The sequence below is a fragment of the Miscanthus floridulus genome, chromosome 10 (assembly GCF_019320115.1).
Source record: "Miscanthus floridulus cultivar M001 chromosome 10, ASM1932011v1, whole genome shotgun sequence".
Taxonomy (NCBI): Eukaryota; Viridiplantae; Streptophyta; class Magnoliopsida; order Poales; family Poaceae; genus Miscanthus; species Miscanthus floridulus.
The window spans coordinates 26,371,892-26,515,003 of NC_089589.1; the positions used below are offsets into that span (position 1 = coordinate 26,371,892).

General features: G+C 44.7%; 10 protein-coding genes and 3 pseudogenes across 13 annotated transcripts; 4 read left to right on the forward strand and 9 right to left on the reverse strand.

The window, feature by feature from the left end:
* Nucleotides 1-16,754: 16,754 nt before the first annotated feature.
* LOC136486395 (digalactosyldiacylglycerol synthase 1, chloroplastic-like) lies at nucleotides 16,755-20,964 on the reverse strand. The gene is made up of 7 exons (XM_066483278.1): nucleotides 20,398-20,964; nucleotides 19,458-19,490; nucleotides 19,004-19,091; nucleotides 18,442-18,923; nucleotides 18,098-18,364; nucleotides 17,627-17,976; nucleotides 16,755-17,510 (listed from the first exon to the last, which is right to left on the reverse strand). Exons 1-7 carry the CDS (start codon nucleotides 20,860-20,862, stop codon nucleotides 16,970-16,972), a joined length of 2,226 nt encoding a protein of 741 aa, XP_066339375.1. The 5' UTR covers nucleotides 20,863-20,964; the 3' UTR covers nucleotides 16,755-16,969.
* A 3,045-nt stretch (nucleotides 20,965-24,009) lies between these two features.
* On the reverse strand, nucleotides 24,010-25,814 carry LOC136488275 (pentatricopeptide repeat-containing protein At5g08510-like). The gene is made up of 2 exons (XM_066485267.1): nucleotides 25,739-25,814; nucleotides 24,010-24,926 (listed from the first exon to the last, which is right to left on the reverse strand). Exons 1-2 carry the CDS (start codon nucleotides 25,812-25,814, stop codon nucleotides 24,385-24,387), a joined length of 618 nt encoding a protein of 205 aa, XP_066341364.1. The 3' UTR covers nucleotides 24,010-24,384.
* Nucleotides 25,815-27,446: 1,632 nt separating this feature from the next.
* Nucleotides 27,447-29,015, reverse strand: LOC136487462 (uncharacterized). The gene is made up of 3 exons (XM_066484588.1): nucleotides 27,850-29,015; nucleotides 27,663-27,776; nucleotides 27,447-27,570 (listed from the first exon to the last, which is right to left on the reverse strand). The coding sequence occupies exons 1-3, from the start codon at nucleotides 29,013-29,015 to the stop codon at nucleotides 27,447-27,449; spliced, it is 1,404 nt and encodes a 467-aa protein (XP_066340685.1).
* Nucleotides 29,016-36,231: 7,216 nt separating this feature from the next.
* Nucleotides 36,232-69,680, forward strand: LOC136486397 (uncharacterized). 3 transcript variants are annotated; one of them, XM_066483281.1, is made up of 5 exons: nucleotides 36,232-36,386; nucleotides 36,509-36,726; nucleotides 37,428-37,589; nucleotides 37,745-37,980; nucleotides 38,062-38,425. In XM_066483281.1, the coding sequence occupies exons 1-5, from the start codon at nucleotides 36,308-36,310 to the stop codon at nucleotides 38,315-38,317; spliced, it is 951 nt and encodes a 316-aa protein (XP_066339378.1). In that variant the 5' UTR covers nucleotides 36,232-36,307; the 3' UTR covers nucleotides 38,318-38,425. The 3 variants fall into 3 exon arrangements, with proteins under 3 accessions (XP_066339378.1, XP_066339379.1, XP_066339377.1); XM_066483282.1 differs by lacking the exons at nucleotides 36,509-36,726; nucleotides 37,428-37,589; nucleotides 37,745-37,980; nucleotides 38,062-38,425 and adding exons at nucleotides 67,764-67,981; nucleotides 68,652-68,813; nucleotides 68,906-69,141; nucleotides 69,223-69,680 and having other exon boundaries at nucleotides 36,234-36,386; XM_066483280.1 differs by lacking the exons at nucleotides 36,232-36,386; nucleotides 36,509-36,726; nucleotides 37,428-37,589; nucleotides 37,745-37,980; nucleotides 38,062-38,425 and adding exons at nucleotides 67,485-67,641; nucleotides 67,764-67,981; nucleotides 68,652-68,813; nucleotides 68,906-69,141; nucleotides 69,223-69,680.
* On the reverse strand, nucleotides 38,856-42,924 carry LOC136486396 (uncharacterized). Its single transcript, XM_066483279.1, has 2 exons — nucleotides 41,470-42,924; nucleotides 38,856-39,306 (listed from the first exon to the last, which is right to left on the reverse strand). The coding sequence occupies exons 1-2, from the start codon at nucleotides 42,633-42,635 to the stop codon at nucleotides 39,210-39,212; spliced, it is 1,263 nt and encodes a 420-aa protein (XP_066339376.1). The 5' UTR covers nucleotides 42,636-42,924; the 3' UTR covers nucleotides 38,856-39,209.
* LOC136487149 (protein Rf1, mitochondrial-like) lies at nucleotides 44,413-51,725 on the forward strand (annotated as a pseudogene).
* Nucleotides 52,983-61,631, forward strand: LOC136487152 (protein ZINC INDUCED FACILITATOR-LIKE 1-like; annotated as a pseudogene).
* Nucleotides 69,681-70,233: 553 nt separating the features above from the next.
* On the reverse strand, nucleotides 70,234-79,606 carry LOC136489783 (uncharacterized). Of its 2 annotated transcripts, none has more exons than XM_066486330.1 (2): nucleotides 78,194-79,606; nucleotides 70,234-70,473 (listed from the first exon to the last, which is right to left on the reverse strand). In XM_066486330.1, exon 1 carries the CDS (start codon nucleotides 79,549-79,551, stop codon nucleotides 78,439-78,441), a length of 1,113 nt encoding a protein of 370 aa, XP_066342427.1. In that variant the 5' UTR covers nucleotides 79,552-79,606; the 3' UTR covers nucleotides 70,234-70,473; nucleotides 78,194-78,438. The 2 variants fall into 2 exon arrangements, with proteins under 2 accessions (XP_066342427.1, XP_066342428.1); XM_066486331.1 differs by lacking the exon at nucleotides 70,234-70,473 and adding an exon at nucleotides 75,998-76,147.
* On the reverse strand, nucleotides 76,159-78,179 carry LOC136489782 (uncharacterized; annotated as a pseudogene).
* Nucleotides 79,607-83,631: 4,025 nt separating the features above from the next.
* LOC136489988 (uncharacterized) lies at nucleotides 83,632-85,208 on the reverse strand. Its single transcript, XM_066486493.1, has 2 exons — nucleotides 85,025-85,208; nucleotides 83,632-84,896 (listed from the first exon to the last, which is right to left on the reverse strand). Exons 1-2 carry the CDS (start codon nucleotides 85,129-85,131, stop codon nucleotides 83,894-83,896), a joined length of 1,110 nt encoding a protein of 369 aa, XP_066342590.1. The 5' UTR covers nucleotides 85,132-85,208; the 3' UTR covers nucleotides 83,632-83,893.
* Nucleotides 85,209-87,268: 2,060 nt separating this feature from the next.
* LOC136486400 (classical arabinogalactan protein 9-like) lies at nucleotides 87,269-88,829 on the reverse strand. Its single transcript, XM_066483284.1, has one exon. The coding sequence runs from the start codon at nucleotides 88,146-88,148 to the stop codon at nucleotides 87,486-87,488; it is 663 nt and encodes a 220-aa protein (XP_066339381.1). The 5' UTR covers nucleotides 88,149-88,829; the 3' UTR covers nucleotides 87,269-87,485.
* Nucleotides 88,830-89,108: 279 nt separating this feature from the next.
* On the reverse strand, nucleotides 89,109-94,149 carry LOC136486399 (two-component response regulator-like APRR9). The gene is made up of 8 exons (XM_066483283.1): nucleotides 93,728-94,149; nucleotides 93,447-93,608; nucleotides 92,065-92,195; nucleotides 91,647-91,760; nucleotides 91,166-91,325; nucleotides 90,646-91,048; nucleotides 89,620-90,400; nucleotides 89,109-89,531 (listed from the first exon to the last, which is right to left on the reverse strand). Exons 1-8 carry the CDS (start codon nucleotides 93,987-93,989, stop codon nucleotides 89,418-89,420), a joined length of 2,127 nt encoding a protein of 708 aa, XP_066339380.1. The 5' UTR covers nucleotides 93,990-94,149; the 3' UTR covers nucleotides 89,109-89,417.
* A 31,341-nt stretch (nucleotides 94,150-125,490) lies between these two features.
* On the forward strand, nucleotides 125,491-125,856 carry LOC136488276 (uncharacterized). The gene is made up of 2 exons (XM_066485268.1): nucleotides 125,491-125,631; nucleotides 125,689-125,856. The coding sequence occupies exons 1-2, from the start codon at nucleotides 125,491-125,493 to the stop codon at nucleotides 125,854-125,856; spliced, it is 309 nt and encodes a 102-aa protein (XP_066341365.1).
* The last annotated feature ends 17,256 nt before the right edge of the window (nucleotides 125,857-143,112 follow it).

Below are 143,112 nucleotides of genomic sequence, written 5' to 3' on the forward strand. Positions count from 1 at the left end.
ATGTTTTCTTCCAACTCTGGAACAATGTTGCCATCTTCTTCATTGTCCAATCCCTCACTAGCTCCTTCAAAGCATCATCTGCTTGTAATGTGAAATGTTGAGTGATATCTCTCCAAGCTAGGTTCTTGTCACGATCAGATACAAAACTAACATTAGGAGCGGATATCTTCTGCTTCCATTCACGAGCATTAACTGGGATCCTATCCCTTACAACGAACCCACATTGATTGACATATGTCTGAGCATGTGGTCCCAATGGTTTGCCGGTGTCGGTGTCGAATTCTGATATTATGAAACGGCCCTCTAATAGCTTTTTTGGCCCTCGGACTTTCCTACTTTTGTCGGTGGTTGATGTAGATCCAGAGACCGGCTACATGAGTAGAAACACAACGATTAACAACAAATATACGTACGCATGCATCTATAAGAGATGATAGATAATCGAATATACCTCGCCAGTATTTTCTTGCGCGACAATTTGTTGATCTTCAACCACCGGCATATTCAGGATATCCTCATAATCAGCAAAGTACTGACTCGTGTCATCTACATCCACATTGGTGCCGGCGTTGATAATATCCGCCATTATGTCATCACTCAAGTTATCATTCGGAGCAGCCATTTGTATCTTCAAGATAACACATAGATAGAATTACTATGGTACATAATATAAGTACATGTGATAACACATATAGAATTACTAAATCCAATTAAATATAATAACACATAATATTTCATCAACATGGAAATAAGTACATGTATATATATACACATAGAATGATACAATATATTTTCTCTCTCTCTTAACACATAGAAATAAGTGCATATGTCTATATCTCTAGATATGCATGTGATACACATAGAATGTCTCTCTAGATACAATTTTCTCTCTCTCAACACATGAAAATAAGTACATATATATATACATATAGAAATAATTAAGTACATATGTATACATATAGAATCTATCTCTAGATATAATATATATAGAGAGATAGAATATATAATTACTAAATCCAATTAAATAAATCTAACATGAAATTAGATAAACTAGTAAGATAATACATTTTAATCTAACATATATCAAAAACTATAATAAAAAACTATCTAAAAAACTATCTAAATAAAATACTAATTAAATTTTAATACATTTAAATCTAATATATCAAAAACTATCTAAAAATAACTAAAAAACTAACAATAAACTACATGTACTTATTTTAATCTAACATACAGCCGAGACTTTGTAAAAAAAATCTAAAAAAAAGCCGATCGAGAGCAGCAGATCATATCGAGTTCGATCGACGACGGAGGCCGTACGGCGTGGGCGCGCGGGAAGCGTCGGCGACGGATGGTGGGGTCGGGTGCGGCAGCGGAGACGGGATGCGGCGATGCGGGCCTGGAGAATGGCGCGGCCGGGCGGGGGTAGACGACGACGGCGGCGCGGCAGAGACGAGCTCGACGACGGCGGATGGCGCGGCCAGGCGGGCGGCTGAGCGACGGAGGCGAGATTGAAGATGAACAGAACAGACATTCGATATATATAGCCTGCGACCCTTTAGTCCCGGCTGGTAACACCAGCCGGGACTAAAGGGCATTTAGTCCCGGCTGGTAATACCAACCGGGACTAAAGGTCCAACCCTTTAGTCCCGGTTGATCTTACCAGCCGGGACTAAATGTCCTTTAGTCCCGGCTCGTGTTGCCAGCCGGGACTAAAGGTATTTTTTGGCGGGCACCGAAATTGCCGCCCACCCTTTAGTCCCGGTTCTTGGTCTGGGCCGGGACTGAAGCCCTGAAAAATTTGCCAACCCGCCAGCATAATTGGAAAGGCCTGGGATTTTGTTTTTGTTTAATACTAGGTTAATCAATTAATTCCATAGCAACTTCAATACTTTGCAATATTTATTTTAAAAAATACTATTGATTAACTAATTATTCATTGTAAATAGGAAAATTTTGTAACCTAAAGTTTTTAATTTCTTTTATGAATATAGAATATAAATGTTACTAATACTAAGTATTTTGTTAATGCAAAAATATATTTCTAACTTAAAATTAATAAAACTAATATTATTTGATAGGAAATTTATTATCACATTATTGTAACGTCAATGTTTCAATTTTTTCTCGGTTTTTGACCAAAATTGACAGGATTTTTTTGTTGAACCTATAAAAATAGAGAAAATGTAGTATTTTTTGTTCTACAGCTTTCTCAAATGAAAAATGGCCTATATAAGGATTGTATATATTGATGAGCTTAACAAACTCGGTATTCAAAACTTTTCAATTTGAGACAATCTAGGGTCCCGAAAACTAGTTTGTAGGCGTCGAAATTTAAAAATCACAAATTGGAACCATCCAAACTTTCTCAAATGGAAAGTTGACCAAAACAACAATTGTAGATCTTTTTGAGTTTAACAAACTTGGTATTCAAAACTTTTCAATTTGAAGTCATTTAGAGTTCATAATACTAGAGTCAAAGTGTTGTTTTTTTATTTGACCAAATTTGACTTGGTCAAACTTGCTCAAATGAGACACTAAATGATCTCAGATGAAAAAACTCTGAATACCAAGTTTGATCATCTCAGAAAGATCTACAATTGTTACATAGCTCATTTTCCCATTTGAGAAATTTTTATCAAACACTAGTCACAACTTCTTGAATCCCATATATACTTTCTAAAACTATGTCACACACTTGTGAAATTTGAACTACATTTTGTTTAAACTTTCTCAAATGAAAAAATGGCCTATATAAGGATTGTATATATTGATGATCTTAACAAACTTGATATTCAAAACTTTTCAATTTGAGACAATCTAGGGTCCCGAAAACTAGTTTGTAGGCGTCAAAATTTAAAAATCACAAATTTGAACCGTCCAAACTTTCTCAAATGGAAAGTTGACCAAAACAACAATTGTAGATCTTTTTGAGTTTAACAAACTTGGTATTCAAAACTTTTCAATTTGAAGTCATTTAGAGTTCATAATACTAGAGTCAAAGTGTTGTTTTTTTATTTGACCAAATTTGACTTGGTCAAACTTGCTCAAATGAGACACTAAATGACCTCAGATGAAAAAACTCTGAATACCAAGTTTGATCATCTCAGAAAGATCTACAATTGTTACATAGCTCATTTTCCTATTTGAGAAATTTTTATCAAACACTAGTCACAACTTCTTGAATCTCATATATACTTTCTAAAACTATGTCACACACTTGTGAAATTTAAACTACATTTTGTTCAAGCTTTCTCAAATGAAAAAATGGCCTATATAAGGATTGTATATATTGATGAGCTTAACAAACTCAGTATTCAAAACTTTTCAATTTGAGACAATCTAGGGTCCCGAAAACTAGTTTGTAGGCGTCGAAATTTAAAAATCACAAATTTGAACCGTCCAAACTTTCTCAAATGGAAAGTTGACCAAAACAACAATTGTAGATCTTTTTGATTTTAACAAACTTGGTATTCAAAACTTTTCAATTTGAAGTCATTTAGAGTTCATAATACTAGAGTCAAAGTGTTGTTTTTTTATTTGACCAAATTTGACTTGGTCAAACTTGCTCAAATGAGACACTAAATGATCTCAGATGAAAAAACTCTGAATACCAAGTTTGATCATCTCAGAAAGATCTACAATTGTTACATAGCTTATTTTCCCATTTGAGAAATTTTTATCAAACACTAGTCATAACTTCTTGAATCTCATATATACTTTCTAAAACTATGTCACACACTTGTGAAATTTGAACTACATTTTGTTCAAGCTTTCTCAAATGAAAAAATGGCCTATATAAGGATTGTATATATTGATGAGCTTAACAAACTCAGTATTCAAAACTTTTCAATTTGAGACAATCTAGGGTCCCGAAAACTAGTTTGTAGGCGTCAAAATTTAAAAATCACAAATTTGAACCGTCCAAACTTTCTCAAATGCAAAGTTGACCCAAACAACAATTGTAGATCTTTTTGAGTTTAACAAACTTGGTATTCAAAACTTTTCAATTTGAAGTCAATCTAGGGTCCCGAAAACTCTGAATATCAAGTTTGATCATCTCAGCAAGATCTACAATTGTGAAGTCATAACATATTACATAATATTCGTCTCTAAAACATAATATATTAAACATGCATCGTTGTATCATGTGGGCACAACAGTGAATTTCTTCTTGACGTATGACCCTTGGTTATGATCTTGTCGTAACCATGGAGTGTCTTCATCATTTAACATGATGCTTGGATCTTTCTTCACTATGAAGGGTGGAATTCGGATATTTCTTTCGTAATCTTCTGACATGTCTGACTTATCTTCAATTCCCACTATATTTATTTTCCTAGAAAGAATTATGTGGCGCTTTGGCTCATTGATCATTGAGTTGATGTCTTTGTTTTTTCCTCTCTTTGATTTTGTAGACATGTCTTTCACATAGAACACCTGACTCACATCGGCAGCAAGGACGAATGGTTCCTCTTTATACCCAATATTGTTGAGGTCCACTGTTGTCATTCCATACTCTTTGTCGACTGTTACCCCTCCTCCGGTCAGCTTCACCCATTGGCACCGGAACAAAGGGACTTTAAAATTAGGTGCGTAGTCTAGTTCCCATATCTCTTCTATGCGGCCATAATATGTTTGTATATTCCCATTTAGATCTGTTCCATCTATGCGAACACCACTATTTTGATTGGTGCTCCTTTTATCTTGGACAACTGTGTAAAATATATTCCCATTTATCTCGTACCCTTGGTACGTGAGGATATGCCACGATGGCTGCCTAGCCAACAAATATAGTTGCTCATCAATATTGTCATCGCCTTGACATTCTTTTCGCAACCAACCACTGAAACTTTCCATGTGCTGACGCCTAATCCAAGCTTCAGTCTTCCCTGGAAATTTGGATCGTAAGAACTCCTTATGTATCTCGATGTACGGATGCACCAATGACGAGTTCTGAAGAACTATGTAGTGTGCTTTATTGAAATAATCGTCTTCCATGCCGATATATGTTTTCTTCCCTAAAGTTCCTTTACCACTGAGTCGCCCCTCGTGTCGTGATTCGGGAACACCAATCGGGGCAAGGTCAGGAATAAAGTCAACACAGAACTCAATGACCTCCTCTGTTCCATAGCCCTGGGCGATGCTTCCTTCAGGCTTAGAACGGACTTTCATATATTTCTTCAAGACTCCCATAAACCTCTCGAAGGGGAACATGTTATGTAAGAACACAGGTCCAAGAATACTAATCTCCTTCACCAAATGAACTAGGATGTGTGTCATGATATTAAAGAAGGATGGAGGGAACACCAACTCAAAGCTGACAAGACATTGAACCACATCATTCTATAGAGTAGCTAGTTCCACTGGATTGATTGCCTTCTGAGAAATTGCATTGAGGAATGCACATAGCTTCACGGTGGCTAGACGTACATGTGGAGGTAGAATTCCTCTTAAAGCAACTGGAAGCAATTGCGTCATAAGCACGTGGCAGTCATGGGACTTTAAGTTTAGGAATTTCTTATCTGGCATATTTATTATACCCTTTATATTGGAGGAGAATCCCGATGGGACCTTGATGCTGCTTAGACATTCGAACATGTTGTCCCTCTCTTCTTTGCTAAGCGTGTAGCTAGCAGGACTTAAGTAATGACGTCCATCATCTGTCTTCTCTGGATGAAGATTGTCTCGTTCTTTCATGCCCTGCAAGTCCTGGCATGCTTCAAGTGAATCCTTTGGCTTCCCGTACACACCCATGAATCCTAACAGGTTCACACAAAGATTCTTTATTAGGTGCATCATGTCGATTGCGTTGCGGACCTCTAGGACTTGCTAATAGGGTAGCTCCCAAAAGATGGACTTCTTCTTCCACATGGGTGCGTGTCCCTTAGCATCTTTGGGAACAGATTCACTGCCTTGTCCCTTTTCAAATACTACTTTCACATCCTTGACCATTGCGAGTACATCTTCCCCGGTTCGGTTATGAGGCTTCTTCCGATGGTCTGGCTTACCTTTAAAATGCTTCCCTTTCTTTCTTACTTGGTGATTCAACGGAAGGAATCGACGATGGCCAAGGTACACGACCTTTTGACATCTTTTCAAATATATACTGTCAAGGTCATCAAAACAATGTGTGCATGCATTATATCCTTTGTTTGTCTGACCTGAAAGATTACTTAAAGCAGGCCAATCATTGATTGTTACGAACAACATTGCTCGTAGGTCAAAGTGTTCTTGTTTGTACTCATCCCAGACACGTACACCTGGTTTGTTCCATAAAACTAGAAGTTCTTCAACTAATGGCTTCAGATAGACATCAATATCGTTGCCAGGTTGCCTCGGACCTTGGATGAGGATCGGCATCATAATGAACTTCCGCTTCATACATAACCATGGAGGAAGGTTGTAGATACATAGAGTAACTGGCCAAGTGCTATGACTAGTGCTCTGCTCTCCAAAAGGATTCATACCATCTGTACTTAAGGCGAACCTTAAGTTTCTAGCCTCATTTGCAAACTCTGGAAATTCCCTGTCTATCGCTCTCCACTGGGACCCATCAGCTGGGTGTCTCAGCATATTGTCTACCTTACGGTCTTCTTTATACCACCGCAACAACTTTGCATGGTCTTTATTTCTGAACAAACGTTTTAAGCGTGATATTATAGGAGCATACCACATAACCTTGGCAGGGATTTTCTTTCTAGGATGTTGTTCACCCTTGACGTCACCAGGATCATCGCGCTTGATCTTATACCGCGATGCTTTACATATCGGGTATTCATCCAAATTCTCGTATTCATTGCCATGGTAGAGGATGCAGTCATTAGGACATGCATGTATCTTCTGGATTTTTAATCTCAATGGGCAGACAACCTTTTTTGCTTCATACATAGTGGTGGGCAATTCATTTGGCTTCGGAAGCATCTTTTTTATGAGGTTCAATAAATTCCCAAATGCCTTGTCGGATATACCATTCTTTGCCTTCCATTGTAGCAATTCCAGTGTTGTACCCAGTTTTTTTTTGCCCCTCTTCGGCCGTCGGGTATAGCAACTTCCTATGATCCTCAAGCATGCGCTCGAACTTAACTTTCTCTTTTTCACTTTTGCATTCTTGTTGTGCATCACGAATGACATCGCCAAGAGCATCATCGAGATCATCTTCTACCGCTACCTCTTCTTCATCTCCCCCCATTGTAGTATCATCAAAGGCACCATACTGAGCAATAATGTCATCAATGTCTAAATCTTCTCCTTCACCTTCTTCCATCATGACCCCGCTTTCTCCATGCTTAGTCCAACATATATAGTTTGACATGAAACCTGGCTTAAGCAAATGTGAATGAAGACTCATTGAGCTTGAATATTCCTTTAAATTCTTACATAGGGCACATGGACAGCACATGAAACCATCCCGCTTATTTGCCTCGGCCACACCTAAGAAATAGTGCAAGCCCTCAATAAAGTCTTGGGAGCGGCGATCGGCATTGTACATCCAATGGCGTGACATAATCTGTATTACACGACAAATTATGAAAACCTTGAACATAATTTAGTATTTTATTACACAACATAAATGACACACACACGGTTGATTAATTAACTAAGTCTGGCTACAACGTAAGCAATCCCAACTATCACTAAACAAACTAAAACTACAATGCACTTCAGTAACATAATTATTTCGTGATCGTACGCAACTAAAACAGACAAATCATTCTTCTGTTGAATACCAATAAGCTTCTCCTGCTGGCTCACTGCCTCATCAGCAGCAGCCGCTACCTCAAGCGCACCCAAATTCTGCACGTATGTAGCATAATCTTCCTCCCAGTACCAACCATCGCATCCATTGCCCTCCCACTGTAATTAAAGCCAAAAAATATTTAGTCAAAAATATTCAAAAAAAGCAGGTCAATTAGCCATAAAGATAAAATGCGGAAGAAACTCACATCGCGATCCGGGCACTTGTAGAAAACACGGCCCTTGTTGGGTCCCTGTCTCTTGACTCGGTACTCCATCACAATCTTCTGCTTACACTTGCCGCAGATAATGAGAGGGAGTTCTGGCCTCAGTCGTTTCGCAACCGAACAAGAGGCTCCATCACAATCTTCTGCTTACACTTGCCGCAGATAATGAGAGGGAGTTCTGGCCTCAGTCGTTTCGCAACCGAACAAGAGGCCGATGATCCGGTACCAGTTGTTATCTACTTTCTATACTTATTTTTGCAAACTAGTGTAAATTTCATATTTTCTAAAATGATATATTTAAACAAAACTAGTACGGATTTCACATGTTTCAATAAATAACCACCACCCGTACTAGTTGACCTTGCTTACGTGATCATCTCGGCCAGCATTTCTCCATCGGACGGCACCGTACTTGGCCAAGGAAGAGCTCCGATTCTACGAGAAAGGGAACACGGTCTTCCACGACCGTTGCAGCTCTCCCTCGTAGCATCAAAGTTCCTCCTTGACGTCCGTTACCGCTCGGCAGAGAACATGTTGGCCGAGCTGAACACGGTCCGCAAGTTCAACTAGTACGGATTTTCTATAATTTTCTAACTATTTACTAAGTTTTTTATTTCATGGAAAATTTAATTCTAAAAAAAGGCATGATTTCTAAGTAGTTCATTTCATGGAAAAAATAATTCTAAGTGACCTGCTCGATATCGGCGAGCTCGCGGACGTTTAGGTTGCCGAGGATAGTAACATTTGTAGATGACATTTGTAGGTCTGAAGTTATCAAATATCCATCAAATTATAGCTCAAAAACATGTTTCAATAAATAACCATCCGTACTAGTTGACCTTGTTTACGTGATCAACTCGGCGAGCATTTCTCCACCGGACGGCACTGTACTTGGCCAAGGAAGAGCTCCGATTCTACGAGAAAGGGAACACGGTCTTCCACGACCATTGCCGCTCTCCCTCATAGAATCAAAGCTCCTCCTTGACGTCCGTTACCGCTCGGCAGAGAACATGCTCGCCGACTTGAACACGGTCCGCAAGTTCAACTAGTACGGATTTTCTACAATTTTCTAAGTTTACATATAAAATCATAATAAAGTCCAACATATAAAGTTACACATGCATCTACATCGCAAAATGAGATAAGCTACTGATAAAACATAAGAGGATTAAGTTTGTTACCTCCAAAATCAAAGAGCAACACCAATGGAGGGGGAGAGAGCAAGAACAACAGCAAGCTAAAAAACAGAGGCAGTGAGTTTGAATGGAATGACTCGGGCTCGGGGAGGAAGAAATGAGCTGAATTATAGGCCGGGATTATTAGTCCCGGTTAGGTGTCCAAACCGGGACTAAAGATTAATATTTATTCTCGGGGCATCACCCAAACCGGGACTAAAAGCTTTAGTCCCGGCTGGTATTACCAGCCGGGACTAAAGGTTTACCTTTAGTCCTGGTTGGTAATACCAGCCGGGACTAAAGGCCCCTGCCCCGCGGACGACCGTTGGACAGGGACCTTTAGTCTCAGGGGTAAAAAATGCCGAGGCTAATGCCAAATTGGAACATCGTTCTAAAGTCTGTTCTCTAGTAGTGAACTCCCTCGTGTACGCGCCTTCACAGCCTCTGTACGTGTACGCGGCTGGCTCGATCTGGACACGTACGCACTTCGCCTCCGTGTACGTGCCTAAACGTACCTGGCTCGGCCTCGGATTCACGAAATTGGTTGGGTGCGCGCGTATCGGCAGCCTTCCCTGCATGGCTCCATGCAAACTACGCGCAGCCAAAAAAACGGAGGGAGCAGTAGTGTTCCTCTGGATGCAGGTTTAACTCCACGAGGAAGGAACGAGGTGTTTGTTTAACTGGTGTTTGTTTAACTCGACTCTACCAGGCATATTTTATACTACATCCGTTCTAAAATAAGAGTTGTTGCATGGCGAAGAAACTTTCTTAAGTTTATATCTATATAAAAAAAAAGTTTACTATTAAAATAGATTCAACAATCTATATAATGATACTAATTATGTATTATAATTTTTTTATATATGTTTAGTCAAAGTTAAAAGTGTTTTACTCCTTGGAAAATAAGAACGACACTTATTTAGGGACATAGAGAATATATGTTATTTTACCAAAATCTACTCAGGACCAAATCTCGATTCCTGCACATACGTCCACGTCCGATACAAATCATCGGTTTCAATACAAAGACCGAATCCACGTGTCCGCACGAAATCCTCAGAGCACACACGTCTGTGTCCAAATACTGAGGTTTAGTAAAAAGAAGAAACGTGGATCCTGTGCAACTCACGGGCATATATCTAGTTTATATAAAAAGATATTTATCATCCCCCCTCCTTCCAAAAATAAATGTCACTATGGGATGCATGTTAATCGAAGTTTATTAAATTTTACTAGATTTATAGAAAATATTTACATTTATATCTTTAAATAAGTTTATTATGAAAATATATTCAACAATTCATCTAATGATACTAACCGTGCACCATAAATACTGATATTTTTCTATATATATTTGGTCAAAGTTAAAAATATTTGACTTATTAGGAAGTTAGAATGACACTTATTTTAAGATGGAGGGAGTACTCAGGGTCAGCTTGTTACAACTTTCTTTCCTAATTTTTAAGCTTCCCTTTTTGATTTTTTGACGAAGTGATTCTAGTGAGGAGCAAGGTGGATAGTATGTGAGAAGTGATTCCTAAATGATTCTAGCGGTGATTGAACGAGGAGCTATGGAGAGCGGGTTTTTGAGCTCTTAGCTTGCAGTGTAAATAGAAAAGTATCTTTATTGGTTCCTCACCGGTACCTAATTTGCATTTTAACTATATCTAGAACTTCACTGAATCCGCTCCGAAGAAGCTAGGAACAAAATTGTACCATTATTATTAGGGCAGAGCTCTACTTCTGATTCTTAGGTGGAGTGACTTTAGTGGAAATTGAATAAGGAACAGGTGAGAATTGATCCTAACTTAATCTTTGGATTACAGTACATGTATACCAAATTTCATTGCAATTTTACAATTTTGAGGAATTAGCAAATAGTTTTACCAAGCGTATTTGAAATTTGTTTTTTGCGGCATATATATATCCTAAAAATCTTTAGTTCCTCTCTAGTACTGTAATTGTCATCGGATTCTCCCTCGGCCTTTTTCTGATGGATGGCTCCATGTGGCCTGGAGATACGGTGCTCGTGCTGATAGCGACCATGTGTGCGCCCTAGTTTCGCGTGTCCTGTAGTATTGTGCTCGTGGCTGCTGCTGTGGGTCTTGCTGGCTTCGTTTTGGTAAGTTATTCGCCTCGATTAAAGCCCTACAGTCTGTTCGCTTGTTTGTAAACGATCATAAATTTCTAATCAGAAATAGTATTTTTTTCTCACACAAAATTAACCAGCAGTAAATAATCTACGATCGTTTACGGTCTTCCGAACAGGCCTAATCATGGGCGACAGGAAAGGCTGGCCGTGACACAACACAAAGGCATGCAGCTGCCGGCAGCAGGACATGCAGCCTGTTTGGTTGACTGATTTATATTGCTGTTGGTCTGTAAAGAAATACTGTTGACTAATTTATGTAAGAGAAAAATATTATTTCGATTAAAAATTTATGATCCTTTACGATAAACGGAGACCGAGACGGAGAGATGCAAAGGCGGACGGAGGCCGGGCACGGCATGGCCTCTGGCTGGTAGCACTAGCACCTACTGGTAGTACCAGCTACTCCTACGGAGTACGTCGTCGTGCTGCTGCACTGCGCTGCACCCTTCTCACTGTCTCTCTCTCACACACACACGTCGACCATAGCTGTCTAGCAGGACAGAAGCGGGCAGGGATCGCAGAAGAGACAGAACGAGCCCCCGTTTAGTTAAGTTATGTCACTTCAAATGTTTAGATACGTAGAGTATTAGATATAAATTAAAAAATAATTAATTATATAGACGATGACTACTTTTCATTTCAAGATTAATCTTTTAAATCTAATTAGTTCATGATTTGACAATGTGGTTCTACAGTAATACATATGTTAATGACAGATTAATTAAGTTTAATAAATTTACTCCGCGGTTTATCGACGAATTCTGTAATTTGTTTTTTTATTAGTATTCGAACACGCTGACATCAATATCTAATATAATACCCTAAAACTTTACCCGCAGGATCTGAATCTGTGTTCATGACACACACACAGACAGGCTCAAGCACGGAGAAACGGAGGCCTGGATCACTTTGCAAATTTTTTTAATTCGATGAATAGTACCACTTTCGTCTTATTTGGTAAATATTGTCCAATCGTGGATCAACTAGGCTTAAAAAATTCATCTCGTGATTTCCAACTAAACTGTGTAATTAGTTATTTTTTTTACCTACATTTAATACTCCATATAAATGACTAAAAATTGATATGATGAAGAGAGAGTAAAAAAACTTAAAATTTGGATGACATCTAAACAAAGCCTCCGGTCGCAGGTCGGGTCAAGGCAAAGCAACTCGGGTCGCAGGTCGCAGCTGCTACTATGCTACTCCAGCTACAGCAGCGAGCGACAACGGTTGATTTCCTGGGCCTTAAATCCGGTGGAGGTATTGTATGGGTATTTGAATACTAATAAAAAAATAAATTATAAAATCCATCAGTAAACCGCGAGACGAATTTACTAAGCATAATTAATTCGTCATTAGCATATGTATTACTGTAGCACCACATTGTCAAATCATGACCTAATTAGGCTTAAAAGATTCGTCTCGCAAAGTAGTCGTAATCTGTGTAATTTGTTATTTTTTAGTCTATATTTAATATTTTATATATTTATCTAAACATTCGAGGGATAGGATGTATTTTTTTTAGGAACTGAACATGGCCTTTGGAGTATTTTCCTTGCTGTGGCGCGGTGAAAAAGGCGGCACCTTTATCCCGTGGGCGTCAAAAGCCGGCGACGCAGCATCTGCCTCTGTGCTCGGCTGCTCGCTCGAGGAAGGAGAAGATAACCACGCACAGCTAGCCCACCACTCATTGCTGCTGCTGCTCCGGCTGCTGCCGTCGTAGCGTAGCCCTGCCCTAGGTCACCACTCTATCATGCATCAACCTGTCAGCTGTCCCCCGCCGGGTCTTCAGTCCAGTCGCCAGTCTTCACCCTCCGATCCGGCACGGCGTGTACCATCGACGACCCTACGCTCTTGCTCCTACTGCTGGTACTCTGTTCCTGCTTCTGTTACTGCTCTGCCGCTAGGTTTACTGCATCAGGATCTACTACTCCGAACAGTGCATTAGTGCAATGCAATGCACCTATACAGGGCTACAGGTAGCAAGGGCAGATGTGTGGTCGTTTCGTTCGAGAGCCCACAGGATGTATCCCTGCAATATTGCAAATGACACTGCTGTCTCTAGTACACGACCTGCAGTGAGTGAGTTTATTAGCACCATAACGACGACGGCTTAGCGAAACAGGGTTCATGATCATGTTGCGGATCGGATGGGCGGATGGGCACCAGCACCACTCCACTAGGGCAAGATTCTCGGGCCCACCCGACCACACTGTACCCAACCAGATCAAAGCATGACCTGGGTGGGGTTCCAATCGATCACTCACACAGTCACACTGTCTGTCACAGCTTGCTGTCCGATCCTTGTCCTGAACAAGCGAGCGTTGCTGCAAAAGGAAATGCACAGGCTGACAGGGCAAGGATGGAAACGAGTATGCCGTACTCTAAAAACCACGGTCATATAGAGGCCGTTCGGCTTAGCTGGAACTTGTTGTTTGAGAAAAATACTGTTTCGGTTGAAAAAACAAACAGAATAGTGCGGATTATAAGGTAAGTCGAACAGAGCCACAAGAGTCGTCGATTGTGAGTGGAGGTTTAACGATAGGCCCCGAGCAGTGTCGGCTGGGCCTGGGAGGGCGTCGGCGTGCGGTCGTCGAAGCACCTCGGCCAGGGGCATGGAGCTCATCGTGTGGGACCAGGCAGGGAGGAAGGTGTGACGGGGTGGCATGGTAGGGGAGGGGGTCCAACGAGGTCGGCCTCCTCTGAGGCCTCGACAGGCTCAGGGCGCGGCGAGGCGGCGGGGCTCTTAGCGTGCGCAGCAATAGTCAGGAGCATTGGCGAGGTGTTCGGAAAAGAAAGAAATGAACTGGTACGGGGTGTGTAACTAGTGATACGGGCCCTGTTCGCTTCGCTGAAAAAACAAGCCGAAATATTGTTCTAGCTGATTTGTTGTGAGAGAAAAATACTGTTCCCGCTAAAAAAAAACTGAAAAAACGGATTATAAGAGAAGCGAACAGGGCCATGGTGGGTAATTTTTGTCAACTCTATACATCTTGAAGTTTCATAGCACCTCTTTAGGACCTCTGTAAAATCTATGGATTTGAGAAGTAGATCCATCGGCGTGTTCGCTGGTTGGTTTCTGGCTGGTTTGAGCTGGCTGGTGTTGGTTTGTTGTGAGAGAAAAAACACTGTTGACTGGTTGAATAAGCCTGACTGACACCAACAAACGAACAGGATGCATGTCTATTTTATCTAGAGCAGGTGGAACTAGATGTATTTGGCTTGGAAAATTAGGTGTGGAGTTTTTTTATTATCTGGAGCTGTTGTAGCTCCTGGCCTTAGTGTTCCCATTTCTCTTTCACGTTTTGCTTAAGTTTTATTTATGGACCTGTTGTTATGGTCACCTTTTTCCACTACCTACGACGCTTTCAACAGCCGAGGCTACAAAGATCATGTTTAGATTGGATCATGAAAAACCTGCCTACCCAGACAACTAGGGGTGACAATGGTTGAGACAAATTCCATCTCATTCGACCGTTTTCACTTGTTTGTTTTTGGAAAATTTTAATTTTTTCCCACAGTTTTCGCGTTTCTCGTTTTTCACCGAGCGAGACATCCCATTTTTATCCACACTAGATATCCCTTCTTAGTAAGTCCAATAATGCAGCGCAGCGAGACACACCATACTGCAGTAGCCCAGTCCATGTCCGACTGATCATTGGGCCGCAGTGTTGTGGAGTTATGATGCTGCTTTCTTGTACTCTTTGTCATTGTAAGAACATTATGGTAAGAATTACAGTTAATCATGTCTTGACAATGTTGGCATATGTGGGGTCGGTAAGATCAACATGTGTTAGCATTCCCACAATGTTTTTCGGATCCCGGTCGTTATCATTAGTTCTTTTTTGCTCCCGTTTTCCGCCTTGTCGATTCGATTTCGTTTTGAAGTGAAAACAGGAAAGACCTTATATCTACACTGATCCCGTTCGTGAGGTCTGGCCCAAAGTATAATAAGGGATGGTCTCTTCTTTTTTAGAACAAGGGAAAATTTCAGTAAGGGATGGTTGGGCGTATGTTTTGTAGAAAAAGAGAGTACTCCTTTGCCTGAAAATCACTCCTCACTCCTCACTCCTGACCTCCTTACCTCTTCACTCACAACTCACAAGGGCGTACAAATACACTGCATCACCTTCAAAGTTGAGATAGGGCGGCGCCACCCTACCCTGGCAGTGCTCGGTGGCAATGGCAACAGGGACAGGAGAAAGGGCCCAGTACAGGCTGCGCTGCGCGGCTGCCCTGCACCCCTGCCTGTTTGAGAGAACGAGATACCCACAGGGGCAGGGCACGGCGGACCACACAAGAAGGCCCAGCAAAGAGTGACGTGACGTGGCGCATCGCATACTACTCTAGCTGGTAGTGTAGTGTAGGGCTAAGCTCTAGAGCTCTCTCTTCTCATCCCCTCTCTAGGTTGGGTTCTCTCTCTACCCACTGGCCACTGCACTGAACCCCATACTCCTACCAGTACCAGGCACGGTCACACGGACATTCCACGCTCCACTCTCCCAGAGCCATGGCTCACCAATCGTGACAGTCGATGGTACACTGCCCCTAAACAGTGCACACCACCACCACCGCTAGGAGCCTACGTAAAGTAGAACAAAGGGCAGCGAGCTTGTTCTCTCGTACAATAAATCAGTACCCAACTAAATTTATCAGCTCAGAAACTAACCAATAAACTGAACATTAGCAGCAACATTAGTAGTACCAGTACACCAGTAGCATAGCAGCACTTGTGAATTGGACAATGCAATGCGGTGCGGTGCAGGGTAGCAACAGTGCCCTACGCGCACGCGAGGCCCGGCCATATGCCCTTTGGCTCTCTTGGGTGCAAACATACACAGGGACACGGTCGTCGTGTGGGTTCCAATGCAACTGCCATCAGCCACCTTTGATGTGCTGTATTATGGCATGCATAGTAGCTACAGCTACTACCAGACACGGAAGCGAGACCAGCACCAGCAGCAGCATGTTTCATAGTTTGCGAAATTCGGAAGTTTGGCTACCGTAGCACTTTTGTTTTTATTTAGCAATTAGTGTTCAATCATGAACTAATTAGGCTCAAAACGTTCGTCTCATGATTTCCAACCAAACTGTGCAATTAGTTTTTTTTCGTCTACATTTAATGCTTCATGCACGTATCGCAAAATTCAATGTGATGACTACTATAGCACTTTTTAGAAAACTTTTTAGAACTAAACAGGACCTACAGCACAGTAGGAGTACACCTCAATCCTGAGGAGCCCCAACAGGCCAACACTTCTGCCCAACGAGGCTGCAATGGCATCAAAAAGTTTTGGAAACAGAGGGCCTGCCTGGTTGTCGCCTCTTCATCTTTTTTTCTTTAAGAAGAAATGCTCGCCTCTTTATCTAGCTAGCACTAGTGTTAGTGTGTTACGAAAACATACTAGTAGTCTTAAGTTCAAAAAAAAACATAGTGGTCTTAGACATTGGCGCATGTATCTCCTATCCCGTAAATCTGCCCAAAACTCCGTGGCTTGACATGGAGCTCTCTTGAAATCAAATAAAATTCCAGGTGGGGAAACTCTCCCCTCGTTTATTTCCAAAAAAAAATGAACATGGCTTGCCTTTGGCAGCACAGATGAAAACGCTCGTGTTACACACTGCAGAGCTATATATAAATATACGGCTACACCTGTATACTGCTAACGCGCTAGGAATTACCAGCCGTAGACCGGGTTCTGTACCTGGGGCGGCGGGAGGTGGAGGTCCAAGCTATGCTGCTTGTCGAAGTTCCGGGTTCCCGGGACAGCGCCGGTCGACAGCCTCAGGAGCTCGCTGCCGGTGAAGCAGTAGTGCACGAACGCCAGGCCGCCGTCCACGACGTCCGACATGTTCGGTGCCGAGGCGGATCTCCTCATCCTTGTGTTCGCGCTCTTGCTGGATTCGCTGGCGCATTCGCTGCTGTCGCAGTTCAGGACCTTGTCGAGCTCGGAGTGCTCCATGAACCGCTGGGTGGCGGCCTCCCAGGACAGGTTGTACCGCTGCTCGGGGGTCAGGGGCTGCGGGTCGCGGGTCATGGCTTCCTTCACTCTGGCGACGAAGTCCTCGGATGTTTTGTAGGTCAGGCAGTTGGGGAACGACCGGAAGAAGTCGTTGGACGGGTGGTCGGCGCACACCACGAACTTGCCCATTGCTAGTGCCTCCGCGGTCGCGGTGCAGAGGACGTCGCTGATGCTCGGGTTTATGAAAACCTTGTACCTGAAAATGGAACAGTAGGACAGACATTCAAATTGACAAGAGAATAATGATATAACATCATCACATATAGGCAGAGAATGTCTACAAAAGGCAACTGAGTAGTTCTGGTCTTTTACCCATGAAGAGAATCATCCGCGTGGTCCCGGCCTTTATGAAAGTTGAGGTTCAGATTCAACTTCCTGGCAGCCGATTGCACCTCGTGTGAATCCTCACCGTTTCCATAGATGTCCAGCTTGAAGCCTTCCAAATCACTCTTGTGCTTCGCGAACAAATCTATTAACTCTCTGTAACCCTTGGCCCAGACCATCTTCCCCAGAAAATAAGCTCCCTTAGAGAAGGATTGCTGGCCAGACTCCCGTTCTGCTGCTATTCTCTCTCCGACCTCCAGAAACTTGGGGTTCACACCATGCACATTGCAGATCATCGACTTGGGCAGATCTTGAGTAGCACCTGACAGCCGCAAGATCTACATAGCATAGACACCAACTGATCAGACCACAAACGATAAACAGCCTGTAATATAGCCTACAACCACACATCACGCGGATGGCTCAAACATCAGAGGAATAATATAATGTGTTGAGTACCTTATGGCAATAAGCTCTGGCGACCAAGTTATTAATGTGCTTAACAAAAAAGGCCTGAATAGCACCATTCTTCTCCCTCTTGATGTACTCCAAATAATTTGTATGCACCACACCGACCACATGATTGAATTTGTCTGTCCAACGTTTCCCATGATGATACCAGTTGAGGTGCTCAGGCTCTTCCAAGATTGCAATATCAGCTTCCTTTGATGGTATAAACTGTGAAGTGTCCCCAGCAGGAATTATGCTTCTCCTTTCTTTTTGAAACTGTAGTTAGAAAAAATTGCGACTACATGAGCTATTGCACATAGTGTTCAAACATTGTGCTGAAAAGGAAAAGTTACCTTTCCAGGATAAAACGATATTTTGAAGTCTGTCTTGAAACCAACTCTTTCCTCCAGCCAATTCCTCATATAAGTTTCTTGCTCTTGTGGTGAATTAAAAGTCATGCTATTGGGGTACACAAGTTCTTGATCCGACTTACAAAGCCAGGGCACTACCAAAGTTACATCTTGCTTGGAAGATTTAGCCAAGTATGCAGCTCGAAACAAAGGATTCACAGCTGTTCCAGTCATCCAGGGAAGACTGGCAGTGGTGACTATGGCAACATGTCTCTTGCTAGATAAGTCAGACTTAGGGCCATCACTCCAAAATCCACCTTCATAATGGTGTCCTGTACTCTGTAGGACACTAGCTATTCTTAGGTCGAGTTCATCCCCAACATTGTCATTTCTCAATGAAGATGGTTCACTTGCTGACAAAAACCTATATGCAGGGTGGTCCTTGCGCTTGCTGCATAGAGACTCCACCAACTTGTCACATACATCTAAAGCAGATGAGAAAGAATAATCAGCTCAATGCAAGCTAAACATTATAGCTATTGTAATAAAAAATCAAGCATCTTACCTCTTTTTATACCAAGTTGGTCGAATAGTGGTACAGATTGCTTTACAAAATAAGCAAGAAGTTCTCCTAAATCCAGTGGTGGAACATCCTGCACAAGTGCGATACTGGTTATGAAAATGCAAAAGTGGACAAGATTGATTAGACTGTGTTCTAACAAGATGGAATGTTCATCTTTTGCTTAATAAGGGTTTACAAAGATATACAAAAGAGATTAGTTGTACCAGGATTTCAGAAAAATGTTACATAGTGACCATATTACTTTACATAAGTAATGTATTGAAAGCAACATTTAACACAATCATTTTTACTTAGATTGAACATTTCTTGCAAAAGTCACTCTCAGAAGTCAGTAATTAAATATAAGCAAATAAAAGATGCCACTATGAGCAAAAGATTTCAGAAGTGAATCTCCTTGACAGCACTGTGCAACAAGAATTGAATCAAGAGGACTAACCTCAGATGCATCAGGCGCAAAGCTGATTGATTTCTGCAATAAGAAGTGCAATGGTGCGTCAATTAATCTGCTACAGGAACAAGAGCAGTCTGCATCATGTATATCCCGAGATAAGCTTCACTAGGATTGACACATTCCAAGCGAGTGTAAATTACATGATTATGCAGATACTAAATCTATTGAAGAGTGAAGACTATGACTAAATTTCCAACTTCTGACTTTTCATTGTTGAATTCTAGCCCTCAATGTCTATAAGTTCTGTTTATATAAATCTAAACATGAAGAAAATAAAATTGGCTAGACTTGTAGGCTTCACAGAAGAACATCTCCATGAGCTTTGAACCTCCAATTGTTTAACATTACTATTTTCCTTAACTCATTCAGTACACGATCCGCAATTTCAATTCTACCCAAATTCTATTATTTAGCATGGCACATAACAGAAATATCAAATCTATTGAGCAGCTACAGTCACAGAGTGCTCCTTCTAAACTCATTTCTTCCAAATATGGAAAGTACTATCCAAAATCTTGATTTTTTACACCTTGTTTTTTCAAATTCTCAAGTACTCTTGATCATAAAAACTATTTTTTAGCAAAGCTGCTAAAAAAGTATGCATGTTTTGTGTCCACGAAGCAATTCAGTTTGAATAGCATGAGAGTTTATTCCCATCCAAATTCAAACAAACATCTCCATTTGACACCCAAGGGAACTGCACAATTTCCACAATCAACTTCTTCCGATTGAAAGACAAACATCCAAATTCAAACAAACATCTCCATTTGACACCCAAGGGAACACACGCTCAAGTAAGTTGACAGTCCTGCTCAATTCGAGCCGTGTTGGATTTTGGGTTGTGTTGCTTGCTTCTCGAGGTTTAGTAAACTATCCTAATCAACAGTCCTATTCTGACTATACCAAATGTTTCTAGGAAGCTTACCAAGCTGAGCTTGAGCTTGTGCAGCATGTCGCTGGGCGACTGGGCCTGCCCCTGCCTCCTCCGCTCGAGCTCCCTGAGGCGGGCCTTGACCATCCTGACGGGCTCCCACTCCTCGGCCTCCTCCGCCTCCCACCTCCACCTGGCGGCCCTGGCGTCCCTCCACGCGTCGGCCTCGAACGCCTTCCCGAACGCGGACAGGTCGAGCCGCGTCCGCGCCGAGGACGATGAGGAGGAGTAGGCGCGGCGGAGGCGCGCGAACAGCTCGGGCTCCGGCACCGGCGCGCTCAGGAAGGTCTCGAGCTCCCCGGCCCGCGCACGGATGAGGCGGAGGTCCTCCCGCAGCCCGCGGGAGAGGAACGAGAGCGCGCCTTGGCCTGTCGTCCCCGCCACGCCGCCACCGCTACCGCCGCCGCCGCCACCGGAGGCCGCGGCGGGCGGGCGGGTGTCGACGCCGAAGCTGGCCATGTGGACGGGCGGCGGCGAGTGGCGATAGGGATAGGATAGGGCTTTGCGCGCTGCGGGAGGAGGGAGGCGGTGGCGGCGGTGGATGATGGGTGGAAAGGATGGGGGAGGACCGGAGGAGGAGAGGAGGAAGAGAAAGTAGCGGTCGAGGATATTTCGCGGGCCCCGGCCCCGGCGCCGGCTGAGGTGGCGGCACGGAGGAGGTGAGGTGGACCCTGTCGGGCGCCAGCGTGAAGGCCACACGCGAAAGCAACGGCTCAGATGAAGGTCGTGAGAAAATCGACGGTGCGGGATGCTTCCACCTGGCATTTGGTCTTCGCCCCTGAACGAATGGTTGGCACTCGCGGCAAGGACTGTCGGCTGCTCCACGGACCACGAGCCACGGCCATGAATTTCTTTTGAAAATCGGAACAGATGGGTTTACAAAATACAAATGTTGAGTTCCTCTTCTTCTTAAGGATCCATTTGAAACGCGGGAATCAGGAATTTGTTCAACTTCATATGAAAAACATAGAAATCATGAAACTTCCCGCCCGTAATTTACAACAGAATTTGGCATACTAACTCTACGGGCTCGTTTGGAACGCGGGTTTGGAGAAACGTAGGAATAGGAGAAACGCAGGGATAGGATAAAATTGCAGGTGAAAAATAGAGGATTAGAAAACATAGGATATGAATAGAAATGATTCTTTAGAACATAGGAAAGGAAGAACATAAGCTTGCAACAGTAATTTATTCTTAGTCATCTAGTCATCAGCATTATACCTTTTTTTATTCTTGCTTGGTACGAGTAACAAGGAGAGTTGCCTCGGTCTTCGCACAAAAAACGAGGTCCAATTGGATGTTAAGTTTTCTCCGTTTTCATGGGGTTGGCACAGTATTCCTATGAATTTCATCTGCTTCGTTCCCATGAACCAAAAGCATAAACAGTGCCATTTCAAAGGAATCCTCAATGAAATTCCTACGTTTCGTCCGTGAACCAAAGGGGGCCTACAAATTTGGCACCAACGATAGCATAGAACAACTCTTTTATCTATGAGCATACAGCAGGAGACCAAGACAGAAGTGCACTTATCTTGGCATGTACAGGCAGATTAGCATAGAACCAAGACTGAAAGCGACGGTCATTGGAGTGGGCACGGCAGATGAGTTGGAGCCTTGCACGCTTGGCAGTGCTGCCCTAGTAAAAGACCGAAAGTAACGGACATGCGCTGTTCTTGCCAGACAGCCCGCCGTGAAGCAAACGCGCGTGGTGTTTAATGCAGGAACTAAAGTATAAGTATAAGTTGTCACGTTAAGTGTTGGGATAGTAATAATAAAATAAATTACAGAAGTCGTCGGTAATCCACAAGATAAATCTATTAAGCCTAATTAATTCGCCATTAGCACATGTTACTGTAGCACAAACATTGTCAAATCGTGGACTAATTAGGCTTAATAGATTCGTCTCGTAAATTAGCCTTAATCTATGCATTTAGTTTCGTAATTAGTCTATATTTAATATTACAAATTAATATTAAATATTCGATGTGATAGAGACTAAAAAAAATTAGGAGGGAAAATCAGTCACCTAAGCCTGTACAAGTGCACGGGGACAGGTTCTTCGTCAGATGCCACCATGGTGGTCAGGCTCGCCTTCAGTCTTGCTTCAGATGGCCGCCAACCTCTGACTCTGGGTGCCTCTCCCTGTCAGGGATCAGCATCAGCGTACAAATGTTTGGCACGGGGGAGAGCCGCCGTGCCAGCCGTGGAAATGTCGATTTATCATTGCTGGACACGAAGAATGCCATGAAAATTCCCTTCGTGAGTTGCTTTGGATGCAAGGAAGAAGGGTAAAGATGCTGATGCTTACTCATCTATCCGTTTCTTGTGCCTTACCTGCTAATTTGTTCCAGCCCTCAGTTGATTTGTCTTCAGTCAGGAATTCAGGATCAGTGTCAGAATCTGTGAAATACCCTGGCCCAACTTTCTTCAAGTCTATTACAGATACTCCCTCCCTCCAAAAAAGAAGGACGTTATGAGATACGTGCAAATTAAACTTTCTCAATTTTAACTAGATTCGTAGAAAATGCGTGCAGCATTTATATCTTTAAATAAGTTTATTATGAAAGTATATTCAACGATTTATCTAATGATACTAATTATATATTATAAAAATTAATATTCTTTTATATATAATTAGTCAAAGTTAAAAAAAATAACTTCTCGAGAATAACTTCTATTTTGAAACCGAAAAGTACGTGAGTTATCCAAACGATGTGAAGTCGGAAGTGCTCCAATCATAGGCCAGGCTTAATGTCAACTCAACATGACACAGCAGCGTCGACCGGTAAGATTGCTACACTCCAAGCATATGTGCAGTACCTGTCTCCCCTGCTACTGTGGTCCAAGTTTCAAGCTTGCTATTTGAGTTGTTTTTTTGTCGGCAACAGTATCAGAATCTTTGAAATTCCTAGGCCCAACTTTGGATTCTGTCAGACTCACAGCCATATCCTAATTATTAGAAGGATCTTTACAGCTCCAGTCAGATGGCATTCTTCATGTTAAGAGGTGTTTGGTTCTTAGTCGCTCATAAAATTCATGTCACATCGAATGTTTAGATACTAATAAAGAGTATTAAATATAGATTAATTACAAAAACAATTACATAGATGGAGACTAATTTGCGAGACGATTTTTTAAGCCTAATTAATCTGTCATTAGCACATGTTTACTGTAGCACCACGCTGTCGAATCATTGACTAATTAGGCTTAAAAGATTCGTCTCGCAAATTAGTCGCAAGTTGTGTAATTAGTTTCGTAATTAGTCTATATTTAATACTCCATGCATGTGTCTAAACATTCGATATGACAGAAATTTTAGGAGCGCCAGTAGAAACCAAACGGGACCTAACTCAGGAAGTATGGTACCGAATAAATCTGGATGCTAAGATTCTTACTTCAGGAATGTCTCCATTATAGCACAATACCGAGTAATGGCTTTCTAAGCATGAGTGGCCATTCCATTTCCAACAATGTAAGCAAATACATTCCCTACCACGGAACATGTTGGAAACTCAGCAGCTTCTAGACATAAATTTATAGCTTTCCTCACCACAAGTTCTCAGACATGACAGCAACACCAAATTTATCAGTTTCATGGAAGTCTCAGTCAGACCTTTGTTGCACAAAACTTGACTGAAAGTTAAACTTTGTAACCGAGCATCCATGTTTCACAAGTTCTATGACTGCACTGCTGGCTCCAGCAAGTTGATGTGAGAATTTACAGTCTGAGACAAGAAAATTGGCATGACAATCTACATTCACACACCACATGGGCATCGGTTAGAGGCATTTGTCACATTCAGGCGCAATGTCATGCGATGCCAGAACTGACCTGAAGACCTTGCCACCAACAGCAGACAATGTCTCAACAGATTTCTGAATTTACCAGCCAGGAGGGGCCCTTGCTGCATGAACTGCACTTCAAGTCTTAACTGCACTTCAAGTCTACAACTGCTGATGCATTAGTCAGACCGCAAGTTTTCACGCAATGCCATACCGGCGCATGAGCCCGGCCACCCGCTCGGCGACGTCGACGCGGCCGTGCACACGGCACGCGGCGAGCAGCGCGGCGAAGATGACCCTGTCAGGGCGCGCCTCCACCCCGGCCACGAGCCGCTCCGCCTCCTCCACCTCCCCGGCGCGCCCCAGCATCTCCACCATGCACGTGTAGTGCTGCAGCGCGGGGCGGGGCACCCTCACGAACACGCGCCTCCCCTCGGCCACCATCCCGGCGCGCGCGCACGCCGCCAGGAGCACCGTCACCGCCCTGTCGTCCGCCTCCGCCTCCGGGACGGCGAGCAGCGCCAGCGCCTCCGCGCACTGGCCGTGCGCCGAGAGCGCCCCGGCGAGCGCGGTGCGGGACGAGAGCGTCGGGGGCGTTTCGTCGAACAGGGCGCGCGCGGAGACGAGGTCCCCGCAGGCCGAGTAGCCCTGGATGAGGGACGCCGCGAGGAGGGCGGGGACCCCGCGCCGGAGCACCGCGGCGTGGATGGAGGCCACCAGCGGCAGCGACGGCAGTGGTCCTGTTATAAGCAGTTTTAAAGGCAGTTTTGTCTTTTTCTTTTTTATTTATTTCGGTTAAAATTTTGAAAATCATAATAAATTAAAGAAAAATTATAAAATGAAAATTCTAATTTTGTTGGACTCTACATGAGTATATCTACACGGTGAACATATAATATGGTATGCTTTAGTAAAAAGTTTTTGTTGTAGCTTTAGATCTATGCTTTTCTGTAATTAAATGGAATAATTCATAGCAGCAGTTTTAATTGTCCAATTGTGGTAAAATTTTTATGGTGAGCTAATTATTGTATGCTTAAACTGCAGTAAAAATTTCATACTTATTGCATTATGTATAACTTAGTTATAGATTTTATTTAGGTTTATGCTTGTTAAATATAAATAAATCTATAACTAAGCTATACATGATCCAATGAATATGAAATTTTTACTACAGTTCAATCATACAATAATTAGCCCACCATAAAAATTTTATCACAATTGGACCATCGAAACTACAGCTATGAATTATTCCAATTAATTATAGAAAGCATAGATCTAAAGCCATAGCAAAAACTTTGTACTAAAGCATGCCATATTATATATTTAATGCGTAGATCTACTCATGTGGAGTCCAACAAAATTGAATTTTGTATTTTATGATTTTTCTGTGATTTACTATGATTTTTCGAAAATTCAGCCAAAATAAAAAAAAAGAAAAAGACAAAACCGCATTCAAAACTTTTTATACGGGGTCAGGGAGGTAAGATGAACGGTTTTAAAAGTTAAGGGAGGTGTTTTGCTAGGTTTTGGAGTTCAGGGAGGAAAAGCGGACTTTCGCGAAAGTTGAAGGAGATAATATGGACTTTTTCCAAGGGAATAAACGTGTGGATTGAGGTCAGACGGCCCATGGGCCGTGAGCGGGCCGTGGACTGGAATTGGACGCACAGCATATTCTCTGCGGTGTGCGTGCCCTCGTCGTGGGTTGACCATGAGCCACCGGCGGCGTTTCCTGAATCTGGTGATGCGTAACTGGATCACCGGCGTGTACTCCCTGCACCGCATCGACCTCCACTCTAGTCACAACAACCTTTTCTACCCAACGGCGGCGCCTGCGGAGGAAGCGGCGGCGGCGCAGGATCCGAGCGCACTGTTCGGCGGGATACGGAGGCATGTAGCGCTAAACGAGGTGCCGCAGATACGGGTGCCGGCGGCGGCACAGAGCTTCCTGCGCCGGCAGGTTCCGTCGTCGGCCTACGACACCGGCCCAGTCTGCTGCGTCGCGCTGTCGGAGAGCGAGACGTTGTTCCTGGACTGCAACTCGCGCGGCGCCTTCCTCTACGACGCCGACGAACGGTGCGTCGTCACGCTGCCGAACCTGCACGAGAGCAAGCGGTACGTTCCCCGTCTGCCTCTCCGTCACCAGCGCCGGTAACGACTCCAGAGACGACACCATCTACGTCATGGATCGGTCGGCGCCGCCGCCGCCGACCGGAGACACCATCCAGCTCCAGGCCTTGGTCCACCACAAGGTGCACAACAGGATTTTCTACAAAGATGACTGGCGCTGCGACGAGCTCCCGCCGCCACCCTACGTCACCAACGGCGACGACGATCGGCGCAACTTTATCTGCTCCCACGCACTGGTCGGCAGCGCGTCCGACGTGATCTGCGTGTCCACGGATGGTGCCGCTGCTTGGACACGGCGAGCCGCACGTGGAGCAAGGCCGGCGACTGGGCTTTGTCCTTCGAGAAAATTGGCTATTTGCCATCGCAAAGGCTTCGCAAAATTGCCATTTAAAAAATTGACTTCGTAAAATTGCCAGTGTAAATATATACACTTTGTTTTTGTTGCCATAATCCCTATTTAGCTCCTTTGTTTCTGAATTTTGGGATTGTCCTCCATACGAAAAGACATTGCTGCCCTTGGCTACTTGGAGACGTCCGTTTGCATCACCGTTCACGCCTTGGCTGCGTCGGACGTCAGAAAGATCAGCGTCATGTTTCTGGAAGGGAACGAGAATACGGAGCAATATATTTTATAATGTAATTGTACTACAGAAACGTGAAATTTTCTTCATATGTTCAGCAACAGTGACGCTGACAACAACAAGCATGTCATTTTCGGCGCATAGGAGGGAAGCCATCAGCCATCGGATGATCAGGTATGCCTAGCCTACTGCCTACCCTATAGCACGTACTATACATGAAATCGCTCGCTTATCTGCTCTGCAGGACAGCAGGAGCAGGAGGCGTACCTCATTCTCTGAAATGCATGGCAGCCACCGAAAGAAAGCCCTCCAACAATCAAGGCCACGGCACTCCACCTGCATGTACGACGTTCCCGAACAAGCTACCAAGTACCAACTGCATGCACTCCACCTCCGTTCACGCATATTCTGTCACACCAATTCATAAATTAAAAATAAAATGAGTTCACATCCGAATCCATAAGCTGAGTATAAATGAGTTCATCTCACACATGCATAAATTGAGCCTAAATGAGTTCATCTTGTAAATCTATAATTTAAGTCTAAACGAGTTCATCCAATATGTAGCCTTCTTTTTGGCGTCAACTTCTTTGGTGCAGCTGTAGTAGGCATTCTCTCTGGAGTAGTGGTCATAGATTGTGCTGAACCGTCCTCTCCCAGCAAGTAAGCAAGACGGCTACACACAGATAGTACTACACTTAGATAAATTTTTTTGGACTAGATTTGTACATCAAAATGACATAGATTATTTCTATGACTGTTTTTTACCTTCTAGTCACCCTTCCAGGACTATCCCGTAGTATTTGCTCTCTAGTTGGTCTCTGTGGGGTGCTAACCTCATCTGACTTAGCCTTTGTGACATTCTTTCTAGGCTGTCTCTTTCTACAAGAAAAAGGAAATTAAATTTTATAATGACATTATAATTATAGGATTGAATGTAAAAACAAAGGTTTACTTTTTTTTCTTTGTCCCATTGAGTGGGCACTTGGAACTAGCTTGCCTATGACCCTTTTCACCGCATCTCTTACAAGTCATTGGGCCTCTAATCATTTTCTTTCCCTTAGCGTTGGTTGGAGCAGTGTCACCTGCATTAGTAGCATTGTCACATGCATTGGTAGCACTACTGGTACCCTCACCATCTTTCCTACCTCTCTTCTTGTGTCCACCTTCAAGACATCCTTTTATCCTAAGTTTTCTTTGTCTTCCACTTTCTCTAGGATTAAGAGGTGCACCAACAACAAATGGCAGCTGCACATGTGGCCATTGTGATCTACCTGTCATTGGCTCAATCTCTCTACCATATGCAGCCTTGAATCTATCCACTAAGTAGTAGTCATGCACAAATTGTTCAAGGTCCACTCCCCGTCGTGAGGTTACAAAGGCCAATACATGTTGACATGGCTTACCAGTGTGCTGCCATTCAAGACAAGTACAAGTCCTTTGATGCAACTTGACAATATGCCTTTCAGCAATATTCTTACTGTGGTCCCAAATCTCTGCACTCCAATTAGCAGCTGACACAACTTTCAAGTGTCCCAATCCTCTAGTGTTGGCCTTTAGTTGAACCATAACACCTGGAAGTATCCTCCCAACTGGCAGTCTATCTGCAATATTTCTCCTCTTGTTCCACAATCTCATAATCATCTCTCGAACCTTATCAGCAAGTTCAGCAACAGGTAAGTCCTTAATGTCTCGTATCCAATTATTAAAAACCTCAGCTACATTATTAGTGATGTAGTCACACTTGATATCTGGATTAAAGCCACACCTATACCACAACAGGTTATGGTAGTCAGTTAACCATTTCACCACTTCTTGTGATTCACATTTGATTGCAGCCATATGCTCAAAGAATATATCTTGATCGTATGCCCTTGCTGCAGGATACATCCTTCCAAACCCTCTAAACTTTTTCTGAAAATTTTTCATAAGATGAAGAAAGCATTCTCTTTGCTCTGCCTTTGGGAACACACGCTTCACTGCATTCTCTAAACCCTTGCACGCATCTGTGCACACTGCAAGGAGTGGAGGATCACCTATGGCCTTCTTTAGTTGGGTCATAAACCAAGTCCAGTTGTCCTCTGTTTCAGAAGCTATAAACCCGAAAGCAAGTGGGTACATCCAATCGTGACCATCAACTGCTACCGCTGAGGCTAAATGGCCATTCCACCTTCCATTAAGTGCTGTAGAATCTATGCTCAAGTAAGGCCTACATCCTTCCAAGAAACCATCAATACAAGGTTTAAGAGCACAGAAAAAACAATGGAAATAAACTTTACCATCCACTTCAAGCACCTCAATTTCCACCACACTCCCAGGTGACCTCTTCAATACCTCAGCCTTCCATCTATACAGTAGCTCAAAACTCTCTTCCCAGCTACCATAAACCTCCGTGAGAGCTATTTCTCTACCCCTCCAGACCGTGTCATATGAAATTGTAACAGAGTGCTCTTTCTGCAACTCTTTAGCACCCATATGAGGATAATCCCTGAGGATACTAACAGCCTTGCTAGCTACCCAGTTACGAGATGGTGTAATAGTTTTCACCCTCATCGTGGAAACACATGTATGGTGATCAGTTAAAACTGTGACCTGCAATTACACAATTTGTGAGAACTACATGAAATAAATTCAACAAATTAAGTAATCTAAATCTAAACTACATAAAAATATTTTCACCTCTACAGTACTTGCGCCCTTATGCTTCGAACCATTGATTTTCCAAGGGCAGTCACCAGTGGACTTGCAGAAACCTCTAAACCTGGTCGGATCAGACTTCTCAGTTCCCAAATCAAACTCTTCGTTGATGGCAAATTGCCGCACTGCCATCCTAAACTCTTTCATAGATGGGTAGATAGTGCCAAGGTCCATCTTGGGGTGGTCCTTATCATATGAAATTATCAACTCACTTGGTATAACATCACTAGTAGGAATTACAACATCATTATCATTATCATTATCGACACTCTGCATATCCATTGATCGATCATTTGGTGCAGCCACGTGTGCACTCTCCTCATCTCTAAGCCCTAAAAGCACATATATTTGATTTTCACTCAAAAGTTCAATTCTTCCTTCCTCATCGTGTGACTCTACTATCTGCAAGTTGTCCCAGTCAACTTGTGGTATAGGATCATCAACCTCCATATCAAACCTAAACCAAATATCGTTTGCAGTTTACGGTTTACACAAAATTTTTTTGAAAAAAAGAAACAAAAAAGCGTAAAGGCTACATCACCACACCTCGGAGGCAGTGCACGTTGCACCATGTCAGGCAGCGTCGAGGGCGCAGAGTCTCCGTCGAGCGCAGGTGCCAGCGAAGCCGCGTCAACGCCGGTCAGCGAGGGCGCATCCACCACGAGGGACGAACTAGGATCCGGCAGGGCACGTGACGACGTTGGGGCTGCATCTAGCCTGCCGAGCGCGTCGGCCACTTGCAGCAAGCTGAGCGCGCCTGCTGTCGGGGCCACGACGAGGGGCGGTGAGGTCACTCCGAGTTCCACCGTGGTCGTGCCAACGGCTGCCGAGGTCGCTGCGAGTTCCTCCATGGTCATGCCGACGGCCATCGTGGCCGCTGCAAGCGCGGGTGACGACGTGGCGGCGCTGAGCACGGGTGATTGTGTGGCGGCGGCGAGCGCGTCCGCCGGCGGTGCCGCGTCACGGCCGCCCTGCATCATGGACGTCTAGGGCACGCGAGCGTTCTTCGTTTGCGAGTGGATACGGAATTGAACTATCTTTCTGACGTCGTCCGATGCAGTTTGCGAGTGGATACGGATTTGATCTATCCTTCCGACGTCTGACGCCTGCCCTCCTCTCCCGAGCGAGTCCCCGGAAAGCGCGCAGCCGCGAGCCGGAACAGGGCCAAGGCCGCAACAAATGCTGCCCCAGGCCAATGTACATGCGCACCCCGGGCCCCGCTCGAGAAAATACGCCCGCAGGCCGCAACTGCACCGCAGCACGCACCGGATCACCGACCCGCAGATCGCATCGCGTCAGATAAGCGAGCGATTTCATGTATAGTACGTGCTATAGGGTAGGCAGTAGGCTAGGTGTACCTGATCATCCGATGGCTGATGGCTTCCCTCCTGTGCGCCGAAAATGACACGCTTATTGTTGTCAGCGTCACTGTTGTTGAACATATGAAGAAAATTTCGCGTTCCTGTAGTACAATTACATTATAAAATATATTGCTCTATAATCTCGTTCCCTTCCAGAAACATGACGCTGATCTTTTTGACGTCCGATGCAGCCAAGGCACGAACGGTGATGCAAACGGACGTCTCCCAGCAGCCAAGGGCAGCAATGTCTTTTTGTGTGGAGGACAATCCCAAAAAACAGAAACAAAGGAGCTAAATAGGGATTATGGCAACAAAAACAAAATGTATATGTTTATACTGGCAATTTTGCGAAGTCAATTTTTTGAATGGCAATTTTACGAAGCCCATTGTTTGCAATGGCAAATAGCCAATTTTCTCTTCTCCTTCTGCGGCAAGATCCAGCACGACATGGACCTTGGCATCTGGGTTGGCTTTTTGCACTATTCCAGGAAGGACGAGGTCCAACATCTGTGCGTCACCGCCGACCTCTTCTCTGCCACAGAGAGACGCCGGGTAACGACGCTGATGCGGCGCGGCTGTGTGGCTACGGCGGCAAAGACCTGGAACCGCCGTACGAGTGGTACCAGGACTAGCATTTCCTGCCCAAGCTTGTCAGCCTTGGCTCAGGCAAGTTCTGCCTCGTCCAGTTCTTCGAGACCAGGGAGGAAGCCTGCATCAAGTGTGGGCAATGGCAGTGCGAAGATGTCGTCAACAAGTTTGCTGTGTTCACTGGGGTGGAGGTGGTGCGCTGTGGCGGCGGTGGTGGTAAGGATGGCAATGAGCAAGTCGGCAATGGCAGTGCCGACGGCGACGGTGCAGGGGACCTTCGGATGATTGTTCACAAGAGCAAACGCTATATGTTGGCAAAAAACCACGAAGTTACCATCGAATTTGTACTCTAAGGACGTCGTCGGATTCACCCCAATTCACATGTATTGAGGTGGAATTTATTTAGTTTAAGTTTTACTCCAATCCACCTCAACATACGTGGATTGATGTGAATCCAACTACATCCGAATAAGGTTCAAGCTGGGAATATTGATGAGTTTGTTATTTACTAGTAGCAATGCACATGTGTGTACACGTATCTATGGTTATGATAGTCGACTTCTTATTATAATGTCTGTTTTCTGAATTATTTTGTCAGTCAACTTCTTATTACAATAATATGTCGTTTCTAAATCATCTTGTTAATAAAACCTCGTGATCGTTTTCTTAAAATATCTCTCAATCACTCAAATGATGAGCTGATCGTGATGCATTCATAAGCATTCTTCATTCTTAGCAGGTCATCATCTACCCGCACTAATGTTGTTTCGTTTTGACCTGAATGTTTGCCCAACCGCACTGTTGCTGAAACATATGACATATGGTTGTGCAATTCTAACATTTTAAAATGTTTTGAATAGCAAAATTAGAGAGAGGGGGGGGGGGGGGGGGGGGGGGGGGGGGGGGCGGACTCACACCATGAGGCAGCGCCAGTACCTTAATTTGCTCTTGTCAACTCAGGATCTCTGAAAAAATGTATAAAGAAAGTAGGAGACAGAGGAAAGGAACACTAAATGCTAGAAAACTATAATTGTTTTAAGGGAAAATTTCTTATTTGGCCCTGATTGAAACTTGCCTGGCTTCCTTGGCCTTGAAGTAAATTTTCTTACATATTGAGCCTCGGCTGAAACTTTTGATTACCAATCTGGCCCTACCGTTGTATTTTGTCTTTAACACCGTTAAATAGTATGTGAAAATCACTACTGCACAAAACTTAACAGAGGCGGACAAGCCAACCGTCTCCGTCAAGAAGGTCACGGCTAACCCGCCTCGGTTAATCAATTATTGGAGGCGGGCGCCTAAACGCAGCCGCCTCGGTTAATGCTATTAACGGAGGCGGTTGAGTTAAGTAGCTCGCCTCGGTTACTAATTTCATGAAATAAAAAAGCCCACCGAGCCTGGTAGCCCGCCGAGGCCGATACCATGCGCCGCTGTTGCCCGTGGTAGGATCTACGCCCCCGCAGCCGCCGGTGGTCGGATCCGCTCGGTGGTGGCCGGATCCGCGCCCCCACCGCCTCCAGTGATCGGATCGGCCACCGGTGGACGGTTGGAGGCCGGATCTAGTGGCCGACGCACGGGGGAAAGGGAGGGGGCGCCGTGCTCGGAGGAGAGGGAGGGATCGCCATGTCGTGCTCGGAGGAGAGGCGCGGTCGCCAAGATCCGCCGCCCTAGATCCGTCGAGCGGCGCGGCCACCGCCGGGGGGTCACCTCGTCCGCCACGGGCGCCTGTGCGGGCAGCGCCACACGCCGCCGCCGCCATTACGGGCCTCCCCACGCGCTGCTAGGACCGCTGCTCGGGCTTGGGAGGCGCCGCCGCTGTAGGGCCATTGTCGTCGCGGGCACGGCCCCCTGCTGCCGGGGCGCACAATGCCCACCACCGGGCACGTGCTCAAGGACGCCACAAGGTCGATGGAGCCCTGGGAGTGAGGGAGGGATAGCAAGAAGGGAGGGAGAGGAGAGCACGGAGCCCTCGTGCGCCGTCGGGAGAGAGGGAGTGGGAGAAGTTGAGAGAGAGATCTAGGATAACTGAAGAATGAAACCCTAATCTTGTATATATACAATGAGCGGGATATGGCCCAAGATGAGCTGCCTGTTGGGCTACTATTTACCGAGGCGGGCCTCATAGAGTGACCGCCTTCGAAAATGGATTAACCGAGACGGTTGTTCTCGGTTAATAACGATTAACCGAGGCGGTTGATTTGGACCTAACCAAGGCGGTTGCGTTAGGGCAACCACCTCGGTTAATAAGCGAGGCGGTTTTCTTACATTGCCCACCTCGATTAAGCATTAACCGAGACGATTGCTGGCTAGGCTACCCTGCCTCGAATAACCGAGGCGGGCAACCAGGCCGCCCGCCTCGGAGCCCATTTTGAAAACACCTTGTAAAAGTCTTTGTGTAGTAGTGAATGACCAATTTACCTTTGAGAAATTATGAGAACCAAAGGGCACCAGGCAGCATACCAACATTATCACCAGCGAAGGTTCCCGTATCCGTATTCCGTAACCGCCTCTGTTTTTTTCTTTCCGTTCCCATCCGGTCACCACGTTCATATTTTTTGTTTCCTTGTGTCTGTTTATGAGCCTGTTCGCTTGTTGGTTTCAGCCAGGGTTTATTAGACATGATACAGTGTTTTCCTCTCACAACAAACCAGCATCAGCCGGGCTTATCAGCCCAGAAACCAACCAGCGAACAGGTTGTATTTCCGTAGAGTGTCCGCGTTCTTTTTTTTCATTTTCCCTTACGTCTGCTTTTGTACGAGCGTCTGTATCCCTTTTTTTCCTTTCCATTCCGCCCGTCGTTTCCTACTCTTTTTTTCTTTTTCTATTTCCTTTTCTAGACTAGAGCAGTGGCGACCCTAGAACAAATTAGAGGGTGATGCATTAGTCTTATAGGTGTGAAAATTTAAGCTAAAACCATGATAAAATTTTGATTTTAGTATTGGGTTTTCAAATTTTGAAGAGTTTGTCATTAATCTAATCAAAATAAATTGATCTCCAAATTGTACGAGGAACCAGAGTGCTCAAAATTATGTTGGTATGTTGCCTATGTGCCCTTTTGTTCCTCATAATGTCTCAAGGGTAAATTGATCATTTCACGTGCCACTTAATTATGTTAGAGGCTAAATACGACGGTAAGGCCAGATTGGTAATCAAAAGTTCAAGCGAGGCTAAATAAATAAGAAAGTTTGTTTCAGACCAAGGAAGAAAGACAAGTTTTAATCGTGGCCAAATAAGAAAAAAAAATCTTCTTTTAAATCATTGGATACCTTTTAATGTGATAAAATAATATAAGGAGTCTGGGATCAGGAAGGATCTTCACATTTCTGAGTGCATTGGTATGATAAATGTCTAATTTTAGTAAGCACAACAACTACTTTATTTAACCTTAAATTGTCTTTCTGAGTTGAGCGGGAGAGACTATATGGACCAAATAATAACAAACTGCATAAATCCCAGATGTACAGGTTGCAAAAGGACCCTAGATAAATAGCAAAAACCTTAGTTTTCATTCCAAATGATCAAATTCCAAAACTATATGACCTTGTCTATTTTGTTTAAGTTGGTCATTTTTCATATCACAATCTTTTTATCAATTATGTCTGTAACTCCGTATTCTTTCTTTTCAAAGCCATTGTGACAGGAATGATATATATATTTTGTGCTCCTTTGAAAACACCCATTTCTCATAGGGATTGGAAGGGATTGAGGGAGGAATGAACTAATTTCTCTTTTAATCGCCTCCAATCCCAAAGAGGAATGATGGATCCATCCAAAAGAGTTCAAGGTTGTTCCATATACGTACGGTTGGTTTCCTATTTATGAAGAAATTGCGATGAATAAACAACGTAAGATTTTTTTTTCTTTCATAGTCAGGTTGAGTTGCGGAACAACATTCGTTACCCCGAACATGGTGCACCTGGTGGGTGGCTCGGGGCATATTTGTGGAGACCGTAAATATGAATGATGATGATATATCTCGGAAGCATCCTATCAATAGATATCGATTACACCAAATTGCGAAAACGTCGTAGGCTTGATATTGGTTTTCTCCATTATTAGCATGGAGCTATATTGTCGTTAGACTGTGCAAATGTACCTCTAAAAGATTAGAAAAACATATTAAAATCTCACCATATACGCACCCTTATAACATACTTATGTCATTTTAATTTGCTCTAACTTCGCTATAGTCATCTCCTAATTCTATCAGGTATTGCTGCCATTTGTGTCCATTGTGCTCTCGTACTCCATGCGACCAGATCCCTATGGTTATAGTAAGAGGGTTTCCTCAATGCACCGGTGTGGATATATACCCAAATCTACATAAGCACTAAGCCATCATGTCATGTGCGCATGTTGCTTCACAGGAATAGCCTGCAAGGACATTGATAGCTCGCTCATCAAATTATAGAAGCACATGCTTATAAGAGAGAGATACATAGTAACAAGAGTAGAGACATGCAGCCTGTTCGCTGGTTGGTTTCTAGGCTGATAAGCTCGGCTGATGCTGGTTTGTTGTGAGAGAAAGTAAACAGGCCGGTGATATTAAAAACGACATGTATATTGCAGAGAAAAATAAAATAGAAACATATGTGCCACAATCACAACATGTAGTGTAGCTATCAAAAAGAAAAAGAAACCGAAAGGGCAATTTTGCCCCTCACATAAGCCTTATGTGCACACTTGCTTGCTCTGAAGTCTGAACTCTGAAGTGCCTTCAGCCTTCTCTCCAAAAGTCCAACCTCACAAATCTGCAAAGAAGTGGCCATGAACATGGAGCAGCAAGTCGAGCACAGCCATCTCCCAATCCGAGGCCTCAGCCTCCACGTGGCCCAAGCAGGCAAAGGTTCGCATCTGCTCTCTTGCTCGCCGGCGGGCTCAAGCTTCCTCTGTTGAAGGCCGGTGCGCATGCGCTCGAGATTGAAGCATAGCGACACCTCTCCTGTCGCCGTCTCGTTTTTGCTGCAGGCGAGCTGGCCACGGTGGTGTTCCTGCACGGATTCCCGGAGATATGGTACTCGTGGCGCCACCAGATGCTGGCCGTGGCCGCCGCCGGGTACCGCGCCGTCGCGCCGGACTGGCGAGGGTACGGGCTCTCGGACCAGCCGCCGGAGCCGGAGGCCGCGTCGTACGACGACCTGGTGGAGGATCTCCTCGCAATCCTCGATGCCCTCTCCGTTCCCAAGGTAATACTGCTTTTTTTTTAGAATCGCTGTGGTAAGTTCTTGGGTTTGGTCTTGATTGGGGAATTTTTTTCTTGGTACTTGTTGGTTCAGTACTTCAGTGCGACTTGTTACTGTTAGCTTATCTGATATGAAATATGATACTGCGATTGGTAATGATGGGTGGACAGGAACCATGTAAGAATGTTCTGACATGCCTATTATATGTTTTGGAAGATTTGGAATGAATTTCTCAAACAAGGATTTTTTTTTTAAAAAAAATACCGTGGATGAAGTAGGTTCTTAAGGAAAATTACTGTCGAGTTTGTGCAATTCTAAGGGCATGTTTACCAGCAGAAAGTTACAGCATGTAGAATCCCTTCACCACAGTTTTCCATCTCATGTGACGATATGATTTGTCGGGTAAACATACTTAGTGTGTATATTTAGATTGAAGAAAATAAGAGGAACATTTTCAATCCAACCTCTTGGCAGTTTTATTTTATTCAGAATAATGTGGGAAATTGAAGAAAAAAAAAGATAGAAATTCCTGTGTATTTCTTAGAGAAACCTTCTTGGCAGTTCTATTGTCCAACAGACTAAGCTTTGCATATTGTGTGCTTATCTGCCAAGCTTCTATTAAGTCATTAGTTCAGTTGAATCAAATAATTTCCAATCACAGTATAATTTCTTGAGAAAAGAATCTTACCTTGTGAGTCGTGCAGGCTTTCCTTGTGGCGAAGGATTTCGGGGCCAGGCCAGCCTATGAGTTTGCTCTTCGTCACCCTAGCCGCACATGCGGTGTTATGTGTTTGGGGATCCCCTTCCTTAACGGTGGCTCATCCCACACCAGCTTGCCAGAAGGCTTCTACATTTTGCGCTGGCGGGTTGCTCTCTAATATATATATATATATATATATATATATATATATATATATATATATATATATATATATATATATATATATATATATATATAATCCCCATTGCCAAATTGAGCAGAGCGACAGAAAACAATGACAGGGGAAGCTTGTTCTTGTAGGAACCAGGAAGAGCGGAAGCTGATTTTGGCCGGTATGATGTCAAGAGAGTTGTTCGGACCATCTACGTGCTCTTCTCTAGGAGCGAAATCCCAATAGCAAAAGAAGACCAAGAGATTATGGACCTTGCGGACTTGTCAACACCTCTTCCAGAGTGGTTCACTGAGGATGATCTCGCTGTGTATGCTTCACTCTATGAGAAATCGGGTTTCCGGTATCCAATGGAGATGCCATATAGGTAACAATAGCAACTGGGCCAACCATACTATTTGTTTTGTGGGTTTTGAAAAATCAAGGTGTAATATGCTGCATTTGACAGGTCTCTCCATAAAAGGAAGCCAATTGAAGATCCAAAATTTCAAGTCCCAGTGTTTGTTGTCATGGGGGAGAAAGACTATGTGTTCAAGTTCCCTGGGGTTGAGTCCGTTTTGAAAGATGGCATCATGGAGAAATTCGCACCGGACCTAAAGATCACCTATATCCCTGAAGGAAGCCATTTTGTTCAGGAGCAGTTCCCGGACAAGGTGAATGATCTCCTGGTCAGCTTCTTGAAGGACCACCCTGTGTCTGCATAGATGTTCTAGCAGTCCATGTTCACTGTCATAAGCAACAGCTACGATGGGCAAAACTGCTGTGTAGTGTCGCCAGTAAATGAACAATCTGACGAGTGAATTCGGCTTTCAGCGTTTTGACTGTGTTTGCATCTAGCGTGTGAAAGAAGTTTTAAAAATCAAGCAGTATTGATTGCATAGAGCATCAGTGTTCTTGACGAAAATGATTGAAGACTGAAAATTCAAGTGTTGCCTTAGAAACTGTCATCGCAGGTTACATACTGTCAAACTGAGTATAGTCGAACCTGATCATAGTCTGCCGTGGCCAGGAGAGCAGCTTTGATGGTCAATTACTCACTTGGATGTGCTCGACTATATAGACGGCACGCATAAAATAATGAGTGGTAAAAAAAAATGAATACAGGCAGGCAGTGACCTAGAACCAGCAGAAGGGCCCTTTGATGCGTTATTCCCAACGTTTTAAATCTCCAGCCTTGGTATTTGGCGAATGACATCTAAAATAACTAATAGCGAAATTAAATGGGGCTACAGCAGACTATAGCCGCTAAATTGTACGTTAACATAAATATCTTGATCTACCCCCAAATAATCTTTCAACAGTACAATACACGCATTGGATAGAAAAGATCAATTAATTTACTAATTCAAAGCACACAAACTCTTCATCTCATAGGGTAACCAAACAGATGAACTTTGATCTAACAGAAAGCTACTCATCACCATTGGCTTCAGAGCATACAAACCCTTCATCTCATAAGGTAAGCAAACAGATAGAACTTTGATCTACCAGAAAGCTACTCATCACCATTGGCTTCAGATGAATGTGTTAACCAACCCAAGAAAACATACAAGAGTCTATAGGTTTACGACAAAACGACAGGTTGCAACAATCTTACTACATAATGAAAGAGAGTTTTTGAGTGTCTAGGCATAAATCCACTACGATCTCCCTCACAACCAGCACCAGCAGGCCAGAACATATAGACTCAACCCTGCAATTAGATGAGAAAAATCACTATTAGTCAATGCAATGTGACATTTATGCTAGCATCGGGTGCTGTTAATTAGGATGTTAGGAATGCTTACTAACCAGTGCATCCTCATGCCAGAAAAACATAATAAAACAGCAAAACAGAGTAATAGCTTAACTGAGTAACAACAGCTACTATATAGTCAGTTCAGAATTTTCAGAGGCACCAGCAGATGAGAAGGTCGTCTAAAGTAGCTGCTGTTCTGTTAGGTCTCACTGCACCAGCCAGTGTGCATCTGAAATTCTGAACTGACTAAAGTAGTAGATGCTATTCTGTTAGGTCGCCTAACACTAATTAACAACACCTCTGTCCCCAGAACCAGCCAACATCCAACTCAGAATTTATAATTCATGCTAATGTTACAAAATGGGTTTGAGATACGAGCTTCAGCTACGACAGAAAAATACTTTTTTAAGAAAATTAATATATGCAACACATACAAGCTTTCTCAGTTCCTCGACACTAGTATAACCAAACTAGCAGGATCGCACAGAGCACTGACAAGCAGAGCACTGAATAAGTGAACAGAGCACTGACAGCATGCACATGAAAATCAGACCTTGACTAACTAGCAGGCTCGTGCAAAAAAAAAGCAAATGCACTGAGCAGGTGCAATGATCAAGAAACATTGTCAACTTACTATTCAGATATAATGAAACCAAGAGCTACTTTCAGCTCTACTGCATAACTGTAGCTAAAGCTCACATAACATTTCTGAAAAAGAAGTGGTCACATAATACAGAAACATTGTCACAGTACTAATTTGTAATCTCCTTAGTCCTTTGGTTTCACGGATTTATTATGTGTATAAACAAACGGTCTCATCTACATATGGCCTGCTACCTGAAAAATCAGCTGCCTGCATGTACAGTACATATGTGCTATATGCCTATATCACCTATCCTGCTTTCACGTACAGAGGCTGAAGGAGAACTGAACAAGGTTAGGAGGGAGAACCAGATAAAGATTGCTACTACCTATATCTCATCCAGACAAGTTATCTTAATTCCTTGTGCAATGGTTAAATACTTAAATTGTACATGCATTGATGTTTATGTTCAGTTCAGTAACTAGCTGTTGTTTTGCATTATTTTTGTCTTACGTATGCAACTTGTCTTTGTAGGTTCAGGTTAACAGGCTATTGTCAATGAAGAAATATATGACGCTAGGAGGAACCAAATCCAAATTAATTAGGTAATAATTTTTGTACTGGTCCATATTTATCTAGTTTGTTGTACCGCAAGAATAGAATTATCCTTCTAAATATGCATACAGTGCAGCACCATGGATTGTAGGCTACCAAGGTAAGCATTGCAGTTTGCAGAACAGACTACAAATACAGCAAAATGAAAGAATCTGAATCCAGGTGCATCTACATCAAAATGTTCACATATACAGATATTGGAGTACTAGATCAAGAATGCGCAAGTGATGTGCCATTGACTCAAACACGCTCCAGTGGAAACAAATCAACAGGATTGCACCTAGTAAGAAACATAGAACAATAAAAAAGCACCAGTTGTAGCAAGAATCACCAAAAGACCACACAGTTCCAACCAAATAGTTGCTTTTCAAACTCTTTCAGTGCCAATGTGTAGTTTTCTTTTCTTTCTTTCTTTTTTTTTTTTTTGAAAAGGCCAATACATAGTTTGAACTTCTGAAAGCATGCAGAGCAAAGTTTAACTGAATTGCACAAATGTAGTACTACAAAGAAAAGATGCACGACACTTTTATGAGGAACACAACAAAATGGATTGCAGTAAGAATTATGATCATTTGCAATTACAAAAAGTGACAAAAGTATGAACTGGCATAGCTCCAACAAATTGACTTCTGCAACCAACCCTAGCTAGGCTGAACAAGGAACAAGACTAGAGTCCCAGCACATACATTAGAAGAACTGGCTGAAGGTCATTATAAACAAAGGCTTATTTGGCTGATCTTAAGCCTATCTCATGAGCCAGTTTTTTTCTCACGGACAATCTGCTCAACAGGCCATCTTGATGTAGGCCAACAATGCAAGCAGACTGCAATGGGTGCTTACTAATCGCTCATTCACACAACCAGTGGCCAAATGTACAGGTCTGAAATGCAAGAGGCAAGACTTGGAATAGAAAAGCATACCTCTCCATATCCTTAAATCCTCCTTGGTGACATAGATGGTGGGAAACCAAAATATGGATAGGCACCACATGACCACAAGCAGGGGATCTTGTCCTACCGACCCTCTCAATATTGAAAGACTTAATCTCAAGTGAAAAAAATGCTGAATATGTTGTATCCTTTTCATCTGGAATGCATTCTATGAAAATGTATCCTTCAGCTGGACCACCAATGTTGCCTTCAAAAGTATAATGGGCAGGCAAGGGGATGGTACTCTTCAAATGCCACTCATGGGACTTCTCACTGCCATTTTGCGAAAAGGTGTAATAATAATCCACAGATGTGCTTTCATGAACCGTACTAAACATTGCAACCCTACTTTCCCCTGACTCCACAATGACGATTTGCCGCTTATCATGGCCAGGCGGGAGGCCAATAGTGCAAAACTGCATACTATTCATGTCGAGCTTGACCACCGTGCTCATGTCGTTTAATTTCCAATAGAAGCAGTCAGACGTACATTGTTCTTGAATGAACTCATTAATTTCATCCAGGCCTAGATCGTCCCAACTGATAGACGTACTGACACTCCAGCAGCCAGAGCCCGAAGAGAAGATAAAAACCCCCAACCTTGAGCTGGATTGCATCCAGCTGATCACACTGAATGATGTATCCTCCTCTGTGCCTCCTGAACGGATGAAGGAGGCCCCCGAATGGAAAATATCTTTGTTTTGGATACCGATGGAGGCGAGTAGGTCGTCGGTTATGGGAGGCAGCAGCAGGTATCGCCGGGACAACGGGTCGCACACCAGGAGGTCCCAGTACTTGGGGACTTCGCGGCAACTGCGCTCGAGGAGGACGCGGCCGTCGCGGGCATTTACGGGAGTCCAGTGGTCCTCCCATGTGGTGCGAGGGAGATAGTCGAAGGAAAACGCGACAGCCCGGGCGACGGCAGCGGAGGGATGGGGCGCCTCGGCAGGACCGAAACCATAGGATCTAACGAAGCCGAGGAGTAAGGGCGGGTGAATGGAGCGGTACCGGCGGAGGAAGGCGGGGTCAGCGATGAGGCGGCGGAAGGAGACGCAGGCGGTGGAGGCGCGGGCGAGGTCCGCAGGGGAGGCGACGCGGAGCAAGATCTCCTCGAGGAGGTCGCTGGTTAGGGCCGGCGGCGGCCGCTCTGGATCCATGGCATCGGGGTAGGGCAGGGGAGGCTGAGGCGAACTCTTTGACACCAGATTCAGATTGGGCACCTCTCCGCCGTCGGCAAATGGAGGAAGTGAACTGAGAATCGAGGAGCTGGCTTCTTGTGCGATGAAAGGGGTTGAGTTCGTCACCTGCAGCAGCAGCACGATGCTCTAACCCATCGGTAGGGGCGGAGCAGGCGGTGCGGTAGGGGGCGGAGGAGGAGGAGGCGGAGGCGGAGGCGTTGGGGCGGAGGCCGCGAGGGTCGAGCGTCGGGATGGGGAGGAAGCTGGAGCGGCGGTATGGACTGATCCTTTTCCCGATCCACGAATCCGGCCCTCTCTCACGAGTCACGATCGGTGCACGCGAATATGGGCCACGTCAAGATCCAGCCCTTAAGAATACAATCCAATCACACCCGACCCAATTCCACAGCTAATCCTTTTGAATCCATACAAGACAGCCCATTCAGTTGGGCGCCCGTACAGCCTTTCGACCGACAAGGCCCATTCCCAGGCAGCACAATGAGAAATATTGAGCGCAAACCATTTTTTTCGAATTGTGAAAATTAAAGAAAAAATCGAGATTCAAACTTATTTTATAAATATTCATGTAAATAAAACTAATAAATTTCAGGTACACATACACCTAGGTCTTAGTCGAAATAAATCTGCATGCAAAATTATCTCTAATGTTTGGCGAGGAGATTGTTATCTGTGGTGATTTCCACAATGGCCATGACACGATCGTTGTTGGCTTCTTGTGGTGGTCAATTTCATTGGCAGGAGATTAGTTTGTGGTTATTATATGTAAAAGAAATTGTGCTCAGCAAGGATGCTCACGGGCACTCCACGTAGGGATATTAACTTCAGATCATCTATGTTCACAATTATGCCTGTATTGAGGAAATTAGATGTCCACCTTAATGGACGGTTTGGAGATACTAGATGCCTAGAGGAGGTGAACAGCTTAATAAAATTTCTATAATTTTACTAGAGCAACTTGTTAGACAATAAGATGACGAAATAACAATTTACTCTCGCTCTACTTTTACCACTAGCAAGCCACCTACTGACCTACACAATGCTAATGGGTTGCTGAGATTTCAGAGAATTTTCTTAGTGGGTTCCTCTTATTTAGAAATATAGTAGATTAGTAAATAACTACGTGTGTGTGCATTCCAGATTTGAACGGGAGTAGTACATCTATCTGCTGGACCTTCATGCTAAACCAAATAAATAGCATTTCTTGATATTGGCTGTGTTTGTTTGAGTTTATTGAGAAGCTGGGAAAAAAATTCTCTGGCAAAAGCTATATAAATAATAAGTGCATTTTTAAGAGACGATCTTTTTCAAAAAAATGTTTGTTTTTTAAGCAAAATACCTAACTTTTCAACTTGCTTCTAAAAAAAGTCTTTTTCGATTACCATTGCTTACGCCTCATGTGAATGCGATGACAAAAAAAAAGAAAAAAGAAAAAAGAAACACTACAAGGGCAATTGCGCGCCCACCGTGTTCAGATTTCAGACCTGTACACATACTCCACTTTGCCGGCGCCCGGCGCCCAACCCGCGGGCCCCCACGCCGCCGGCGCCACTGTGCCGTGTTCCAGCTCTACGCTCATACAGTCACATCCTCCACGTCGCAGCACTCGTGGCTCCGCCCACCTCACGTAAGCTGCTCTGCTTCATCGATCCCAGGGGCGGGCGCCGCACGCCGTGCACCCGCGCCGTCCGTGCCTCTCCGCGTCGGGCCAGTAGCCACGTGCGCGCCCTCCGTTGTCATGTCCCGCCACGCGAGCGCCGCCCGCGACCGGTGCTTGGAGCTGGAGCGCGTCATTGCGGGACAAGCAAAGTCGGGGAGCCTCGGCCTCGGCGACACGCTCAAGCTGTTCGAGGAATTGCTGCCCCACGTCAGGCTGCCTCAGTTCGTGCTTTCAACCATCTGCTTAACGTTTTCGCTCGCGCCCGATGCTCTTCAACCTCCGAACTCACCATCTCTGTCTTCAATCGGATGGCCCGTGCCTGCTCCCAGGTCCGTCCAGACCTATGGACATACAGCATCCTAATTGGCTGTTTTTGTCGTATGGGTCGCATGGAGCATGGTTTCGCCGCCTTTAGCCTCATCCTTAAGACGGGCTGGAGGGTGAATGAAATAGCCATCAATCAACTGCTCAAGGGCCTTTGTGATGCCAAGAGGATTGACGAGGCCATGGACATATTGCTCCGACGAATGCCTGAGTTTGGCTGCATGCCGAATGTAGTTTCCTGCAACACGCTTCTCATGGGTTTCTTCAATGTAAAGAGAGCTGAGGAGGCACTTGAGCTGCTGTGCATGATGTCTGATGATAGAGGTGGAAGCTACACACCAAATATGGTATCCTACAACACTGTTATTAACGGTTTGTTTGGAGAGAGTCAGGTGGAAAAAGCTTACAACATGTTTCTTGAAATGCTGGATCAGGGGATTTCACCGGATGTTGTGACATACAACACGGTCATTGATGGCCTGTGCAAAGCTCAAGCAGTTGACAAGGTTGAGGGTATCCTTTAGTAGATGATTGATAAAGGTGTTAAGCCAGACATCAAGATATATACCTGTATGATCCTTAGATACTGTGACAGAACCGCCCAATTTATACAAGATCAAGTACGGATGTCCCCGCTAACACGTTGACACATGCATACTTTCACTTATATAAACCCGGTAGTACGTCGAGTGTCACGGAGGACCTCGGTAAATCAACATCACAACCAAGATCGCATGATTAAGCAAATACACATCACATACATGGAGTTGCAGCAGAATAATATTATAACTGAGTTCACAAATAATGGTACAAGTTTGGGTTTCAAAACCGATTGGTAAAAACAACATAACTTTCGAATGATTACACTAGTATAAGTTCCAAATATATTGCTAGTATAAATGACATCCTTTGACAAAAGCATATAGATAAGAAATAAATATAGAGACGCCGAGCCCACCGGCGGTTCACCACTCTCTTCATCAGGCCGAGAACTTCACCTGCAACATGGTGAGATAAACCCTGAGTACTCGAATGTACTCAGCTAGACTTACCCGACAGGAGAGAAATAAAAAGACTCACAAGGACATGCAAGGCTTATTTAGTGGAGCTGGTTGGATAGCATAGCTTTGCAAAAAGAGCATTACTATCATGAGTCCTTACTTTCAATCTTTTAGTCAAGTTTTAGCATCAAGTTTAGTGAAGCTTATCATGACTAAATTTGCACCTATTCTAGACCAATCACTTGATTAATAAACATCACAATAGTAACCATATCCGGTTTATCGTATAATCATCATAACCATCATGTTCCATCAAATATTACTACGATGAAGGGGCTCCGCCAAGTTTCTCACTATCCGGAAGAGACGGCGATTCGAATCGATTACAACCAGCTAGGCAGTATTTCTAACACAAACCCACACTTCCCCCATCGGGGTCACGTCGGGTCACCTTTGGTATAACTCAGGTACACATTTCGCGGGTTCGATAAACGCCGCACTCTTAGAGACACTACCGGATTCCAAGTCGATCAGGAGTCTAACCCACCCTTGGCCTCACACCGGCTCCCCGCACATCCTTACTACCTCCAGAACGAGGCTCGACCTGAGTTGAGCTACTCGGCTTCACGATCAGAACGAGTTATCCGACCAACTAAGTGAGAGGCATGCGTTCAAAATGACAAGAGGGCCTCCAACGATGCAGTCCTTAACCGACACAGACGGAATCACTGTAAGTCATAACACCACCAACATATAAGATTCCGCCCGGTCTCCAATTACACGGCTTCACATGGTTCTTTTACACGATAGCAAATATAGCCAACCGTGACTAGATATTCACCTATATCTCACAGGTGACAGCAAATCTCCTGACTTCTACCGACTAAGTATGGCTAAGCATAGATCGCCCTATGCATCTGGTAAGGGTACATGTATTTATATATAGTGGACAATGTAGGAAATATGCACCAACGGTTTCATCCAACTCCTATCACCTAATGCATCATACCAAAATTATACTCATGTGCATTTATAAAAAGAGAGGGTAGGAGATTTAGAATGCTTCGGGACTTGCCTAGGATCCAACACTAGGTCAGTGTTTGTTAGATGACACTCGCTTGGTGAGCATCTCCCATCTCAGCACTTTCTTAGTCCTTTCATCTGGATGGATTCACCAAACTCCATCTTCGGGTTCGGCTCCAACATCACGTCCTTCATGTGGTGCATCTAGCGTACCTAGATGAGATGCAACAATGCAAGTGCATGAATGCGAAGAATGGCAATATGAGATGCCTCACATAAAAGTATTCAAGATGAGCACAAGGTTACACCGAACATATATAAGCACTCCACGTTACTTAATTAAACATCACACAACCTATCATGCTTGGATAGCAAGGAAGGCAGCACCAAGCATGACACAAGTTTCACAAGGTTTTAGGTATATTAACTTAACACCATCAAAGGCATGAGCCACACTTAGCAACACATGAAGCAAAGCAAGGTGAAGCAAACAATTTTAGGTACAAACACAGATTCTGAACAGCAGCACCACATTCATTTGTTGTAACCATACCCAGAGTTCTAGGAATGCAAAAAGTGTGATCCTAGACTTTCTGGAAAGATTAGAAAATTGTCTATAACTTTGTTATTCATACCAAAAGCTAATTCATAGGTTAACATGATCAAATATGCCAATATTTCAGGTCTACACAGACAAGGATAGAAAACTGACAGTAACTTTAAAGATGCATAACTGGAGTTTTAGACATTTAGCAAAAATAATTCTTAACTTTATGAAAAGCTTATTAAGTTATCTATAACTTTCTCATTATCATTTTAAGATGATTCTACAGCTAACAAGGTCAAACAACACTAAGAAGGCATCTCTGTCCAGACTTGGGACATAATCTGTCATTTCACTTTGGACAGCTATAACTTGAGTTAGACCACCAAAAAGGGTGTTCTTGGACATTTTGAAAATATTAACAAAATCATTACAACTCTTCTATTATCACCAATACATGATTCAAAGCTTATCTAAGCCAAACAACGCAATCTTTGAGATCTATATAGATCTCATGCAAAACCTAATAGGGGACTTGTAAAATCTATAACTCTCAGATCTGTAGCCCTAAAGTCATGAAACTTTAGGACAAGGAAGGTAAGGGAGTTATCTACAACTTTTGTATTCACCACATCCACAGAAAACATCATTATCACCACGAAATTAATTGCTTAACCAAAACTATACATGCAGCCCAAACATATAGCCATATTAGGGTTTCTAAGGCCACATTATCACTATGCAAGGGCAAAGGAACCATATTTCACATTTTTGCATATATAAATTATTTATAAGCCATTTAAAACCATTTATCAAGCATTAAACTAGTTAAATCAATAACTCAATCATACTGCATCCAATGACCATAAAATTTTTACCACGACACACACATAGCATCAGTATCCTACCATAAAAATTTCACAGCAATTGGAGCACCACAACTTTAGATATGAATTTATTCCTAGAAAACCCTAATTAACAAAGATAAATAAAAATAGCAAAAACCTTCTACTAACACATATCATATTATGACTTTACTGTGTAGATTTACTCACAAGGATTCCAAAACATGTTTATTTGCTATTTTACAAATTTTCTATGATTTACTATGAATTTCCAAAATTTCAACCGATTAAGAGCAATAATCTGAAAAAGAAAAGGAAAAACATTTTTGCAAAGTGAACACCGGACTTTCCTCTAATTAATTAAGCCAATATATGTAAACTGATGTCTCTAGGCATTTTGCATCTGGAACCAAGAAAGAGTTTCTATTTCGATTTTCACTCCCTCTCTTCTTCAACTCGACGTAGAAACAGAGCAGGACGATGGGGGAGGGCCGGCTCTAGCGGGGCAACGGCCAGGCGATGGCTTGGGACACGGCCGTGCGGTACTGGAGCGGCTAGAGGAGAGGCGCGACGTGGCTAGAGGAGGGACCGGTGGGGAGGAGGGGCTCTGCTCGGTCTCATGGAGGACGAGCGGAGGAGACAGAGAGGGACGGAGTGAGAGAGCGAGGGAGAATGGGAGAGAGGAAGAGTGAGGCAGCGAGCGAGAGGAGGGAGGGCGCTTGGTCTTTCCCTTTTAGTCGAGCAGGGGGGGCGAGGTGGCGCACATGCAAGGGCATGAGGGAGCCACGCGGCCTGTGGCGCCTACGCGCGGTCGAACGACGGTGCTGCTTCCTACCGATCCAAACAGTCAAGGGATCGACTGAAACCGCTAACTTCCCCATCCTCTATCTCTCGATCCGGTTGTCCTATGATCACGACGCAAGAGGCAAAGTTGTAGATCTTTGTGAGGTGAACAACATTGATTTAAGGATCTAGAGCTAACTTGGCCTAGATTTGGAGATACGGATCTTCAAAGGAGGATACCCGAAAAGGAAACTCTGAATTTTGGTTTCAGGCCGATTGAAACGGCATTCTTCTCCCTCTTCCAACTCCTAATCTGTTTAATTGTGGCACAAGTTGTAGTAACCAAAGTTGTAGAGCTACACGAGATCAACAACTTTGCTTAAAGGATATTGGGCTGGTTCGGCATGGTTACAAAGATACAAGCCTCCAAAGTAGGGTATACGAAACTAAAAACTGAATTCAGTTAAGGGCTGAATTCAAGAAACTTTTTGCTGTTTTTGTAATGACTTTTGAAAGTACAAACGTGCTCCATAAGTGATGAGACTTATTCTGTTGTTTTCTTCACGAAGTGTACTTCAACTCATATTAAGGAATCCAATTAAGTTGTCACATATTTCTAGAAGATAAAAATTCTCAAACATGTCAACTCGCTGCTATCGATCAGGGACTTAGGAAAAACCCTAGAGGGACCAAAACAACACTGTATCCCAACTTGAGGCCACTATTTGAGCCACTTAGGAGTTGAATCAGGGCTTGGTTCAAAAATAAAGTTTGTTGTACTCCACTTAAACTTCAACTTTTATTTACGTTCAAACTTCATATCTGGTCCGGAGATCATTGTTTCATCTTGGTCAAAGCAGCATCACGATAAAGCTTAAATTGTCCTTTTTGATCCATTGAAGCGTTTTCTGGACATTTGCTCAACATGAACCCTTTATAACTTTTGTTCCTGAGTTTAAGTAGAGTTGTTTGAGCAAGGTTGCAAGGTTTGATCGACATCCCATGTTCCCATTCACCTGATGAAGCAATTCAAGAAAGGTTATAACCTATCATCTCATGTGACTTCTTGGCTCCAAACTTTATGAAACTTTTCCACTGGTCAAGATGGATGCATGTTGATGTAATGTACATGAAATAAGCATATTTGATATTACTCTTGCATAATCTTAACAAGGGTCCGCATGTAAGCAAAGTGTATTGTCCAATTCCAAGTTGGGGCTCATTTTCATAGGTTTGACTTCAGCACCTTCATCATCACTTCAAAATTATGAACTACAGATCATAATTTGTTGCTTAACTCATGACTAACACTTGGGGTGTTACAGATACCTCTCTACAGGGCAGTGGAAAGAGGTGGTTCAAAGGCTCGAAGAAATGTACGCACGAGGTCTTGACCCAAATGTTGTTACTTATGGTTTACTGCTGGACTATCTCTACAAGAATGGAAAATGCACAGAAGCCAGGAAGAGTTTTGATTCTATGATTAGGAAGGGCATAAAACCTAATGTTACTATCTACGACATTCTTCTTCATGGGTATGCTGCTAAAGGAGCCCTTTCTGATTTGCTTGATCTCCTGGATTTGATGGTAGCAAATGGTATTTCACCTAATCATTACATCTTCAACACTGTGCTCTATGCATATGTTAAAAAGACAATGATAGATGAGGCAATGCATATATTTAGCAAAATGAGTCAGCAAGGATTGAGTCCTGATGTAGTCAATTATGGAACATTAATAGATGCACTTTGCAAATTGGGAAGAGTGGATGATGCTATGCTTAAATTCAATCAGATGATCAATGAAGGGGTGACTCCTAACGTTGTTGTCTTTAGCTCCTTGGTTTATGTACTCTGTACCGTTGACAGGTGGGAGAAAGCCGAAGAATTATTTTTTGAAATGTTGGCTCAAGGAATCCATCCTGACACCGTGTTCTTCAACACAATAATGTGTAACTTATGCAGAGAAGGACGGGTTACAGAAGCCCTAAGGCTCATTCCCTTGATGGAACGTGTGGGCGTGAGGCCTAATGTTATCTCATATAATACATTAATAGGTGGCCACTGCTTAGTTGGTAGAACTGATGAAGCTACAAAATTACTTGATGGTATGGTCTCAGTTGGCTTGAAACCTGACTTCATCTCCTATAGTACATTGCTTCATGGCTACTGTAAAGTTGGCAGGATAGACAATGCATATCGTCTTTTCCGAGAAATGTTGTGGAAGGGAGTTACGCCTGGAGCTGTGACTTACAGTACTATACTGCAAGGTTTATTTCAAACTGGGAGATTTTCTGAAGCAAAGGAACTCTACCACAATATGATTAGAAGTGGAAAACAGTGGAGCATTTACACATACAACATAGTTCTAAATGGGCTTTGCAAAAATAGTTGTGTTGATGAAGCATTTGAAATGTTCCAGAGTTTGTGTTCTAAGGATCTTCGTCCTGACACTATTACTTTCAATATTATGATTGGTTGTTTGCTGAAAAGTGGTAGAAAGAAAAATGCCATGGATTTGTTCGCTGCTATCCCTGCCCATGGTTTAGTTCCGGATGTGGTGACCTATCGCTTAATGATGGAAAATCTGATACAAGAAGGGCTGCTAGATGAGTTTGACAATTTGTTTTTAGCAATGGAAAAGAGTGGATGCACTCCAAACTCTGGCATGCTAAATGCTATAGTTAGGAGGTTGTTGGGTGGCGGTCAGATAATGAGGGCTGGGGCTTACCTCTCCAAAATTGATGAAATGAATTTCTCACTTGAGACTTCTACTACTTCGTTGCTAATATCACTTTTTTCGAGCGAGGAATATAAGAAACACGCAAAGTCCCTACCTGAAAAGTACCATTTTCTTGAAGAGGTCAACTAATGAAGATTATGTCAAATGAAATAAATCCTCAGCTGAGTGGTAATGTCTACCTCATGCTCTAATTTGCTAGCCATGTTGTGTTGCCACATTTGTTTGATGAAATTCTCTAGGTAAGTGTTGCACTGTCAGAGCATCCTGTTAACCTCGTATAAAGTTATCTTGTCTTGAGCCCTAGTTATCTTTACAGTGGGAATCAATTTTCAAACTGTTGGGAGCACATAAGTTTCTTCCTTCTGTTGCTTAGTTTGTAAGATAAGTCAATCGTTTTGACTTCTTGATCCTAAAGGAGATTTCTATACACTAAGCTTTGTGTCCCTCCCCCCCCCCCCCCCCCCCCCCCCCCCCCCCCTGCCCCTGAATATGCATTGTTACCAGTGTCTTTTCGCACTAATATCCACTGTTAGGAGTTTTGTTTTCCCGCATATCTACTGTTAGCAGTGTGTGTTGTTCCTGTTTGTAGTTGCATGGACTAGGTAACTCAAATGTATAGTAGCATTTTTTTTGACACGTCAATTCCTATATACAATTGTATATAGGAACAATACATTGTAGTACGCAAACATATATGATCATATTTCGATGCATTCAAAAACTGATATAATAAATCTCTAATCTGTATTGCCATTCTGTACTCACAACATAATACACAATTATCCAGTGTCCAATGACAAGGTTCAGATGCCCAAATCAATAGCACGGTATCATCACTATAACCACCCATGAAACCTGCGCATTTGATGATTGAGCATTTTGCCTTTAGTCTGCCTTCAATTCCACTGTGTGATACCATTTTTAATGAATGAAATTGCATTAGAAACTCTTGATCAGCACAAGAGCAGCAGCTAAAGCAAGCATCAAGATCTTCGAATACGTCGTACTCTGCTACTCCTACATGCGACTCTGAAACCTGATGCTGATGCTCCTCCTGCTCTGCTCCTCCATTTGTTTATCGATCCATTCCAGCCAGCATGTGGGAGAGAGAGACAAGACCATGTCATCCAAGGACGACAGATGGTCTTGTTTTACTGCTAGTGTCTTGTTCGATTTCAATATTCTTTATTTCTCGCTACATTTATATGTAACAAATTCTATAAGATTTGGCATCCTTTTCTGCTGGGTTGCACATTCTTTCTTCTCGGCCCGGCCGGCTGTGCCATGCCACCTACTGAATACTGATGCTTCTTCTGAATCTTTTGAGCTCAACAGATTTCTCAACTCCACTGCTCTTGTCCTTTTTCAGCTCTGCCAATCACGTCCATGTTCCTGTTCCTCTACTTCATGGTAAGCCTGCCATTCTCTTGGCATATTCCATCTCGTACTCTGAAATCATCTATGTTTTTTTTTTGCAAATAAAAGATGCAGATTTCCTTTTCTTTAATTTTCCCTAATGGTGATGAAACAGATAAGGGACCTGCATATTGCTCAGAGGGAAGAAGACATTGGATTCTATGCTGGTTTCCTCGGTACGGTTTTGTCACTCACGCAGTCACACCCAACCCAAGTGCTAATGGCTGACAAAAATCCATGCTTCCGTATACTTTTTTGTTTTTTCTGGTCCACGTGAAATCTCTTTCTCCTTTCCCTTTTTTTTTCTTTAGGCACGTCATATATGATCGGCAGAGGTGCCACGTCAGTCTTCTAGGGTGTGGTGGCAGATCGTATCAGGCGAAAGCCTGTGATAGCATTCTCAGTGTTTTCTGTGTAAGCGCTCGATCGATCTGTCTATATATCTTTCTTTACATAATGAAAAGCTACCACAAAAATGTATCCATAATTAATCAAAGTATTGGGGGCTATCTAGCACAGGTATCTGACAAAGATCATTGTTTTCAACCATTTGGTTTACTTACTTTCACCTTCTCTGTCTTCCTTCCTTATTACCAGCCTGTCAAACAATATCCACATTTTTTTTTAAAGTGAATAATATCCACATCTGTTTCATGAGAAATCAGTATTTGGAAGGTAGCATTCCTTTCAACCAAAATTAAATTCTTTTAACACTAATTAAGCTGGAATTTTTTTTTTAATTTTATCTTCTTGTTCCAACATCATGCAGATTCCCATATTTATTGCCATGTCTATGTATATCATTTTTCGCTACCTTGGTTTTCATAAGCTGTGTATGGCTCCCGGTAAGTATAACCTGCTCTATATATCAGTGTACGCTTTCAAATTTATTGTTGTAGTTGTAGTAATAATGTTGTCATGAAGGTTTTTTATGCGTTTTATGATTTTTTAACGCATAAATATGCCTTGTTGTTGGGACACTAAAATAGCCAAGTCCATGTGAATATACTATCCTACCTTATTAAATTACAGAAAATTCTGTTAGATAAATTTGTCCTTTGATGTCTGTCTTATTTCTATACTTGTCATTCATTGAGCAACTAAACAGGAGACCCTACATAAGCACAAAGGCCTTGAGAGAGCAGTTGAAATGGTAGAAGGTACTACAACTCAAGAAAGTACAGAGCCACCTAAGAAGAGCTTACTCAGAAAATGGCCATTGTAACATACTGTGTCTTCTCCCTTCATGACACCGCATATGTTGTGTACCACTTGCTGACTCCAACAGCTTCTACATTGAAATGGATCGTTCTAAAAGTTAGATAATGTTGCAATTCAACATCAGATATTTTCTCTATGGACCGTGAGTGACAGAAAATATGGCGGGCTTAGCTTTGCGTCTAAAGATGTGGGCCAAGTTCTTACGGTCGCAGGTAATTCCACTCCAACAAATTACTTTCCCAAATCATTTAAAAAATCTGAGGCATCCATTTGATCAGTTGTTTGCATTTCATGGTTTTAAAGTCTGTACACTGTAGTAGTAAATGCAATTTCTGGATTGTCAATTCTTAATCTCTACCTCAAATGTAGGTGCCAGTCTTCTAGTATTTCAAATCTTCACTTACCGTTGGATCGATAAAGTCCTTTGTCCAATCAACTCAACCCGAGTTTCATCGGTGAGTTATTACAGTCACCATTATTATTGTTTGACATTTCGCAGTGTGTCCATTACTAAGTATTCCCTATTTTTTCTGTTCAAAATTGTTTGTAATTCTTATCAATTGACCATAAGCATTGCAGGCACTATCTATACGAATAATTGCTGCTTATCCCTTCATGACACACTTGTCAGGAATAAGACTTGATGTGCCGCTCTACATCGCGGCAATTCTCAAAAGCATTTTTGTAGTAAGTAGTTCATTATGTGTAAGCTCTGAGATTAAATACATGCACTCCTGTATAGAATTAAAAATTCAGGACCAAAAAATGCTGGTCATGTATTTTGCTTTACTATGCCTTTTTGCTTCATTCAAATGTTCAGCTTTGGGATACTAATGTTTGAGTATGTTGATCAGATCACTAGAGTTAGCGATGTTAGAATTGATCTCATCCGTCTTGACCCAACGGTCGAGACGGACCCCTTGACCGCGTCCTGATCGGGGACGTCCAGCCATCTAGTGGCTAGTGGGCCCCCGTCGCACAGTGCCTATAAAGATGAGGTGGGGCAAAACGGCTTGGAAGACGAGGTTCACTGTCGCCGCCACAACCCCACCGTCTAACCCTAGTCCGATCACGAGGGAGGCACTGCCAGCGGCGGGAAGCACCACTGCCTTCGCCACCACCGCCAGTCTCCACCGCTACACCAACCGTCGCTGCCCGTGCGCAGAGCTACACCGACGAACCAGCGATGGCAGGGAGCTCCTCCAACCCCTTCGACGGTCAGATGCTCCTACATCTCTCTCTCTCTCTCTCCTTTCCCCGAAGCAAGCTCTAGGTCTATTTGATTCAATTAGTAAAGATATCACCCTCTGATCTACACCTAGATGGTCCAAAGAATTCTAACAATGGTATCAGAGCCAGTTCCCTAGGCGTGGATCTTGTCAGGGGCAAGAAACTGATTAGAAAAGAAAAGATAGACTAGATCCGTTCGGATCTGAGAAAAGAACAAACAGAGGGGTCTCAGATCTCAAAGCCGAACCCTAACCCTAACTGGGTGAAGGAAAGGAGTAAGAAGAGGGCTCGGTTTCAAGAAGAACCCGAATCCGAGCTCAAACCCACGAATCAAACTCGGGGAAAAAGAACAGAGAATACCCGAAATCCTAACCCTAGCAAAGAATAGAGAGAAAGGGGAGGGGTACCCGTAACCCTAACCCTAACCCTAGCAAGAAGAGGACGGAGAGGGAGGAATCCCTACCTCGCATGGGCAGATCGCAACCGCCGACGCGCGGGAAGAACCCCAAGCTGTAGCCTCGCTGGCGTTCCGACGCGCCACGCGAGCGAGCTTAGGGCATCACCACAAAGCCGCTCGACGGCGGCGTGCTCAGCCTAGGGCGAGCGCGCGCACCGGCGAGGGGCCCCATGGCGGCGCCACCACTCCCAATGCGCCCGTCGTGGCATCATCGTCCTCTGCGGTCGGCGGCGGCTGCTATGCGTGCGAGAGAAGCGGAGCATGGAGAGAGAAGGCCAGGGTGCAAATGGACTTAGGGTTTCAAGGGGAGGCCACTCGTGCCGGTTTTGTTCGCGCGAAATGCAAGGATGACCGTTTGATCAAGATCGACGGCTGGCGGCAATCGGGCTGGCTCCAGGCCTAGGCGGGCGCGCGTGGAGGACAGCTTTGCCAGCCCAGGCCCAGGTTGTGGCCTGGGTAGGAGATGCAGGCGCGCGAGCAAAGCTGGGCCGGGCCGTTTTGCCGGTTGGGCCACAACGCAGTAAAGAATTAAGCCATTTTTCTTTTTCTAATTTTCCAGTAAAATGCAATTTCCTAGAAAATGATAAATGGCTCAAAGAAAATTGAAAAAGAGAATTTTTCTATGGGTAAAATTCAACAATTATGTTCATAGTTCCCGCTGCAAAGATTGTTTTATACTCCGATTAAATTTTGGATTATTTTAATTGGAGGAATAGTCGGTTTATAGTTAAGATAAATTATAATATTGTTATTTTCTGACCAACGTTGATGATAACAATATTATAAGTTTATTTATGAGTTTAAGTTTAAAGTTAAATTATGGTATTGTTATTTTCTGACCAACGTTGATGATAACAATATTATAATTCTATGAGTTTTATGTTTAAAGTTTAAATCTCTGATAAATTTTGCATCAAAGTGACCAATTTTTCAGAGAAAAGATAAAGATCAAGGAATGCTCTTAAACTAGAGAAATGTATTTTCATGTTTCCACTGCAATGAAGTTGATTGTCTTCTAATTAAATTCGAACCAACGGGAGAATTTAATTTTGAGGAGCAGTTCTATGTTTTCAAGGTTATTGAGGTTCTATACGTTAATTCCATCTCTGCCCAACGGTGATGTGGAATTAATGTAGAAGAATGATGTTTTATTCTATTTCTGCCCAATGGTGATATAGAATAGAATATAAAGATTTCAAAGTTTAATGAGCATTATTGTTGAATATTTTTTCAGACAAAAGACCTCCATGCTTTCATTCTTGAAGGCAGTAAGAGAAATGAGCTGGGTACTTATGACTCAGATGATGAAATGCCTAAGGGCAAGTTATGTATGAAAGAATGCCATTATTTAAGGGACTGTGTTCTCTTTAAAGAATGGCTTCAAAAGAAAAGAATTCTAGGATATTGATCCAAGAAAAGAGATAGATCAATGAGAGTCTTCATTGAGAAATGTCTTTTATGTACTCTCTGTAAAGAAGAATTTATTTTCAGTTTCACTTATGAGAGTTGTAAAAGTCATATACATGTTTAATTTAACCAACATTGGATTAAACATGTGTGTTAAAAGAATATTCGGATTTATTTCTGAATTTGATGATTGAACACGAGTCAATCCTGGCATTTATGTCCGTTTAAGGGAATTATCTCGCATGACGGTAAAAGTTTGTGATAGTACCCGCATGACGGGAAAAGTTTGAGAAAATACCCACATGGCGGGGTAAAGTTGGCATAGTACTTATCACGCATGGCAGGAGAAGGATGTGATGACTCATGTGCTCTAACTGTATCCCGCACATGGAGAGAAGTTTGGGGTAGCTCTTATGCTATCCTAATACTGATCGTACACTCTGATTGTGTCATGGTCATTAAGTACTCAATGAGTTTAAGAACAAAAGAAAGTTGCATGTGAACCAAAAGATAAGAATGATATGTAAGCGTGACTTGCAGAAGTATTGATAATAATAGACTATGTTGAGTTTTGAAGTGTAATGAGGAAAATGTACTCCCATACGAATTTTGTTTGCATGATGTAATCATGTGGATGAAGTAAGTAATTAAAGTTTCATCATTCACAAGAGTTCTGAATGTTTTTCGAAATTGTGGTAGAAAAATTCATACCACATTTCGAGGAGGAGAAATGTGAGATTAATTAAGAAAGATACTTCCCCATACTTCAGATAATGCAATGCATACTATACATTGAAGGTAAAAGTGGTCTATAAAAGATGAATGTGATCGTTGAGGGAGTAAGACGGTCATAATAACGATACCCCTAAAGTAAAGAAATAGCTAAATTCCTAGACCTTTTTACAGTTCCGATAGGAAGATAGCATAGTCAGCTAGTATTCATATTGGACGAGTTCAGAGTTATCAAGGCAGTGCTAAACGAGCCATATGAGGTTTTAGCAGATTAAACCCAAAATTAGAAATTTGAAGATACACCATCTTTACAGAAGATAGAGTAATCTAGGGGAGCATGGTATGTAGATACCTAAGGCTTGAATAGAAGTGGGATTACATATCCACTACAGTGTTTTAGAGCAACAAATTGCTTAATACATGTTGATGTTGTATGACATATACAACACCTGATGTTAGCTCTTAAAGAAGATGAATAAGTAAATAAGGATCTTGTGATATAGGAGGCTATAGAACAATTGCCTTTTGGCAATGAAGAGTAATAATAGCCCCATATGAAAGAAGTGCCACGAGGTCCCAGAAGGTCTCAAAGAATAAGAAAATCAGATATTTCTGGTGACTAAGGAGTCAATGTTAAGAAAGAAATTCAAATGAAGGGTAATTCCACCTCATTTGAAAAAGCCATGAGAGGCGTTCACTTGTCTAAATGGCAAGAAGCAAAGGAAGATGAAATGAAATCGATAAATACCAACGATGTTTGGGACTTAGAAGAAATTCCTAATGGAGCCAAAACAGTAGGCTATAATGGGTCTGCAAGACAAATGTGACTCCAAAGGAAATATGGAAAGCTATAAAGCGCCACTTGTGGCGAAATGATTTACACAAAGAGAAGAAATAGATTATAATGAGAATGCAACGATTCTTTTAGAATCATAATGGCGTTAATGTCACACTACGATTTACAGTTACATCAGAAAGATGTAAAGACACATTCCTCAACGGGGATTTGTATGAAAAAGTTTACATGGCATAACTTAAAAGGTTTTGTCGTGGAAGAAAAAGAACGTAAGGGATGTTGCCTGAAGAAATCTATTTATGAATTAAAGCAAGCTTCAAGACATTGGTACTTGAAGTTTGACAGTACAATAAGAAAATTTGGGTTTAAAGAGAATATAGAGGACAATTGTATTTATGCAAAGTTTAAATATGGGAAATTTATTTTCCTAATCCTGCATGTGGGTAGCACCTTACTCGCTAGTAGTGGTGTTAATCTACTATTGGAGAAGAAACAGTTCTTGTCCTCAAGTTTCAATGAGAATGATCTTGGTAAAGCGTCATTCGTTTCAGAAATTGGAACTTACCGAGACAAAAGGAAAAGGGGTATTAGAACTATCTCAAGTGTATACTTAGAGAAGATTCTAAAGAAATAAAGTATATATGTGGGTAAACCTGCGCCTGTTCCTATAGTAAAGGGTAATAGTTTTGGGAACTTTCAGTGTTCCAAGAACCAATGTGAGATCAAAAGGACGTCCTATATGCTTTAGCTGTTGGAAGCTTAATGAGTGCTTATAAGTAAGAACTTACCCTGACATAGTTCATGTATCCGGGATGTTTTGGCAGAAGTCCGATCCAGATATAGATCACTGGAATGGAGTTGAGAATGTTTTGCAATTGTGCAAAGATTTATAGGCCTCATGGTGAGTAAGAAAGAATAAGTACTCTCAAATAGTTGTGGGTACAAATGTTAAATTTTGACGAGATGTTTAGTGAAACCCACATAGTAGCTAACACTCGCAGTTGGAGTTTTATTGTGGAAAAGCTCCAAAGAAACAGTTGTGGTGTCATCAAAGATGCATACCCATAGTATAGCTTGTTATGAGGCTTAAGGACAGGCGAAATGGTTAAAAGAACTTACACCCGGAATTGATAATGGTATATAACAGCAATAACTATTTAAGTAGTTCGCTCCTATAACAACGGATCAAGTGTGCTGCCAAACACATTGACGTTAAAGTTATACGTTGTGAAGGAGAAAGTCTGGAGTCATACTAAAAGTATTGAACATAAAAGTAACAAGCAAATGCTTACGGATCCACGTACAAAAGGCTTACCACCCAGTGTGTTTAGAGAACACACAGTCGACATGGGTTTATGGTATAGCCTATGATTTCCGGACAATAAAGGGTCCAAAAGTTAAAGAATCTGTTTCAGAACAGATATGTGTATTGTAGCTGTTAAGTCTATCGGCGATTGACCGTGACGATGAAGCATGCTCTATACACTAATATGTGATGGAACAAATAAAAGTGAAAGGGATTAAAGTCAAAGTTTAAAGTTAAAGTATGAGTTGAGATCAAGGGAGAGAATGCTAGAATTGATCTCATCCGTCTTGACCCAACGGTCGAGACGGACCCCTTGACCGCGTCCTGATCGGGGACGTCCAGCCATCTAGGGCTAGTGGGCCCCCGTCGCACAGTACCTATAAAGAGGAGGTGGGGCAAAACGGCTTGGAAGACGAGGTTCACTGCCGCCGCCACAACCCCACCGTCTAACCCTAGTCCGATCACGAGGGAGGCACTACCAGCGGCGGGAAGCACCACTGCCTTTGCCACCACCGTCGGTCTCTACCGCTACACCAACCGTCGCTGCCCGTGCGCAGAGCTACATCGACGAACCAGCGATGGCAGGGAGCTCCTCCAACCCCTCCGACGGTCAGATGCTCCTACATCTCTCCCTCTCTCCTTTCCCCGAAGCAAGCTCTAGGTCTATTTGATTCAATTAGTAAAGATATCACCCTCTGATCTACACCTAGATGGTCCAAAGAATTCTAACAACCGACACTTCACTTCTGCAAAACAATGCTGTGGTACATGTCCAACTTATGCCAGTTCTACTGATTATCATCCAATGTCCTTCCAAGAACTGATCAATAATTGTTATCAGTGTTGGTGTCAATATGTCAGATAAACATAACATCTGAATCGGATGCTATCTGCAGCCACAAGAACAAAGGGGCGCTGCTAACGGAATAGCTGCAACGGCAATGTCTCTGTCCAAGGCGTTCGCTCCAGCTGGAGCAGGCATCTTGTATGTACAAGCTAGCAGTGGTACCTAACTGGCTAACCCTCCTGTTATTCACATAATGCTCGTCGCGGTCTTGAAAATGTTGCTAGTTTTTAGTCTATCATTCCTAGCTAATTATTAGTGATTGCTTGTTGTGTGATAAGCACGAAAGCATAGGCCAGACAGGACAAGCTAGTGTATGTATATGTACTACATGTTTTTTTGAACAAGAAGCTCACGGCTGAAATAAACGCTTTGGTTGTAGGTTCTCATGGCCACAAAAGTGCCAGCATGCCGCGTTCTTTCTAGGTAAACCTATATATATACACGCAGTTTTGCCAGTACTGCCATCCCAATTTTACATTATATAACCTTACTAGTAGTTACTGCAATAAAACCATATTTTTCACAGATGGTGTTTCTGCTCCTGAATCTGGCAGAGGTCATCGGGCTGGTGCTCACCTTCAAACCCTTTCCTTGCGATCGGTCCGCAGCAGTACAAACAATGAAAGCATGCATGTAGAGGTAGCTAGTAAGTATGTGGCAACATGAACATGAAGCAGAAGTATGGTTGTCGCAAAAAAAAAAAAGGGTAAAGTACACTTTTCAACCCTCAACTCGCGCCGAAGTTCGATTTTCAACCTTCAACTATGAAACCGGTTAAGAAACACCCTTCAACTATCAAAACCGGATAAATTTGGTCCTCGGCTGGTTTCAAAAGTGGTTTTTTATTTTCGGGAGGCGCCGAAATTTTATATTATTTTTTTGAGCATCTTAACGTCCTCAAATGAAAAAACTCAAAACTACAAAGTTGTAGATCTCATTGAGAGCTACAACTTTGGTATAAAAAGTATTCTCATTTAACTCTATACAAATAATATATTAGTGCTCTAATCCGGTAAGCGCTAGTAGACGATTATTATGGTGCTGAAATTTTATATTATTTTTTTGAGCATCTTACTGTCCTCAAATGAAAAAAAATTAAAACTATAAAGTTGTAGATCTCATCGAGGTCTACAATTTACATATAAAAATTATCTTCATCCGACATCGTATTGAAGGGTTATGATTTTTCAAAAGTTAAGTCTCGTCACGCCACAGTATTGTTTTGTCGCGTGACAAGACTCAACTTTTGAAAAATCATAATCCTTTAATACGATGTCGGATGAAGATAATTTTTATATGTAAATCGTAGACCTCGATTAGATCTACAATTTTATAGTTTTAATTTTTTTTTCATTTGAGGACAGTAAGATGCTCGAAAAAATAATATAAAATTTCAGCACCATAATAATCACCTACTAGCGCTTGCCGCATTAGAGCACTAATATATTATTTGTATGGAGTTAAATGAAAATATTTTTTATACCAAAGTTGTAGCTCTCAATGAGATCTATGAGATCTACAACTTTGTAGTTTTGAGTTTTTTCATCTGAGGACGCTAAGATTCTCAAAAAAATAATATAAAATTTTGGCGCCTCCCAAAAATAGAAAACTACTTTTGAAACCAGCCGAGGACCAAATTTTTCCGGTTTTGATAGTTGGAGGGTGTTTCTTAACCGGTTTCATAGTTGAAGGTTGAAATCGAACTTCGGAGCAAGTTGAGAGTTGAAAAATGTACTTTACCAAAAAGAAAGAAAAAAGAAAAAAGAAGCAGAAGTATGGCGTAGCGTGCGTGCCAGGTGCCATGCATGCTGTCAGTGCATACGTACACAAGACTTAAAAATAGCCCTTAGTTTAGTTCCACCCTAATATCCCAAAAAGTGTTACAGTATCTGTCACATCGAATGTTTGCGGCCCATGTATGTAGCATTAAATGTAGACGAAAAAAAACTAATTGCATAGTTTGGTGGAAAATTACGAGACGGACGTTTTAAGCCTAATTAATCCATATTTGAACACTATTTGCCAAATAAAAACAAACATACTATAATAACCCCAAATTTCAACTTCCTGAAACTAAACACACCCTCAGGTGTGCAACGGAATTCAGTGTGGAGGCCATCGTTTCCATGCCGTTTTTTACTTGTGTATTAAAAAAAACTGTTTAACTGTTTCGGTAAACGGGTTACTGTCTCGTTGGAGGGCACTCTGTTGTTGGCTATTACTAGCGTACTAGTAGTATTCCTAGTACTCGCTTAGTCATAATAATCAATTTTTAGAGTTATTTGAGTCAAATTATTTTGTGTTTGACTAGTTTTAATCAATGTTCGTAGCCCGTTTATACGCCATGTAAATGCTACACAACGATTTGCCATGTTTGTTTAATCAGCCGCTTATCTTGTTTATTAATCATCATTTGGTCCGTTTAAATGTCCCTTTAGTCTAAAAGTAGCTAAATAGTCCGCTTATCTTGTTTAGTCTGTTTAAATGTTTAGACTAGAACCGGCATAGCACTGGTTTTAATATCGTACTAGAACACAAGTTTTCAGAAAATTTGTCTTAGTACATATACACCTGAAATTTTGTTCTTTTTATATGAACTTTTCTAGATGTAGTTTGAATCTCAAACTTTAGGATAGTGTATATCTATAGACGCACTACAGATATGTACCGTTCCAAGTTTTTTCTTAAAACTACCAAGTATAGTTTTACGCGGTTTTCACGATTCCATCGAAAATATGGTTCGCACCAAATGTTTTCTCAATAGAATGGTTGGACTCATTGACCGTGAATACAGAAATTTCATACGAATCAATTTAGTTTCATAGAAAAATAAATGAATTAGAAAAAAAAATCATGTTAGGTCACTGTTACATCCACACGCCTATTCTTTACTTCTGGCAAAGGCTAGCATCCAGATGCCTGCGCCTCACACCTACACTGCTTCACGTGGGGCCCGCGTCGCTCCATGTCCCACGTGCGTACCGTGTCCCATGCTGCTCCGTGTCTTGTGCCCGTGCCGCTCCATCTCGATCTGCGCTCACACGATATCCCGCTCACGCCCCCTCCACACCCACGTGCATGCAGGCAGGCCCAGCAGCTACAGCAGGCGGCTGCCGCACATGGGTCCCACTGTAACATGTGCAACATCATATCTACTTTTGTAACATCTAACATCTAGAGGAAATATTTTCAACATACGTCCGAAACAGTTGAAACACTTGCAACATACGTCTGAAAACACTTGCGAAACACAAAAAAAAACTTAAAAACCACGTGTGTAGCAATTGCAAACATTCAGATAAAACTACTTGTAACATACGTATGAAAACATTTGAAATACTTCCATATATATGCAACATCCAGATCTACTTTTGCAACATCCAGACAAAACACTTGCAAGATACGTCTGAAACAGATGAAATATTTGGAACATACGCTTGAAATATATGTGTATAGCTATTGCAACATATGCAACATCCCGATCTACTTTTGCAACATCGATGTGAAACACTTGCAACACACCTCTAAAACATCTAAAACACTTCAAACATACGCTTGCAGCATGTGCCTTCCAGTGCAATATCACCTTGCTGCTTGGATGAATGGAGGCTTGTCGTTGTGGAGCTTGACGCCGGTGTGGAGGTAGGTGGCGGCGCATGGAGCTTGCATCGTCGGTGCCCTAGCGGAGGCACTGCGCTGGGCAAGCACCTACGCGAAAGCCGCGAGAGCAGCGTTGGACGAGCACCTGCGCGAGGAGCAACTGGCGAGCACGACGGCCTACTCGGCGAGCACCCCCTGCAGCACCCCTGGCGAGCAGCCAGGAGCCGACGAACACCCCTTGCCTGGCGAGCACCCCCTGGCTAGCAAGCACACGATTTCGAGATGGGAAGGAGACAGAGGAGAGAGAGAGAGAGAGAGAGAGAGAGAGAGAGAGAGAGAGAGAGAGAGAGAGGAGATGGAATCGGAGAGGATAAGTCTGGCCATTTGGGAGTAGATATTTGTGTGGTGGGAAAATACGTGGACCACGTGAGGCCACGTAACGTCTGTTTGTCCGGGCACGGGACGACGTCCCGCGGTGGAGCATTTCCGTTACTTCTGCCTTCTTGTCCTCCTTCAACTCAGGCACTTTGTCCTTCTCCTTCAACTCAGGCTAATGAGCCTTAGGTTCATAGAGCAGCTCACTGAAGCGACACTTCTAATATCTGTTCGGCACAAGTATTATATAAGAGAAATTTTACAATGGTTGGAAGAAACATGAGCCATCCATTCGACGACATTGTATGGTGCAAAAATATGAGGTACCAATGTGAAAGTACCTAGAGGTACTAAATAGGTGAGGACATTTCCAAAATTAGGTTGGACATGTACTAAAATATGTGGGTCCAGGTTTATTGTTTATTTTTTTTTGTTATTTTTCGGTTATGGGTAAATGGTAATTTTAGCATCTTCGTTGATGGGCAAAGATGGTAATTTGTTTCGGTTATGAGGAGCTGGGCCGCCTGGTGCTTGTCGGCGGCCGTGGGCACGATGAAGAGGAGGAGGCGTGGTTCGGGCCGACGGAGTCCAAGACGGAGGAGGACGACACGGACAGGGAGCCAACAGCGTTCTACATCCTCTGCTTCTCCCCCGGGTCTGACCTGTCGGCGCTGTTCGTCGGCGCCGGGCGAGGGGGCAAGGAGCGGGGGTTAGTAAGCGAGCCCGCCGCGACCGTGTTGGCCCGCGTGGACCGAGCAGGGTCGTGTGACGTGTCCGCCGCGAGCAACCTGTTCAGCAGGCTCCCGTGCCGGCGAGGCTCGACTCCATGGCCTGCGCGCAGCTCACCAGCAGCGTGCGCATGTCCACCTGCTGCTGGAGAAGAAGTCAAGAAGAGGCACGACAGCTTCTTGCATGGCGACGTGGACAAGGCAATTGATCATTATACCGAAGCTGTGCCCACCCGAGCAGGAGTAGCGAGCGGCTGGTGCTGCACAGCAGCTGCAAGCAGTGCCGGCTCGCGCGGCGCGAGGCCGACATTTGAAACCTCGTGCCAAACTTATCAGGGCCATCAATCCACTAAAAAAATAGCACATCTCCTATTCCTACGAAAGTTAATATAACCATCGATCGTCCATGATAACGGGACAATCTAACGAACAAAAATAAGTACTTAGTAGGCCCGTGCAGTACTCTATGGATGTGTCGATTGAGCTTATCACAATCATACTTGACATCGATAATTCAGGAAGGACCATCCTTGCAAGATATGTCCGAATAGAACTCTTTGAGAGGACTCTTCTTTCGCCACTTAACCTCACGCAGGACAGAGGAGAAGCCGGTGCATGCCATTGCAAGACCAACAGATCGAGCAAGGGAGGAAGAAGGAACAGAGAGAGAGAGAGAAGGAGGGAGCTGTCGGACGCACCGGTATATGCCCCTACCGCGCTAGGCAGGGTGACATGTCAAGCTTGTCGTGCCAGACAAGATGGTGCGGTGAGGGGAGCCACGTAGTAGCCGGCGTGGATCTATCTGTCACGCTAGCGGGTTGACCACACCACATGAGATGGCGTGATATTGCAGTTTTGTCGGAGTTAGTTTAAAAAATAAAACCAAATTGAGGTTAGTAATAAAATATTATTTAAAAAGAATTAAAATAAAAAATCCTATAGCGAGCAGTAGTCAGAGATTTAGAATCTTGACAACAACAGCTATAATCGGGATTCATAATCTTTTTTTTTTTTGCCCCTTACATAAACTTGTGCACACCTTAGAAAAAATAAAGAGAAGGCCAATATAATCATTTTGTTTTGTTTTCCCTATCATAGGAAGTTGTTTTGATAAACGGTCTAATAAACCTGTGGTAGTGCAAATGCAGCGGAGCGAGGGAGTGGTTAAAAAGAAAAATAAATTGAAAAGATAATTTTGCCCCCTTACATAAGCCTGTGCACACCAGCACACTCGCTCTGATTAAAGATGGCAACGGGTAAAATCCGTGCGGACACTAGCCCTAGATATCCATACCCGCGAGCAAAAATCCGTGCCCGCGTCCGTTAACCGTCACGGGTAGAAAACCATGCCCGTGCCCGCTATCCGCGGATATCACATGCCCGCGGGCACACCCGTATACCCGCAAAAATGAAGCAACAAAGCACCCAACCATATCTTAATAGCAAGTAAGAAATAATATATCAAAAAATAAACGTCTATATCTCAACATTAGATAAAGTATGACACATTGACCATACAAGACTCATCAAAAGTCTACATTAGTGTATCTCAAGTTATCACAAATTAACACGAATAAAGACATACAACTGTATATAGACTTATAGGGTCATTGGCACGGGTCTAGCGGGTTTGCGGGTGCGGATATCATTTTTTCATGCCCACGAGCAAATATCCATCGGGTTTAGAATCACACTCATGCCCGTGCCCGTGGGCATAAACTTAAACCCATATCTATGCCCATAGGGTTTTTTATCCGCGGCCACGCGGATATTTTGTGCACGTTGCCATCTTCAGCTCTGAAGTACCTTCTCTCCAAAAGTCCAACCTCGCAAATCTGCAAAGACGTAGCCACGAACATGGAGCAGCAAGTCGAGCACAGCCATCTCCCAATCCGAGGCCTCAGCCTCCACATGGCCCAAGCAGGCAAAGGTTCGCATCTGCTCTCTTGCTCGCCGGCGGGCTCAAGCTTCCTCTGTTGAAGGCCGGTGCGCATGCGCTCGAGATTGAAGCATAGCGACACCTCTCCTGTCGCCGTCTCGTTTTTGCTGCAGGCGAGCTGGGCACGGTGGTGTTCCTGCACGGATTCCCGGAGATATGGTACTCGTGGCGCCACCAGATGCTGGCCGTGGCCGCCGCCGGGTACCGCGCCGTCGCGCCGGACTGGCGAGGGTACGGGCTCTCGGACCAGCCGCCGGAGCCGGAGGCCGCGTCGTACGACGACCTGTTGGAGGATCTCCTCGCAATCCTCGATGCCCTCTCCGTTCCCAAGGTAATACTGCTTTTTTTTAGAATCGCTGTGGTAAGTTCTTGGGTTTGGTCTTGATTGGGGGAATTTTTTCTGGTAGTTGTTGGTTCAGTACTTCAGTGCGACTTGTCACTGTTAGCTTATCTGATATGATACTGCGATTGGCACGATGGGTGGACAGGAACCATGTAAGAATGTTCCGACATGGCTATATGTTTTGAAGGATTTGGAATGTACATCTCAAACGATATGCTAGGATTTTTTTTAAAAAAAATACTACGGATGAAGTAGTTCTGAAGGAAAATTGCTGTTAAGTTTGTGCAATTCTAAGGGCACGTAGAATTCGTTCACCACTGTTTTCCATCTCATGCGACGATATGATTTGTTGGGAAAACATACTTAGTGTATATTTAGATAGAAGAAACAAATAAGACCAACATTTTCAATCCAACCTCTTGGCAGTTTATTTTTATTCAGAATAAGGTGGAAATTTGAAGGAAAAAAAAGGATAGAATTCCTGTGTATTTCTTAGAGAAACCTTCTTGGCAGTTCTATTGTCCATCAGACTAAGCTTTGCCTATTTTGGTTATCTGCCCAGCTTGTGCTACTAAGTCATTAGTTCAGTTGAATTAAATAATTTCCAATCATAGTAAAATTTCTTCAAAAAATAATCTTACCTTGTGAATCTTGACAGGCTTTCCTTGTGGCGAAGGATTTCGGAACCATGCCAGCCTATGAGTTTGCTCTACGTCACCCTAGCCGCACATGTGGTGTTATGTGTTTGGGGGTCCCCTTCCTTAACGGTGGCTCATCCTATACCAGCTTGCCAGAAGGCTTCTACATTTTGCGCTGGCGGGTTGTTCTCTAATCTGAAAAAAATATATAATCCCCATCGCCAAATTGAGTACAGTTGCCGAAAACAATGACAGGGGAAGCTTGTTCTTGTAGGAGCCGGGAAGAGCGGAGGCTGATTTTGGCCGGTATGATGTCAAGAGAGTTGTTCGGACCATCTACGTGCTCTTCTCTAGGAGCGAAATCCCAATAGCAAAAGAAGACCAAGAGATTATGGACCTTGCGGACTTGTCAACACCTCTTCCAGAGTGGTTCACTGAGGATGATCTCGCTGTGTATGCTTCACTCTATGAGAAATCGGGTTTCCGGTATCCAATGGAGATGACATATAGGTAACAATAGCAACTGGGCCAACCATACTATTCGTTTTGTGGGTTTTGAAAAATCAAGGTGTAATGTGCTGCATTTGACAGGACTCTCCATAAAAGGAAGCCAATTGAAGATCCAAAATTTCAAGTCCCAGTGTTTGTTGTCATGGGGGAGAAAGACTATGTGTTCAAGTTCCCTAGTGTTGAGTCTGTTTTGAAAGATGGCATCATGGAGAAATTCGCACCGGACCTAAAGATCACCTACATCCCTGAAGGAAGCCATTTTGTTCAGGAGCAGTTCCCGGACAAGGTGAATGATCTCCTGGTCAGCTTCTTGAAGGACCACCCTGTGTCTGCATAGATGTTCTAGCAGTTCATGTTCACTGTCATAAGCAACAGCTACGATGGGCAAAACTGCTTTGTGTAGTGTCGCCAGTAAAGGAACAATCTGATGAGTGAATTCAGCTTCCAGTGTTTTGACTGTGTTTGCATCTAGCGTGTGAAACAAATTTTAAAAATCAAGCAGTATTGATTGCATAGAGCATCAGTGTTCTTGAAGAAAATGATTGGAGACTGAAAATTCAAGTATTGCCCTAGAAACTGTCATCGCAGGTTGCAAACTGTCAAACTGAGTAGTCGAACCTGATCATAGTCTGCCGTGGCCAGGAGAGTTCTTGTGAGCGGCTTTGATGGTCACTTGCTCGCTTGGATGTGCTCGACTATATAAACTGCACGCATAAAAAAAAAAGAGTGGTAAAAAACTGAATTCAGGCAGGCAGTGACCTAGAACCAGCAGAAGATGCGTTATGCCCAACGTTTTAAATCTCCAGCCATGGTATTAGCGAATGACATCTAAAATAGCTAATAGCGAAATTAAATGGGGCTATGGCAGACTATAGCCGCTAAATTGTACGTTAACACAAATATCTTGACCTTCCCCCAAATAATCTTTCAACGGTACAATAAACACATTGGATAGAAAAGATCAATTAATTTACTAATTCAAAGCACACAAACTCTTCATCTCATAGGGTAACCAAACAGATGAACTTTGATCTAACAGAAAGCTACTCATCACCATTGGCGTCAGAGCATACAAACTCTCATCTCATAGGGTAACCAAACAGATAGAACTTTGATCTACCAGGAAGCTACTCATCACCGTTGGCTTCAGATGAATGTGTTAACCAACCCAAGAAAACATACAAGAGTCTATAGGTTTACGACAAAACGACAGGTTGCATTAATCTTGCTACATAACGAAAGAGAATTTTTGAGTGCCTATGCATAAATCCACTACAATCTCCCTGACAAGTCACAACCAGCACCAGCAGGCCAGAACATATAGAATCAACCCTGCAATTAGATGAGAAAAATCAGTGTTAGTCGATGCAATGTGACATTTATGCTAGCATCAGGTGCTGTTAATTAGGATGTTACGAATGCTTACTAATCAGTGCATCCTCATGCCAGAAAAACATAATAAAGCAGAAAACAGAGTAATAGCTTAACTGAGTAACAACAGCTACTATATAGTCAGTTCTGAATTTTCAGATGCACCGGCAGAGAGCAGGCCAAAGTAGCTGTTGTTCTGTTAGGTCTCATTGCATGAGTCAGTGTGCATCTGAAATTCTGAACTGACTAAAGTAGTAGCTGCTGTTCTGTTAGGTCGCCTAACACTAATTAATTAACAACACCTCTGTCCCCAGAACCAGCCAACATCCAACTCAGAGTTTATAATTCATGCTAATGTTACAAAAATGGGTTTGAGATGCGAGCTTCGGCTATGCCAGAAAAATACTTTTTAAAGAAAATTAATATATGCATCACACGCACAAGCTTTCTCAGTTCCTCGATACTAGTATAACCAAACTAGCAGGATCGCACAGAGCACTGACAAGCAGAGCACTGAATAAGTGAACAGAGCACTGACAGCATGCACATGAAAATCAGACCTCGACTAACTAGCAGGCTCGTGCAAAAAAAAGCAAATGCACTGAGCAGGTGCAATGATCAAGAAACATTGTCAACTTACTATTCAGATATAATGAAACCAAGAGCTACTTTCAGCTCTACTGCATAACTGTAGCTAAAGCTCACATAACATTTCTGAAAAAGAAGTGGTCACATAATACAGAAACATTGTCACAGTACTAATTTGTAATCTCCTTAGTCCTTTGGTTTCACGGATTTATTATGTGTATAAACAAACGGTCTCATCTACAGAATATGGCCTGCTACCTGAACAATCAGTTGCCTGCATGTACAGTACATATGTGCTATATGCCTATATCTCCTATCCTGCTTTCATGTACAGAGGCTGAAGGAGAACAACTGAACAAGGTTAGGAGGGAGAACCAGATAAAGATTGCTACTACCTATATCTCATCCAGACAAGTTATCTTAATTCCTTATGCAATGGTTAAATACTTAAATTGTATATGCATTGATGTTTATGTTCAGTTCAGTAACTAGCTGTTGTTTTGCATTATTTTTGTCTTACATATGCAACTTGTCTTTGTAGGTTCAGGTTAACAGGCTATTGTCCATGAAGAAATATATGACGCTAGGAGGAACCAAATCCAAATTAATTAGGTAATTATTTTTGTACTGGTCCATATTTCATCTAGTGTGTTGTACCGCAAGAATAGAATTATCCTTCTAAATATGCATACAGTGCAGCACCATGGATTGTAGGCTACCAAGGTAAGCATTGCAGTTTGCAGAACAGACAACAAATACAGCAAAATTAAAGAATCTGAATCCAGTGCATCTACATCAAAATGTTCACATATACAGATATAGGAGTACTAGATCAAGAATGCACAAGTGATGTGCCATTGACCCAAACACACTCCAGTGGAAACAAATCGACAGGATTGCACCTAGTAAGAAACATAGAACAATAAAAAAGCACCAGTTGTAGCAAGAACCACCAAAAGAACACACAGTTCCAACCAAATAGTTGCTTTTCAAATTCTTTCAGTGCCAATGTGTAGTTTTCTTTTCTTTCTTTCTTTCTTTCTTTTTTTTTTTTGAAAAGGCCAATACATAGTTTGAACTTCTGAAAGCATGCAGAGCAAAGTTTAACTGAATTGCACAAATGTAGTACTAAAAAGAAAAGGTGCACAACACTTTTATGAGGAACACAACAAAATGGATTGCAGTAAGAATTATGATCATTTGCAATTACAAAAAGTGACAAAAGTTTGAACTGGCATAGCCCCAACAAATTGACTTCTACAGCCAACCCTAGCTAGGCTGAACAAGGAACAAGACTAGAGTCCCAGCACATGCATTAGAAGAACTGGCTGAAGGTCATTATAAACAAAGGCTTATTTGGCTGATCTTAAGCCTATCTCATTGTGGGGGTATGGCCCCCGGTATCCTCAAGACAAGATATGGGCCGCACCATCAGAGGTGGCCCGGCCCACAAGATCAAAGCGTGCACGGCGCTGCTCGGCGTGCACCGCAAGCTATTGTATAGTACCAAATATGATACTTTACTTATAACCCTACCCCTCCAGAGTATATAAGGAGAGGCAGGGGGTCCCCTAGTGGACAAGATCTATCTACTACATCTCAATACAATACACCAAAGACACAGGACGTAGGGTATTACGTCGATCAGACGGTCCGAACCTGTCTAAATCGCTGTCTCTGCGCCTTGTGTCACCATCTGGTTCCTGATTACGCGCACCTCCACCGAAAAATCTACCATCGCGGGATACCCCTCGGTGGACTGTCGATGATATTCTGTCGACAATTGGCGCGCCAGGTAGGGGTGTGCGCTTGATCCCATGGCGAGCCAGATGGACCTCAAATCAACAGCGCGTTCTCGTCATCAATCTCGTGGAGATCCATGTTGGTCTACGACGACGATTCATCACTGGCTACACCGGCCCCCGCGACAGCAGATCCGATCTCAGAACCACCTCCGAGGTCGTCTTCACCAACAACTCACCCCCCGCCAGGTGCTCGCCGTCAACGCCGACCAGATAACGCTATACGTCACCGACCAGACTTTCTGTCTAAAGCTAAGTCACGTTTTAATATTCTTCTAAATATTCTCTAATCTCCATATATCGCCATAATGTTTCTCCGAGCTGTTTTCTCCATATTTGCTCTCCAAACGATTTTTCGAACCCCCGAACAGTCATGTTGATGCTCGGACGCCTCCAGAGATGGCCCTGTCTCCGGCTCCTCCCTACACGTGCACGAGCGTCTGCCCTCTGCATTATGGGTAGTTGGCAGCGGCTCCTTAGCGACGCTTTGTTCTTCCTACACGTGCATGGGCTCCGCGCCCCGCGTTATGGTGAACAGGCTAGCTAGGGCTGGAGACTCAGCTACACACTAACTGGTCGGACGGTTTATATTAAATATAAATATATCTTCACGTCAACTGATCGCCGAACTGCATACGTCGTTTCATCACCATTGCTGATTTTTCTCTGGAGTTTATTTATTTGTACATCATGTACTACCCGTTCTATATATTTGTATTGCAGGATCATCGCCCAAGTGATCGGACCACCTGGTGCTCAGACTTCTCCACCGATCAACTGGTTGGACCGCTTGGTTCATGAACTCCGTCGTCGACCAGTTGATCGGACTGTTCGCCGGTCGCCTCTACTCAATTCTCACTTCGCCGCCGACCAGTGGACTAGACTGTTCGTCGCTCGTGCTTTATCGCCAGCTACGCCGGTTACTCCTCGGCGCTCGGATTCTTCGTGCTCGAGGACTAAGTGGGCACACTTCACCGCACGGACATCGCTAATGACGCCGGGGACTCCTCGGTTCTCGGTGCTCGGACATCGCCAGCGACGCTGGGGACTCCTCGCCCCTCGGTGCTCGGACATCGCCAGCGACGCCGGGGACTCCTCGCCCCTCGGTGCTCGGACATCGCCAGCTACGGCGGGAACTCCTCGGTGCTCGGACATTGCCAGCGACGTCAGGGGCTCCTCGCTCCTCGGTGCTCGGACATCGTCAACGACGCCGGGGACTCCTCGCTCTTCGGTGCTCGGACATCGCCAGCTACGCCGAGAACTCCTCGGTGCTCGGACATCGCCAGTGACGCCGGGGACTCCTCGTCCCTCGGTGCTCGGACATCGCCAACGACGCCGGGGGCTCCTCGCTCCTCGGTGCTCAGACATCGCCAGCGACGCCGGGGGCTCCTCGTTCCTCGGTGCTCGGACATCGCCAGCTACGCCGTGAACTCCTCGGTGCTCGGACATCGCCAGCGACGCCGGGGACTCCTCGCTCCTCGGTGCTCGGACATCACCAGCGGCGCCGGGGGCTCCTCGCTCCTCGGTGCTCGGACATCACCAGCGACGCCGGGGACTCCTCGCTATTCGGTGCTCGGACATCGCTAGCTACGCCGGGGACTCCTCGGTGCTCGGACATCGCCGCCTACGCCGGGGGACTCCTCGGCGCTCGGACATCGCCAGCTACGCCGGAAACTCCTCGATGCTCGAACATCGCCAGCGACGCCGGGGGCTCCTCGCTCCTCGGTGCTCGGACATCGCCCTCGGTGGTCGGATCTTGCTACGTCTCATCGGTGTGCTATCAAGCTGCTTCATGCTATTCAGATCAGGGTGCTGATCTTGGACAGCACATCTGGGGTCTTGATACGCGCATGTCGGATAACGTCGGCAAAGCTTTCAGACTTCTTTTTCTTTGACCCTGCTACAAGATTCATTCTTCATCTTCCAGCAGGCTCGGGGACTAAGTGGGCACACTTCACCTTGCGGTGAATGTGCGCTTTTCTCATCTCGAGGCTACGCCCGGGGACTGGCTGCCTGCTCGGCTGGTCTTCTACTTTCTGACCGTGTCACCACGTGACTACGTCACCTACTGTCAGGCTCGGGGACTAGCTGTGGGGGTATGGCCCCCGGTATCCTCAAGACAAGACATGGGCCGCACCATCAGAGGTGGCCCGGCCCACAAGATCAAGGCGTGCACGGCGTTGCTCGACGTGCACCGCAAGCTATTGTATAGTACCAAATATGATACTTTACTTGTAACCCTACCCCTCCAGAGTATATAAGGAGAGGTAGGAGTCCCCTAATGGACAAGATCTATCTACTACATCTCAATACAATACACAAAAGACACAGGACGTAGGGTATTACGTCGATCAGATGACCCAAACATGTCTAAATCGCTGTCTCTGCGCCTTGTGTCACCATCTGGTTCCTGATTACGTGCACCTCCACCGACAAATCTACCATCGCGGGTTACCCCTCGGTGGACTGCCGACGATATTCTGTCGACACTCATGAGCCAGTTTTTTCTCACAGAAAATCTGCTCAACAGGCCATCTTGATGTAGGCCAACAATGCAAGCAGACTGCAATGGGTGCTTACTAATCGCTCATTCACACAACCAGTGGCCAAATGTACAGGTCTGAAATGCAAGAGGCAAGACTTGGAATAGAAAAACATACCTCTCCATATCCTTAAATCCTCCTTGGTGACATAGAAGGTGGGAAACCAAAATATGGATAGGCACCACAAGCAGGCGATCTTGTCCTACCGACCCTCTCAATATTGAAAGACTTAATCTCAAGTGAAAAAAATGCTAAATATGTTGTATCCTTTTCATCTGGAATGCATTCTATGAAAATGTATCCTTCAGCTGGACCACCAGTGTTGCCTTCAAAAGTATAATGGGCAGGCAAGGGGATGGTACTCTTCAAATGCCACTCATGGGACTTCTCACTGCCATTTTGCGAAAAGGTGTCATAATAATCCACAGATGTGCTTTCATGATGTCACACCCAATTTTAAGGATAAAATTGAATGCACAAAACTCGTGTGTGCCCAGGAATCAATCACACACACAAGCTGACAAATTACAATAGTATCATCACGGTGTCTCATACATCAGAGTTATAATAAAACTTAGTCTTATACATCACAGCGGAATAATAAAAATATAGTAAATCTCTCATGGCCGTCATCACAGGGAAGGTCAACTGGTTGACCACAAGCCTAATAATCCTCCGAAAAATCCTCATACCCGTTGTCATCTGTTACCCATCCGGGATTTTTATCCAAGTAAAGAAAATAAACAAGTGTAAGTACATTCCGTACTTAGCAAGCTAACATGGGGTTATGAAGCTCAAAAAGGTTGACACTGGTTTACTGCAGTTAGCACTTTTAGTAAGTCAAAATTTTATTATCAAGGATTATCAAGTTATGCTTAAGCTCCCTTTTCAACCCACATAATCATATATCAGAACCGGTTGAATCATGAAACATCATCATAATATCATCATAGTCATCATGTATGAACAACATTATAAGTAGCCATTTATTCAGTGAGTTTTCCGGGCCGCTCGTAACCGTGAGCACGGCTGTTATAACAGTTTGTTACCCTCTGCAGAGGTGGTGCACATTCACCGCGAGTCGTGATCCCCATATGCCCGGGTTAATTACTCCCATGTCACTACCAAGGTGAGCGGGCAGGGTACACTATGAAGCCATTTCATAGGTTTCCCTAACAAGTTAGGGCCGCTAGGTTTCCTTGGCAGGCAGATGTAGGAACCCCCTTTCCTGGGCACACATGAGTTTTGTGCATTCAATTTTATCCTTAAAATTGGGTGTGACACATGAACCGTACTAAACATTGCAACCCTACTTTCCCCTGACTCCACAATGACGATTTGCCGCTTATCATGGCCAGACGGGAGGCCAATAGTGCAAAACTGCATACTATTCATGTGGAGCTTGACCATCGTGCTCATGTCGTTTAATTTCCAATAGAAGCAGTCAGACGTACATTGTTCTTGAATGAACTCATCAATTTCATCCAGGCCTAGATCGTCCCAACTGATAGACGTACTGACACTCCAGCAGCCAGAGCCCGAAGAGAAGATAAAAAACCCCAACCTTGAGCTGGATTGCATCCAGCTGATCACACTAAATGATGTATCCTCCTCTGTGCCTCCTGATCGGATGAAGGAGGCCCCCGAATGGTAAATATCTTTGTTTTGGATACCGATGGAGGAGAGTAGGTCGTCGGTTATGGGAGGCAGCAGCAGGTATCGCCGGGACAACAGGTCGCACACCAGGAGGTCCCACTAATTGAGGACTTCGCGGCAACTGCGCTCGAGGAGGATGCGGCCATCGCGGGCATTTACCGGAGTCCAGTGGTCCTCCCATGTGGTGCGAGCGAGATAGTCGAAGGAAAACGCAACAGCCCGGGCGACGGCAGCGGAGGGATGGGGCGCCTCGGCAGGACCGAAACCATAGGATCTAACGAAGCCGAGGAGTAAGGGCGGGTGAATGGAGCAGTACCGGCGGAGGAAGGCGGGGTCAGCGATGAGGCGGCGGAAGGAGACGCAGGCGGTGGAGGCGCGGGCGAGGTCTGCAGGGGAGGCGATGCGGAGCAAGATCTCCTTGAGGAGGTCGCTGGTTAGGGCCGGCGGCGGCCGCTCTGGATCCATGGCATCGGGGTAGGGCAGGGGAGGCTGAGGCGAACTCTGACACCAGATTGGGCACCTCTCCGCCGTCGGCAAATGGAGGAAGTGAACTGAGAATGCGTAGTTTTCTTTTCTTTCTTTTTTTTGGAAAGGGCCACTACGTAGTTTGAACTTCTGAAAGCATGGAGAGCAAAGTTTAACTGAATTGCACAAATGTAATACTAAAAAGCAAAGGTGCATGACACTTTTATTTTTGTTTCAGAGAGGAACACAACAAAATGGATTGCAGTAAGAATTATGATCATTTGCAATTACAAAAAGTGACAAAAGTTTGAACTGACATAGCTCCAAAAAATTGACTTCTGCAGCCAACCCTAGCTAGGCTGAACAAGGAACAAGACTGGAGTCCTGGCACATGCATTAGAAGAACTGGCTAAAGGTCATTATAAATAAAGGCTTATTTGTCTGATCTTAAGTCTATCTCATGAGACAGTTTTTCTCACGGAAAATCTGCTCAACAGGCCATCTTGATGTAGGCTGACAATGCAAGCAGACTGCGATGGGTGCTTACTAATCGCTCATTCACACAACCAGTGCCCAAATGTACAGGTCTGAAATGCAAGAGGCAAGACTTGGAATAAAATAACATACCTCTCCATATCCTTAAATCCTCCTTGGTGACATAGATGGTGGGAAACCAAAATATGGATAGGGACCAGAAGCAGGGGATCTTGTCCTACCGACCCTCTCAATATTCAAAGACTTAGGGCCTGTTTGGAACGCGGGAAAATTCTCCTGTTCCTGTGTTTTTCCTGTGAAATTGAACTGATTCCTGTGCGATTCCTGTGAAATTCCTGCGTTCCAAACAGACCCTTAATCTCAAGTGAAAAAAATGCTCAATATGTTGTTGTAACCTCTTCATCTGGAATGCATTCAATGAAAATGTATCCTTCAGTTGGACCACCAATGTTGCCTTCACAAGTATAATGGGCAGGCAAGGAGATGGTACTCTTCAAATGCCACTCATGGGACTTCTCACTGCCATTTTGCGAAAAGGTGTAATAATCCACAGATGTGCCTCCATAAATTATACTAAACATTGCAACCCTACTTTCCCCTGACTCCACAATGACGATTTGCCGCCTATCATGGCCAGGCGGGAGGCCAATAGTGCAAAACCGCATACTATTCATGTCGAGCTTGACCACTGTGCTCGTGTTGTTTAATTTCCAATAGAAGCAGCCATACGTACATTGTTCTGAAATGAACTGCTCAATTTCATCCAAGCCTAGATCACCCCAACTGATAGACGTACTGACACTCCAGCAGCCACAGCCCGAAGAGAAGATAAAAACCGCCAACCTTGAGCTGGATTGCATCCAGCTGATCACTCTGAATGATGTATCCTCCTCTGTGCCTCCTGAACGGATGAAGGAGGCCCTCGAATGGAAAATGAGATCATTGTTTTGGATCCCGATGGAGGCGAGTAGGTCGTCGGTTATGGGAGGCAGCAGCAGGTATCGCCGGGACAGCGGGTCGCACACCAGGACGTCGCGAATGCGCTCGAGGAGGACGCGGCCGTCGCGGGCATCGCGCGGAATCCAGCGGTCCCATTTGGTGGTGCGAGGGAGATAGTCGAAGGAAAACGCGATAGCCCGGGCGACGGCAGCGGAGGGATGGGGCGCCTCGGCAGGAAGAAAACCATAGGATGTAACGAAGCCGAGGAGGAAGGGCGGGTGAATGGAGCGGTACCAGCGGAGGAAGGCGTGGTCAGCGATGAGGCGGCTGAAGGAGACGCAAGCGGTGGAGGCGCAGGCGAGGTCCGCAGGGGAGGCGACGCGGAGGAAGATCTCCTCGAGGAGGTCGCTGGTTAGGGCCGGCGGCGGCCGCTCTGGATCCGTGGCATCGGGGTTGGGGCGGCTGAGGCGAACTCTCGACGCCATATTGGGCACCTCTCCGCCGCCGGCAAATGGAGGAAGTGAACTGAGGATCGAGGGTCTCGGGCACATTTGTGTACGGGCAGAGCCGCAGAGGTGGGAGACGGCCAGACGGGGGAAAGGGATGGCGCCGACAAGTAGGCCCGGACAGTCCGCGCGGCCTGACGAGCAGGCCTAGGGCGCCAGCGACAGAGAGGAGGAGGGTGCGCGCGTCCACTCGGCCACGGCGTGGGCCTCGACCTGGGCCTGGCGTGCGCGCGAAGGAGATAGGGAACCGCTGGGCTTTCCAACTCGGAGAGAGGGAGGGAGCCGAGCTGGGCTTTCGGTCTAGCAAGGGGGAGAGGGAGGCGGTGGGAGCTGTTGGGCTTGGCCGGGATTTCGGCCGGAGAAAAAGGGAAAAAGAGTAACGAAAACTCGAAAAGGGAGATTTCGCCCAAACTAAAAGTAAAGGCTTCATGATTTTTCCCAAGCTGTTTTTCAAACATTTTGACTCCATTTAAAGATTCATTTTTAAAATTTCTTTGAATCTAGTTTGAAACAATTTTTGAACTTATTTTCAAATCAGAAGCCTTTAGTCCAGTGGCAGGGCTATCCAGTTGGACCCTACCCACCCACCAACCAGGGTTCAAACCCTGGTGTCGTGCCTTTTTTCTAAAAAATTTTCAAAAAAAAAAGTAGGGTACACGCACACGTCCGCGTTCGGTGGTATTGTGCGTTTCCCGCACACTAGAGGCTAGAGAGCCTCCCAATCTTTATTTGCGTGTGTACGGACGCGCGCGCGTGATGTGAGTGTAGAGCGCCTGGGTGTCCTGGGCGACTCGAGTTTGTCTCATCATCGGTTGCGAGATAGAGATAGTTCTTTCCTCTTTCGATAGGAGAAGGCCGGGGAGACCCTTGCCCAGGCGGTGGGGAAGTTGCTGTTTGATTGTTGGGTGCGGCCGGAGCACATCGGACATGTAGTGGGATGGATTTAGTGTCCGGTGAGGGGGGGTTGAGTGCAAGGATCTTGGGGATAATACATTTATGTTCTCCTTCAATCAAGCTACGGGGAAGAGAAAAGCATTAGAAGAGGGGGCCATGGATGATCTCGAATGAACTACTGGTGGGGTGGGGGATTTCGACGGTTCAAAATTGTTAGATGAGTTGAATTTCTCATTCATCCCCATTTGAATTTGTGTTTCACGTTTGTCAATGAAGAGGACCGGACGCGGGCGCTGCCGAGGCAGGCCAAGCCACCTGCTCTGAGAAGATGCCCACGAGGATTAGGGAAGAAGGAGAAATAAAGAAGAGAAAATAAGAAAAAAATATAAAGAAAATGATAATATAGTCATTTTTTTTCTTCACCATGGGAAACTGTTTTGCCAAACAGTCTAACAAAAATAGCTCCAGCTTCATTGATAAAGTTGTTCGTGGAGCTAAAGCTGAAAAAAAAAACACAGCTCTACTAATGAAGTAGAGCCGTGCCAAATGGAACCATTGTGGTCAAATTGATTCTCATGGGCCCTTCGTTTTTATATACGCATATTGTAGTTCACAATCTATGTCAATGCTCCTGTAGTGAACCATTTAATTTCCTTTATGGTAATGATAAAGGATTCTGACCTAGTCACTTCGACCACGCACACCAGCCGATCAGGTAAGAAGTGTTACGTACTTTAATTTGATTATTTAATCTTAATTTTAATCTGTCCTCTACCAATAGTAAAGACTATATATATGGTGCGTTTTTTATACTCTCGGAGTAGTTACTTCCTGTGTATTAGCAGGTGAGTGTGGATAGAAACAGATCCGCTGGTTAGTTAAGTGATTTAATTAATTATTAATAAATTAGCTTTTCTCTGTCCTTGCCTCACCGACTCACAGTGGTTAGCTTTTTTTATCGTTAACAACCAACTAAAAATTAGTAGATCCATCCAAACTAACAGTGAGTATATAGGCATACTAAATTAATTAGTATGCATGCATACAGTCATGTATCACTAGATTAATTAGAGTATGTATTCATACTATTAGAAGCACGTATGCGTTTATACTCAGAGTATATGCATTTATACTCAGAGTATATGCATATACTTTTCTTCACAATAGAGTATCCTTAGTGAGTACTCCCTTCGTCGATGTAACTATGTGTTGCGTGCCATTAAAAATAGTTCATGTTTGATCAAGTTTCTGATAAATAGTATTCGTATTTATGGCTCTAAATCAATTTATTATAAAAAATATATTTTGTAATTAATCTAATGATATTTAGGCCCCGTTCGCTGGTCTGAAACTTGGCTGAAACTGGCTGAAAAATACTGTTCCGGCTAAATTGTTGTGAGAGAAAAATACTGTTCCGGATGAAAAAATAAGCCGAACAAGCCATTTTTAAGACAAGCGAACGGGGCCTTATTTGATATAGTAAACATTAATATTTCTTTATCTATAATTGGTCAAACTCGAGATATTAAAACGTGATACTGTACTAAAATTGTATTTTTTTTTCTTGGACGGAGGGAGTATATACTTATACCTACCTACCAAAGGAGTATGAGCGCACACGTGTAATGATAGTATGAGTACATACATTTTTTATGAGGAGTATGAGTAAATAATTATTTTTATGGAGTATGAATATGTACATGCTTACTGGATCTAATCTCAAAAAAGATATCCAAATATACTCTTCTGGTCTAAAAAGTATCAGATGATACTCTCATCTAAAAAAATCATAGAATTGCAGGCGCCATTGCTCGTGTCTCACGCTCCATCTGCTATTGAACTGGTGGGTAAAAGTTCACAGCTTCGGATGGAGTATTTACCAACGAAAGTATCCAACGATACACATATATGAAAAGAGTATGTCTAACCAACAACTATGTGTTTTATGCAGTTTCAACACATGAATTTTTTTCATCATAGAATTAAGATCCAACAGCCTCCATTCTCCTACCTTCAGCCTCCACAGATCACACATCACAGATCATAATTTTTTTTCTATAGAAGGACAAGAAAACAGAGTCAGTGACACACAGGGCCCACGGGGTGAGGTGACGCCTCCCCATTGGTTCGTGCGACGTGGCCTGGGGCAACGACGACGCCGCATCGTACGCTGCTGGCCAGACGACGACGCCTCCTCTTCCTGCCTGCTGGGTGCTGGGTGGTGGCCTACTGATCAATTCATCAATCCGGTGGCGCCGGCTCGTGGGGTCCTGATGCACACCTTCGTCAGTAACAGTAACGCCAGTACACGGCCTCCACATGTCCATGCACACAGACACAGGGACTGACACAGGCAGGGACAAAATCCATATGTTTTTTTGCGTTAAAACACATGCGTGTTGTATAGCATTTCTCATATGAAAAACACTATTCTAATCAAAGAAAGTATCATGTGATACTCTAATCCGTCAAAGAAGTATCAACCATACACTTATATGAAAAAAGTATGTAGAGATACTATTTTTTGAAAATAACATGAATAAAAAACAACTAACAGCTTTCTGCAGGTTCTCCTTCATGCAGATTTGCGCATGGCTGCGTGTGTTCTTGAATCTTCTCCCTGTTGCCGGTTTGAGAAGGCACGTAGAGTAGTTCCTGCTCGGCATCGATGGAAAGACTATCATCGTCTCTAGCCACGGGACCAAGGGCCACCGTGCGCATGTTGGGGAGTGCGCCGGCACTTTGCCGCACTCATCAAGAGAAAGCGGTAGCACAGCTCTTCTCGGGAGAGAACGCCATGGTGTCCCACTACGCCAGGATCTTGTTGCCGCGGTGCCGTCGCCGTGCCTCGATCTGGATCACGGCGTCGCTCAGCGGAGAGGAGAGAGAGACGCATGCAGCACAGCCTGCGGTCACCCACTCACCTTGGTTCCGCTCCATGCAGCGCCATAGGCCGGTCACCGGCGGTGGCGCGCCCTGCCTCCCTGCCGAGCTGCAGTGACGACGAACTAGATGAGAACGAAGCAGACATCGTGGAATATGAATGAATTTGAATGGAAGTCGATCGTACCTATCTCATCAAGCGAGTCCAGCGGAGGGATAAATAATGATTAAAAAATATTTACTTGGATTGGACGTGCTTTATCTGGTTTAATTGTTTATCACCCGCTAAGAGTACCAACGCATGGACATGAGTACATGGTTAGGAGGAGGGTATATATATATATAAAGTCAAAACGACTCATATTTAGAACAGCGAGATCGAGTATGTAAAAGTACTGTTCATAATGTACCTGCACCATATCATACATATAGCGTGTGACCATGCTTCCGTACTCGGGCGACCAGATCAAACGATTCTAGCTAGAACGTGGCAAAATTCAGAGAGCCTAGCTAGTCGATCTCCATCTGCTCCTCGATCGGTGCACCACTCGCCGGACGAAAGGATCTCTCTGCACCTGGGACGGGGACGACGTCGATCGGATCTCCTCCCTCACATGACGTGCGGCATCGTGCCGTAGGGTTTGCTCTTGATCCCCATCATCCTGCGCGTCCTGGTGATGAAGTGGTCCCGTGGCTTGACAGCGCCGGGGATGTGCCCGATGAGCGTCATGAACGGCAGCTCCGCCAGCGCGTCGCGGTGGCCGAGCGTCACGGTCATGGACGTCCTCGGGGACGGCTTGTACCGGTGCAGCTTCTCCTCCCGGGTGGCGCCCTTCACCAGCAGCCGGAGGTTCCGGGACACCACCATTGCCTGCCGCTGCGCGAGGTGGCCCTGCTTCGCCTCCGGCACGTCCGTGATGTCGCCGACGGCGAACACGTTCCGCAGCCCGCCGACGCGGAGGTGGTCGTCCACCCGGAGATGACCTTCCTCGTCCACGTGCTCCCCGAGAAGCGTCCCCCTGAGCCACCCGGACGCCACGGGCCGGCCCGTGCACACGAAGTGGGCGTCGGCCTCCACCGTCTCCCCCGCCGACGTCGTGAACTCCCGGGTGTCCGGCGTCGCCGACGCCAGGTCCACCGTCTGATCCAGCAGCACGGTGACGTTCTTGGAGCGCAGCCACTCCAGCGCCTTGGCCGACGCCCGGGCGCCCATCACCTTGAGCAGCCGCGGCGCGCCGTGGACGAGGGTCACGCGCTTCTCGGGGCTCTTCATCACGATCTCCGCCGCCAGCTCCACGCCGATGGGCCCGCCGCCGACGATCAGCACCGACCGGGCTCCGTCGATCCGCTCCTTGTCGTGCTGGAACATCTCCAGCCGCTCCGACTGCTTCTGCGGCCGGTTGCACGTGCGCCCCGTCGCGATAACCAGGAAGTCGTACGCCACGGCGCGGCCGATGGAGGTGAGCACCACGGAGTCGTCCATGCCGACGGCGAACGCGGTCACCACCTTGGCGTGCGTCAGGTAGTCGGAGTGCGGGATCACCGTGCGCTCCACCGCCGCCGGGTCCACCTTGGCGCGCAGGTTCGCCCACGGGATCTCGAAGTACTCCTTCCTGCATGCAGCACGGATGGATCCATATGGATCGCGCGTCACCGGCCATGCATATCAAGAGCATTATGGATCATCCGACATGCGCGCTGAAAGTTAAAACGTGCATCCAAACGGCGAAATTAAGCTCACGGGTCGATGAGGACGACGTCAGCGTGGTTCTGGAGCGTCTTGGAGAGGAGGGCGCCGGCGATGCCGCCGCCCACGATGACGACGCGATCGCCGGTGGACCGCAGCATGATGCACGCTGGTTGGAGCCCTGCCTAGATATAGTTGGTCGCGTCGAGGAAGTGCATGCGACGAACAACTCAATCGATCGGTGATCGATCGAGATGGATCAACGCTCCGTCCTCTTCTGCGTCGTCGACGTTCTTATATATGGATGGATGAAGGAGGTTAATTTGGCGGGAGCTCGTGAGTTTGCTTCGTTTCCGGTTTTTTACCCTTCTCGTGCTCAATTGTCATGAGAAGGGCCCACATGTCAATGAGCTAATCGGCCAGGAAATTGCTAAATCGAGCTTCCCAAAAATAGGACTGCTAAATGCTAATTGCTGCTGGCCAGAAAAGTGTACTTGCTAAGCTTGTCGATTATATTTTATCCTTTCAACTAGGTTGAAGTTGATCACCATGGTCATAGAACACAACATTCAATTCCGACGTTCCAAGAGCAGCTTAAGGCCTTGTTTGGATGCATGTGTATCGACTTCAATTCACATGTGTTGGAGTGGATTGAAATAGAACTTAATTTAATTTTCACTCTAATCCACTTCAATACATGTGGATTGAGATAGATACATGTGCATCCAAACAAGGCCTAAAGTGGTTGTATTGAAGTGTTACACGTTTATCCTTTCATCAACTAGGCTGAAGTTTGGTCACCATGCCTCCTAGATTTCAGGCATGCCATTGCACTGTGTGACGGTCTCCGATGTGATTAGAGGCTTGTTTGGTTTCTTGCGTAGGCAAACTTGTCTGACCAGGAAGCAATCAAGACCATTGATTTTGGGTGCCTGTTGGTGACTAGAATTTGTTGCTTAGTCTACCAGACAGCAACCAAACATGGCCTAGTAACGTGTGACGGTGTGCGGTCACGGTTTGAGGTTTTTCTGTGTCTATGTAGAAAGGAAGCGGCGAGGGGAGGCAGCAGGCCTGGTCTGGATGGCGGAGGATGGTTTCTGAATAGGCGAAGGTAACTTGAAATGGAGTGGATAGTGTGGCAGGAGAGGGGGGTGCTCCAATAGCCTCTAAGGATGAGAGGAAGGCAAGAACAAATGTGGATGTGGGACGAAGTGAGAAAATAAGCTATGCATTATTGCTGTGGAGAAAGAGACAATAGTGGATGTCATATCTTGATCATGCGGTGGAAAAGCATTGCCTAAATAAAAAGCCAAAGTTTAGGCATCTGATGAATAGAACCTCCCAAATAACTTACACCAATGAGATGGGGCTATACTACCATTGTTGTGCATGACACTTTGATGCAAATCATGCACGCACCTTTGTATGCATTGAATTGATTGGAGAGCGGGAGCCAAGGGGGTTAAACTGCCCTAAGTTAATATAATTTCCACCAAAATTTTAAATTCTATTAAATATTTACAAAAATCGTATTGTTGGCGGTTTGGCACCCCTAATAAAGAAAAAAAATCACATTTCTGGCTCCACCTCTATTGGAGAGTACAAGGTGATAGTAATATGAGCTTCCTCTTTGGACACATATATATATTCAATTAATGCAACCTTAAATTTTTTGGTTTTAACAGTAGTGCCAACATATAGAAAAGTATCATGGTTGCACAATGGAAGAAAAGGAATGAGCTCCAGGGTTCAGGTAGAGCCAAGCAGTGGCGGATCTTGGCTTTGGCTGTGGGGCCACCTCGCTCCACAACTTTTGCCAAATCCCCTTACAAAATTTGCAGTTTTATGTATTCATGACGTTAATTGATCTAAAATCAATGAGCTTTGGCCGTACAGGTTTTCAATTCTGGATCCGCCACTGGAGCCAAGGATGTCGGCTTGCCCAACAGCAACGTTCGGAGGTTGGTAGGGCGGCAAAGCACCGTCAGAGCGTGGTAGGGATGACTTAAAAAATGCTCCATAAAGATGGGTTAATATGGTGATGGCACATAGGCCATGCATGGATCCGATGGTGAGATCGAGCTGCCAGACACAAATTAAAAGGAGGAGAGCAGGGTGATTGCGTGGAGAAATGTATAGTACGTGCAACCTTGTTTTAAGTGTGTAAGACACACCTTTTGTGTCTGGTGAGACAAACAAGAAAAAGATTGTAATAGTTTCCTCACAAAGCACTGAGCATGAAGCCATCGATCAGCATGCAACGTCGAAAGCCAAAGCCAAAGGTAGAACACACTAGACCATCATTAGAATTCACTTTACAAAATCATTAAGGTACGTACGTACAGTAATTAACGTTAGTTAATACAATCAACAAATTGTAAACACAGCTACTATCTGCATGGATCCATCATCTGGCACCGGAAAGGTCGACAGATCATCATCGAATCGGATGCCAAAACGAAGCGCGTACGTAATGCATGTTCGCCGGCCTGGACAGCCGACTGATGGGCGTGCGTCACTTGAAAAGGGCGACGACGGGCAGGAACGTGGCGAGGACGAGCGCCGCGCAAGCGCTGGACGCGCCGCCGCGGGCCTTGGCGCCGCCGGAGAGGTACAGGTAGTAGTACGGGTTGGACGACGACGGCGGGGACGGCGGCGACGAGAAGTGCGAGGGCGAAGACGGGGAAGACGAGGACGACGAGGAGGAGGAGCCGCTGCCACCGTCGCCGCTGCTGCTCTTCGGTGGCGGCGGCGGGGGTGGTGACGGCGGAGGCTCCGACGACGAGGACGAAGGCGGGGTCGAGCACGGGGACTCCGGCGCCGGCGGGCTCGTTAGTGGCGTGACCGGGGGCAGCAGGTCGTTGACGTCCCCCAGCGGCGGCGGCGGCAGCACCAGCTCGAGGTACGGCGGCGGCGGGGGCGCGGACAGCGGCAGCAGCGCCAGGGCCGGCGGCGGGGGCGCGGTCATCGGCAGGATTGTCGGCGGCGACGCCGTGCAGATCGTCGGGCACGTCCCGCACTTGCTCACGCACAGCTGGTTCGTGTCCGGGCTCCCCACCGCCGGCTCGCCCTCGTCACCGGCGACGACGACGGCCGGGAGTAAGGCGCACAAGCACACCAGCAGCAGCGACACCACCGCCACCAACGACGACACGGCGGCCGCCCTTCTTGCCTCCATTGCCGGCTTGCCGCCGCCTAGGTAGCTCGATCGACAGACAGAAACGCAGGAGAGGACACTGATGCGCTTGCTTGCTTGCTCGCGTAGGTGCGTTGCGTGTGCTCGCTTTCACAGGTGAGATTCCCGCGGGAGCTGGTGGACCTCTGGGTTTATAAGACGGAGGCTGGAGGCTGGAGGCCCAGTGCGGCAAAGAAATGTGCCAAACTTGAGGCGCAAGCTCCAACGGAATATTACGTGGGCTGAGTGAGATGAGAAATGCTGTCTGTAAAGGGAGATGCTCTTGAAATCGGCAGCAAGGAATTGCCGATTCCTCTTACGGCGCAGATTAATCCCAACAAATCCGCAGCTTAGGCTTAGCCTTCATGTGCATCTCCAGTTGGGTGAAATGATAGGCCACATAAAGTATTAAGGAAATAGGTCAAAAGATTTCCAGTGAATGGTGATTTGTTGATGCTTTCCAGAGTACAAGACAGGCAAAGGATATATGCTGAATTGCTGCTGTGTACTAGTACAAAGACAAGGTGTGCTTCCTGCATTCCTGCTGGTTCCTGGTTCAGTTTCCAGGCAAGCAAAATGCTGGATGATGATCGCTGATGTTTGGTGCTCTGTTTTAGTTAACGCAATGTAAACCAGTATTGGGCAACTTGAAAACCTTGTACTTTGAACATTCGGCTTTTGGAGCCACTCAATCAATATGAAAATCAGGTGGGGGATCCTCTCCCTCCCCGTCGACTTATCAAAAAAAAAAAAAATGCTGGATGATTGGATTGGATCAAACAAATCTCAGCTGTCCTGCATACAGGTGGGCACTTTATCGAGGAGATTACTCACAGGATTAACCAAAAAATGATATGGCACGGTCCCAATGGGAAAGGCTGTTCTAAGTTGTACAACAGTGTCTGTTGTTGTCATAGTAGTAATTACTACAAGTTACTACTATTATAATGGCAACAAAATGGGTGAATAAGCTGTACAGGCTCTGCTTTCTCACTCCACAAACATCGTAGTACATAGACGAAATCGGGTGGTTGCACCGTTTTCCTAACCACCACCCGTTTACCCTCTGAACATTTGTCAATTTGATGTACTTTACAAAATAAGGCTTGAATGCCAACAAACACTATACATAAAGACTAAAGAGTTCGCCCTTGTACAGAAAGGCTAACCATGAAAGGGAATTTTTTTTGCCAGCCTTCAGTGTTACCAGTCCAATTGCCCACACCTGGTGGGAAGGGAAGAATCAAAAATACAGTTACAAATTAACGCCTGTCACGAGTCAGTTTCTGCTTCGGCTGTTGTAGCTGATTTCAGCTTTTGGCTTACAAATTGTCCCTTAACTCTTGGCCTTTGCTCTGCAAGCTTCTTCCTGCTATGATATCTAACCTGTAGAAATGAAATACGAAAGGTTGAGTTAGATAAAGAAACAATTCGGTAGTTATTTAATGACTAAAAGGGTTATCAAATGAAATACCTTTTTCTCGAAGCATCTATCTTTCCTTTTCATGCGAAACTTCATCAACGCGGCTTCACGGCGAGTCCAATCACTGTTTTGGATGCCACTTTCGTTGCCACTCTCTAGGGCAACCATTGTATGTGCATTGATATCGGCTTCACCACTACCCGTGCATCCACTTCCTTTACAGATATCTGGGCTGCAGCTTGCACTCTGGTTAGCATGATCCATGTGAGCTCTCGCCATGTCAATTGGTTCTCCTGATTCACGAAGAATTTGTCTTGAATGATGCAACTGGTGGTTTTCCTCTGACTGTTTGTGCTCACCAACCTGAGATGGTTTACCAGGAGCTTCATGGTAATTAGATTGACCAGAGGCGTGCTGGATTGCTGCCGTGTTGATTCCAGCTGAATCACAGTGCATAAGAGGACCCTGTGGGTAGTATACTGGATGCAGAATTGCACCATAATGGTAGGGCATCGCAGGACCGACAGGAATTGGAACAGGTATAAACCCATATGAGGGATGGCTCATACTGTCCTTTCTATGGGAAGACCTACTTGCACCAGCATCTTCCCTAGCACTGCTGGAACACATGATGGCAGCACCCTCCGTGCTACTGTCCAAAGTAATTCGAGCTTGCCTTGTACTCTCACCTGTATTATGTTCATTGGGAGGCAGCAACACCCCATTGGGTTGGAAAACTGGGTCCTTGCCATGAACATGCTCTTGCCCAGTGGTGCAGAGAGAAGGAAAAAACTGTACCTCGCCTGATGGTTCTATCCTTTTATTGCCATATCTGTGTCATGTTGAAGCGATGGACAAGTACAATAAAGCTAGTCAGAGTTATGCAACACATTTGAGGAGTTACTAACATCAACTAATGGGTCTATATGAGTACTAAAACATGTAACCTCATAAACAAACAAATGGGCATGGACAGAAAGCCATGCATTAACAGATAATTTCCAGCCACATTCAAGGACTAGATAGGCAATCAGAATTTATTTAGACTAAAGTTTAGAACCCATCAGCACAAAGTACCTTGAAAAGGCAGAGGAATTCGAGTGATTAAAGATATCTTTTTCCCTGAATTCTTGTTTTTTGTAACCATTAAGATGGTGTTGCTTTCCCAAGTTGGTCTCCAGAAATTGGGAGGGGGAAGAATCAGCATGACCTATTGCAGCACCCTTCGTGACAGCATTATTTTCCATGACTGAAGATTGGCATTTTCTGTCAGCTGCTGGCTCAGTCATACCCAAATCTTTGCCAAGATTGCTTGGACGACGTGAACTTGTATCCGTGATCCTCAAGGCATAATTTGCTTGGACGACGTGAACTTGTATCTTTGCCAAGGCATTATCCATAATTTGCTCAGCCACTTTTGCAGAAGTAATACCATTAAGGCATTTGGGACGCACATTCTTCTCACTTCCACTTGGAGCACCTACATGCGGTGAAATGACAAAATACCATTAAGGCAAAATAGAGTGGTGCACACTAACTCACTAATAATAGAGCACAAGTTAACATAAAATTATGTAACCAGGTCTGAATTCCTTACCATCGCTATCTTTTGACGCATCCACTTTTGTGTTTACCCCATCATCATAAGACTTACTTTGTGGTTCAATTTTTTTGGATGAACCAGCCACTTCATCTCTACGAATCTCTGGTAACTTCTCAACACTCTGAATTTCAGCCTGCGTCTTGCTACCAAAGTTCTGATCAAGACAAAACAGTCTATAATAATGTAACATGGCAAGGAAATCCAATATGAATGTCAAGGATATATCAGAACTGCATAAAGGATGAAATGATGAACTCTAATTGATTCCATTAAACAGTGCCAGTTACAGTCACTACGTAAAGTCAAGAAAAAAACCATCATAGAAAAGGACATGTCTCTAAATGTTATACTGTCAAACTTTACTACTTTCTATTAAACTGGCGTTGTCAAGCTAAGCAGGAATGCAAATATGCAACTGAACACATGTATTAATGCCAGTTGAACAGATAAGGTGTAAGCAAGGTTAGATACTTACTTGGGCATCACTTTCCTCATCGCTGTTTTCTCCTGTCTTTGACCCATTAGCAACATTGGCACTTATATGATTGCTGGCTGCATTATTTTCTGATCCATTTGTCTGGCAATTCATCTGCATTCAATTCTTAATGCCTAAGTATCCCAAAGAAAAACTATAAATCAACAGTATATAACAGATAGATGATAAAAGCTAAATTGGCTACATGACCATTCTCCAGTTTTTCACCAAGGATCTCAGATAACTACTTATATATAGTTCATAAAGTTCCAAGAAAAAAGACAGCCAAACTAAATCCAGATAGGTTGACAAATAAAATTAAACAAAGCATTTGGATAAGGCTACAGTTTGCGGCATGCACCAATATGTCATGGCAAAAGGAAGCATGTTCTTAAAGACCTGCAGAAAAAGAACTTACTGCATGCCGCCTCCACACATGTTGCCATAAGTTACGCAGCTCGTTCCTTCTCACTGGTTTCACAAGGAAGTCCACTGCACCCTTCTGCATGCACTTGAGCACTGTGCCAATAGAATCTTGGGACGACATCACTGCCATAGGCAACAAGTGCAAAACCGATGAAACCCATAACAAATCTAAATATTAGATTCATCAATTCTCTTAATTCAAGGCCGCTTGTGATGCACGTATGACATTATGTCAGATATAAGCACATCACTATACTAGGCCGATCAGCTGATCAAGTGGTTGTCGTAACATTAGTTTAGTTGATTAGGAAAATATGAGCTACAATAACGGTTGAATTGACATAAACACATCAATCACATGTTGCCCAGCTCATCTTTTGTTCTTTGACGAAAGTGCTGTTCATATTTGGTAAGGTCTTTCTTGTCTTTTTGCGCACTCAATGTAAACATCCCCTATATTTAGCATAGATCCAGTACCATTAAAATAAGCACTTGAATTGATGTAATGCTATGGCTATCTTGGTTCCAACGGCTACGTAGAGCACTGCAATTCAATATTTTCTAATTTGATTTCCTTGATGTAATGCTGCAGCTATCTTGGTTCCAACGGCTACCTAGAGCACTGGAATTCAATATTTTCTAATTTGATTTCCAGGACTACCGCCGCCTCATTTTTTGTTGAGCTAATGCCATGGATATGTGAATTCAAATTGGCAAGCACCCGATGAAGTGGATAATTTCCCAGCCAAGATATGTGATTGATTATAGAGTTTAGCCTGTGCCTGTCAAAGAAGTGTATATATGTACCACTCAAAAATCTTATAAAATGATAATTTGGCTCCAATCACATACTTGGAATCAAATTCTGCAGAACAGAACAGCAGTGACCACAGAAACTCTGCGAACAAACTACTTCCACTCCCATATTCCAAGCACTCTAATGCCATGTTAATCCTTGAATGGTATGTACGCAACACTTGGCTTACAGCACAAGGGGGGAAGATCACAGAGGGGAATCTAATCTAACAATGATGACACAGCAAACCTTAAAGCTGCTCATACGAAACAAGCATCCCGGTTTTAGTAACAAGCATGTGCAGAGCATAATAATATAAAAATCCAGGCGGAGCTGAGCAGTGAGCATAAAATTATACAGTATATCCGGCATCACCAGTCCCTTGCTTGAAGTTACCGCTTGGCTACTAGTGGAGCCTAATCCATTCCCAGGGTCGATTTGATCCAGAAGGAGAGAAGAAATCGAGGCACGTCGTGAGCACACACGAACCATTGCGGGGGAAAGGAAATAAAATATGAATCTGGCTTCGATCGAGCAGCGAGTAGGGAAAAAAAAAAGGGGGGGAGGGGGAGGCTTACTGATGACGGGGATGTTCTTGCACTCGTCGGCGGCGGCGATCCTGGAGAGCAGCTGGATGCCGGAGAGCGAGGGCATGGCGACCTCGGTGAGGACGAGGTCGAAGGCGTAGGCGCGCTCCCGCATGACCCCCCACGCCTTCATCCCGTCCGCGACAGCGGCCACTGCCGTCCGTCTCCCGGAGGGAGGGAGAGGAGTCAGAACAACGGAGCGCCGAGAATTTCCTTTCCGGGGGGATTAACGACCGCGGGCTGTGGAGCAGGGAGGAGAAGAGGCGACTCACCGCGGTAGCAGCACTTGCGGAGGAGCGCGGTGACGACCTGGCGCGTGGAGTCGTCGTGCTCGACGAGGAGGACCCGCAGGGTGCGGCGCGGGAGGATCTGGTCCCACCGCACCAGCGCCCGCCCGTTCGCCCCCGCCGCGGACGCGGGGGACGACGACGCGCCGGCGCCGGCGCCACCGCCCGCCTCTCCGCCGCCGCTTCCTCCTCCTCCTCCTCCTCCGGCGGAGGCTGCGACGACGGCGGCGGCGGCGGCGGGAGACATTCGATTGCTGCCGGTAGGAGCGGAGCAGAGCAGGAGCCGGCGAGGCGAGGAGAGGGAAAGAGGGGAAGGAAGGAGCGGTGCGGAAAATATCTGCAATATTTTTTCCGCGCGGTGGGCACCACGTCAGCGGCGACGGGGCGGGGAGCGAGCCGAGATCATCGTCGTGGATGAAATCAAAGCCGGAGGAGAGGCGTGGGGTGGAAATGGCCCTGGCCCCAGACAACAACAAGTACCACGCCACCACCGAGATATTATCCTCTGCCCTCGCCTCTCCTCCGGGCTTTTCCTCCCGCGCCCGCTGTTGAATTTAGATACTTCGGGTGCCCGATTTTTCCTCTTTTTTCCCCATGGCACGTGCACGTGCAAGCTGGTCCGGCATCCTGATGCTTCTCTCTGACGGATGGGTATATTTGGTGGTCGCTCGTGGCCTTTGTTCCGAATTTTTTATATTTTAGTTTTTTTTAAAAGTTTCTTACAAATAGACCACTAGAGAAAAGATTTCAGAAAATAAATTCTTAGCTCGCGCTATTGATGCTGGTGCCGAGCTAACATGTCTCGGCGCCGTAGATCTTGACGCCGAGCTCCCTGCCATGTCACCTACCGAGCCTAGGAGCTCAGCGCGTGTTAGCTCGGCGCCAATGGCGCCAACCTAAGGGTCAATTTTCCGAAATATTTCGTTCAGGAATCTATTTGTGAGAAACTTTGAAAAAAATGGCTAAAATATAAAAAATTCGGCCACTCATTTTGGGGTCTAGTATATAGGCGTGAAAAAAGCACGCGGGGGCAGGACGATTCGCTTGCCGTCGTGGCCCGTGGCCGTCTAGCCCCAATCTACTTCTCCTCTCCTTTTGTTTTCCCTTTTTTTAGAAAAAAAAAACATTATGGTGAATTTGTTTTTAAACAACAACATTCATAAATAACTACAAAGAAAATCTTTTTTCTAAGAATCACCAAATGTATGAGTATCTTACTTCAATGTATTACTCTTTCCTCTGGGAATGATAAATGGATTTGATCATAGGATAAATGTAAAGTAGATTGTAGCCACTAATTTCTCTTATAATATGTACTCAATTGCTAGAGAACCCAATATCAACTCAGAGACACCTTGAATATATATAATTGTATTGTGCAAAGTTGACTAACTATTGGTCAAAATTTGCAAAATTTCATCTTTTTTATCAAATATGTTTATCATTCCTAAATGGAAGGAGTATTAAGTGTTTAAGACCACCGTATGATTTGTAGTAGTATTGCGCATATTTTTTTTATTAAAACAAAAAAGCCCAAGTGTACATATTGAGGTCACATATAATTTGTTTGTAGTTTTGTGTATCAATGGATGTAATAGGTATTGTTTTGTCAAGGAACCTATAGATCGAACCAAATATACTTGTGATGGATTGCGAGGGTATGCACACGTAGCCATGTGCAATTTTCCTGATTCTAAATTGTTGATTGTAGACCATTTTGTTTTTTTTAAGTGGACATTGTATACTTAGTTGTATAACAAAAATTATATATCTCGAAAATCTAAATTCTTCTCACAATTGGAAATAAGAAAAGCACTAGTTACAAAATAATGGTTGCTAAGGTTGCCGTGGCCAACTAAGGCCCTGTTCAGCTTGAAGCTGCTAAAATTTACACAGCTAAACCAGTTGCTAAATTTTAGCCACCCATGTTTAGTTTGGTGGACTAAAAGAACCTTTTAGTCCCTTTTTAGTTAGGGTGTTTAGATCCAAAGTGACTAAAAGGTGAGGCAGTCTGGGCTTTAGTCCTATTTAGCAACCCCTTGGTGACTAGTTGGCTAAATGCCCTTTTAGTCCCATTTAATCGTAGTGTTTAGGTAAAAAATGACTAAATAGGACTAAAAGTAGCCAGCTAAACTTTAACAGCCCAATCTAAACACCCCCTAACCAAAGTTGAAGGAATAATCAGCCCGTTCGTTGGTTGGTTTCTGGGCTGATAAGTTCGGCTGGTGCTGGTTTGTTGTGAGAGGGAAACACTGTACCATAGCTGATAAGCCCTGCCTGAAACCAACAAGCGAACCGGGCCAATAACTATTTTAGAATTCGTATGTGGTGGCGGTTCATCCTGCCCATGCGGCTTCCTAATCCTATCGCCCCCACTATGGGACTAGGAGCGGCGGGGCGGGGAGCGAGCCAAGATCATCGTTGTGGATGAAATCAAAGCCGGAGGACAGGCGTGGGGTGGAAATGGCCCTGGCCCCAAACAACAACAAGTACCACGCCACCACCGAGATATTTTCCTCTGCCCTCGCCTCTCCTCCGTTGTCCTCCGGGCTTTTCCTCCCGCGCCCGCTGTTGAATTTAGATATTTCGGGTGCCCGATTTTTCCTTCATTTTTTTTTGTTTCCATGGCGCGTGCACGTGCAAGTTGGTCCGGCATGCTGATGCTTCTCTATGAGGGATGGGGATATTTGGTGGTCGCTCGTGGCATCTCGTTTCGGGGTCTAGTATATAGGCGTGGAACAAGCACGCGGGAGCGGGGCGATTCGCTCGCCGTCGTGGCCCGTGGCCGTCTAGCCCCAATCTACTTCTCCTCTCCTTTTGTTTTCCCTTTTTTATTGAAAAAAACATTATGGTGAATTTGTTTTTAAACAACAACATTCATAAACAACTACAAAGATTTTTTCCCCAAGAATCACCAAATGTATGAGTATCTTACTTCAATGTATTACTCTTTCCTCTAGGAATGATAAATGGATTTGATCATAGGATAAATGTAAAGTAGATTGTAGCCACTAATTTCTCTTATAATATGTACTCAATTGCTAGAGAAACCAATATCAACTCAGAGACACCTTGAATATATATAATTGTATTGTGCAAAGTTGACTAACTATTGGTCAAAATTTGCAAAATTTCATCTTTTTTATCAAATATGTTTATCATTCCTAAATGGAAGGAGTATTAAGTGTTTAAGACCACCGTATGATTTGTAGTACTATTGCACATATTTTTTTTATTAAAACAAAAAGCCCAAGTGTACATATTGAGGTCATATATAATTTGTTTGTAGTTTTGTGTATCAATGGATGTAATAGGTATTGTTTTGTCAAGGAACCTATAGATCGAACCAAATATACTTGTGATGGATTGCGAGGGTATGCACACGTAGCCATGTGCAATTTTCCTGATTCTAAATTGTTGATTGCAGATCATTTTGTTTTTTTTAAGTGGACATTGTATACTTAGTTGTATAACAAAAATTATATATCTCGAAAATCTAAATTCTTCTCACAGTTGGAAATAAGAAAAGCACTAGTTACAAAATAATGGTTGCTAAGGTTGCCGTGGCCATCTAAGGCCCTGTTTAGCTTGAAGCTGCTAAAATTTAGACAGTTAAATCAGTTGCTAAACTTTAATCACTCATGTTTAGTTTGGTGGACTAAAAGAACCTTTTAGTCCCTTTTTAGTTAGGGTGTTTAAATCCAAAGTGACTAAAAGGTGAGGCAGTCTGGGCTTTAGTCCCATTTAGCAACCTCTTGGTGACTAGTTGGCTAAATGCCCTTTTAGTCCCATTTAATCATAGTGTTTAGGTAAAAAATGATTAAATAGGACTAAAATTAGCCAGCTAAACTTTAGCAGCCCAATCTAAACACCCCCTAACCAAAGTTGAAGGAATAATCAGTCCGTTCGCTGGTTGATTTCTAGGCTAATAAGTTCAGTTGGTGCTGATTTGTTGTGAGAGAAAAATACTGTACTAAGCCATGTCTGAAACCAACAAGCGAAATAGACCGATAACTATTTTAGAATTCCTATGTGGTGGTGGTTCATCCGGCCCACGCGGCTTCCTAATCCTATCGCCCCCACTATGGGACTGGGAGCCGTACGGCTCATGTTATTATGGGCATGTACACGTCAATGCAACAACGATGCTTAGCCTATCCTCAATATGCTTAGGATTTCACCTAAAATGCTCCTTTTGTATACACTTTATAGGGGTGTGGTTGTATACACTTTATGACTTAGCACCTTTGTGTAAATGCTAAGACAACTCAAGATATTTATTCCGGCGGAGGCTGCGACGGCGGCGTCGGGAGACATTCGATTGCTGCCGGGAGGAGCGGAGCAGAGTAGGAGCCGGCGAGGCAAGGAGAGGGAAAGAGGGGAAGGAAGGAGCGGTGGGGAAAATATCTGCAATATTTTTTCCGCGCGGTGGGCACCACGTCAGCGGCGACGGGGCGGGGAGCGAGCCGAGATCATCGTCGTGGATGAAATCAAAGCCGGAGGAGAGGCGTGGGGTGGAAATGGCCCTGGCCCCAAACAACAACAAAGTACCACGCCACCACCGAGATATTTTCATCTGCCCTCGCCTCCCCTCCGTTGTCCTCCAGGCTTTTCCTCCCGCGCCCGCTGTTGAATTTAGATATTTCGGGTGCCTGATTTTTCCTTCATTTTTTTGGTTTCCATGGCACGTGCACGTGCAAGTGCAAGCTGGTCCGGCATGCTGATGCTTCTCTATGAGGGATGGGGATATTTGGTGGTCGCTCGTTGGCTCGTGGCCTCTCGTTTTGGGGTCTAGTATATAGGCGTGGAAAAAGCACGCGGGGCAGGGCGATTCGCTTGTCGTCGTGGCCCAATTTTTTACAATTTGGTTCTTTTATTTTAAAGAAAATTTACGTTTGGCCTCCTGAGAGACGTAAACTCATCTTTGACCCTGGGGTCGACGCCAGGACTCATTGCTCCGAGGTAACACGTCTCGACGCCACAGATCTTGGCTCCGAGATGCCTGGCCGTGCACAACAGGGCATTCTAGGTGGCGTTGACGTGACCGGTACCTCGGAGCCATAGATCTTGGCTCCGAGCTCGGAGCCGAGCGTGGATCTCGGCTCCGAGCTCGGAGCCATGGATCCAGGCACCGAGCATAGATTCAAATCTTGTTCTACATGTTCTGAGTATATATATATATATATATATATATATATATATATATATATATATATATATATATATATATATATATATATATATATATATATATGATGCAACTTGTTCTACATGTTCTGTATTTATTTCCCGGGGAATATATATGGTGCAACTTGTTGAACTGGAGGGGTACGCGCGTCTGCTGATCCAAGAACGAATTAGCCATGACATGGTGCCGTATCACTTCAAGGCATCCATGAATCATCTAATCATGCAGGATGCCACGACGCAAGGTGATTTTGTTGCTGAAGTGCTCTGGGTCATGGCTGCAATCTTTCAAGGAAGTCACAGTATGCGCTTCACCGTCGAGACGCTCGGCAATCATCCAGCTACTCACGGTCAAGTGCTATGAAAGCCATCCGAGATAGCCTCCTCCTCCTCCGTTTCATGCTGACACATGTAGATAGCTCAGAGCATATACCATGCAAACTCCCTTCTTTCCAATTCTTTAATCCTCCTAAAGTTTTGTTTGTGTATTCATTTCAATCCACATGTGTTAGAGTGAAATAGAATGGAATTTAGTTTAATTCCACTCCAAACCACTTCGACACGTGTGGATTGAGACGAATACGGCCCCGTTCGGCTCGTTAAAACTTAGCTGAAACTGGCTAAAAAATATTGTTTTAGCTGAATTGATGTGAGAGAAAAATACTGTTTCGGTTGAAAAAACAAGCTGAATAGTGCGGATTATAAGGTAAACCGAACATGATGTACGTGTGCATCAAACAAGACCTCATAATAACATGCAGCCTCGTAACTTTATGGGTTTGGTCTAAATAGCCTTCAAAAGTAGGAGTAATCCATCCCGAATGGCCTTTTGCGTATCCACTCACGTAACATCCTCCTGCGCCAAGTCTGCCATGCACATGCATTTAAATTTTCCTTACTCGCCCGTACCAAAGCCATGCATGCGTACATCAGCACCAATAACAAACGGTTTGCTTTCCTTCTCGAGCTTCGGCAAACAAATCATGTTCTATCCGGACGGCATGCCGTGCGTACTCGAATCATCGAGCTACTCACTCCATCCTAAAATATAAAGGATCTAGAGTTTAAAATTTGTACCAAAATACAAGCTATTTTGGATCTCCACACCCCCCCTATTCTATATTTCTTTGAAAGAAAGTATTTAAATTCCTTTTAAACTTGATCACTCAAAACTGCGGGCTAGTAATAACTAAGAAAAAGGAAAAACTCCAAAATACTACCCTCAAGTATGACCTATGTCCAAATAATCTCATAAACTATCGTTTGGTTCGGCCTACTCCTCTTAATTATTTCATTTCAGTTGGTCCAACTTGTCTCTCAACAAGATTTTTTTTTTGTTTCTCCATATTAAAGTTGATTTTTAATTTCAAATTTTGTGAGGGGATAGTACCTCCTGTTCAACAAGTTGCACCATATATATTCCCCGGGAAATAAATACAGAACATGTAGAACAAGTTGCATCATATATATATACTCAGAACATGTAGAACAAGTTTTGAATCTATGCTCGGCGCTAGGATCCATGGCTCCGAGCTCGGAGCCGAGATCCACGTTCGATTGCTGCGGGAGGAGTGGAGCAGAGCAGGAGCCGACGAGATGAGGAGAGGGAAAGAGGGGACGGAAGGAGCAGAGGGAAAAATATCTGCAATATTTTTTCCGCGCGGTGGGCGCCACGTCAGCGACGACGGGGTGGGGAGCGAGCTGAGATCATCGTCGTGGATGAAATAAAAGCCGGAGGAGAGGCGTGGGGGTGGAAATGGCGCTCGGCAATCATCCAGCTACTCACGGTCAAGTGCTATGAAAGCCATCCGAGATAGCCTCCTCCTCCTCCGTTTCATGCTGACACATGTAGATAGCTCAGAGCATATACCATGCAAACTCCCTTCTTTCCAATTCTTTAATCCTCCTAAAGTTTTGTTTGTGTATTCATTTCAATTCACATGTGTTAGAGTGAAATGGAATAGAATTTAGTTTAATTCCACTCCTGTTGAGACTTGTGGTCTCAGACAGTGTGGAGGAGGTAGAGGCCTCCGCCCGCTAAGCGCTGCCCTCAGGCGGAGGCTCGGGAAACAGGCACGACAAGTGGGCGTGTAGGGAAATGGCACGTAAAACTAGGGTTTCATTCATTCATTTTCCAACCACCGGTACTGTTACAAGTGTTCCCTATTTATAGGGCTCAACTACCACTTTTACAGAGTTTACAATAGTACCCTTCAACTGCTACAGTACATTCTCGGAATATTCCACTACTCGCCTTTCGTCTCGGGGGTAATCTTGTCATGCCGCCCTCAGGTACTAGGCCTGCGCGATCAACCGGCCCATCATGCCTCAGGATTCGGCGACGGGCCTCTGGACCTCCGCCGTCGGTCTCCGCCCCTGGGACGCCGAGGCCGCAGACCCCCGACGCCCAGTATTGTCGTCCTCCTGCTTGGGTCTCTGCCCCTACGAGCGGAGGCTGAACCGGCGCGCCCGCGCCGTCCGCGAGCGCCTTCCTCTGGTTACCCGCACACACACGTAGGTAACGTTGGCACTTGATTAGCCTTGCAGCGGGGCGGCCTCCGCCCCTTCGCCCGGAGATGCCTACGAGCTAACCGAGCGGAGGCTGCGCCAGGGTCACCGGCTGCGTCCTTCAAGCAGTCTGAGAAACCGTCATCTTTCTGGGTCTGGAGGCGTGGTAGCTGGGCCTTTGCTTAGGTAGTTGGTCGGAGACGTCTTTGCGAACTGCTGGCCGCGTAGGTCTCCGCCACTCTCGGAGGCCGTGTTACAACAACTCCAATCCACTTCGACACGTGTGGATTGAGACGAATACGGCCCCGTTCGGCTCGCTGAAACTTAGCTGAAACTGGCTGAAAAATACTGTTTTGGCTGAATTATTGTGAGAGAAAACTACTGTTTTGGTTGAAAAAACCAGCTAAATAGTGTGGATTATAAGGTAAACCGAACATGATGTACGTGTGCATCAAACAAGACCTCAGAATAACATGCAGCCTCGTAACTTTATGGGTTTGTTCGTCTAAATAGCCTTCAAAAGTAGGAGTAATCCATCCCGAATGGCCTTTTGCGTATCCACTCACGTAACATCCTCCTGCGCCAAGTCTGCCATGCACATGCATTTAAATTTTCCTTACTCGCCCGTACCAAAGCCATGCATGCGTACATCAGCACCAATAACAAACGGTTTGCTTTCCTTCTCGAGCTTCGGCAAACAAATCATGTTCCATCCGGACGGCATGCCGTGCGTACTCGAATCATCGAGCTACTCACTCCATCCTAAAATATAAAGGATCTAGAGTTTAAAATTTGTACCAAAATACAAGCTATTTTGGATCTCCACACCCCCCCTATTCTATATTTCTTTGAAAGAAAGTATTTAAATTCCTTTTAAACTTGATCACTCAAAACTGCGGGCTAGTAATAACTAAGAAAAAGGAAAAACTCCAAAATACTACCCTCAAGTATGACCTATGTCCAAATAATCTCATAAACTATCGTTTGGTTCGGCCTACTCCTCTTAATTATTTCATTTCAGTTGGTCCAACTTATCTCTCAACAAGATTTTTTTTATTTCTCCATATTCAAGTTGATTTTTAATTTCAAATTTTGTGAGGGGCACTAGTAGAGAACAGACCTTTGATCCTCGGCCAAAATGGGCTCTAGTCCCGGAATTTTTTGCCCCCGGGACTAGAAATACCTTTAGTCCCGGTTGGTGGCTCCAACCGGGACTAAAGGTTCCTGCCCAACGGCTACTGCGCCAGACAGAGGTGGCAGGGACCTTTAGTCCCAGTTGGAGCCACCAACCGGGACTAAAGGTATACTTTTACTCCCGGTTGGTGGCTCCAACCGGGAGTAAAGGTCTACTCCCGGGCCGTGGCTGCGCCCGGGGTTGGAAAGTTACCTTTAGTCCCGATTGGATCTATCAACCGGGACTAAATGTTCTCCCTTTATAAATCGGCCGTCTCCTCCTTCCTCCCCGAGCCCGAGCTCAGCACATTTTGAAGCTCACTGCAGTAGTGTTCTTGCTTCCTCCCTCCCTCCATTGTTCCTCCATCCATTCTTCGATTCCTCCGTCGATTCTTCAGTTGTAAAGGTTACCAATCTCATACTCTCATTTTTTACCATTTTCTTATACCATTTTATTCACTATATATATTTATGGTTCTTTATTGTGGTTTTTTTTCATTTGTAAGCAATTTGAGCTCAAAATCACTTTAAGCTTGCATATTTACATGAAAGAAGGTTAAAGTATATATAAATATAAAGTTAGAAAATAGTTAGAAAATTATAGCAAATCCTTACTAGTTGAACTTGCGGACCGTGTTCAGGTCGGCGAGGATGTTCTCTGCCGAGCGGTAACGGACGTCAAGGAGGAGCTTTGATTCTACGAGGGAGAGCGATAACGGTCGTGGAAGACCGTGTTCCCTTCCTCGTAGAATCGGAGCTCTTCCTTGACCAAGTACGGTGCCGTCCGGTGGAGAAATCCTCGCCGAGCTGATCACGTAAGCAAGGTCAACTAGTACGGATGGTTATTTATTCACATGTCCCGATATCGTCGTAGTAGTCTGTCAATCACCGTACCTAAACGTAGTATATATAAATAAAAACTTAGAAAATAGTTAGAAAATTATAGAAAATCCGTACTAGTTGAACTTGCGGACCGTGTTCAGCTAGGCAAGCATGTTCTCTGTCGAGCGGTAACGGACATCAAGGAGGAGCTTTGATTCTACGAGGGAGAGCGACAACGATCGTGGGAGACCGTGTTCCCTTCCTCGTAGAATCGGAGCTCTTCCTTGACCAAGTACGGTGCTGTCCGGTGGAGAAATGCTCGCCGAGATGATCACGTAAGCAAGGTCAACTAGTACGGATGGTTATTTATTCACACGTCCCGATATCGTCGTAGTAGTCTGTTATGTGTGTACATTCCCATTCTTCTGTTAATTTGCGGAAATATCATATGAATTACTTACCTGCCGCAGTAAAAGACGAGAACACAATGACCATTAAAAATATCATTGTTTAGAGATCTAGATAATTTTATAGTTTGTTAATTTTATTTGTTTATAAAAGAAGAAATTTATAGTGTATTAAAAAATGAGTATAGAGAGTAGATGGCAACTGCTTCCGGGTCCTCGGCCTCTCATGGGTTTCCAAAGCGACTTAGGCCGGGCCTTCCTCTCATTCCATGCGGCAAGTGTCGTGATGAGATGAAGATTGTGATGGAGTACCGAGTGAAGAAGGAGGGTCCCAACAAGGATCGTATCTTCTACAAGTGTCCGGATCGCAATGTGAGTTATTTTATCGTATTTAATGATTATAGTTAGTTTATACCTATTTTCATGATGGTTGTGATTAAAGTTCTAGTTTTTTGTTTTAATTTCAGTGGGATGGCAGTGGACGATGTTCAGGCTTCTACTGGGAGGAAGAGTATGTTGAACTCGTGCAAAAATATCTTGCACAACAGGCAGATACGGCGGCTAATGAGGCAGTGATCCAGTCGAAGAAGCCCAAAGATGTTGCACAATCGGGGGATCTGTCTGTTTTAGTTGAGATTGATCGCGAAATCCTTGTGCTCCTGAAATGTATTTTAGCTTTAGTTCTTTTAGTGGTAGTTGGGATTGTCTACATTGTAGCGATGCTTTCATAAATTTGTATCTTTTGTGGTGGCACGCATGTTGTATAAATAATTAATTATGATCTAGGTTTTAATATGATATTTATGTCATGTAATGCAGATGAGCCGTCATTGGATGTATAATGCTGATCGCCGCTCACAAGAGTTCATTGACGGCGTGCATTCTTTATTACGTGCGGCCGAGACAAACAAACGCGACGGTTTCATGTGCTGCCCATGTGCCATATGTAAGAATACGGTGGAATATCCTTGCTCAAGGACTCTTCATTCACACTTGTTCAAGTCGGGTTTCATGCCAAACTATATTTGTTGGACAAAGCACGGAGAAACCGGTGTTGTAATGGAAGAAGATGAAGAAGAACAATGGGACGACAATGATATTATTCCTGATGGTGCGTGCTTCAATGATACTGCAATGGGAGAAGCTGAAGAAGAGGTAGCCGCAGAAGATGAGCCGGCTGATGATCTTTGTCAGGTCATTCGTGATGCACAAAGAGAATGTGAAAGTGAAAAGGAGAAGATCAAGTTCGAGCGGATGCTAGAAGATCACAAGAAATTGTTGTACCCAACTTGTGATGCAGGGCAGAAAAAGTTGGGAACCACACTAGAATTGCTGCAATGGAAGGCAAAGAATGGTGTATCTGACAAGGGATTTGGAGAGTTACTAAAAATCCAAAAGAAGATGCTTCCGAAGTACAATGAATTGCCCGCCACTACCTACGAAGCAAAACAAGTTGTCTGTCCTATGGGCCTAGAAATAGAGAAGATACATGCATGTCCTAATGACTGCATCCTATACCGTGGCAAAGAGTACGAGAAATTGGATGCATGCCCGGTATGCCATGCGTCGCGGTATAAGATCAGGCGAGATGACCCTGGTGATGTTGAGGGCGAACGTCCACGTAAGAAAATCCCTGCCAAGGTTATGTGGTATGCTCCTATAATACCACGCTTGAAACGTCTGTTCAGAAACAAAGAACATGCAAAATTGTTACGATGGCACAAAGAAGACCGTAAGGTAGACAATATGTTGAGACACCCTGCTGATGGGTCCCAGTGGAGAGCAATCGATAGAGAATTCCCGGAGTTTGCAAATGACGCAAGAAACTTAAGGTTTGCTTTAAGTACAGATGGTATCAATCCTTTTGGAGAGCAGAACAGTAGTCATAGCACTTGGCCTGTTACTCTAAGTATCTACAACATTCCTCCTTGGTTATGCATGAAGCGGAAGTTCATTATGATGCCTGTGCTCATCCAAGGCCCGAAGCAACCTGGCAATGACATCGATGTGTACCTGAGACCACTTATTGATGAACTTCTCATTTTGTGGAATAAAGAAGGTGTACGTGTGTGGGATGAGTACAAACAGGAACACTTTGATCTGCGAGCATTGTTGTTCGTAACAATCAATGATTGGCCTGCTCTAAGTAATCTTTCAGGACAGTCAAACAAGGGATATAATGCATGCACACACTGCTTCGGTGATATTAGAGGTGTATTCTTGAAAAAATGTCGAAAGGTCGTGTACCTTGGCCATCGTCGATTTCTTCCTGCAAATCACCCCGTAAGAAAGAAAGGTAAGCATTTTAAAGGGAAAGCAGACCACCTGACCAAGCCTCGCAACCGAACCGGTGAGGATGTACTCGATATGGTCAATGATGTGAAAGTCGTCTTTGGAAAAGGACATGGAAGCCAACCTATTCCGAAAGACGCTAACGGTCACGCACCCATGTGGAAGAAAAAGTCCATATTTTGGGACCTACCCTATTGGCAAGTCCTGAAGGTCCGTAGCTCGATCGACGTGATGCACCTGACGAAGAATCTTTGTGTGAACCTGCTAGGCTTTATGGGTGTGTATGGAAAGCCTAAGGACACATTTGAAGCACGACAGGACCTGCGTTGTTTGAGAGAAAGAGACAACCTGCATCCAGAGAAGACAGATGATGGACGCCATTACTTACGTCCTGCTAGCTACACTCTAAGCAAAGAGGAGAAGGAAATCATGTTTGAATGCTTAAACAACATCAAGGTACCATCTGGATTCTCCTCGAATATAAAGGGTATTATAAATGTGACAGAGAAGAAATTCTGTAACTTAAAGTCCCATGACTGTCACGTTCTCATGACGCAATTACTTCCAGTTGCATTAAGAGGAATTCTACCTCCAAATGTACGTCTAGCCACCGTAAAGCTATGTGCATTCCTCAATGCAATTTCTCAGAAGGCAATTGATCCAACTGATCTAGCTAAACTACAGAATGATGTGGTTCAATGTCTCGTCAGCTTTGAGTTAGTGTTCCCTCCTTCCTTCTTTGATATTATGACACACCTCCTAGTTCATCTAGTCAAGGAGATTTTCACTCTCGGTCCTGTGTTCCTACACAACATGTTCCCCTTAGAGAGATTCATGGGAGTCCTAAAGAAATATGTTCACAACCGTGCTCGCCCAGAAGGAAGCATCGCCAAGGGCTATGGAACAGAAGAGGTCATTGAGTTCTGTGTTGACTTTATTCCCGACCTTGACTCGATTGGTGTTCCTGAATCGAGACATGAGGGGAGACTAAGCGGAAAGGGGACACTAGGGAGGAAAACATATATTGGTACGGATGATGATTATTTCAATAAAGCGCACTACACAGTTCTACAGAACTCCTCTTTGGTAGATCCGTATATTGAGACACACAAGGATCTCTTACGATCCGAGTTTCCAGGCAAGACTGAAGCTTGGATTACGCATAAGCACATGGAAACTTTCGGCGGTTGGTTGCGAAAAAAATGTCAAGGTGATGAGAGCATCCATGAGCAACTGTATTTATTGGCTATGCAACCATCATGGCATATCGTCACATACAAAGGGTACGAGATAAATGGGAACATATTCTACACAGTAGCCCAAGATAAAAGGAGTACCAACCAAAACAGTGGTGTCCGCATAGATGCCACAGACCCGAATGGGAATAAGCAGACATATTATGGACGCATAGATGAAATATGGGAACTAGAATATGCACCTACTTTGAAGATCCCATTGTTCAAGTGCCAATGGGTCAAGGTGACCGGAGGCGGAGTAACAGTAGACAACGAGTATGGAATGACAACAGTAGACCTTAGTAATATTGGGTACAAAGACGAACCATTCGTCCTTGCCAAGGATGTGAATCAGGTGTTCTATGTCAATGATATGTCTACCAAACCAAAAAGAGGGAAAAACGATAATGACTCAACCAAAGAGCCAAAGCGCCACATAGTTCTTTCAGGGAAAAGAGTCATCGTGGGAATTGAGGACAAGTCGGACATGTCAGAAGAATATGAAAAGGATGACCGAATTCCGCCCTTCAAAGTGAACAAAGACCCTAGCATCTTGGTAAATGATGAGGACACTCCATGGTTACGAAGCGATCATAACCAAGGGACATACGTAAAGAAGAAGTTCACTGCTGTGCCCACTTGATGATATAGTGATTTAATATAGTGTGTGTTTGAGATATTATGTAATAATTGTGAATTCAGATGTTTATTATGTCATATTTCAAATTAAATCAATGTTTGATTTGGTGGGATTTCTCTCTCAAAAAGGTAAATTAGGATACTGAGTGATGAAAAATTAAAATATTAACGTTAAAATGATGTGAAAACAAATTTCCTGTCCAAAACCAATAATTTTAATAATTTTAATTAAACACTACATTTTTGCATTAACGAAATAATAAATATTAGTTACATTATGTTTTATAATTCTAACAAAAAATAAAAAAAGTTAGGTTATCGATTTTTCCTATGTGCAATAAACAAAAATAAAATTCATATTTTTAACAAAATAATTTTATGCCTTTTATTTAATTTACTATGTATTTAATAAAAACTATTGCATTTCTATTGTATTTAACAAGACTATTGCTTAAAACAGGCGGGAAACGAAACTGCAGGCCACCTTTACTCCCAGGTGGGAAGCCCACCCGGGAGTAAAGGTGGGCTGCAGTTTCGTGGCCCGCCAAAAAAAGCCTTTACTCCCGGTGCGTGTTACCAACCGGGAGTAAAGGTATACCTTTACTCCCGGTTGGTAACACGCACCGGGAGTAAAGGAACCTTTACTCCCGGTTGGTAATACGCACCGGGAGTAAAGGCTTTTTACTCCCGGTTGGTGGCTGGCACCGGGAGTAATTCTCCTCTGCTATATAACCTCCAGCGCCTGGCAGATCGATCTGCTCGTCTTCTTCCTCGTCGAACACCGCCGCCCGGCCTCTTCTTCGACCTCGCGCCGCGTCCGTTCGCCTTCCGTGACACCGGCGCCGCCGTCTTCTTCCTCGTGCGGCCTCCACCGCGCGCGCCCGTGCCCCTCCTCCGCGCTTGCCCGTGGCCCTCCACCGCGCCCTCCTCCGCGCCCGAGGCCCTCCACCGCGCGTTGCCCCACCGCGCCGGCCCGAGGCCCTCCAGTACGTACACTGCCGAGCTTCGAGGTGATATATTCGTCGATCTCTTTGTACATTCGTCCGAGCCCTCCACTGCCGAGTTATAGATCACGTCGAAAACTACAACTTTGGTGTAAGCCATGTCAACGGTCGAGGTCGATTGAAAATTCCAAATTTTGAATCACAAAATCTATAGAAACTAAAAATGAATATTTGGAACTCTAAATGATTTTAAATAAAAATATATCTTAAGGCAAGTTTTGAATATTTGGAACTCTAAATGACAAGTATAATTAAGGATCACCAATGAAATTACTTTAGAAATTAATTAGATCGATGTAAATCCATGGCTTGTATAATAAACACGCTATATATTATTTGGAAACAACGCTACGAACCATCCGCTAATGATCCAGCCCATCAACCACCATATATTCATCACTATATGATATGCCATTATTTCAAGATGCAGTTTCAATAGAAGAATTTTTTCTATCTTCATAGATCAATGTTTGTTAACGAAATTTTATCCAAATATATTCATGTAGGGTCTTTTTTTTTGAAGGATTTGTTGTAGGATATATAATGTTTGTTAACGAAATTTTATCAAAAATATCACATGTTTCTTCATTTGTGAACTTTGAATATACAGATATAATATATTAATGTTGCTAAAGTAATATGAGCATTACATATTTTTTTCCGGGAAGACTATCTTCAAACTTTATATCATAGCATCAGAGATCGCCTGTAGAAGAAGAAAATAAATTCTTATCATTTCAGAAATAGTAATGGTTATATGAGCAATAAGACACGTATACTTACATTTCATAATGGCTTATACTTATATTATTAACATAGAATTTTCTCATATGATGAATGACTACATGGTTGATCACATGGTACATAGGATCACAACATCACGCACCGACACCGCCCCGGCCCGCCTCACGTCGTCGTCGTCGTCAGCACGCCGGCCCGCCTCACGTCATCGTCGTCAGCACACCGGCCACCGCGCCGACACGTATATATACGTCATTTGTATTCATATGCATTTCGTCCATGCGTTTCTATGTATACGGCGGAGCACCGCCGCCCTCGTTCACCCATGTGTACAGACATATATACGGCGGAGTGGAGCACCGCCACTCTTGTCACACCGCCCTTTCTCGTGCCCTAATTCGCCCTAGTACCGACGTAGTTCGTCCTAGTGTGGCGAATTGCGTCCGTGATCGAGGGGCAAGATTTAATAATGCATATTGTTTGTAGATTTTACGCATGTAATAAGCAAAGATTTGACGTACTATATATTGGTTTTGTTTTTTGAAGCTAGATGGCCGACCCGAGAAATATGGATGAGGAGGAGTTGATGATGAATTTGATCAACACTGGCACTCAAGTTGCCGGCGATGATGGTGCTAAAAATAACGTGCAAGAGGATGTAGATGACGGGAGTCAGTACTTAGCTCTTGAACAAAATGAGCAACAACATATTGGCCAAGTATATATTTTTTATTATTAGCTATATATATATATTATCATATGTCTTATGTGTGCTCATGACATTAAAAATAATGTTTATGTTTTGTAGCCCTCTGGATCGACATCAACAACTACAACGAAGAGTAAAAATGTTCGAGGTCCCAAAAAGCCATTAGAGGGTCGCTTCATCATCTCGGAGTTCAATGTGGATACAGGAGAACCGGGGGGGCCGAATAAAATGAAATTTGTGCACCACTGTGGTTACCTTGTACGGGACCGGCTCCCGATTAGTACCCGTGAATGGAAGAAGAAGACCAATGCTCCTCATATCAGTTTTGTCTCCGATCGTGACAAGGCGTTAATTTGGAATGATGTCTTGGTACATTTCACGCTCCAAACAGATGATTATGATGATATAATAGATGGTGATGAATTGAAGGAGCGAGTTAGGGATTGGGCAATGAAGAAGATGGCCACCCAGTTTCAGACTTGGAAGAAACACCTATACACGACGTATGTCAAGAAGAACATAGCACCAGATTTTACTGTCCCAGGCCCGATCTCAAAGCAGAGGCCCTATTGGGATGAGTTTGTACAGTACAAGACTTCAGAAGAGGGTGTGAGTCGGGTGATAAAGAACCAACGTAATGCCCAACAGAAGACATACCACCATACCTTGGGATCAGGTGGCTACCCGACTGCCATTAAGAAGTGGAACAAAATGGAAGCAGACCTTCTTGCCAAGGGTATCAGACCAGAATCACTCGAGTGGGGAGAACGTGCAAAGAATTGGTTTTTCGCTCATGGGGGAACACTAGACCAGGAGACAGGGAAGTGCGTTTATGGCGCAAGACTGCAAGAAGCAGCAGAAAGATTGTTTTATGCTCAGAGAGCTGCTGCTAGTGGTGAGTTTAGGCCCAACAGAGAGAAGGATGAGCTGACATACGCCATCGGGACTATTGAACATGGTGGCCGAACTAGAGGCAAAGGAAGTGTCTCGTGGGAGCATAGATTCCCTCAGGACAGACCTTCCTACAGAAGTCGCCAGAGAAAGAAGGAAGAAGAGGCACACCGGCTCCAGAGGTTGGAGGAAGCGGTGCGTGAAGCACAGGAGCGGGAAAAAAACCTTGAAGCGAGAATGCAGGAGGAAATCAAAAGGCAAGTGCAAATAGCAGTGAGTGCAAGCAAGCAGGCATCAGAGCCAGGAATCAACATTAGCCAATCTGTTCAGTTGAAAAGCAGCTGCGCTTCCACGGAGATACCAAATCAAGGGGACACAGGACTGCGCTTCCCTGTGGATGACGTCACTGAACCTTGTACAACGTGTGAGCTACACATTCCGAAGGAGAATTCCACAATCAAGGTGGCTATCGGTCTTGTTAATCCTATCGACCGAACCAAGACACCAAGGATTCATGGGAATATAATCCAAGAAGGATATGCCACCATCTCGGTAGATAAAGCTGAAAAAGGTTTTAGTGATTTGCCTCTTGACATTCCTGGAGGTGATGGCGAGAAGACTCTAGGAGAAGCGGAGAAGACATTCATTCTATGGCGCAAGCGCTACATCATCATTCCAGGGATGTCGGCTCCACCTCCTTCTGAACTACCTCACCATAGGTACGTGCGGATGAAAACACTACATCATTAATTTGTATTGGCTTAAATAATTAACAATCTGCTCATAATAATATGTCATTCCTTTTTTTGTAGCAGATCCTCCCCCAACCTAAATCCAATTGTTCAATCGCCAGATCATCATAGTGCTCTGTACGATGACATTGTGTTGGAAGACGAGGCTGCATCCACACCCTCTCCAAGGAGGTCTCCAACGCCACAGCCGCCACCTCCAAGGAGGTCTCCAACGCCGCTGCCAACACCTCCAAGGAGGTCTCCAACGCCGCTGCCAACACCTCCAAGGAGGTCTCCAACGCCTCCCCCGCCCCCGCCTACCAAGAAGCCTAGCAAGAGGCCAGCCCCTCAAACGAAGAATCAGTCCCCGCCTGCAAAGAAAGCCACCGTGAAACCAAGGGCTATTCCCAAAATAATATCTGAAGAGAAGGAAGAAGGAACTGATGCATATAAAAAAGACATGTCTAGATTCTATGACAAACTTAAAATGAATCAAGAAGCAAGGAGAAACCCAGAGAAACCGTACTTCTTCGTAGCTCCGGATATTTTAAGAAAAAAGGTGACTTCTTACCAGCATCAACAGCGGGAATCTCGTAAGCCGTCCAAATCAACGTTATCAGACTATGACCGCACTCTCACCAAGTCAATTGAGGCGGCACAGAAAAAGAAGCGGGCAGGGAAAGGAGTTGCCCAACTCGGACAACAAGCGCACCAATCAATCCCCCCGCTAGTTGTTGGTAATGAATATGGTTCGAATTTAGGATTAATGCATCAGGCAAACATACCTCCGGATGTCGATTTGGATCACCTTGGTGAATTTCTTGATGAGACTGGTCTCGACCTTTACCAGATGTTTGGTGATGGAAAAATTGAGAGTGCGGCGGAGGTTGATATTTGGAAGAAAAAATTTGTACTAGGCCAGAGTCTATACAACCCTCAAGCCTTATCTGATCTGGGGACGCAAATGTACCTGCTAAACAAGTGGTACATGCAGGCGTCTACCAGTGGAGACTTCTGCGTTGGTGTCAGAATTAGAGACGAACATTGGTTCCGTGGCGATGATGTTATGTATGTTGACTTTGCAGAATTTCATCAACTATGCCACCTTACCTCTCTGGACAAAGTTATCATTAGCTGCTATTGCCTGTAAGTAATAATTCTTTCGATCTATTATTAAACTCATCATATGTGTGCATATGCATATAAATTATCCTAACAAGTACTATATATATGCAGATTTACAATGACAGAGCTCAGAAAGGAAGGCTGCAATGAAATTGGTTTTGTTGATCCCCATATAGTATTCAAAGACCCAATTACTCCAATGACTAATTGGAAGTCTGAGTCAGAGAGTAACATCATGAACTTCTTAGTGAACCAACGCCACAAGAAGGATATACTCTTTCCCTATAACTTCAAGTGAGTGTTAATCATGTCGATCATAGCCTTAATGGCTCATATGTTGATTCTAGTTAATTAATGAGTGTTATGCGTTATATCCTATAAACACATGCAGCAATCACTGGATATTGATGGACATCGATCTGGTGAAAAGTCACTTGATAATCTATGACTCGATGAGAAAACCACAACAAGACTACCAAGATATGATAGATATTATCCAGAGGTAATTTCGGGATCTCTAGCAACTATATATACACACAAACATGATGATTAACTATATCTGATGACGTGGCAAATTTTTTATTGGGCAGTGTTTGGAAAACCTTTATTGAGAAGCAACACATGGAAAAATGCAAAGCGCCACTGAATGTAATCCCATTGAAAGTAAGTCCCCTGAATCGCATCATCTTTATTAATTAAACATATAGCTTTCACCGGATCACCAGATTGGATGACAAATCTTTTTCTCGTAAAGTGGTGTCTGAGGCAGGAACAGGGGAACAACTACTGTGGTTACTATGTTTGCAAGTTTATCAAGGTGCTCTCCCAAAGAACTCCTACAGAGAGACTCAAAGTACGTTAAAAATACACTATATATTCATTTAATTATTATTATTGATTGTGTTACTATGTCTTTATATATATATATATGTACATATATTAATTTATTTTCCTTTAATTCAAACCTGTAGACTCGATGGTTGGAGGAAAAGGTCATACGGCAAGACCAAATCAAAGCAATTCAAGAGTCTATAGCCGGATTTTTTAATGAGCAGGTCATCGATTCCAAGGGCGAGTTCTACTTCGACCCAACACTGCCATTGAAGCCAAGCTAGAGGATGAGAAGAAACTTGTTATGTCACAACAACTATAATGCAATCTTTTGTAATATATGCACATGAAATAATATAATGTAAAATACACATATGCATGCATGCATGTAAATATATATATGATGCATGCATATATATATATATATATATATATATATATTTCTATGCTTGAATTGTGTGATTTAATACGTTCATTGTGCTTGAACCGAAACATACTATATGCGCATATAAATGTATAATTAGCAGCGTACAATACGACTTCGAAAACCTATTTTGAAAAGAAAACAAAAAAATGAAAAGAAAAGAAAAAAGAAAAAAACCTTTAGTCCCGGTTCGTATTACCAACCGGGACTAAAGGTGCCGGCCATCGTGGCATGTCAGGAGGCACCTTTAGTCCCGGTTGGTGTTACCCACCGGGACTAAAGGTCCTCCTTTAGTCCCGGTTCCTGACCCGGGACTAAAGGACCCCCCCTTTAGTCCCGGATGCTTGCTCCCGGGTGGGGAACCGGGACTAGAGGGGGTTCCCCACCGGGAGTAAAGCTCGGTTCTCTACCAGTGGGGATAGTACCTCCTGTTCAACAAGTTGCACCATATATATTCCCCGGAAAATAAATACAGAACATGTAGAACAAGTTGCATCATATATATATACTCAGAACATGTAGAACAAGTTTTGAATCTATGCTCGTCGCCAGGATCCATGGCTCCGAGCTCGGAGCCGAGATCCACGTTCGATTGCTGCCGGGAGGAGCGGAGCAGAGCAGGCGCCGGCGAGACGAGGAGAGGGAAAGAGGGGAAGGAAGGAGCGGTGGGGAAAATATCTGCAATATTTTTTCCGCGCGGTGGGCGCCACGTCAGCGACGACGGGGTGGGGAGCGAGCCGAGATCATCGTCGTGGATGAAATAAAAGCCGGAGGAGAGGCGTGGGGTGGAAATGGCCCTGGCCCCAAACAACAACAAAGTACCACGCCACCACCGAGATATTTTCATCTGCCCTCGCCTCCCCTCCGTTGTCCTCCGGGCTTTTCCTCCGCGCCCGCTGTTGAATTTAGATATTTTGGGTGCCCGATTTTTCCTTCATTTTTTTTGTTTCCATGGTGCGTGCACGTGCAAGTGCAAGCTGGTCCGGCATGCTGATGCTTCTCTCTGAGGGATGGGGATATTTGGTGGTCGCTCGTGGGCTCGTGGCCTCTCATTTTGGGGTCTAGTATATAGGCGTGGAAAAAGCATGCGGGGGCAGGGCGATTCGCTCGCCGTCGTGGTCCAATTTTTTACAATTTGGTTCTTTTATTTTAAAGAATATTTACGTTTGGTCTCCTGAGAGACGTAAACCCATCGTTGACCCTGGGGTCGACGCCAGGACTCATTGCTCCGAGGTAACACGTCTCGACGCCACAGATCTTGGCTCCGAGATGCCTGGCCGTGCACAGCAGGGCATTCTAGGTGGCGTTGACGTGACCGGTACCTCGGAGCCATAGATCTTGGCTCCGAGCTCGGAGCCGAGCGTGGATCTCGGCTCCGAGCTCGGAGCCATGGATCCTGGCACCGAGCATAGATTCAAATCTTGTTCTACATGTTCTGAGTATATATATATGATGCAACTTGTTCTACATGTTCTGTATTTATTTCCCGGGGAATATATATGGTGCAACTTGTTGAACTGGAGGGGTACGCGCGTCTGCTGATCCAAGAACGAATTAGCCATGACATGGTGCCGTATCACTTCAAGGCATCCATGAATCATCTAATCATGCAGGATGCCACGACGCAAGGTGATTTTGTTGCTGAAGTGCTCTGGGTCATGGCTGCAATCTTTCAAGGAAGTCACAGTATGCGCTTCACCGTCGAGACGCTCGGCAATCATCCAGCTACTCACGGTCAAGTGCTATGAAAGCCATCCGAGATAGCCTCCTCCTCCTCCGTTTCATGCTGACACATGTAGATAGCTCAGAGCATATACCATGCAAACTCCCTTCTTTCCAATTCTTTAATCCTCCTAAAGTTTTGTTTGTGTATTCATTTCAATCCACATGTGTTAGAGTGAAATGGAATGAAATTTAGTTTAATTCCACTCCAAACCACTTCGACACGTGTGGATTGAGACGAATACGGCCCCGTTCGGCTCGCTGAAACTTAGCTGAAACTGGCTGAAAAATACTGTTTTGGCTGAATTATTGTGAGAGAAAACTACTGTTCCGGTTGAAAAAACTAGCTAAATAGTGCGGATTATAAGGTAAACCGAACATGATGTACGTGTGCATCAAACAAGACGTCAGAATAACATGCAGCCTCATAACTTTATGGGTTTGGTCTAAATAGCCTTCAAAATAGGAGTAATCCATCCCGAATGGCCTTTTGCGTATCCACTCACGTAACATCCTCCTGCGCCAAGTCTGCCATGCACATGCATTTAAATTTTCCTTACTCGCCCGTACCAAAGCCATGCATGCGTACATCAGCACCAATAACAAACGGTTTGCTTTCCTTCTCGAGCTTCGTCAAACAAATCATGTTCTATCCGGACGGCATGCCGTGCGTACTCGAATCATCGAGCTACTCACTCCATCCTAAAATATAAAGGATCTAGAGTTTAAAAGTTGTACCAAAATACAAGCTATTTTGGATCTCCACACCCCCCTATTCTATATTTCTTTGAAAGAAAGTATTTAAATTCCTTTTAAACTTGATCACTCAAAACTGCGGGCTAGTAATAACTAAGAAAAAGGAAAAACTCCAAAATACTACCCTCAAGTATGGCCTATGTCCAAATAATCTCATAAACTATCGTTTGGTTCGGCCTACTGCTCTTAATTATTTCATTTCAGTTGGTCCAACTTACCTCTCAACAAGATTTTTTTTGTTTCTCCATATTCAAGTTGATTTTTAATTTCAAATTTTGTGAGGTGATAGTACCTCCTGTTTAACAAGTTGCACCATATATATTCCCCGGGAAATAAATACAGAACATGTAGAACAAGTTGCATCATATATATATACTCAGAACATGTAGAACAAGTTTTGAATCTATGCTCGGCGCCAGGATCCATGGCTCCGAGCTTGGAGCCGAGATCCACGTTTGATTGCTGCCGGGAGGAGCGGAGCAGAGCAGGAGCCGCGAGACGAGGAGAGGGAAAGAGGGGAAGGAAGGAGCGGTGGGGAAAATATCTGCAATATTTTTTCCGCGCGGTGGGAGCCACGTCAGCGACGACGGGGCGGGGAGCGAGCTGAGATCAACGTCGTGGATGAAATAAAAGTCGGAGGAGAGGCGTGGGGTGGAAATGGCCCTGGCCCCAAACAACAACTACCGCGCCACCACCGAGATATTTTCCTCCGCCCTCGCCTCTCCTCCGTTGTCCTCCAGGCTTTTCCTCCCGCGCCCGCTGTTGAATTTAGATATTTCAGGTGCCCGATTTTTCCTTCATTTTTTTGTTTCCATGGCACGTGCACGTGCAAGTGCAAGCTGTTCCGGCATGCTGATGCTTCTCTCTGAGGGATGGGGATATTTGGTGGTCGCTCGTGGCTAAGGATGGCAACTGAGATGTACCCGTCGGGTATCGCCGGAACGTTCTCTTCCCCGCTACGGAGAATTCATCCCGTCCCTGTCCCCGTTAACTATCTCGGGTATAGATTCTTGCTCATCCCCGTACCTGTCGGGCATCGGTCGGGTAACAGATACCCGACGGGTACTGCATACCCGATAAACAAGGACACTTGGGGTCGCAGCTTTGCAATCAGAGACGTTTCTTCTTCACCCGGGTATAAGTGTCGGAGTCTCGGAGATGCCGAGAAGGAGCGAGGTTGCGAGGAGGACGAGCAAAGGTGGCAGAGAGACCGAACTGAGGAAACGACGGGCACAAGCGCTCATGAGGCAGGCGTGCTTGTGCTACTGGTGGAGATGGTGAGAAAAAATTGAACTAGGGTTCCTAGAACACACAAACTATATATATGATTATTCAGATTTGGGCCAAAATACCTATGTTGAGCTTCTTTAGGCCTAATACTCGCATGACAGCTCAAATAGTCGGGTTCCCCAACGGGTAACGGGGACGAGTAAACAGGGAACGTTCCCGTACCCGCTATACCCGTCGGGGATGGATTCTTGCCCATTTAGATGCCTGCGGGTAAAGATATGATCCCATCCCCGTCCCCTAATAGATCAAATACCCGTCGGGTATCGGGTATCGGGCCCCGTTGCCATCTTTACTCGTGGCCTCTCGTTTCGGGGTCTAGTATATAGGCGTTTCCATGGCGTGTGCACGTGCAAGCTGGTCCGGGATGCTGATGCTTCTCTCTGAGGGATGGGGATATTTGGTGGTCGCTCGTGGCCTCTCGTTTCAGGGTCTAGTATATAGGCGTGGAAAAAGCACGCAGGGGCGGGGCGATTTGCTCGCCGTTGTGGCCCGTGGCCATCTAGCCCCAATCTACTTCTCCTCTCCTTTTGTTTTCCCTTTTTTATAGAAAAAACATTATGGTGAATTTGTTTTTAAATAACAACATTCATAAATAACTACAAAGAAAATCTTTTTTCCAAGAATCACCAAATGTATGAGTATCTTACTTCAATGTATTACTCTTTCCTCTAGGAATGATAAATGGATTTGATCATAGGATAAATGTAAAGTAGATTGTAGCCACTAATTTCTCTTATAATATGTACTCAATTGCTAGAGAAACCAATATCAACTCAGAGACACCTTGAATATATATAATTGTATTGTGCAAAGTTGACTAACTATTGGTCACAATTTGCAAAATTTCATCTTTTTTATCAAATATGTTTATCATTCCTAAATGGAAGGAGTATTAAGTGTTTAAGACCACCGTATGATTTGTAGTACTATTGCGCATATTTTTTTTATTAAAACAAAAAAGCCCAAGTGTACATATTGAGGTCATATATAATTTGTTTGTAGTTTTGTGTATCAATGGATGTAATAGGTATTGTTTTGTCAAGGAACCTATAGATCGAACCAAATATACTTGTGATGGATTGCGAGGGTATGTACACGTAGCCATGTGCTATTTTCCTTATTCTAAATTGTTGATTGTAGATCATTTTGTTTTTTTAAGTGGACATTGTATACTTAGTTGTATAACAAAAATTATATATCTCGAAAATCTAAATTCTTCTCACTGTTGGAAATAAGAAAAGCACTAGTTACAAAATAATGGTTGCTAAGGTTGCCGTGGCCAACTAAGGCCCTATTTAGCTTGAAGCTGCTAAAATCTAGACAGCTAAATTAGTTGCTAAATTTTAGCCACCCCTGTTTAGTTTGGTGGACTAAAAGAGCCTTTTAGTCCCTTTTAGTCATGGTGTTTAGATCCAAAGTGACTAAAAGGTGAGGTAGTCTAGGCTTTAGTCCCATTTAGCAAATCCCTTGGTGACTAGTTGGCTAAATGCCCTTTTAGTCCTATTTAATCGTAGTGTTCAGATAAAAAGTGACTAAATAAGACTAAAATTAGCCGGTTAAACTTTAGCAGCTCAATTTAAACACCCCCTAACCAAAGTTGAAGGAATAATAACTATTTTAGAATTCGTATGTGGTGGTGGTTCATCCGGCCCATGCGGCTTCCTAATCCTATCGCCCACACTAGGAACCGTACGGCTCATGTTATTATGGGCATGTACACGGCAATGCAACAACGTTGCTTAGCCTATCCTCAATATGCTTAGGATTTCACCTAAGTAGCTCCTCAAGAAGCCCTACTAAATAGGGGTGTTGTTGTATACACTTTATGACTTAGCACCTTTTGTAAATGCTAAGATAACTCAAGATATTTATTTTTTTGTACTAAAATAGTTGTCGGGTTCATAAATCCGGGGTTCCTCATGGACCTGCTTCCCAGCAAAAGCTCGACCCAGAAAACGATGTTGCGAATGACGTGCAACTCCTAGGCTGGCCCCAAAATGCCTAAATGACAGGCTAGAAGGGCGATCTATACTCCGTCTGGAAGGCCTCGCCAAAAAGAAACGACACTCGCTTCCGACTCCGGCCCGCCTCTCCGACCGGAAGGCTTGGCCAAGGAGGAACGGCGCTCGCCTCCGACTCCGGTCCGCCTCTCTGACCGGAAGGCCTGGCACGGCGCTCGCTTTTGACTCCGGCCCGCCTCTCCGACCGGAAGGCCTGGCCAAGGAAAGGACAACGCTCGCTTCCGACCCCGGCCCGCCTCTCCAACCAGAAGGCCTGGCCAAGGAGGAACGACGCTTGCTTCTGACTCCGACCCGCATCTCCGACCAGGGATGTGCCGAACCTTTGCTTATGGCTCTTCTTCGACTGACGCAGTCGAAGCCGACTGGGACCAATCGACCAGGGATGCCCGCTCGGTGAGGACCCAGGAAACAGTCATAGCAAGTAAGACAGGGCGCTCAAGTCAATCGCAATACCAAGGACCGTACCCTGTGCACCTACAGGACAGTACCCTGTGCACCTACAGGACAGTACCGACAAAACATGTCAAAAGGGTGCCCTGCAACCTTCCAGGCATGTCAGAACCTAAGCAGTGTTGTGGGCGCCGACGTTTGCCCTATAGTGTTGCGGGCGCCATCAATTTCCCTACCAGGCGAACACGGCAAAACCCCCCCACATGCCTCTAGGCATCAACAGTGTTGTGGGCGCCGTCATTTGCCACACATGGTTGTTGGGCTCAAACCTCATTGTGAGTAACATACATACTGTTATTTACTCGCTATTTACTATCTTCTGCTGATTCTCCGAAGGGACCCCGCTGTCCCTGTCGTGACTGCCATGCGACCGATTCCCCAACGGCCTCGCATCCCCTGTGGACGCATATGCTTAGGGGCTCTGAAGGATGCTAGCGTTGTCCCCTCTCATGTCTGAATTCATGGGGATGGCGAGCTATGCTCCCGCCTCTTTCCATGAGCTCCTAGATGATGACGTTGAGAGCGACGGCTCCAGCATCAGCGATGTCGTGGCACCCAGTCACCCTCTGTCCCAGGAGTGCGCTATGGCGGACGCTCCGGGATAGCCGCCGGTGGTGGCAGAGTCTCTACAGACACACACCCCTTTGGACCCTTGCGAGGAGGCCCTCGCATGTGCGTAGGAGCACGGCGAGGAGCTACGACAAAGGTGGTAGAACTAGCCGCCACCTACGCCATCGTGCTCGGCGCCGTATGCTACGCCCCATGCGCACAACCTGGCGAGCAGCCCCCGGGGTCACGCCCGCTAGGTCCACCGCAACATCATCGACAGGGGGAACAATCCCCCATAGTTTGCTTGGGCTAGCCAGAACATTGCCGTGGCGGTGATGCTTCTACGTGGCCTTCCCGAGCCAAACGAACCCTAGGAACAGGCGATCCACCAGAACCTCCGGGCACTGGTGGAAACTGCCGCCATTCAATAGGAAGAGAGCTCCACATCATAACACTGACTTGCGGCCTCTCTCCCCACTAGGGGAGTGGGGATGCACCAGACAAATCATTCCATCCGCTCACCGCTACAGCCACCAGGAGCAGGATAGGAGGGCACAGCTACGCCACAGCCTAACCTAGCGCTCGCTCCACACTGACCCCTGTGTGCGAATGCCTTGAGCTGAACCAAGACACTCGTAGCATCATTAGCAACCGACGTTGGGCTCGGCATGATGATGACGTCCATCGGGCGACGGTGAGAGCAGGCGGCTCGGATCCCGACTAGACCATCGAGGGGACCGGTGAAATGCACCCCAGGTATGGTCACCGGTCAGACGGCCGAAGTCCTAGCCTGGATGGCCCGGGACCACAGGCCTTTGGCCGATGCATCTACAGAGCGCTGTTCCCACAACGCTTCCGATTGCCCACCAACATAGCCAAATACACCAGGGAGACGAACCCCGGTATATGGCTCGAAGACTTTTGGCTCACCTGCCGAGCCAGTGGAGTGGATGATGACTACTTCATCATTCAATACCTCCCCATCTGTGTGGGAGAACATGTTCAAGCATGGCTTGAAGTCCTCCCGCACAACAGCATTCGTGACTAGGCGAACCTCAAGAGGGTCTTCGTCGGGAACTTCTAGAGGACGTATGTCCACCCTAGGAACTCCTAGGACCTCAAGAGTTGCCAATAGGAGCCCAACAAGTCCCTATGGGATTACATCCGTAGGTTCTCAAAGCGATGCAACTCCCTTCCTGATGTCGTCGGCATAGACATCATCAGTGCATTCCTCTCTAGGACAACCTGCGAGTCCCTGATCCACAAGCTTGGCTATCTAAAGCCCTAGACCACCCGCGACCTGCTCGACGTCGCCATGAACCACGCCTCCGGCAAGGAGGTGGTTGGAGCGGTCTTCAATGGAGGCTAGGACAAGGGTAAGGCCAAGCGTGAGGAACAAGACAAGGGCCCCTCCATGTAGAGGGGCAAGAAGAATAAGAAGGATCGATGCTGACTGGCCAACTCAGCATTGGTCGCCGCAGCTGATCGCGCGGGCAAGCAACCCCAGTAGGGCCTGCCTGACCACTTCGACAAGCTCATGGATAGCCCCTGCACCAACCATGCGTACCCCATCAAGCACCTCTACAAGGACTATGAGCTCCTCTAGCGCTTCCTAGGATAGACCGGTGGGCCAAAAGAAGGAAAGGGTAAGGAAGTAGCAGCCAAGAAAGGAGGTGAGGCGGGCAAGGACAGGGATGGCTTTCCTAACCTTGAGGAAAGCATCATGATCTTTGGGGGATCTGATGTCATCTACTCCAAGCGCTAGCACAAAGTGCGCTATAGAGAAGCATGTGTCGCCGAGACAGCCGTCCCCTTTTTCTTTCGCTGGTCGGAATCTCCAATCACCTTTGATCAGAGGGACCATCCATCCCACGTCGCCAGACCGAGACGCTACCCGCTCATCGTCGACCCCATTGTCCACAAGAAGCACCTCACCAAGGTGCTGATGGATGGGGGTAGTGGCCTCAACATCCTCTACATCGACACCCTCGATGCCATGCACATCCCCTAGTCGGAGCTCCGCTCAGTGAGCTCTCCCTTCCATGATGTGATCCCGAGGACACATGCGTACCCGCTTGGGCAGATCGACCTGCCCATCACGTTTGGTGATCGAGCCAACTTCCACTCGGAGGTGCTTACCTTCAAGGTGGTGGACTTCCCGGGGTCTTACCATGCCATCTTGGGGCGGCCATGCTACGCTAAGTTCATGGCGGTTCCTAACTACACCTACCTAAAGTTGAAGATGCCAAGATCGAACAACATCATCACTGTGGGTAGCACCTTCTCGCACGCCTTCACGTGTGACCGCGAGCATTTCAAGCTCACCACTGCCGTCATCAACTCATCTGAGCTCCCACAGCTTGGAGAGTTGTTGACCCCAGTAGTCTCGGACTGCAACAAGCCAACCTCCTCGACTGCTTTCCGCCCACTCGAGGAAACTAAGGCGGTGGGGTTCGACCCCACTGACCCAACGAAGATGGTGCGGATCAGGACCCAGCTCCTAGCCAAATAGGAATGCAAGCTCGTCGACTTCCTATGTGCCAATCACGATGTCTTCGCATGGAAACCTTCTGACATGCCGGGCATACCACAGGACATCGCTAAGCACGCACTATGCCTCATCCCAGGCTTGAAGCCCGCCAAGAAGCGCCTGTGTTGCTTCGACGACAAGAGGTGTAGGGCGATAGGCAAAGAGATCGCCAAACTCCTAGCGGCCGGATTCATCTGAGAGGTACACCACTCCAACTGGCTTGCTAATCCTCTTCTTGTTAAAAAGAAGACCGGGAAATGGAGAATGTGCATTGATTATACTGGTCTCAACAAAGCGTGTCTGAAGGATCACTTTCCTTTGCCGTGCATAGACCAGATAGTCGACTCCACCTCGGGATGTGATATCCTCTCCTTTTTGGATGCCTACTCAGTCTATCACCAGATTGCAATGAAAGAATCTGATCAACTTGCAACCTCGTTCATCACCCTATATGATTCATACTGCTACGTAACCATGCCTTTTGGCCTAAAGAACGCTGGCACCACCTATCAATGGTGCATGCAGCAATGCTTTGCCAATCAAATCAACCTACTCGACCACCCTAATCAAGTCAATCGGCCAAAACCAACAATCGCCGTCTATGTTGATGACATAGTGGTCAAAACGGCTCAAGCTTGTGACCTAATCACGAACTTGGCCGCTACATTCATGAAACCTCCGAAGGTTCAACATCAAATTGAATCCTGAAAAATGTGTTTTTGGGGTTCCAAAGGGGAAGCTGCTTGGATATATCATGTCTGAACGCGGCATCGAGGCCAACCCTGAAAAAATCACGACCATCTCCAACATGGGCCCTATACGCAACGTCAAAGGCATACAAAGGCTCACTGGCTATTTGGCCGCCCTAAGCCAATTCATCTCCTGGCTCGATGAATGAAGGATGCCTCTCTACAAGCTTCTCAAAAGGATGAACACATTCGCCTGGACTGAGGAAGCACAACAAGCTTTGGAAAGCCTCAAAATATCACTAACATCAGCCCCAATCCTCATTGCTCCCGAATGGGGAGAACCCCTCCTCCTCTATGTCATGGCAAGCAACCACATGGTAAGCGCAGCCCTAGTCGTCGAAAGGGAGGAGCCGGGACACCACCTTAAGGTCCAGCGACCCATATACTTCATCGGGGAGGTACTCACCGACCCCAAGGTCCAGTACCCCCAGGTGTAAAAACTCCTATACGCCATGCTGATGGTGACCCAGAAGCTCTTGCACTACTTCACCGACCACGAAGTCATGGTCATCACTTCATACCCGCTCAGAGACATCGTCCGCAATCGCGATGCCACGGGACAGATCTCCAAGTGGGCACTCGAACTCATGGGCCATGACATCAGGTATATCCCCTGTACCGCTATTAAGTCTCATGCTCTCATGGATTTTGTCACCGAATGGATAGAGGTCCAGGTACCGACCCTAGACGTCACCCACGAGTACTAGATGATGTACTTCGACGGGTCCATAATGGCGCCCGGCTCGGGGGCTGGAGTGGTTCTAATCTCCTCAAACAGGAGTAGGCTCTGCTACGCCATCTGCCTCCATTTTTCAGCCTCAAACAACACCGTAGAATACGAGACCCTCATCAATGGACCGCGCATCGCCATTGAGCTCGGCACTACACGACTCTACGTTCGCGGCGACTCGGAGTTGGTCGTTGACCAAGTCATGAAGGAGTCTTGCTGCAAAAGCCTCCTCATGGCAGCATACTTCCAGGAGGTGCGCAAGCTTGAGGACAAATTTCAAGGGATCGAGCAACATCATGTCCCCCAAAAGGACAATGACGCCACCAATTTTCTTGTGAAATTGGCTACCATGCGAATTCCGTCTCTAGATGAGGTCTTCGTTAATGACCTCCATGAGCCATCTGCCCACATCCTGGAAGGACCAATCTAGATGCACCCTGATGTCGACCCGGCGCTCAAGGGCTCTGACCCTAGTGTCTCCGTGATGACGATGCCCGCCGACGTCGCCATGGTGACACTCGATCAAGCCAACTGGCGAGCACCGCTGCTCGCCTACCTCCTCGAGGAGGTTATCCCACCTAAGAGGATCGAGGCGTGATGAATCGCTCGACATGCCAAGACGTTCATCGCAATCGGTAATGAGCTCTACAAATGAAGTCCATCGGGAGTACTTATGAAGTGCGTCCCTACCGACCAAGGGAAACAGCTCCTCCTTGAGGTCCATACCGGAATCTATGGACATCACGCAGCCCCAAGGTCGCTGGTCGAAAAAGCCTTTCACTAAGGTTTTTACTGGCCCACCATACTACGAGATGCAGAGGAGGTCATCCATAGGTGTGAAGGATGCCAGTTCTATGCTCGGCAAACCCATTTGCCGATGTAGGAGCTCCAAACCATCCCCATCACCTGGCCGTTCATGATCTGGGGCCTCGACATGGTAGGACCCCTCAAAAAGGGCCTAGGTGGCTTTACTCACCTGCTCATGGCGGTCGACAAATTCACCATGTGGATAGAGGCCAAGCCCATCACCAACATCCATTCAGAAGAGGCAGTCAAATTCTTCCTCGATATCATCTACCGGTTTGGTGTTCCTAACTGTATCATCACTAACCATGGAACTAAATTCACCGTGAAGAAATTCCTAGACTTTAGTGATGAATACGGCATCAGGATCAGCTAGGCCTCGGTCGGACATCCACGTACTAACGGTCAAGTCAAGCGTGCCAATGGCATGGTCCTCTAAGGACTTAAGCCACGCATCTTCGATCGACTCAACAAGTACGCCAGGCGATGGGTTGTAGAGGTCCCAGTGACCCTCTGGAGCCTGAGAATGACCCCGAACTGATCCATATGGTTCATACCCTTCTTCCTGGCCTACGGAGCTAATGCAGTGCTGCCCTCAGACATCGACCATGGTGCCCCAAGAGTAAAGGCCTTCGACCATGACCAAGCCACAGTGGCTCAACAAGACGCATTTGACCTGCTCGAGGAGGCCCATGAGACAACCATCATCTACTCTGCTCACTACTAGCAAATGCCCCACAGGTACCATGAGAGGAAAATCAGAGGAAGGATCCTTAAGGTCGGTGATCTTGTGCTTCGAAGGACCCAATCGACCAAGGAGAAGCACAAACTCTCTCTACCTTGGGAAGGACCCTATACGGTGACCAAAGTTATCCGACTAGGTGCCTACCGACTGAAGGACAACAACGGCGATGTTCTCACCAACACTTGAAACATCGAACAGTTACGTCGTTTTTTCCCTTAAAAATTCGGTCTTACTGTTTTTTCTTTCATTCAACGTTCACTCCTACAAAGCGCCCTGGCCCGAACACTTTCAGCTCGGGTCGCTCGAGGGCTCCACGGGGGTGCGATACCACCTCTCTTTTTACTATTATATGGTAAATACTTTTCACTCGAACGAAAGGGTAGTCCGTTCCTTTAATTAGCTTACGTAACTTTGCTTTTAACATTCTGACCGATCGCACCCCGCCACTACCTATGGTTACGCACAGCTGAGCCTTGTGGGCCATGCCCGGGCTCTTAAGGTTGCAGCCTATGGGACGAACGGGCAGGTGCGAAAAAGAAAGAATAAAAAACAAAGCTATGCTAGGGTAAAAATAAGGAAAGGATAAACTTCCTTGTTGTATTCATGGACACACAAAAACATTCACACAGGGGCTTCCCCACAAACTTTTGCTTTACATATGCTAAGTACTTCTACTGTAATTTCTACTATGGTTGTCCGGCGACATTGGCTGACTGCGCGACCGACGAGGGTAGGGGCTGCGCATCCTCCAGCTAGGCGACATTTGGCTTGGTTGGAGGCGGGGCAATGTTCGCTTCTAACCCAGGCTCCACTCCATCTGCTGGCTGGGTGACATCCTCCTAGCGCACGCCTTCAGCTTCCTTCACGCAACGAGCATCCATCACCCACTGTGCAGAGACTTGCTCGGCCACCAACTATGCGTGTCGCAACAAGCTCTACCCGAGTGCATGGATGTCCTCCGTGCTCCAGCCGTTGGCATACCCACTGTAGATGGTGGTGAAGTCTAGGTCCAGGTGGTGCGTCACCACCAAGGTCAGCACCCTTGATGTCCCGTAGAACATCCCATCGGAGATGAGGGCCCGAACCTCATCCGGAACCTTCGCCAGCCGGATGGCGGGCATCCTGGTACTTGGCACCGGCCCAAAGACTTCTGAGACGATGACCTGGGTGACGTTGCAGATCTGGTCAAGCTCCCACTTAAGAGCACATCGCTCCTCTAGGGACCTAGCCAGTGCCTCCGCATTCCAACCAATTGTCGCCCTGGCCATCTCGAGGTCCTTCTCTAGCAACCCAACCTTTCCACCCAGCTCTGGAAGAACGATGACAAGCTTAGAAGCAAGATAAAGGAAGAAACCAAGACATGAAAAGTGGAATAGGAACATACCAAGGTGGGTGTTCTCGAGGATGGGAAGTTCCTCCTACCGAGTCACCTGCTTGGGCAGCCGAGCGTTCGCCTCCTCCATCCCGAGCACCTGGCCCCAGAGCACGAGGACTTCCTAGTTGACCTCCGACCAGGCCTTTCGCTCTGACTCTAGGGCCTCTAGGGAACTCTGGAGCACCGCCTTGGTCTCCACCAGGGACTTCTATAGCGCTGCCTCGGCCTCCGCCTGGTGGACCTTTGCCGTGTCAAGCCCCCGCTCAGCGGTGGTCACCCACTCTACTGTGAGCACTTCTGCCGGCCTCGCCTCGGTTGCCTCCACCGCCTAGTCATGGGACTCATGGCGGGTGGACTCCAGCTTGCGCTTGAGCTCAACAACCTGTCACAACATCATGGCCTCCCGGGCGTGCTTCATCCGGAGGAAATAGGACTTGCGGCCTAACATCTCCTCCAGACCCTGCAAAACGAGAAGCAAGCATGCTAAGGCAACCAACAAAAGACCAAGGAGTCAAGGATGAACGTAGAAAGCTTACCTTGGTGACCCGGGGTAAGTCAACCATGACCACCTACTAGATGACCTTGACCTGCTCTAGGGCCTCCGCCAGCTTCAACCTGGTTTGGGCAAGATTAGACTCCATCGCGAGTCCTCTCCCCCAAGCACATCCTAGAGCTGATCCTCCTGCTCATCCTGAAGAATGAACCAAAACTTTCTCGGGTCCTTGGGGCAGGGCCACACCAGGTCGGTCGCCCCTAGCCCACTAGAAGGCCCAGCCGACGACTAGACCACCGCCAGCTCCTCCGACAGCGCCGGTAGCTCCACCATGTCACCTGCTTCACCGTCGGAGGAGACCTCCACTATATCGATGGCATGGCTCGCCAGCGGACTTTCCGCCTCTGGCCTGGCCATGTCTCCCCTTGACACCTCAAGCTCCGACCGAGAGGGTTAGCCGTGTGGTCTTCCACCCGGTGAGGCAGGGTGCCCAGTCTCTCTCCCCTCTTCCGCCATAGCCAGTGTGGGAGGGATCACGAGGGTCACCTCTAATGTAGCCTCCGCCACCGCCGGGATCACCACCATCACCTCCGTCGTTGCCGCCGTACTTGCGACCAGCTGTGAAGGCACCACTCCTAGAGGGGAAGGATGCACCGCCACCGACCTGCTCTCCCTGCCACTCATCGTGGCTCAGTGTAGGCTAGGTGTCCACTCCACCTAGACGAGAGCCGAGGCAATGCTCAACCCCATCAGCATCTGGACCCTGTCAAAAGGAACAGGTCAGTCTCTCGAAAAACTCAAACTATGAGATCAAAAACAGAGAATGCATACTTGGCCATAAGTGGTAGGGCTCTAAAGCCCCGACCCATTGAACAAGGGCCGCTCATGGGTTGTGACCCATGCCCCCTCACTTCGACCGAGGGGGGAGTCGACCCGGCCGGCTCCAGATCAGCCCATGAGTCACCGCGACCGCCGGCTCGAGGCGCATCGACCGGGGCAGCTGGTAGGGCATCCCCCTGTGGTGGGTCGCACGCCGACATCAGCCTTGATGATGCGCGGGTGCAAGCCCGCTCCTTCGAAAGGTGCGGTGACCATGTCCGCTTTGCCTCCCGCTCGCCGACGGCGTCTGAGCTCGCGGCGTGCTTCCTTGGCGTGGGAACATCGCCATGCCTCTCTGCGTCCCGCCCACCACTGGCAGATGTGGCCACAGGCTCATGACAAATCACTGAAGTCATGACCTCCCGACCTCCCTCCTCCTTGGAGATCACGTCGTCACCCATCTCCATTGGATCCGCCGACTCAAGCTCTACCTCGATGCTGTCGCAGAATCGACCAATTTATAAGAGTACAAGTACAATGATAGCCTGTAAGCGGTCGCACTGTCATACTTGATCCCATATAAACCCGGTAGTCCGTCGAGTACCACGATAGGTCTTGATAAACGATTTCCAACAACCAAGATCATACATGATTCAACATACATGTCACATATTACATAAGGTTCACAGATACATCTTCATCATCAGAGTATGAAACAAAGTTATTACAAACCAAATTTTATAGATAAAAGCGGAAGCAAATTAAGTTTGAAAGTAGCATTTGCCAACATAGTTTGATACAGTGCCAACATACGATCACAGTCCACAAAAGCATGTAGAGGGATTAATAAAGAAGCCTGCCCAAGGCTTACTCCTCATCCACAGCGGGATAGAAGCAACTCTTGCAATAACCATGATAAACAGTGCCATCTGCAACAATGGGAAATAAATCCTAAGTACGAGAAGGTACTCAGCTAGACTTACCCATCATAAACTAGAAATAAAATGACTCCAAGGATCATGCAAGGCTGTATAAGTGGATATAGCTTGACAACATTTTGCATAAAAAGTGATTAACTCAGTTATACAATTATAATTCTGTTATCAAGTTAATTATGACTATCCATCTCTAAATTAGCAACTATCTTGTGCCAAACATATGGTATAACATTTTAAGAGCATACAATAGTAACCATAGCAGGCATTGTAATTCTATGTTTATCCGAACCATCATATTCCATAGTACAGTTACTACGATGTTGGGGCTAGCCAAGTTTCTCACTATCCGGGAGAGACGGTGATTCGAATCGATTTCAACCAGCTGGGAATTTATTCCTAACACAAACTCGGGTCTACCAGCCACGGTAGCCTTAGGTCACCTTTGGTACAACTCAAGTACACATTTCATGGGTTTGCCCAGCGTCGCACAATCAGGGACACCAAATGCTAGGACGTTTAGGCTCAGCCTGCCCTTGGGCTCAGTCTAGCTCCTCGCACATCCTTACTACCATCCAGAGTGCGCACTCTTACAGAGCGAGGCCTGGCCTGAGTTGAGGTACTCAGCTTCACGGTCGAAATGAGTTATCCGGCCAGCTAAGTGATAGGCATGCGTTCAATCTTGTCAGAAGTGCCAACAACGGTACGGTCCTTAATCGGCCAGACAGAATCACATGAGTCAACCCACCATAGACTCCGTCCAGCCTCGATTTTCATAATTCTATGGTTCTTTTCCACGATAGCAAATATAGCCAACCGTGCTTTGGTATCCACCTATATCTCGCAGGTGACAGGAAATCACCCGACTTCTACCGGTCTAAGCATGGCTAAGCATATACTCGATCCTGGACCTATATAGGATTAAAAGTAGTATTTCTGGACAAGGAATTTATATGCAACAAGTGGATCCAATCAACTCTTATAACCTAATGCATCAATCATAAGGACTTGAGTAATATTTTGTAAAATACTGGGAGACTTAGAATGCTCCGGGGCTTGCCTTTCAAAAAGGAAGTGGGGCGGTGGTCAGGGCACTCCAGAAGCTCTTCTAGGCTCTGCTCCTTGCCTTCGGGAGCTGTGGCTTGAGAAATTTCCTTCTGGTCCCCTTCCTCTCCTTTGTTGAACTCCAGCAACGTTATCTCCTCTATCGATCCTAGATGCATGAGTTTGGCATAAGATATTGTGAATGCATACATCTTGACAAGTATAGTATAGTGATACATGATGAATGGATTCTTGTAAGCATTCTTAACAACATAATGTTAAAGTAATAACAAGTGCATCATATTTTACTGAGTATGTGCCTATCTCTTCTTGATCATTTACTCAACTACTTCAACAATGCATTTACTATATCACAAAACAGCAGCTACTTGTTTTACTCATAACTGAAGTTCTACTTATCCAAATGTGGTGATCTTAGACTTTCTGAAAAGCTTATAAAATTATCTACAACTTTCCTTTAATACTCTCACTGTGATTCAAGAGTTATGTAGGGCAAACAAATCATTCAATCAAATCTGTCCAGAAAATAAACCCTTCGGACAGCAAACTTGTAATAGCTAGAACTCGAAAACCCTAAGTCCTATGACTGTGAAAATTTAACACAAGGTAGATTAGTAAGTTATCTACAACTTTGTTATTAACAAGTTTTACAGTAGAGACCATTATCCATACGAAACTATCCACACAATCAAAACTATACATGCAGTCTTGTATTTGAATGATAAAGCGATAATTGGTTATTTGTACACCATCAATGGCTTCTAAGCCTTACCATTAACAACAACAGTTACTATGCATCATAAGAACCTTAGAAAACATTATGCTTAATCACAATCTAATTATTTAAATGCCTTTATTAATTTAATTAAATAATTAGGGTAAATAATAAACATATAATAAAGGTGCATCATAAATTCTCAAAAATTTACAATGGCTTACTAGTGCTACCAATAGACTACTGTAAAAGTTTCATGCCATTTTACCAAGTAAAACATCCTATGCAAAAATGACAAGGCATAAAGGCTTAAAATAGCATAAATAGGAAATCCTAGTGAAAGTGTCAAGCAACAGATTTTATATTTTTTTTAGCATCCATATGGTACTAGGACAACCTCCAATAAATTTCATGAGTATTGGATTCATAAATAATTTATAAAAATTCCACAAGGATCACCTAATTATAAAAGGAAAATCTATAACTAAAAATTTATTCATGCACTAACTCTCAAATTTTTATCAGAGCTTATACTTGTCAAGAACAGCTCACCACATAAATTTCATAATTTTTGGAGCACAGAAACTCTAGATATAAATTAAACAAGTTTACCTACATTTAAAAACACATTTCAAGTTTCATTTTAAATCTTCCAGAAACTCTACTACAAATGCTAATATCATATTTTTCATAAATACCACACTTCCTATGGAACACTACAAAATTTGGTTCACAAATTTTGGATCTCTATAGCTCAACTTATCAATTTTCAAAGTTGAACACAAAAACAGGAATAAATGAACTAGCCTACTGCACTACAGTCGCTGATAGGCGGGACCCGCTATCAGTCGACCCCACACGTCAGTGAAACAAAAACAGGGCATGGCGCTGCATCGACGCGATTCGGCCACAGCTCATCACTGGCGAGTCCTCCGGTGGAGGCAAGTGGACCTACGTGATCTATGGAGCAAACCGTGTCGGGTGACCTAGGTGGTGGTAGTGTAGGTGTGGCGGAGCATGCTCGTCGCTGGCCATGGCGGCACGGCGGCGCTGCTCTACGGTGCGCCGGCCATCAATTACCATGGCGAAGCTAGGCGAGGCACGCAACAGCATCACGGTGACCTAGTGATGCTATTTCAACTACATAAGCCTAACAAAAAACTCTGACAAGCTCCGGCCATGGCGCGGTGGCACGGAGGTGAGAATGCGGCGGCGCGGGTCACCGTGTTCCGCGCCGGCGAGACCACTAACGGCGGTAACACCATAACATGAGCTAACACCCATCCTAACCAAGCTCGAACACTAATAACCTGAAGAAAAGCGCGTGAGAGCCGAGCGGTGATGAGTTTGCCGTGGAGGCGGCTGAGATTTACGGTGAGAGGGGAAAAGGTGAATACGCCCTCACCGAAGCTCTATTGACGTAGCCAATACGTCGAGGTGGTGGAGGTGGACGAGGCGTAGCTATGGGCAAGATGGAGACGGTGGCGGTGCGGTGGAGCGCACGCGAGGCGACGACGGAGGTGGTGCTGTGCTTGGCGGCGAGGCTATGCTACGGCGAATGGCGAAGGAGGAGGCAGAGAATTGAAAATGTGAGCGCAGGGATGGAGCAGTGAGTGTGGGGCGCGATATAGTGCTCTCTGGCCCGACATGGCCAGGCTGGGTAGGACGCCGACGACGCACGGCCTCCACCAGCTCCACACTGCGTTCATGCCCTGGCGATGGTCGGCCACCGAAGGCCGGTTCAATTCAGTCCAGTGCCCACGATGCAAGTCTGACAACGTGATTTCAAGCATCAAAATCTCCTAGCTCGTAGCTTGTAAGTGCAAACAACCTAAACATAAATTGTAGACCTATGTACTAGCTCCAATTGTTCTTAAAGGATCAAGACACAATTAGAAATGGTTAGTGAGTAAAATCATCTCAAAGTGGAGCCTGTCAAACTGTCAGCGCAAGAAGACTTAGAAAAATTTGCTAAGTGTTTAAAATAGGGAATTGATGATTCTTGTGAGACTAATTCAAGCATGTTAGGAGCTAAACCAGTCTATGACCCAAAAATAAAAGTTGTTCCTCTTATCAAATACTACAACTTTGCTTTAGTGACCATCTCCATGCAAGGTCTCTATCATATGGTTCAAACTTGGTCAAACACCTTACATTCAAAAGATGACTTATACATGAACTAGGACTTAGTTACCAATTTAGCCCTAACCATGAATACCAAAGTTGTTCATAATGATCTTCTAAACATGTTTAAGCTATTTGCAAGGTCACACAATCATTTCATGCATTGGTTACACATAGAGCTGTCCAAGTCAACATGCATAGCATCACTTAGGTACTTGATCATACAAAATGATCTTCATGAACCATGTTCCCTTTGTCATGCTAAGTGTAGCTAATATGTTTTAGTGACTAACATCAACCATCTACATGTATTCCCTTATGATCACATGCATAATTACAAAGAAACATAAAATAACAAGCAATGTTGCATATGTTTTAATCACATATTTCAATTGTAAAAGCTCAAATATGAATGCTTAATGCTCATGCTCATGCAATGCAAGTCAATTTATGCAAGGCTAACACCTAGGGTGTTATAGCCCCTCCCCCTTATAAAAATCTCATCCCGAGATTTGCAAGACCTACCATTCTTGGAAAAAGGCGGGATAAACCTCTCGTAAATAATCATCTTTTTCCCACGTAGCATCTTGTTCACTGTGATTGTTTCACACCACCTTATAGAACTTAATGATCTTACTCCGTGTTACTCTTTTCATCTCTTCTAACACTCGGATTGGCTTTTCTTCATAGGTCAAATCCGATTGAAGTTTTATGTTGGTGGGTGCAATAGCTTCTTTAGGTACACGAAGACATTTCTTCAACTAAGAAACATGGAAGACATCAAATATTGCACTCATCTCTGGTGGAAGTTGTAACTTATAAGCAACATTTCTTTTTCATTCCATAATCTTGTATGGCCCTACATATCTAGGTGCAAGCTTCTTTTTCACTCCAAATCTCTTCACCCCCTTCATGGGTGATACTTTCAAGTATACATAGTCACCCACTTCAAAAGTCAGCGGTCTTCTTTTATTAGCATAACTCTTTTGTCTCGATTGAGCTGCCTTCATATGTTGTTGGATAATACGCACTTGCTCTTTAGCTTCATTAATAAAGTCAATACCAAAGTATCTCCTTTCACCGAGCTCAATCCAATTCAACGGAGTTCTACATTTTCTGTCGTACAAGGCTTCAAACGGAGCCATCTTGATGCTTACTTGATAACTGTTGTTGTAGGAGAACTCAGCTAAAGGTAACCATTTCTCCCATGAACCTTTGGAAGATATAATACAAGCTCTTAGCAAATCTTCTAAGATTTGGTTCACTCGCTCTGTCTGTCCTAAAGTTTGTGGATGGTATGCCAACTTTTGATCAATTTAGTCCCCAAGGCCTGGTGTAAGTGTTCCCAAAAACGAGCTATGAACTGTGGTCCTCAGTCTGAGATTATGGTCCTGGGTACTCCATGTAGTCTCACGATCTGAGAAACATACAGCTCGACATACTTCCCCACGTGATACCTTATGTTCATAGGTATAAAATGTGCTGACTTGGTGAGATGATCTACAATGACCCATATTGAATCATGATCTTGCGGTGTCATCGGAAGGCCTGTGATAAAGTCCATACTGATTTCTTCCCATTTCCAACCTGGAATAGGCAATGGCTGAAGTAATCCGGTAGATTTCATATGAACAACTTTTACTCTACTATAGTTATCGCACCTAGCGACATAGGTTGCGATCTCCTTCTTCATCTTAGTCCACCAAAAATGGGTTTTCAAATCTTGATACATCTTGCTGCTACCCGGATGGATAGACAATTTGGACGAGTGAGCTTCCTCTAGAATTTGATTTCTAAGCTCACGTTCTTTTGATACCACAAGTCGGTCCTCAAAGCATAGTACACCCTTTTCATCTAATCTGAAATGCTTGATTTCTTGATCTTGCATCCTTCTCTTGATGTGACTTATGCCTACATCTGTCTGCTGCAGCTCTATGATTTTGCTCTCAAGTGAACAACTGATAGTGATATTGTGCAGTACAACAGGATGTAACAAATTGAAGCCATCTTCCAACAATGCTTCCACAGTGTTGCAATGAGATTTCCGACTGAGTGCATCAGCTACAACATTGGCTTTTTTCGGGTGGTAATGTACTTCCAAATTGTAGTCCTTAATCAGTTCTAGCCATCTTCGCTGTCTCATGTTCAGCTCTGGTTGGGTAAAGATATACTTGAGACTCTTGTGGTCAGTATATATATGACATACATTGCCCAACAAATAATGTCTCCATATCTTTAATGCATGAACAACTGCTACCAGTTCTAAATCATGCGTGGGGTAGTTGACTTCATGCTTTCTCAACTGTCAAGAAGCATATGCAATAACTCTTCCTTCTTGCATGAGCACACACCCCAAACCTATACCTGATGCATCACAAAATACATCAAAAGGCTTCTCAATATCGGGTTGTGCTAAAACAGGAGCTGTAGTTAACAGAGTCCTGAGGGTGTAAAAAGCTGCTTCACATTCTGGTGTCCAATTGAATTTTTCATCTTTCTGAAGTAGCCTAGTCATGGGTTTAGCTATCTTTGAGAAAACTAGGATGAAACGACGATAATATCCTGCTAACCCTAGAAAACTCTGAACTTCATGAACCAAAGTCAGGGCCTTATAATCCATGACCTCTTGTACTTTTGATGGGTCTACAGATATTCCATCTCTTGATAAGATTAGACCTAAGAAAGGCACTTTACTCAACCAAAATTCACACTTGCTAAACTTTGCATACAACTTATGCTTCCTTAATCTGGATAGAACAATCCTCAGATGCTCTTCATGGTCTGCCTCATTTTCCAAATAAATCAATATGTCATCGATAAACACGACCACGAACTTGTCAAGCCCAGGCATGAATACCGAATTCATCAGGTACATAAAGTAGGCAGGAGCATTCGTTAGTCCAAAAGACATAACTAAATACTTATATAAGCCATACCTAGTGGAGAAAGCAGTCTTAGGTATATCCTCTGGCCTAATCTTTATCTGATGATAGCCTGATCTCAAGTCAACCTTGGAGAATACCTTTGCCTTTGCCAACTGATCGAACAAGATGTCAATGCGAGGCAATGGGTACTTGTTCTTGACGGTCACAACATTGAGTGGTCTGTAATCCACACACATTCTCAAGGACTTGTCCTTCTTTTTCACAAATAATGCTGGCCATCCCCATGGAGATGAACTAGGTTGAATGAGACCCTTGTCCAATAGATCATGTAACTGAATCTTAAGTTCTGCTAACTCATTTGGTGGCATCCTATAAGGTCTTCTTGAGATAGGTGCCGTACCTGGCACTAACTCAATCTTAAATTCCACATCCCTATCAGGTGGTAAACCTGGTAACTCCTCTAGAAATACATCCAGAAACTCATAAACCACTGGGATATCACAAAGGGTAGTGGTTTGGATAGCACAAGCTAAGAGTTGGAGTTCAAAATTTCAGGAGAGTGGTACTAGAAAAGCATCTCCTCCCTTGGTTTCTCTCAATATAATAGTATGGGTGCTAGTGTCAATGAGAACACCATGATCCTTCATCCAATTCATGCCTAAGATTACACTTATGGACAACCCTATCAAATCTGTTGTATACTCCCTCTCTAGAATAGAGATGAGCACGTTTCTGACCATCTTATTTGTAGAAATAGTAGCCCTAGCCGAACTTATATTATAACCACCCTTGCTTACTTCAATGATTTTTGGATCATGTCTAGATGCAAATGCTTGACTCATAAATGAATGAGAAGCTCCTGAATCAAATAAAACAATAGCAGGATGCTTGTTGACAAGAAACATACCAACTGTGACAACTTCTCCAGCGGGCACTTCCTCAACAGTGGTATAGTGCACGTATCCCGGACGTGCCCTTGAGTTCACCTGCCTCTGATTGTTCTGATTCTGATTGGCATTCTTCTTTGGGTGGGGGCATTCCTTAGCCCAATGACCCACTTGATTGCAGTTGTAGCAAGGTTGATTGCTTCTAGGTCATGTGGAGCTTCCTTGACCGCCATTTCCTTTAGGTAAGGCAATAGTGAATGCCTTATGGAACACTTTCTAAGGCCTGCTATTCTGAGTTTTGGTGGTGGAGGCCTGAACTTGGGTGCAGGTGGGCGGAACTGTGGCCTAGCTATGATAGGAGCTCTAGACTGTGAAGATCCGGAGGCACCTGCCTCAAATGCCCTCTTGTGACCCTTAGCTATCGCATGCATGTTGTTATGATTTTCCTAGGTCAGAGCATCACTAATAAACTCATTATAGATGGTGCACTTGGAATTTGCCATGGTCTTCATCAGTTTTGTGCCAAGACCCCATTTGAAGCTCTCTATCTTTTTCTCCTCGGTATCCACAAAACCTGGAGCATACCTGGACAGGTTATTAAACGCATGCATATATTCTATGAGGGTCTTTGTCCCTTGGGTGAGCCTTATAAATTCAGCCGCCTTCATGCGCATTAGGCCTGGGGGAATGTGATGCCCCCGAAAAGCCAACTTGAACTGCTCCCATGTTACTCGCGTATTAGCAGGTAGAGAGGACAAGAAATATGTCCACCAGATCCCTACTGGTCCCTACAACTGATGGGACGCTGAAAGGTCCTAATGGCTAGAGGGGGGGGGTGAATAGCCTAATAAAATTTCTACAACAACACTTAACAAAATAGTTAGACAATTATGAGGCAAAGCAAGTGTTGCGCTAGCCTACTCAAAATGCAAGCCACCTACCACAATTCTAGTTTAGATAGTGTCGATTTACACAAGAGTTATGACACTACCCAATGTTAGTGTGCTCTCAAAAGCTAATTAAAGAGCCACACCAACCAACCAAGCAAGCTCTCACAACTAGCTACACTAAAGAGCTTGTCAACTAGTTTGTGGTAAAGTAAAGAGAGTGATCAAGAAGGTTATACCACCGTGTAGATGAAAGAACCAATCAATCACAAAGATGAATGACAATGAAGACCAATCACCTCGGAATCAATGATGAACACAATGATTTTTACTGAGGTTCACTTGCTTGCCGGCAAGCTAGTCCTCGTTGTGGCGATTCACTCACTTGGAGGTTCACGCGCTAATTGGCTTCACACACCAAACCCTCAATAGGGTGCCACACAACCAACACAAGGTGAGGATCACACAAGCCATGAGCAATCCACTAGAGTACCTTTTGGCTCTCCGTCGGGGAAAGGTCAAGAACCCCTCACAATCACCATAATCGGAGCCGGAGATAATCACCACCCTCCAGTCAACGATCCTCGCTTCTCCAAGCTGTCTAGGTGGCAGCAACCACCAAGAGTAACAAGCAAAATCCACAGCAAAACATGAACACCAAGTGCCTCTAGATGCAATCACTCAAGCAATGCACTTGGATTCACTCCCAATCTCACTATGATGATGAATCAATGATGGAGATGAGTGGGAGGACTTTGGCTAAGCTTACAAGGTTGCTATGTCAATGAAAATGGCCAAAGATTCTAAGCTACAGCCGGCCATGGGGCTTAAATAGAAGCCACCATGAAATAGAACCGTTATACCCCTTCACTAGGCATAACGCGGGCTGACCGGACGCTCTGGTCCTACTGACCGGACGCTGCTCCTCAGCGTCTGGTCACCCGATGGCGGCCACATGTCTCCTGCATTCAACAGTGAATGTTTGATCTCAACGGTCGAAATGTTGACCAGATGCTCCGATAGAGCTGACTAGACGCTGGACCCTCAGCGTCCGGTCGTTTACAGTAAGGGTCAAAAACATGTTTTTTTGCCGACCGAACGCATTCGGTCATGCTTGACCGGACACAGCCCAGCGTCCGGTGCTTAACCCTAATCACTGTGCCGACCGACAACACGACCGGACGTAGCCCTTCAGCGTCCGGTCGCAGAGCGACCCAGCGTCTGGTCAGTTGACCGACGCCAGCGTCTTCGCTGCTACACCTGACCGGACGCGCTGGTCCAACCGAGGCTAGCGTCCGATCACTTCCAGTGACCTCTATCTTTTCTGTCTAGGGCACCAGTGGCATCGTCGGACTGTCCGCAGTCTACGGGTGGACACTCCGCCGATGGAGTTACTTACCCTTGCACCTAAACTTCACCACCCCTGATCAAATGTGCCGACCACCAAGTGTATCACCTTGTGCACATGTGTTAGCATATTTTCACAAATATTTTTAAGGGTGTTAGCACTCCACTAGATCCTAAATGCATATGCAATGAGTTAGAGCATCTAGTGGCACTTTGATAACCGTATTCTGATATGAGTTTCACCCCTCTTAATAGTACGGCTATCAAACCTAAATGTGATCACACTCTCTAAGTGTCTTGATCACTCAAACAAAATGGCTCCTACAATTTATACCTTTGCCTTGAGCCTTTTTGTTTTTCTCTTTCTTCTTTCCAAGTCCAAGCACTTGATCATCATCATGGTATCATCATCATCATGCTATGATCTTCATTTGCTTCATCACTTGGAGTGTGCTACCTATCTCATGATCACTTGATAAACTAGGTTAGCATTTAAGGTTTCATCAATTCACCAAAACCAAACTAGAGCTTTCAATCTCCCCCTTTTTGGTAATTGATGACAACCCTTTCACAAAGATATGAATTGAAATTCAATTAAATCCATGTTGCTTTCCCAAGCATATTTACCATTTGTAAAAGGTTATGGACAAGTTTCATGAACCCCAAATGGTAGCAATTGCTCCCCCTACATATGTGCTAAGAGTTTGGATTGTAGCTTGCACATATGTTTAGATAGGAAATATAGGAGTCAATGTCTACCAAATGATGCTAAGGTATAAAAGATGGACGTTTGAAGCGTGATACCAATCGGAGTGCACCAATATACCATCCTTAGCACCATGGTTAGCTAAATACCACTTGGAAACACTTGGAAATGAAAGTTATCTAGTGATTTCATTTCATCATTCAATCTAACAACTAGCATACATCACACAAGCATGGATATTTGAAATTTAGAACTTATGTCATGCAAGCAAACATATGAAATGCACATTCAAATGCACCATATAAGTTCATGAGCTTGCTCCCCCTACTTGTGTGATCAAAATTTTAATTGATCCCTTTCCTTTGTCATATCTCTCCCCCTATGTCATATATCAAGATATCTTTATGTTTCTCTCCCTTTATGATATTTCTTCCCCTTTTTCACTATCTTTACTACTATCTTTGTTTCTCTCTCCCTTTGTCATCAATGACCACAAAGGTTCAAAATATAGATAGTATTATTTTTAGGGTCAAGATTATCAATGTCAATCAATGGGGTGAGGATCATTTTCCCAAATTTGGTCTAGTCTAGATCATTTATCAAAGATATTTAACTCGGTTTGATCCAAGGACAAGCTTCTTCACACCTCTAAATAAGGGTTATCTTGTACCATGTTGAGTTAAATACTTAGAGCTCATTTTCTAGATTAAACACTAGGTTTACAAGCCCATAAACATGTCATATGCTACCACTAGATCAAGTCAAGCATAGAAGCAATAGTGATACCATATAGACATCAAAATCATTTGATTTTCATGAATGAGTCTAATAAAATAGAACCACTAGAAAGGTCCTAATAAAATTGAAAATATGACTAGATACACTAAACATGTCCTTAGCAAGGATGTATGCCATGCTAATCAACTTTTACCTTGGATTGCTCAAAGGAGAGGCATGTCATATGAGTGGGGGTGCATCAACACATATTTGAGAAATCCAATATGTTCAACTCATTCCTTAGCTTGCAAAACCTTTTCTCATCCAATGGCTTGGTGAATATATCGGCAAGTTGATCTTCGGTGCCTACACTCTCAATGCAAATGTCCCCTTTTTGTTGGTGATCTCTTATGAAATGGTGGCGGACATCATTGTGCTTTATTCTTGCATGTTGAACCGGGTTGTTGGTTAACTTGATTGCACTCTCATTGTCACATAGTAATGGCACTTTCTTGAACTTGATTCCAAAGTCACACAAAGTGGCCTTTATCCAAAGTATTTGTGCACAACAACTACCGGCGGATATGTATTCGGCTTCGGTGGTTGATAATGCAACACTATTTTGCTTCTTTGATGACCATGAAACAAGTGATCTTCCCAACAATTGACATGTGCCCGAGGTGCTCTTCCTTTCAACCTTGCATCCCGCATAATCTGAGTCGGAATAACCAACTAGCTCAAATTTTGCTCCTTTGGGATACCACAAACCAACATTTTGTGTATGCTTCAAGTACCTCAATATCCTCTTTGTAGCCTTCAAATGACTTTCTCTTGGTGAGGCTTGGAATCTTGCACACATGCATACACTAAACATGACTTCCGGCCTTGATGCGGTCACATAGAGTAGGCTTCCAATCATAGACCGATATAATTTTTGATCTACCATATTTCTACTTGCATCACTATCTAAGTTGCCATTGGTTCCCATTGGTGTGCTAATGATTTTGCTATCAATCATGCCAAACTTCTTGATCATGTCCTTGATGTATTGCCTTGACTCACAAAAGTACCATTCTTCAATTGCTTGATTTGAAGACCAAGGAAGTAACTCAACTCTCCAATCATGGACATCTCAAACTCATTAGCCATCATCTTTCCAAACTCATCACAAAATTCTTGATTGGTTGATCCAAATATGATATCATCAACATATATTTGTAATACAAATAGATCTTTTCCAATCTTCTTGATGAAAAGAGTGGTGTCAACCTTGCCCATGGTGAACCCTTTAGAGAGTAGGAAATCCCTCAATCTCTCATACTATTCTCTAGGTGCTTGCTTCAAGCCATA

Coding starts and splice junctions, on each gene's coding strand:
- LOC136488276 (XM_066485268.1), top strand. CDS start 125,491: ATGGCAGCATACTTCCAGGAGGTGCGCAAGCTTGAGGACAAATTTCAA. Junction 125,632..125,688: donor GAATTCCGTCTCTAGATGAG/GTCTTCGTTAAT, acceptor GGACCAATCTAG/ATGCACCCTGATGTCGACCC.
- LOC136487462 (XM_066484588.1), bottom strand. CDS start 29,015: ATGTACCCACTTGCTTTCGGGTTTATAGCTTCTGAAACAGAGGACAAC. Junction 27,777..27,849: donor AATGGGACAAAGAAAAAAAA/GTAAACCTTTGT, acceptor TTTTTCTTGTAG/AAAGAGACAGCCTAGAAAGA. Junction 27,571..27,662: donor CCTGGAAGGGTGACTAGAAG/GTAAAAAACAGT, acceptor ATCTGTGTGTAG/CCGTCTTGCTTACTTGCTGG.
- LOC136486395 (XM_066483278.1), bottom strand. CDS start 20,862: ATGGCCAGCTTCGGCGTCGACACCCGCCCGCCCGCCGCGGCCTCCGGT. Junction 19,092..19,457: donor TTGCGCCTGATGCATCTGAG/GTTAGTCCTCTT, acceptor GCACTTGTGCAG/GATGTTCCACCACTGGATTT. Junction 17,511..17,626: donor GCGGATGATTCTCTTCATGG/GTAAAAGACCAG, acceptor TTCCATTTTCAG/GTACAAGGTTTTCATAAACC.
- LOC136488275 (XM_066485267.1), bottom strand. CDS start 25,814: ATGGGCCGTCTGACCTCAATCCACACGTTTATTCCCTTGGAAAAAGTC. Junction 24,927..25,738: donor CTCCTTCAACTTTCGCGAAA/GTCCGCTTTTCC, acceptor TGCTTATAACAG/GACCACTGCCGTCGCTGCCG.
- LOC136486399 (XM_066483283.1), bottom strand. CDS start 93,989: ATGTCTCCCGCCGCCGCCGCCGCCGTCGTCGCAGCCTCCGCCGGAGGA. Junction 92,196..93,446: donor CAAGAACATCCCCGTCATCA/GTAAGCCTCCCC, acceptor TGCCTATGGCAG/TGATGTCGTCCCAAGATTCT. Junction 89,532..89,619: donor ATAGATGCTTCGAGAAAAAG/GTATTTCATTTG, acceptor TCATTTCTACAG/GTTAGATATCATAGCAGGAA.
- LOC136489783 (XM_066486330.1), bottom strand. CDS start 79,551: ATGTGCCCGAGACCCTCGATCCTCAGTTCACTTCCTCCATTTGCCGGC.
- LOC136489988 (XM_066486493.1), bottom strand. CDS start 85,131: ATGCTGCGGTCCACCGGCGATCGCGTCGTCATCGTGGGCGGCGGCATC. Junction 84,897..85,024: donor GACGTCGTCCTCATCGACCC/GTGAGCTTAATT, acceptor TGCTGCATGCAG/GAAGGAGTACTTCGAGATCC.
- LOC136486396 (XM_066483279.1), bottom strand. CDS start 42,635: ATGGATCCAGAGCGGCCGCCGCCGGCCCTAACCAGCGACCTCCTCGAG. Junction 39,307..41,469: donor GGATTTAAGGATATGGAGAG/GTATGCTTTTCT, acceptor ATCTAATTGCAG/GGTTGAGTCTATATGTTCTG.
- LOC136486400 (XM_066483284.1), bottom strand. CDS start 88,148: ATGGAGGCAAGAAGGGCGGCCGCCGTGTCGTCGTTGGTGGCGGTGGTG.
- LOC136486397 (XM_066483281.1), top strand. CDS start 36,308: ATGAACATGGAGCAGCAAGTCGAGCACAGCCATCTCCCAATCCGAGGC. Junction 37,590..37,744: donor TCTACATTTTGCGCTGGCGG/GTTGCTCTCTAA, acceptor TTGTTCTTGTAG/GAACCAGGAAGAGCGGAAGC. Junction 37,981..38,061: donor CCAATGGAGATGCCATATAG/GTAACAATAGCA, acceptor TGCATTTGACAG/GTCTCTCCATAAAAGGAAGC.